This window comes from Lampetra planeri, chromosome 48, assembly GCF_965212315.1.
Source record: "Lampetra planeri chromosome 48, kcLamPlan1.2.h2, whole genome shotgun sequence".
Taxonomy (NCBI): Eukaryota; Metazoa; Chordata; class Hyperoartia; order Petromyzontiformes; family Petromyzontidae; genus Lampetra; species Lampetra planeri.
In genome coordinates, this window is record NC_136154.1 from 902,692 (window position 1) to 1,041,600 (window position 138,909).

Consider the following 138,909-nt stretch of genomic DNA (forward strand, 5'->3'; position numbering starts at 1 on the left):
CAATAAAGAAAAAATACCGGTTAAAAAAGAATGGCCATTAAAAAAAGATTGACCACATCAAATTGGCCCCTAAAAAAAAAAGACCAGTCAAAAAAATATTGGTCAGTAAAGAATAGTTGGCTATCAAAAAAAATACCGGTTAAAAAAAAGGGGCCATTAAAAAAGATACGTGGCCATCAAAAAAAGTGACCGGTTCAAAAAGAGTGGCCATTAAAGAAAAAACTTGACTGGTAAAAAAAAAGTGGCCATAAAAAAAGTGAAAAAAATTGGCCAGTAAAAGAATGTGGCCATCAAAAAAAATAACCGGTAAAAAAAAGTGGCCATTAAAGACGTGGCCATTAAAAAAAGTGACTGGTTAAAAAAGAGTGGCCATTAAAGAAAAATTGACTGGTAAAAAAATAAGTGGTCATAAAAAAAAGTGAAAAAAATTGGCCGGTAAAAATGATAAATGGCCATCAAAAAAAGAATACCGGTTAAAAAAGAGTGGACATTAAAAAAGAAGTTGACCAAAAAAGAATTAGCTCATAAAAAAAGACCTGTCAAAAAAAATTGGCCAGTAAAAAAGATGTGGCCATCAAAAAAAGTGACCGGTTAAAAAAGAATGGCCATTAAAGAAAAAATTGACTGGTAACAAAAGTGGTCATAAAAAAAGTGAAAAAAATTGCCCGGTAAAAAAGATAAATGGCCATCAAAAAGAAGTGACCGGTTAAAAAAGAATGGCCATTAAAAAAAGAGTGACCACAAAAAATTGGCGCGTAAAAAAGAAAGACCAGTCAAAAAAAAATGGTGAGTTAAAGAATGTGGCCATGAAAAAAAATGACTAGTCAAAAAATGTGGCAATTAAAAAAGAAAAAAACTGTCAAAAAAAATTGGTCAGTAAAAAAATAACTGGCCATCACAAAAAGTGAGGTGGTGGAGGATGCGGAGGAGGAGGCGGACGAGGAGACGGACGAGGAGGCGGACGAGGAGGCGGACGAGGAGGCGGGCGAGGAGGCGGACGAGGAGGCGGACGAGGAGGCGGACGAGTAGGCGGACGAGGAGGTAGGTGGCCCGTCAAAAAAAGAGACCAGTAAAATAAAAAAATGACTGGTAAAAAAAAAGTGGTCATAAAGAGAAGTAAAAAAATTGGCCAGTAAAAAAGATAAGTGGCCATCAAAAAAAGTGACGGGTTAAAAAAGAGTGGCCATTAAAAAAAAGTGGCTGACCAAAAAAGAATTGGCCCATGAAAAAAGACCTGTCAAAAAAATTAGCCAGTAAAAAAGATGTGGCCATCAAAAAGAAGTGACCGGTTAAAAAAGAATGGCCATTAAAAGAAGTGACCACAAGAAATTGGCCCGTAAAAAAGGAAGACCAGTCAAAAAAAAATTGGTCAATAAAAAATATAATTGACCATTACGCAAAGTGAGGCGGCGGAGGCGACGGAGACGGCGGTGGAGGCGGCGGAGGAGGAGGAGGTAGGTCGCCGGTAAAAAAAAAGAGACCAGTAAAAACAAAATTGACTCGTAAAAAAAAAGTGGTCATAAAAAAAAGTTTAAAAATTGGCCAGTAAAAAAGATAAGTGGTCATCAAAAAAAATAACCGGTAAAAAAAAGTGGCCATTAAAAAAGATGTGGCCATCAAAAAGAAGTGACTGGTTAAAAAAGAGTGGCCATTAAAAAAAGTGGCTGACCAAAAAAGATTTGGCCCATAAAAAAAGACCAGTAAAAAAGATGTGGCCATCAAAAAAAGTGACCGGTTAAAAAAGAATGGCCATTAAAAAAAAGTGACCACAAGAAATTGGCCCGTAAAAAGAGAAAGACCAGTCAAAAAAAAATTGGTCAATAAAAAATATAATTGACCATCACAAAAGTGGGGCAGAGGCGAAAGCGGGCGGAGGTGATGGCGGCGGAGGAGGAGGTAGGTGGCCAGTAAAAAAAAGAGACCAGTAAAAAAAAAATTGACTGGTTAAAAAAAAGTGGCCATTAAAGAAAAAATTAACTGGTAAAAAAATAGTGGTCATAAAAAAAAGTGAAAAAAAATGGCCAGTAAAAAAGAAAAATGGACATCAAAAAAATGACTGGTTAAAAAAGAGTGGCCATTAAAAAAAAGTGGCCGACCAAAAAAGGAATTGGGCCATAAGAAGAAAGACCAGTAAATAAAAAAATTGGTGAGTTAAAGAATGTGGCCATGAAAAAAAATTACTAGTGAAAAAAATGTGGCAATTATAAAAGAAAAAAACAGTCCAAATAAATTGGTCAGTAAAAAAATAATTGGCCATCACACAAAGTGAGGCGGAGGCGGAGGAGGCGGAGCAGAGGAGGCGGAGGAGGAGCAGGTAGGTGGTCCGTAAAAAAAGAGAGACCAGTAAAAAATAAATTTGGGCAATAAAAATATAAGTGGACATCAAAAAGAGTGACTGGTTAAAAAAGTGGCCATCAAAAAAAGTGACTGGTTAAAAAAGGGTGACCATTAAAGAAAAAATTGACTGCTAAAAAAAAGTTGTCTTAAAAAAAAAGTGAAAAAAATTGGACGGTAAAAAAAGAAAGACCAGTCAAAAAAATGTGGTGAGTTAAAGAATGTGGCCATCAAAAAAAATTACCAGTTAAAAAATGAGTGGCAATTAAAAAAGAAAAAAGTCAAAAAAAATTGGTCAGTAAAAAAATAATTGGCCATCACAAAAAGTGAGGTGGTGGAGGATGCGGAGGAGGAGGCGGACGAGGAGACGGACGAGGAGACGGACGAGGAGGCGGACGAGGAGGCGGACGAGGAGGCGGACGAGGAGACGGACGAGGAGACGGACGAGGAGACGGACGAGGAGGCGGACGAGGAGGCGGACGAGGAGGCGGACGAGGAGGCGGACGAGGAGGCGGACGAGGAGGTAGGTGGCCCGTGAAAAAAAAAAAAGAGACCAGTAAAAGAAAAATTGACTGGTAAAAAAAAAGTGGTCATAAAGAGAAGTTAAAAAATTGGCCGGTAAAAAAGATAAATGGCCATGAAAAAAAGTGACCGGTTAAAAAAGAATGGCCATTAAAAAAAGATGGACCACAAAAATTGGCCCGTAAAAAAAGAAAGACCAGGCCAAATAAATTGGTCAGTAAAAAAGATAAGTGGCCATGAAAAAACGTGACTGGTTAAAAAAGAGTGGCCATTAAAAAAAAGTGGCTGACCAAAAACGAATTGGCCCCTAAAAAAGACCTGTCAAAAAAAATGGCCAGTAAAAAAGATGTGGCCATCAAAAAGAAGTGACCGGTTAAAAAAGAATGGCCATTAATAAAAGTTATCACAAGAAATTGGCCCGTAAAAAAAGAAAGACCAGTCAAAAAAAAGTTGGTCAATAAAAATATAATTGACCATCACACAAAGTGAGGCGGAGACGGCGGAGGCGGCGGCGGAGGAGGAGGTAGGTTGCTGGTAAAAAAAAAAGAGACCAGTAAAAAAAATATTTACTTGTTAAAAAAAAGTGGTCATAAAAAAAAGTTTAAAAATTGGCCGGTAAAAAAGATAAATGGCCATCAAAAATAATGACCGGTTAAAAAAGAGTGGCCATTAAAAAAAAGTGGCTGACCAAAAAAGGAATTGGGCCATAAAAAAGACCAGTCTAAAAAAATTGGTCAGTAAAAAAGATAAGATAAGAAAAAGTGACCGGTTAAAAAAGAATGGCCATTAAAAAAAGATTGACCACAAAAAATTGGCCCGTAAAAAAAGACCAGTCAAAAAAATTGGCCAGTAAAAGAATGTGGCCATCAAAAAAAATAACCGGTAAAAAAAAGTGGCCATTAAAGACGTGGCCATTAAAAAAAGTGACTGGTTAAAAAAGATAAATGGCCATCAAAAAAAAAATACCGGTTAAAAAAGAGTGGACATTAAAAAAGAAGTTGACCAAAAAAGAATTAGCTCATAAAAAAAGACCTGTCAAAAAAAATTGGCCAGTAAAAAAGATGTGGCCATCAAAAAAAGTGACCGGTTAAAAAAGAATGGCCATTAAAGAAAAAATTGACTGGTAACAAAAGTGGTCATAAAAAAAGTGAAAAAAATTGCCCGGTAAAAAAGATAAATGGCCATCAAAAAGAAGTGACCGGTTAAAAAAGAATGGCCATTAAAAAAAGAGTGACCACAAAAAATTGGCGCGTAAAAAAGAAAGACCAGTCAAAAAAAATTGGTGAGTTAAAGAATGTGGCCATGAAAAAAAAATGACTAGTTAAAAAATGTGGCAATTAAAAAAGAAAAAAACTCAAAAAAAATTGGTCAGTAAAAAAATAACTGGCCATCACAAAAAGTGAGGTGGTGGAGGATGCGGAGGAGGAGGCGGACGAGGAGACAGACGAGGAGACAGACGAGGAGACGGACGAGGAGGCGGAGGAGGAGGCGGACGAGGAGGCGGACGAGGAGGCGGACGAGGAGGCGGACGAGGAGGCGGACGAGGAGGCGGACGAGGAGGCGGACGAGGAGGCGGACGAGGAGGCGGACGAGGAGGCGGACGAGGAGGCGGACGAGGAGGTAGGTGGCCCATAAAAAAAAAAGAGACCAGTAAAAGAAAAATTGACTGGTAAAAAAAAAGTGGTCATAAAGAGAAGTTAAAAAATTGGCCGGTAAAAAAGATGAATGGCCATGAAAAAAAGTGACCGGTTAAAAAAGAATGGCCATTAAAAAAAGATGGACCACAAAAAATTGGCCCGTAAAAAAAGAAAGACCAGGCCAAATAAATTGGTCAGTAAAAAAGATAAGTGGCCATGAAAAAACGTGACTGGTTAAAAAAGAGTGGCCATTAAAAAAAAGTGGCTGACCAAAAAAGAATTGGCCCATAAAAAAAGACCTGTCAAAAAAAATGGCCAGTAAAAAAGATGTGGCCATCAAAAAGAAGTGACCGGTTAAAAAAGAATGGCCATTAATAAAAGTTATCACAAGAAATTGGCCCGTAAAAAAAGAAAGACCAGTCAAAAAAAATTGGTCAATAAAAATATAATTGACCATCACACAAAGTGAGGCGGAGACGGCGGAGGCGGCGGCGGAGGAGGAGGTAGGTTGCCGGTAAAAAAAAAGAGACCAGTAAAAAAAATATTTACTTGTAAAAAAAAAAGTGGTCATAAAAAAATGTTTAAAAATTGGCCGGTAAAAAAGATAAATGGCCATCAAAAAAAATGACCGGTTAAAAAAGAGTGGCCATTAAAAAAAAGTGGCTGACCAAAAAAGGAATTGGGCCATAAAAAAGACCAGTCTAAAAAAATTGGTCAGTAAAAAAGATAAGATAAGAAAAAGTGACCGGTTAAAAAAGAATGGCCATTAAAAAAAGATTGACCACAAAAAATTGGCCCGTAAAAAAAGACCAGTCAAAAAAATTGGCCAGTAAAAGAATGTGGCCATCAAAAAAAATAACCGGTAAAAAAAAGTGGCCATTAAAGACGTGGCCATTAAAAAAAGTGACTGGTTAAAAAAGAGTGGCCATTAAAGAAAAATTGACTGGTAAAAAAATAAGTGGTCATAAAAAAAGTGAAACAAATTGGCCGGTAAAAAAGATAAATGGCCATCAAAAAAAGAATACCGGTTAAAAAAGAGTGGACATTAAAAAAGAAGTTGACCAAAAAAGAATTAGCTCATAAAAAAGACCTGTCAAAAAAAATTGGCCAGTAAAAAAGATGTGGCCATCAAAAAAAGTGACCGGTTAAAAAAGAATGGCCATTAAAGAAAAAATTGACTGGTAACAAAAGTGGTCATAAAAAAAGTGAAAAAAATTGCCCGGTAAAAAAGATAAATGGCCATCAAAAAGAAGTGACCGGTTAAAAAAGAATGGCCATTAAAAAAAGTGACCACAAAAAATTGGCGCGTAAAAAAGAAAGACCAGTCAAAAAAAAATGGTGAGTTAAAGAATGTGGCCATGAAAAAAAATGACTAGTCAAAAAATGTGGCAATTAAAAAAGAAAAAAACTGTCAAAAAAAATTGGTCAGTAAAAAAATAACTGGCCATCACAAAAAGTGAGGTGGTGGAGGATGCGGAGGAGGAGGCGGACGAGGAGACAGACGAGGAGGCGGACGAGGAGGCGGACGAGGAGGCGGGCGAGGAGGCGGACGAGGAGGCGGACGAGGAGGCGGACGAGGAGGCGGACGAGGAGGCGGACGAGGAGGCGGACGAGGAGGCGGACGAGGAGGCGGACGAGGAGGCGGACGAGGAGGCGGACGAGGAGGCGGACGAGGAGGTAGGTGGCCCGTCAAAAAAAGAGACCAGTAAAAAAAAATTGACTGGTAAAAAAAAAGTGGCCATAAAAAGAAGTTTAAAAATTGGCTGGTAAAAAATATAAATGGCCATCAAAAAAAATTACCGGTTAAAAAAGAGTGCCCATTAAAAAAAAAGTGGCCGAGCAAAAAAGGAATTGGGCCATAAAAAAGACCAGTCAAAACAAATTGGACATTAAAAAAGATAAGTGGCAATAAAGAAAAAATACTGGTTAAAAAAGAATGGCCATTAAAAAAAGATTGACCACATCAAATTGGCCCCTAAAAAAAAAAGACCAGGCAAAAAAATATTGGTCAGTAAAGAATAGTTGGCTATCAAAAAGAATACCGGTTAAAAAAAAGGGGCCATTAAAAAAGATACGTGGCCATCAAAAAAAGTGACCGGTTCAAAAAGAGTGGCCATTAAAGAAAAAACTTGACTGGTAAAAAAAAAGTGGCCATAAAAAAAGTGAAAAAAATTGGCTGCTAAACAAGATAATGGCCATCAAAAAAAATGACTGGTTAAAAAAGAGTGGCCATTAAAAATGAAATGGCCGACCAAAAAAGAATTGGCCTATAAAAAGACCAGTCGAAAAAAATTGGCCAGTAAAAAAGATGTGGCCATTAAAAAAGTGACAGGTTAAAAAGAATGGCCATTAAAAAAAGAGTGACCACAAAAAATTGGCCCCTAAAAAAAGAAAGACCAGTCAAAACAAATTGGTGAGTTAAAGCATGTGGCCATGAAAAAAAATTACTAGTTAAAAAAATGTGGCAATTATAAAAAAAAAAAACAGTCCAAAAACATTGGTCAGTAAAAAAATAATTGGCCATCATACAAAGTGAGGCGGAGGCAGCGTAGGCGGAGGAGTCGGAGCAGAGGAGGCAGAGGAGGAGGAGGTAGGTGGTCCGTAAAAAAAAGAGACCAGTAAAAGAAAAATTGACTGGTAAAAAAAAGTGGCCATAAAAAGAAGTTTAAAAATTGGCTGGTAAAAAATATAAATGGCTATCAAAAAAAATTACTGGTTAAAAAAAGAGTGCCCATTAAAAAAAAGTGGCCGACCAAAAAAGGAATTGGGCCATAAAAAAGACCAGTCGAAACAAATTGGACATTAAAAAAGATAAGTGGCAATAAAAAAAAAATACCGGTTAAAAGAGAATGGCCATTAAAAAAAGATTGACCACATCAAATTGGCCCCTAAGAAAAAAAAGACCAGTCAAAAAAAGATTGGTCAGTAAAAAATAGTTGGCTATCAAAAAAAATACCGGTTAAAAAAAAGGGGCCATTAAAAAAGATACGTGGCCATCAAAAAAAGTGACCGGTTCAAAAAGAGAGTGGCCATTAAAGAAAAAACTTGACTGGTAAAAAAAAAGTGGCCATAAAAAAAGTGAAAAAAATTGGCTGCTAAAAAAGATAATGGCCATCAAAAAAAATTACTGGTTTAAAAAGAGTGGCCATTAAAAATGAAGTGGCCGACCAAAAAAGAATTGGCCTATAAAAAGACCAGTCCAAAAAAATTGGCCAGTAAAAAAGATGTGGCCATTAAAAAAAGTGACCGGTTAAAAAAGAATGGCCATTAAAAAAAGAGTGACCACAAAAAATTGGCCCCTAAAAAAAGAAAGACCAGTCAAAAAAAATTGGTGCGTTAAAGAATGTGGCCATGAAAAAAAACTACTGGTTAAAAAAATGTGGCAATTATAAAATAAAAAAACAGTCCAAAAAAATTGGTCCGTAAAAAAATAATTGGCCATCACACAAAGTGAGGCGGAGGCAGCGTAGGCGGAGGAATCGGAGCAGAGGAGGCAGAGGAGGAGGAGGTAAGTGGCCCGTAAAAAAAGAGAGACCAGTAAAAAATTAATTTGGGCCATAAAAATATAAGTGGACATCAAAAAGAGTGACTGGTTAAAAAAAGTGGCCATCAAAAAAAGTGACTGGTTAAAAAAGGGTGACCATTAAAGAAAAAATTGACTGCTAAAAAAAAAGTTGTCTTAAAAAAAAAGTGAAAAAAATTGGCCGGTAAAAAAAGAAAGACCAGTCAAAAAAATGTGGTGAGTTAAAGAATGTGGCCATCAAAACAAATTACCAGTTAAAAAATGAGTGGCAATTAAAAAAGAAAAAAAGTCAAAAAAAATTGGTCAGTAAAAAAATAATTGGCCATCACAAAAAGTGAGGTGGTGGAGGATGCGGACGAGGAGGCGGATGAGGAGGAGGCGGACGAGGAGGCAGACGAGGAGGCGGACGAGGAGGCGGACGAGGAGGCGGACGAGGAGGCGGACGAGGAGGCGGACGAGGAGGCGGACGAGGAGGCGGACGAGGAGGCGGACGAGGAGGTAGGTGGCCCATAAAAAAAAAGAGACCAGTAAAAGAAAAATTGACTGGTAAAAAAAAAGTGGTCATAAAGAGAAGTAAAAAAATTGGCCGGTAAAAAAGATGAATGGCCATGAAAAAAAGTGACCGGTTAAAAAAGAATGGCCATTAAAAAAAGATGGACCACAAAAAATTGGCCCGTAAAAAAAGAAAGACCAGGCCAAATAAATTGGTCAGTAAAAAAGATAAGTGGCCATGAAAAAACGTGACTGGTTAAAAAAGAGTGGCCATTAAAAAAAAGTGGCTGACCAAAAAAGAATTGGCCCATAAAAAAAGACCTGTCAAAAAAAATGGCCAGTAAAAAAGATGTGGCCATCAAAAAGAAGTGACCGGTTAAAAAAGAATGGCCATTAATAAAAGTTATCACAAGAAATTGGCCCGTAAAAAAAGAAAGACCAGTCAAAAAAAATTGGTCAATAAAAATATAATTGACCATCACACAAAGTGAGGCGGAGACGGCGGAGGCGGCGGCGGAGGAGGAGGTAGGTTGCCGGTAAAAAAAAAAGAGACCAGTAAAAAAAATATTTACTTGTAAAAAAAAAAGTGGTCATAAAAAAATGTTTAAAAATTGGCCGGTAAAAAAGATAAATGGCCATCAAAAAAAATGACCGGTTAAAAAAGAGTGGCCATTAAAAAAAAGTGGCTGACCAAAAAAGGAATTGGGCCATAAAAAAGACCAGTCTAAAAAAATTGGTCAGTAAAAAAGATAAGATAAGAAAAAGTGACCGGTTAAAAAAGAATGGCCATTAAAAAAAGATTGACCACAAAAAATTGGCCCGTAAAAAAAGACCAGTCAAAAAAATTGGCCAGTAAAAGAATGTGGCCATCAAAAAAAATAACCGGTAAAAAAAGTGGCCATTAAAGACGTGGCCATTAAAAAAAGTGACTGGTTAAAAAAGAGTGGCCATTAAAGAAAAATTGACTGGTAAAAAAATAAGTGGTCATAAAAAAAGTGAAAAAAATTGGCCGGTAAAAAAGATAAATGGCCATCAAAAAAAGAATACCGGTTAAAAAAGAGTGGACATTAAAAAAGAAGTTGACCAAAAAAGAATTAGCTCATAAAAAAGACCTGTCAAAAAAATTGGCCAGTAAAAAAGATGTGGCCATCAAAAAAAGTGACCGGTTAAAAAAGAATGGCCATTAAAGAAAAAATTGACTGGTAACAAAAGTGGTCATAAAAAAAGTGAAAAAAATTGCCCGGTAAAAAAGATAAATGGCCATCAAAAAGAAGTGACCGGTTAAAAAAGAATGGCCATTAAAAAAAGTGACCACAAAAAATTGGCGCGTAAAAAAGAAAGACCAGTCAAAAAAAAATGGTGAGTTAAAGAATGTGGCCATGAAAAAAAATGACTAGTCAAAAAATGTGGCAATTAAAAAAGAAAAAAACTGTCAAAAAAAATTGGTCAGTAAAAAAATAACTGGCCATCACAAAAAGTGAGGTGGTGGAGGATGCGGAGGAGGCGGACGAGGAGACAGACGAGGAGGCGGACGAGGAGGCGGACGAGGAGGCAGGCGAGGAGGCGGACGAGGAGGCGGACGACGAGGCGAACGAGGAGGCGGACGAGGAGGCGGACGAGGAGGCGGACGAGGAGGTAGGTGGCCCGTCAAAAAAAGAGACCAGTAAAAAAAAATTGACTGGTAAAAAAAAAGTGGCCATAAAAAGAAGTTTAAAAATTGGCTGGTAAAAAATATAAATGGCCATCAAAAAAAATTACCGGTTAAAAAAGAGTGCCCATTAAAAAAAAAGTGGCCGAGCAAAAAAGGAATTGGGCCATAAAAAAGACCAGTCAAAACAAATTGGACATTAAAAAAGATAAGTGGCAATAAAGAAAAAATACCGGTTAAAAAAGAATGGCCATTAAAAAAAGATTGACCACATCAAATTGGCCCCTAAAAAAAAAAGACCAGTCAAAAAAATATTGGTCAGTAAAGAATAGTTGGCTATCAAAAAAAATACCGGTTAAAAAAAAGGGGCCATTAAAAAAGATACGTGGCCATCAAAAAAGTGACCGGTTCAAAAAGAGTGGCCATTAAAGAAAAAACTTGACTGGTAAAAAAAAAGTGGCCATAAAAAAAGTGAAAAAAATTGGCTGCTAAAAAAGATAATGGCCATCAAAAAAAATGACTGGTTAAAAAAGAGTGGCCATTAAAAATGAAATGGCCGACCAAAAAAGAATTGGCCTATAAAAAGACCAGTCGAAAAAAATTGTCCAGTAAAAAAGATGTGGCCATTAAAAAAAGTGACAGGTTAAAAAGAATGGCCATTAAAAAAAGAGTGACCACAAAAAATTGGCCCCTAAAAAAAGAAAGACCAGTCAAAAAAAATTGGTGAGTTAAAGCATGTGGCCATGAAAAAAAATTACTAGTTAAAAAAATGTGGCAATTATTAAAAAAAAAACAGTCCAAAAACATTGGTCAGTAAAAAAATAATTGGCCATCATACAAAGTGAGGCGGAGGCAGCGTAGGCGGAGGAGTCGGAGCAGAGGAGGCAGAGGAGGAGGAGGTAGGTGGTCCGTAAAAAAAAGAGACCAGTAAAAGAAAAATTGACTGGTAAAAAAAAGTGGCCATAAAAAGAAGTTTAAAAATTGGCTGGTAAAAAATATAAATGGCTATCAAAAAAAATTACTGGTTAAAAAAAGAGTGCCCATTAAAAAAAAGTGGCCGACCAAAAAAGGAATTGGGCCATAAAAAAGACCAGTCAAAACAAATTGGACATTAAAAAAGATAAGTGGCAATAAAAAAAAAATACCGGTTAAAAAAGAATGGCCATTAAAAAAAGATTGACCACATCAAATTGGCCCCTAAGAAAAAAAAGACCAGTCAAAAAAAGATTGGTCAGTAAAAAATAGTTGGCTATCAAAAAAAATACCGGTTAAAAAAAAGGGGCCATTAAAAAAGATACGTGGCCATCAAAAAAAGTGACCGGTTCAAAAAGAGAGTGGCCATTAAAGAAAAAACTTGACTGGTAAAAAAAAAGTGGCCATAAAAAAAGTGAAAAAAATTGGCTGCTAAAAAAGATAATGGCCATCAAAAAAAATTACTGGTTTAAAAAGAGTGGCCATTAAAAATGAAGTGGCCGACCAAAAAAGAATTGGCCTATAAAAAGACCAGTCCAAAAAAATTGGCCAGTAAAAAAGATGTGGCCATTAAAAAAAGTGACCGGTTAAAAAAGAATGGCCATTAAAAAAAGAGTGACCACAAAAAATTGGCCCCTAAAAAAAGAAAGACCAGTCAAAAAAAATTGGTGCGTTAAAGAATGTGGCCATGAAAAAAAATTACTGGTTAAAAAAATGTGGCAATTATAAAATAAAAAAACAGTCCAAAAAAATTGGTCCGTAAAAAAATAATTGGCCATCACACAAAGTGAGGCGGAGGCAGCGTAGGCGGAGGAATCGGAGCAGAGGAGGCAGAGGAGGAGGAGGTAAGTGGCCCGTAAAAAAAGAGAGACCAGTAAAAAATTAATTTGGGCAATAAAAATATAAGTGGACATCAAAAAGAGTGACTGGTTAAAAAAGTGGCCATCAAAAAAAGTGACTGGTTAAAAAAGGGTGACCATTAAAGAAAAAATTGACTGCTAAAAAAAAGTTGTCTTAAAAAAAAAGTGAAAAAAATTGGCCGGTAAAAAAAGAAAGACCAGTCAAAAAAATGTGGTGAGTTAAAGAATGTGGCCATCAAAAAAAATTACCAGTTAAAAAATGAGTGGCAATTAAAAAAGAAAAAAAGTCAAAAAAAATTGGTCAGTAAAAAAATAATTGGCCATCACAAAAAGTGAGGTGGTGGAGGATGCGGAGGAGGAGGCGGACGAGGAGACAGACGAGGAGACGGACGAGGAGGCGGATGAGGAGGCGGACGAGGAGGCGGACGAGGAGGCGGACGAGGAGGCGGACGAGGAGGCGGACGAGGAGGCGGACGAGGAGGCGGACGAGGAGGCGGACGAGGAGGCGGATGAGGAGGCGGACGAGGAGGTAGGTGGCCCATAAAAAAAAAAGAGGCCAGTAAAAGAAAAATTGACTGGTAAAAAAAAAGTGGTCATAAAGAGAAGTTAAAAAATTGGACGGTAAAAAAGATGAATGGCCATGAAAAAAAGTGACCGGTTAAAAAAGAATGGCCATTAAAAAAAGATGGACCACAAAAAATTGGCCCGTAAAAAAAGAAAGACCAGGCCAAATAAATTGGTCAGTAAAAAAGATAAGTGGCCATCAAAAAGAAGTGACCGGTTAAAAAAGAATGGCCATTAATAAAAGTTATCACAAGAAATTGGCCCGTAAAAAAAGAAAGACCAGTCAAAAAAAATTGGTCAATAAAAATATAATTGACCATCACACAAAGTGAGGCGGAGACGGCGGAGGCGGCGGCGGAGGAGGAGGTAGGTTGCCGGTAAAAAAAAAGAGACCAGTAAAAAAAATATTTACTTGTAAAAAAAAAAGTGGTCATAAAAAAATGTTTAAAAATTGGCCGGTAAAAAAGATAAATGGCCATCAAAAAAAATGACCGGTTAAAAAAGAGTGGCCATTAAAAAAAAGTGGCTGACCAAAAAAGGAATTGGGCCATAAAAAAGACCAGTCTAAAAAAATTGGTCAGTAAAAAAGATAAGATAAGAAAAAGTGACCGGTTAAAAAAGAATGGCCATTAAAAAAAGATTGACCACAAAAAATTGGCCCGTAAAAAAAGAAAGACCAGGCCAAATAAATTGGTCAGTAAAAAAGATAAGTGGCCATGAAAAAACGTGACTGGTTAAAAAAGAGTGGCCATTAAAAAAAAGTGGCTGACCAAAAAAGAATTGGCCCATAAAAAAAGACCTGTCAAAAAAAATGGCCAGTAAAAAAGATGTGGCCATCAAAAAGAAGTGACCGGTTAAAAAAGAATGGCCATTAATAAAAGTTATCACAAGAAATTGGCCCGTAAAAAAAGAAAGACCAGTCAAAAAAAATTGGTCAATAAAAATATAATTGACCATCACACAAAGTGAGGCGGAGACGGCGGAGGCGGCGGCGGAGGAGGAGGTAGGTTGCCGGTAAAAAAAAAGAGACCAGTAAAAAAAATATTTACTTGTAAAAAAAAAAGTGGTCATAAAAAAATGTTTAAAAATTGGCCGGTAAAAAAGATAAATGGCCATCAAAAAAAATGACCGGTTAAAAAAGAGTGGCCATTAAAAAAAAGTGGCTGACCAAAAAAGGAATTGGGCCATAAAAAAGACCAGTCTAAAAAAATTGGTCAGTAAAAAAGATAAGATAAGAAAAAGTGACCGGTTAAAAAAGAATGGCCATTAAAAAAAGATTGACCACAAAAAATTGGCCCGTAAAAAAAGAAAGACCAGGCCAAATAAATTGGTCAGTAAAAAAGATAAGTGGCCATGAAAAAACGTGACTGGTTAAAAAAGAGTGGCCATTAAAAAAAAGTGGCTGACCAAAAAAGAATTGGCCCATAAAAAAAGACCTGTCAAAAAAAATGGCCAGTAAAAAAGATGTGGCCATCAAAAAGAAGTGACCGGTTAAAAAAGAATGGCCATTAATAAAAGTTATCACAAGAAATTGGCCCGTAAAAAAAGAAAGACCAGTCAAAAAAAATTGGTCAATAAAAATATAATTGACCATCACACAAAGTGAGGCGGAGACGGCGGAGGCGGCGGCGGAGGAGGAGGTAGGTTGCCGGTAAAAAAAAAGAGACCAGTAAAAAAAATATTTACTTGTAAAAAAAAAAGTGGTCATAAAAAAATGTTTAAAAATTGGCCGGTAAAAAAGATAAATGGCCATCAAAAAAAATGACCGGTTAAAAAAGAGTGGCCATTAAAAAAAAGTGGCTGACCAAAAAAGGAATTGGGCCATAAAAAAGACCAGTCTAAAAAAATTGGTCAGTAAAAAAGATAAGATAAGAAAAAGTGACCGGTTAAAAAAGAATGGCCATTAAAAAAAGATTGACCACAAAAAATTGGCCCGTAAAAAAAGACCAGTCAAAAAAATTGGCCAGTAAAAGAATGTGGCCATCAAAAAAAATAACCGGTAAAAAAAAGTGGCCATTAAAGACGTGGCCATTAAAAAAAGTGACTGGTTAAAAAAGAGTGGCCATTAAAGAAAAATTGACTGGTAAAAAAATAAGTGGTCATAAAAAAAAGTGAAAAAAATTGGCCGGTAAAAAAGATAAATGGCCATCAAAAAAAGAATACCGGTTAAAAAAGAGTGGACATTAAAAAAGAAGTTGACCAAAAAAGAATTAGCTCATAAAAAAAGACCTGTCAAAAAAAATTGGCCAGTAAAAAAGATGTGGCCATCAAAAAAAGTGACCGGTTAAAAAAGAATGGCCATTAAAGAAAAAATTGACTGGTAACAAAAGTGGTCATAAAAAAAGTGAAAAAAATTGCCCGGTAAAAAAGATAAATGGCCATCAAAAAGAAGTGACCGGTTAAAAAAGAATGGCCATTAAAAAAAGAGTGACCACAAAAAATTGGCGTGTAAAAAAGAAAGACCAGTCAAAAAAAAATGGTGAGTTAAAGAATGTGGCCATGAAAAAAAATGACTAGTCAAAAAATGTGGCAATTAAAAAAGAAAAAAACTGTCAAAAAAAATTGGTCAGTAAAAAAATAACTGGCCATCACAAAAAGTGAGGTGGTGGAGGATGCGGAGGAGGAGGCGGACGAGGAGACGGACGAGGAGGCGGACGAGGAGGCGGGCGAGGAGGCGGGCGAGGAGGCGGACGAGGAGGCGGACGAGGAGGTGGACGAGTAGGCGGACGAGGAGGTAGGTGGCCCGTCAAAAAAAGAGACCAGTAAAAAAAAATTGACTGGTAAAAAAAAGTGGCCATAAAAAGAAGTTTAAAAATTGGCTGGTAAAAAATATAAATGGCCATCAAAAAAAATTACCGGTTAAAAAAGAGTGCCCATTAAAAAAAAAGTGGCCGAGCAAAAAAGGAATTGGGCCATAAGAAAGACCAGTCAAAACAAATTGGACATTAAAAAAGATAAGTGGCAATAAAGAAAAAATACCGGTTAAAAAAGAATGGCCATTAAAAAAAGATTGACCACATCAAATTGGCCCCTAAAAAAAAAAGACCAGTCAAAAAAATATTGGTCAGTAAAGAATAGTTGGCTATCAAAAAAAATACCGGTTAAAAAAAGGGGCCATTAAAAAAGATACGTGGCCATCAAAAAAAGTGACCGGTTCAAAAAGAGTGGCCATTAAAGAAAAAACTTGACTGGTAAAAAAAAAGTGGCCATAAAAAAAGTGAAAAAAATTGGCTGCTAAAAAAGATAATGGCCATCAAAAAAAATTTCTGGTTTAAAAAGAGTGGCCATTAAAAATGAAGTGGCCGACCAAAAAAGAATTGGCCTATAAAAAGACCAGTCCAAAAAAATTGGCCAGTAAAAAAGATGTGGCCATTAAAAAAAGTGACAGGTTAAAAAGAATGGCCATTAAAAAAAGAGTGACCACAAAAAATTGGCCCCTAAAAAAAGAAAGACCAGTCAAAAAAAATTGGTGCGTTAAAGAATGTGGCCATGAAAAAAAATTACTGGTTAAAAAAATGTGGCAATTATAAAATAAAAAACAGTCCAAAAAAATTGGTCAGTAAAAAAATAATTGGCCATCACACAAAGTGAGGCGGAGGCAGCGTAGGCGGAGGAATTGGAGCAGAGGAGGCAGAGGAGGAGGAGGTAAGTGGCCCGTAAAAAAAGAGAGACCAGTAAAAAATTAATTTGGGCAATAAAAATATAAGTGGACATCAAAAAGAGTGACTGGTTCAAAAAAGTGGCCATCAAAAAATGTGACTGGTTAAAAAAGGGTGACCATTAAAGAAAAAATTGACTGCTAAAAAAAAAGTTGTCTTAAAAAAAAGTGAAAAATATTGGCCGGTAAAAAAAGAAAGACCAGTCAAAAAAATGTGGTGAGTTAAAGAATGTGGCCATCAAAAAAAATTACCAGTTAAAAAATGAGTGGCAATTAAAAAAGAAAAAAAGTCAAAAAAAATTGGTCAGTAAAAAAATAATTGGCCATCACAAAAAGTGAGGTGGTGGAGGATGCGGAGGAGGAGGCGGACGAGGAGACGGACGAGGAGACAGACGAGGAGACGGACGAGGAGGCGGACGAGGAGGCGGACGAGGAGACGGACGAGGAGACGGACGAGGAGGCGGACGAGGAGGCGGACGAGGAGGCGGACGAGGAGGCGGACGAGGAGGCGGACGAGGAGGCGGACGAGGAGGCGGACGAGGAGGCGGACGAGGAGGCGGACGAGGAGGATGCGGAGGAGGAGGCGGACGAGGAGGCGGGCAAGGAGGCGGACGAGGAGGCGGGCAAGGAGGCGGACGAGGAGGCGGACGAGGAGGCGGACGAGGAGGCGGACGAGGAGGCGGACGAGGAGGCGGACGAGGAGGCGGACGAGGAGGCGGACGAGGAGGCGGACGAGGAGGTAGGTGGCCCGTCAAAAAAAGAGACCAGTAAAAAAAAATTGACTGGTACAAAAAAAGTGGCCATAAAAAGAAGTTTAAAAATTGGCTGGTAAAAAATATAAATGGCCATCAAAAAAAATTACCGGTTAAAAAAGAGTGCCCATTAAAAAAAAAAGTGGCCGAGCAAAAAAGGAATTGGGCCATAAAAAAGACCAGTCAAAACAAATTGGACATTAAAAAAGATAAGTGGCAATAAAGAAAAAATACCGGTTAAAAAAGAATGGCCATTAAAAAAAGATTGACCACATCAAATTGGCCCCTAAAAAAAAAAGACCAGTCAAAAAAATATTGGTCAGTAAAGAATAGTTGGCTATCAAAAAAAATACCGGTTAAAAAAAAGGGGCCATTAAAAAAGATACGTGGCCATCAAAAAAAGTGACCGGTTCAAAAAGAGTGGCCATTAAGGAAAAAACTTGACTGGTAAAAAAAAAGTGGCCATAAAAAAAGTGAAAAAAATTGGCTGCTAAAAAAGATAATGGCCATCAAAAAAAATGACTGGTTAAAAAAGAGTGGCCATTAAAAATGAAATGGCCGACCAAAAAAGAATTGGCCTATAAAAAGACCAGTCGAAAAAAATTGTCCAGTAAAAAAGATGTGGCCATTAAAAAAAGTGACAGGTTAAAAAGAATGGCCATTAAAAAAAGAGTGACCACAAAAAATTGGCCCCTAAAAAAAGAAAGACCAGTCAAAAAAAATTGGTGAGTTAAAGCATGTGGCCATGAAAAAAAATTACTAGTTAAAAAAATGTGGCAATTATAAAAAAAAAACAGTCCAAAAACATTGGTCAGTAAAAAAATAATTGGCCATCATACAAAGTGAGGCGGAGGCAGCGTTGGCGGAGGAGTCGGAGCAGAGGAGGCAGAGGAGGAGGAGGTAGGTGGTCCGTAAAAAAAAGAGACCAGTAAAAGAAAAATTGACTGGTAAAAAAAAGTGGCCATAAAAAGAAGTTTAAAAATTGGCTGGTAAAAAATATAAATGGCTATCAAAAAAAATTACTGGTTAAAAAAAGAGTGCCCATTAAAAAAAAGTGGCCGACCAAAAAAGGAATTGGGCCATAAAAAAGACCAGTCAAAACAAATTGGACATTAAAAAAGATAAGTGGCAATAAAAAAAAATACCGGTTAAAAAAGAATGGCCATTAAAAAAAGATTGACCACATCAAATTGGCCCCTAAGAAAAAAAAGACCAGTCAAAAAAAGATTGGTCAGTAAAAAATAGTTGGCTATCAAAAAAAATACCGGTTAAAAAAAAGGGGCCATTAAAAAAGATACGTGGCCATCAAAAAAAGTGACCGGTTCAAAAAGAGAGTGGCCATTAAAGAAAAAACTTGACTGGTAAAAAAAAAGTGGCCATAAAAAAAGTGAAAAAAATTGGCTGCTAAAAAAGATAATGGCCATCAAAAAAAATTACTGGTTTAAAAAGAGTGGCCATTAAAAATGAAGTGGCCGACCAAAAAAGAATTGGCCTATAAAAAGACCAGTCCAAAAAAATTGGCCAGTAAAAAAGATGTGGCCATTAAAAAAAGTGACCGGTTAAAAAAGAATGGCCATTAAAAAAAGAGTGACCACAAAAAATTGGCCCCTAAAAAAAGAACGACCAGTCAAAAAAAATTGGTGCGTTAAAGAATGTGGCCATGAAAAAAAATTACTGGTTAAAAAAATGTGGCAATTATAAAATAAAAAAACAGTCCAAAAAAATTGGTCCGTAAAAAAATAATTGGCCATCACACAAAGTGAGGCGGAGGCAGCGTAGGCGGAGGAATCGGAGCAGAGGAGGCAGAGGAGGAGGTAAGTGGCCCGTAAAAAAAGAGAGACCAGTAAAAAATTAATTTGGGCAATAAAAATATAAGTGGACATCAAAAAGAGTGACTGGTTAAAAAAAGTGGCCATCAAAAAAAGTGACTGGTTAAAAAAGGGTGACCATTAAAGAAAAAATTGACTGCTAAAAAAAAGTTGTCTTAAAAAAAAAGTGAAAAAAATTGGCCGGTAAAAAAAGAAAGACCAGTCAAAAAAATGTGGTGAGTTAAAGAATGTGGCCATCAAAAAAAATTACCAGTTAAAAAATGAGTGGCAATTAAAAAAGAAAAAAAGTCAAAAAAAATTGGTCAGTAAAAAAATAATTGGCCATCACAAAAAGTGAGGTGGTGGAGGATGCGGAGGAGGAGGCGGACGAGGAGACGGACGAGGAGACAGACGAGGAGACGGACGAGGAGGCGGATGAGGAGGCGGACGAGGAGGCGGACGAGGAGGCGGACGAGGAGGCGGACGAGGAGGCGGACGAGGAGGCGGACGAGGAGGCGGACGAGGAGGCGGACGAGGAGGCGGACGAGGAGGCGGACGAGGAGGCGGACGAGGAGGCGGACGAGGAGGCGGACGAGGAGGCGGACGAGGAGGCGGACGAGGAGGCGGACGAGGAGGTAGGTGGCCCATAAAAAAAAAGAGACCAGTAAAAGAAAAATTGACTGGTAAAAAAAAAGTGGTCATAAAGAGAAGTTAAAAAATTGGCCGGTAAAAAAGATGAATGGCCATGAAAAAAAGTGACCGGTTAAAAAAGAATGGCCATTAAAAAAAGATGGACCACAAAAAATTGGCCCGTAAAAAAAGAAAGACCAGGCCAAATAAATTGGTCAGTAAAAAAGATAAGTGGCCATGAAAAAACGTGACTGGTTAAAAAAGAGTGGCCATTAAAAAAAAGTGGCTGACCAAAAAAGAATTGGCCCATAAAAAAAGACCTGTCAAAAAAAATGGCCAGTAAAAAAGATGTGGCCATCAAAAAGAAGTGACCGGTTAAAAAAGAATGGCCATTAATAAAAGTTATCACAAGAAATTGGCCCGTAAAAAAAGAAAGACCAGTCAAAAAAAATTGGTCAATAAAAATATAATTGACCATCACACAAAGTGAGGCGGAGACGGCGGAGGCGGCGGCGGAGGAGGAGGTAGGTTGCCGGTAAAAAAAAAGAGACCAGTAAAAAAAATATTTACTTGTAAAAAAAAAAGTGGTCATAAAAAAATGTTTAAAAATTGGCCGGTAAAAAAGATAAATGGCCATCAAAAAAAATGACCGGTTAAAAAAGAGTGGCCATTAAAAAAAAGTGGCTGACCAAAAAAGGAATTGGGCCATAAAAAAGACCAGTCTAAAAAAATTGGTCAGTAAAAAAGATAAGATAAGAAAAAGTGACCGGTTAAAAAAGAATGGCCATTAAAAAAAGATTGACCACAAAAAATTGGCCCGTAAAAAAAGACCAGTCAAAAAAATTGGCCAGTAAAAGAATGTGGCCATCAAAAAAAATAACCGGTAAAAAAAAGTGGCCATTAAAGACGTGGCCATTAAAAAAAGTGACTGGTTAAAAAAGAGTGGCCATTAAAGAAAAATTGACTGGTAAAAAAATAAGTGGTCATAAAAAAAGTGAAACAAATTGGCCGGTAAAAAAGATAAATGGCCATCAAAAAAAGAATACCGGTTAAAAAAGAGTGGACATTAAAAAAGAAGTTGACCAAAAAAGAATTAGCTCATAAAAAAGACCTGTCAAAAAAAATTGGCCAGTAAAAAAGATGTGGCCATCAAAAAAAGTGACCGGTTAAAAAAGAATGGCCATTAAAGAAAAAATTGACTGGTAACAAAAGTGGTCATAAAAAAAGTGAAAAAAATTGGCCGCTAAAAAAGATAATGGCCATCAAAAAAAATTACTGGTTTAAAAAGAGTGGCCATTAAAAATGAAGTGGCCGACCAAAAAAGAATTGGCCTATAAAAAGACCAGTCCAAAAAAATTGGCCAGTAAAAAAGATGTGGCCATTAAAAAAAGTGACCGGTTAAAAAAGAATGGCCATTAAAAAAAGAGTGACCACAAAAAATTGGCCCCTAAAAAAAGAAAGACCAGTCAAAAAAAATTGGTGCGTTAAAGAATGTGGCCATGAAAAAAAATTACTGGTTAAAAAAATGTGGCAATTATAAAATAAAAAAACAATCCAAAAAAATTGGTCCGTAAAAAAATAATTGGCCATCACACAAAGTGAGGCGGAGGCAGCGTAGGCGGAGGAATCGGAGCAGAGGAGGCAGAGGAGGAGGAGGTAAGTGGCCCGTAAAAAAAGAGAGACCAGTAAAAAATTAATTTGGGCAATAAAAATATAAGTGGACATCAAAAAGAGTGACTGGTTAAAAAAAGTGGCCATCAAAAAAAGTGACTGGTTAAAAAAGGGTGACCATTAAAGAAAAAATTGACTGCTAAAAAAAAAGTTGTCTTAAAAAAAAAAGTGAAAAAAATTGGCCGGTAAAAAAAGAAAGACCAGTCAAAAAAATGTGGTGAGTTAAAGAATGTGGCCATCAAAAAAAATTACCAGTTAAAAAATGAGTGGCAATTAAAAAAGAAAAAAAGTCAAAAAAAATTGGTCAGTAAAAAAATAATTGGCCATCACAAAAAGTGAGGTGGTGGAGGATGCGGAGGAGGAGGCGGACGAGGAGACGGACGAGGAGACAGACGAGGAGGCGGACGAGGAGGCGGACGAGGAGGCGGACGAGGAGGCGGACGAGGAGGCGGACGAGGAGGCGGACGAGGAGGCGGACGAGGAGGCGGACGAGGAGGCGGACGAGGAGGCGGACGAGGAGGCGGACGAGGAGGCGGACGAGGAGGCGGACGAGGAGGCGGATGAGGAGGCGGACGAGGAGGTAGGTGGCCCATAAAAAAAAAGAGACCAGTAAAAGAAAAATTGACTGGTAAAAAAAAAGTGGTCATAAAGAGAAGTTAAAAAATTGGCCGGTAAAAAAGATGAATGGCCATGAAAAAAAGTGACCGGTTAAAAAAGAATGGCCATTAAAAAAAGATGGACCACAAAAAATTGGCCCGTAAAAAAAGAAAGACCAGGCCAAATAAATTGGTCAGTAAAAAAGATAAGTGGCCATGAAAAAACGTGACTGGTTAAAAAAGAGTGGCCATTAAAAAAAAGTGGCTGACCAAAAAAGAATTGGCCCATAAAAAAAGACCTGTCAAAAAAAATGGCCAGTAAAAAAGATGTGGCCATCAAAAAGAAGTGACCGGTTAAAAAAGAATGGCCATTAAAAAAAGATTGACCACAAAAAATTGGCCCGTAAAAAAAGACCAGTCAAAAAAATTGGCCAGTAAAAGAATGTGGCCATCAAAAAAAATAACCGGTAAAAAAAAGTGGCCATTAAAGACGTGGCCATTAAAAAAAGTGACTGGTTAAAAAAGAGTGGCCATTAAAGAAAAATTGACTGGTAAAAAAATAAGTGGTCATAAAAAAAGTGAAACAAATTGGCCGGTAAAAAAGATAAATGGCCATCAAAAAAAGAATACCGGTTAAAAAAGAGTGGACATTAAAAAAGAAGTTGACCAAAAAAGAATTAGCTCATAAAAAAGACCTGTCAAAAAAAATTGGCCAGTAAAAAAGATGTGGCCATCAAAAAAAGTGACCGGTTAAAAAAGAATGGCCATTAAAGAAAAAATTGACTGGTAACAAAAGTGGTCATAAAAAAAGTGAAAAAAATTGGCCGCTAAAAAAGATAATGGCCATCAAAAAAAATTACTGGTTTAAAAAGAGTGGCCATTAAAAATGAAGTGGCCGACCAAAAAAGAATTGGCCTATAAAAAGACCAGTCCAAAAAAATTGGCCAGTAAAAAAGATGTGGCCATTAAAAAAAGTGACCGGTTAAAAAAGAATGGCCATTAAAAAAAGAGTGACCACAAAAAATTGGCCCCTAAAAAAAGAAAGACCAGTCAAAAAAAATTGGTGCGTTAAAGAATGTGGCCATGAAAAAAAATTACTGGTTAAAAAAATGTGGCAATTATAAAATAAAAAAACAATCCAAAAAAATTGGTCCGTAAAAAAATAATTGGCCATCACACAAAGTGAGGCGGAGGCAGCGTAGGCGGAGGAATCGGAGCAGAGGAGGCAGAGGAGGAGGAGGTAAGTGGCCCGTAAAAAAAGAGAGACCAGTAAAAAATTAATTTGGGCAATAAAAATATAAGTGGACATCAAAAAGAGTGACTGGTTAAAAAAAGTGGCCATCAAAAAAAGTGACTGGTTAAAAAAGGGTGACCATTAAAGAAAAAATTGACTGCTAAAAAAAAAGTTGTCTTAAAAAAAAAAGTGAAAAAAATTGGCCGGTAAAAAAAGAAAGACCAGTCAAAAAAATGTGGTGAGTTAAAGAATGTGGCCATCAAAAAAAATTACCAGTTAAAAAATGAGTGGCAATTAAAAAAGAAAAAAAGTCAAAAAAAATTGGTCAGTAAAAAAATAATTGGCCATCACAAAAAGTGAGGTGGTGGAGGATGCGGAGGAGGAGGCGGACGAGGAGACGGACGAGGAGACAGACGAGGAGGCGGACGAGGAGGCGGACGAGGAGGCGGACGAGGAGGCGGACGAGGAGGCGGACGAGGAGGCGGACGAGGAGGCGGACGAGGAGGCGGACGAGGAGGCGGACGAGGAGGCGGACGAGGAGGCGGACGAGGAGGCGGACGAGGAGGCGGACGAGGAGGCGGATGAGGAGGCGGACGAGGAGGTAGGTGGCCCATAAAAAAAAAGAGACCAGTAAAAGAAAAATTGACTGGTAAAAAAAAAGTGGTCATAAAGAGAAGTTAAAAAATTGGCCGGTAAAAAAGATGAATGGCCATGAAAAAAAGTGACCGGTTAAAAAAGAATGGCCATTAAAAAAAGATGGACCACAAAAAATTGGCCCGTAAAAAAAGAAAGACCAGGCCAAATAAATTGGTCAGTAAAAAAGATAAGTGGCCATGAAAAAACGTGACTGGTTAAAAAAGAGTGGCCATTAAAAAAAAGTGGCTGACCAAAAAAGAATTGGCCCATAAAAAAAGACCTGTCAAAAAAAATGGCCAGTAAAAAAGATGTGGCCATCAAAAAGAAGTGACCGGTTAAAAAAGAATGGCCATTAATAAAAGTTATCACAAGAAATTGGCCCGTAAAAAAAGAAAGACCAGTCAAAAAAAATTGGTCAATAAAAATATAATTGACCATCACACAAAGTGAGGCGGAGACGGCGGAGGCGGCGGCGGAGGAGGAGGTAGGTTGCCGGTAAAAAAAAAGAGACCAGTAAAAAAATTTTTACTTGTAAAAAAAAAAGTGGTCATAAAAAAATGTTTAAAAATTGGCCGGTAAAAAAGATAAATGGCCATGAAAAAAAATGACCGGTTAAAAAAGAGTGGCCATTAAAAAAAAGTGGCTGACCAAAAAAGGAATTGGGCCATAAAAAAGACCAGTCTAAAAAAATTGGTCAGTAAAAAAGATAAGATAAGAAAAAGTGACCGGTTAAAAAAGAATGGCCATTAAAAAAAGATTGACCACAAAAAATTGGCCCGTAAAAAAAGACCAGTCAAAAAAATTGGCCAGTAAAAGAATGTGGCCATCAAAAAAAATAACCGGTAAAAAAAAGTGGCCATTAAAGACGTGGCCATTAAAAAAAGTGACTGGTTAAAAAAGAGTGGCCATTAAAGAAAAATTGACTGGTAAAAAAATAAGTGGTCATAAAAAAAGTGAAACAAATTGGCCGGTAAAAAAGATAAATGGCCATCAAAAAAAGAATACCGGTTAAAAAAGAGTGGACATTAAAAAAGAAGTTGACCAAAAAAGAATTAGCTCATAAAAAAGACCTGTCAAAAAAAATTGGCCAGTAAAAAAGATGTGGCCATCAAAAAAAGTGACTGGTTAAAAAAGAATGGCCATTAAAGAAAAAATTGACTGGTAACAAAAGTGGTCATAAAAAAAGTGAAAAAAATTGCCCGGTAAAAAAGATAAATTGCCATCAAAAAGAAGTGACCGGTTAAAAAAGAATGACCATTAAAAAAAGAGTGACCACAAAAAATTGGCGCGTAAAAAAGAAAGACCAGTCAAAAAAAAATGGTGAGTTAAAGAATGTGGCCATGAAAAATAATGACTAGTCAAAAAATGTGGCAATTAAAAAAGAAAAAAACTGTCAAAAAAAATTGGTCAGTAAAAAAATAACTGGCCATCACAAAAAGTGAGGTGGTGGAGGATGCGGAGGAGGAGGTGGACGAGGAGACGGACGAGGAGGCGGACGAGGAGCCGGACGAGGAGGCGGGCGAGGAGGCGGACGAGGAGGCGGACGAGGAGGCGGACGAGGAGGCGGACGAGGAGGCGGACGAGGAGGCGGACGAGGAGGTAGGTGGCCCGTCAAAAAAAGAGACCAGTAAAAAAAAATTGACTGGTAAAAAAAAAGTGGCCATAAAAAGAAGTTTAAAAATTGGCTGGTAAAAAATATAAATGGCCATCAAAAAAAATTACCGGTTAAAAAAGAGTGCCCATTAAAAAAAAAGTGGCCGAGCAAAAAAGGAATTGGGCCATAAAAAAGACCAGTCAAAACAAATTGGACATTAAAAAAGATAAGTGGCAATAAAGAAAAAATACCGGTTAAAAAAGAATGGCCATTAAAAAAAGATTGACCACATCAAATTGGCCCCTAAAAAAAAAAGACCAGTCAAAAAAATATTGGTCAGTAAAGAATAGTTGGCTATCAAAAAAAATACCGGTTAAAAAAAAGGGGCCATTAAAAAAGATACGTGGCCATCAAAAAAAGTGACCGGTTCAAAAAGAGTGGCCATTAAAGAAAAAACTTGACTGGTAAAAAAAAAGTGGCCATAAAAAAAGTGAAAAAAATTGGCTGCTAAAAAAGATAATGGCCATCAAAAAAAATGACAGGTTAAAAAAGAGTGGCCATTAAAAATGAAATGGCCGACCAAAAAAGAATTGGCCTATAAAAAGACCAGTCGAAAAAAATTGGCCAGTAAAAAAGATGTGGCCATTAAAAAAAGAGTGACCACAAAAAATTGGCCCCTAAAAAAAGAAAGACCAGTCAAAAAAAATTGGTGAGTTAAAGCATGTGGCCATGAAAAAAAATTACTAGTTAAAAAAATGTGGCAATTATAAAAAAAAAACAGTCCAAAAACATTGGTCAGTAAAAAAATAATTGGCCATCATACAAAGTGAGGCGGAGGCAGCGTTGGCGGAGGAGTCGGAGCAGAGGAGGCAGAGGAGGAGGAGGTAGGTGGTCCGTAAAAAAAAGAGACCAGTAAAAGAAAAATTGACTGGTAAAAAAAAGTGGCCATAAAAAGAAGTTTAAAAATTGGCTGGTAAAAAATATAAATGGCTATCAAAAAAAATTACTGGTTAAAAAAAGAGTGCCCATTAAAAAAAAGTGGCCGACCAAAAAAGGAATTGGGCCATAAAAAAGACCAGTCAAAACAAATTGGACATTAAAAAAGATAAGTGGCAATAAAAAAAAATACCGGTTAAAAAAGAATGGCCATTAAAAAAAGATTGACCACATCAAATTGGCCCCTAAGAAAAAAAAGACCAGTCAAAAAAAGATTGGTCAGTAAAAAATAGTTGGCTATCAAAAAAAATACCGGTTAAAAAAAAAGGGGCCATTAAAAAAGATACGTGGCCATCAAAAAAAGTGACCGGTTCAAAAAGAGAGTGGCCATTAAAGAAAAAACTTGACTGGTAAAAAAAAAGTGGCCATAAAAAAAGTGAAAAAAATTGGCTGCTATAAAAGATAATGGCCATCAAAAAAAATTACTGGTTTAAAAAGAGTGGCCATTAAAAATGAAGTGGCCGACCAAAAAAGAATTGGCCTATAAAAAGACCAGTCCAAAAAAATTGGCCAGTAAAAAAGATGTGGCCATTAAAAAAAGTGACCGGTTAAAAAAGAATGGCCATTAAAAAAAGAGTGACCACAAAAAATTGGCCCCTAAAAAAAGAAAGACCAGTCAAAAAAAATTGGTGCGTTAAAGAATGTGGCCATGAAAAAAAATTACTGGTTAAAAAAATGTGGCAATTATAAAATAAAAAAACAGTCCAAAAAAATTGGTCCGTAAAAAAATAATTGGCCATCACACAAAGTGAGGCGGAGGCAGCGTAGGCGGAGGAATCGGAGCAGAGGAGGCAGAGGAGGAGGTAAGTGGCCCGTAAAAAAAGAGAGACCAGTAAAAAATTAATTTGGGCAATAAAAATATAAGTGGACATCAAAAAGAGTGACTGGTTAAAAAAAGTGGCCATCAAAAAAAGTGACTGGTTAAAAAAGGGTGACCATTAAAGAAAAAATTGACTGCTAAAAAAAAGTTGTCTTAAAAAAAAAGTGAAAAAAATTGGCCGGTAAAAAAAGAAAGACCAGTCAAAAAAATGTGGTGAGTTAAAGAATGTGGCCATCAAAAAAAATTACCAATTAAAAAATGAGTGGCAATTAAAAAAGAAAAAAAGTAAAAAAAAATTGGTCAGTAAAAAAATAATTGGCCATCACAAAAAGTGAGGTGGTGGAGGATGCGGAGGAGGAGGCGGACGAGGAGACGGACGAGGAGACAGACGAGGAGACGGACGAGGAGGCGGACGAGGAGGCGGACGAGGAGGCGGACGAGGAGGCGGACGAGGAGGCGGACGAGGAGGCGGACGAGGAGGCGGACGAGGAGGCGGACGAGGAGGCGGACGAGGAGGCGGACGAGGAGGCGGACGAGGAGGCGGACGAGGAGGCGGACGAGGAGGCGGACGAGGAGGCGGACGAGGAGGCGGACGAGGAGGCGGACGAGGAGGCGGACGAGGAGGTAGGTGGCCCATAAAAAAAAAGAGACCAGTAAAAGAAAAATTGACTGGTAAAAAAAAAGTGGTCATAAAGAGAAGTTAAAAAATTGGCCGGTAAAAAAGATGAATGGCCATGAAAAAAAGTGACCGGTTAAAAAAGAATGGCCATTAAAAAAAGATGGACCACAAAAAATTGGCCCGTAAAAAAAGAAAGACCAGGCCAAATAAATTGGTCAGTAAAAAAGATAAGTGGCCATGAAAAAACGTGACTGGTTAAAAAAGAGTGGCCATTAAAAAAAAGTGGCTGACCAAAAAAGAATTGGCCCATAAAAAAAGACCTGTCAAAAAAAATGGCCAGTAAAAAAGATGTGGCCATCAAAAAGAAGTGACCGGTTAAAAAAGAATGGCCATTAATAAAAGTTATCACAAGAAATTGGCCCGTAAAAAAAGAAAGACCAGTCAAAAAAAATTGGTCAATAAAAATATAATTGACCATCACACAAAGTGAGGCGGAGACGGCGGAGGCGGCGGCGGAGGAGGAGGTAGGTTGCCGGTAAAAAAAAAGAGACCAGTAAAAAAAATATTTACTTGTAAAAAAAAAAGTGGTCGTAAAAAAATGTTTAAAATTGGCCGGTAAAAAAGATAAATGGCCATCAAAAAAAATGACCGGTTAAAAAAGAGTGGCCATTAAAAAAAAGTGGCTGACCAAAAAAGGAATTGGGCCATAAAAAAGACCAGTCTAAAAAAATTGGTCAGTAAAAAAGATAAGATAAGAAAAAGTGACCGGTTAAAAAAGAATGGCCATTAAAAAAAGATTGACCACAAAAAATTGGCCCGTAAAAAAAGACCAGTCAAAAAAATTGGCCAGTAAAAGAATGTGGCCATCAAAAAAAATAACCGGTAAAAAAAAGTGGCCATTAAAGACGTGGCCATTAAAAAAAGTGACTGGTTAAAAAAGAGTGGCTATTAAAGAAAAATTGACTGGTAAAAAAATAAGTGGTCATAAAAAAAGTGAAAAAAATTGGCCGGTAAAAAAGATAAATGGCCATCAAAAAAAGAATACCGGTTAAAAAAGAGTGGACATTAAAAAAGAAGTTGACCAAAAAAGAATTAGCTCATAAAAAAGACCTGTCAAAAAAAATTGGCCAGTAAAAAAGATGTGGCCATCAAAAAAAGTGACCGGTTAAAAAAGAATGGCCATTAAAGAAAAAATTGACTGGTAACAAAAGTGGTCATAAAAAAAGTGAAAAAAATTGCCCGGTAAAAAAGATAAATGGCCATCAAAAAGAAGTGACCGGTTAAAAAAGAATGGCCATTAAAAAAAGAGTGACCACAAAAAATTGGCGCGTAAAAAAGAAAGACCAGTCAAAAAAAAATGGTGAGTTAAAGAATGTGGCCATGAAAAAAAATGACTAGTCAAAAAATGTGGCAATTAAAAAAGAAAAAAACTGTCAAAAAAAATTGGTCAGTAAAATAATAACTGGCCATCACAAAAAGTGAGGTGGTGGAGGATGCGGAGGAGGAGGCGGACGAGGAGACAGACGAGGAGGCGGACGAGGAGGCGGACGAGGAGGCGGACGAGGAGGCGGACGAGGAGGCGGGCGAGGAGGCGGACGAGGAGGCGGACGAGGAGGCGGACGAGGAGGCGGACGAGGAGGCGGACGAGGAGGCGGACGAGGAGGCGGACGAGGAGGCGGACGAGGAGGCGGACGAGGAGGCGGACGAGGAGGCGGACGAGGAGGCGGACGAGGAGGTAGGTGGCCCGTCAAAAAAAGAGACCAGTAAAAAAAAATTGACTGGTAAAAAAAAAGTGGCCATAAAAAGAAGTTTAAAAATTGGCTGGTAAAAAATATAAATGGCCATCAAAAAAAATTACCGGTTAAAAAAGAGTGCCCATTAAAAAAAAAGTGGCCGAGCAAAAAAGGAATTGGGCCATAAAAAAGACCAGTCAAAACAAATTGGACATTAAAAAAGATAAGTGGCAATAAAGAAAAAATACCGGTTAAAAAAGAATGGCCATTAAAAAAAGATTGACCACATCAAATTGGCCCCTAAAAAAAAAAGACCAGTCAAAAAAATATTGGTCAGTAAAGAATAGTTGGCTATCAAAAAAAATACCGGTTAAAAAAAAGGGGCCATTAAAAAAGATACGTGGCCATCAAAAAAAGTGACCGGTTCAAAAAGAGTGGCCATTAAAGAAAAAACTTGACTGGTAAAAAAAAAGTGGCCATAAAAAAAGTGAAAAAAATTGGCTGCTAAAAAAGATAATGGCCATCAAAAAAAATGACTGGTTAAAAAAGAGTGGCCATTAAAAATGAAATGGCCGACCAAAAAAGAATTGGCCTATAAAAAGACCAGTCGAAAAAAATTGGCCAGTAAAAAAGATGTGGCCATTAAAAAAAGTGACAGGTTAAAAAGAATGGCCATTAAAAAAAGAGTGACCACAAAAAATTGGCCCCTAAAAATAGAAAGACCAGTCAAAAAAAATTGGTGAGTTAAAGCATGTGGCCATGAAAAAAAATTACTAGTTAAAAAAATGTGGCAATTATAAAAAAAAAAACAGTCCAAAAACATTGGTCAGTAAAAAAATAATTGGCCATCATACAAAGTGAGGCGGAGGCAGCGTAGGCGGAGGAGTCGGAGCAGAGGAGGCAGAGGAGGAGGAGGTAGGTGGTCCGTAAAAAAAAGAGACCAGTAAAAGAAAAATTGACTGGTAAAAAAAAGTGGCCATAAAAAGAAGTTTAAAAATTGGCTGGTAAAAAATATAAATGGCTATCAAAAAAAATTACTGGTTAAAAAAAGAGTGCCCATTAAAAAAAAGTGGCCGACCAAAAAAGGAATTGGGCCATAAAAAAGACCAGTCAAAACAAATTGGACATTAAAAAAGATAAGTGGCAATAAAAAAAAATACCGGTTAAAAAAGAATGGCCATTAAAAAAAGATTGACCACATCAAATTGGCCCCTAAGAAAAAAAAGACCAGTCAAAAAAAGATTGGTCAGTAAAAAATAGTTGGCTATCAAAAAAAATACCGGTTAAAAAAAAGGGGCCATTAAAAAAGATACGTGGCCATCAAAAAAAGTGACCGGTTCAAAAAGAGAGTGGCCATTAAAGAAAAAACTTGACTGGTAAAAAAAAAGTGGCCATAAAAAAAGTGAAAAAAATTGGCTGCTATAAAAGATAATGGCCATCAAAAAAAATTACTGGTTTAAAAAGAGTGGCCATTAAAAATGAAGTGGCCGACCAAAAAAGAATTGGCCTATAAAAAGACCAGTCCAAAAAAATTGGCCAGTAAAAAAGATGTGGCCATTAAAAAAAGTGACCGGTTAAAAAAGAATGGCCATTAAAAAAAATTACTGGTTAAAAAAATGTGGCAATTATAAAATAAAAAAACAGTCCAAAAAAATTGGTCCGTAAAAAAATAATTGGCCATCACACAAAGTGAGGCGGAGGCAGCGTAGGCGGAGGAATCGGAGCAGAGGAGGCAGAGGAGGAGGAGGTAAGTGGCCCGTAAAAAAAGAGAGACCAGTAAAAAATTAATTTGGGCAATAAAAATATAAGTGGACATCAAAAAGAGTGACTGGTTAAAAAAAGTGGCCATCAAAAAAAGTGACTGGTTAAAAAAGGGTGACCAATAAAGAAAAAATTGACTGCTAAAAAAAAGTTGTCTTAAAAAAAAAGTGAAAAAAATTGGCCGGTAAAAAAAGAAAGACCAGTCAAAAAAATGTGGTGAGTTAAAGAATGTGGCCATCAAAAAAAATTACCAGTTAAAAAATGAGTGGCAATTAAAAAAGAAAAAAAGTCAAAAAAAATTGGTCAGTAAAAAAATAATTGGCCATCACAAAAAGTGAGGTGGTGGAGGATGCGGAGGAGGAGGCGGACGAGGAGACGGACGAGGAGACAGACGAGGAGACGGACGAGGAGGCGGATGAGGAGGCGGACGAGGAGGCGGACGAGGAGGCGGACGAGGAGGCGGACGAGGAGGCGGACGAGGAGGCGGACGAGGAGGCGGACGAGGAGGCGGACGAGGAGGCGGACGAGGAGGCGGACGAGGAGGCGGACGAGGAGGCGGACGAGGAGGCGGACGAGCAGGCGGACGAGCAGGCGGATGAGGAGGCGGACGAGGAGGTAGGTGGCCCATAAAAAAAAAGAGACCAGTAAAAGAAAAATTCAGCTGTAATAATAATGGCGAGCGAGTGATCCATAAACAGGTTACAACGACAACACCCAAGGGCGCAGGGACCTCGGGCGATTGGCTGCGGGAGCTGGTGGCAGGGATAACGGGAGCCACGTCGCTGGTGGAAGGCCAGGTGAACGGGCAGCGCACCCGGATCCTGTTGGACACGGGCGCCATGGCCTCTCTCATGAGCGCCGCGCACTGCAGCATGCTCGGGGTGGACGTGGGCTGCCTGCAGGCGCCGGATCGCGCGCTGCACACGGCAAGCGGAGCCGGGATGGGGTTGCTGGGGAAGGTCTCCCTCGAGGTCCGTCTAGGAAACCAGGTGTGCACACAGGAATTCTACGTTTCGAGTGTGTTGTGCCACGAGTGCATTGCAGGAACGGACCTCCTGGAAAAGTTGGGACTTAACGTACAGCCCCGGCAACGATGCGCTACGGTGGAGGGCAGCGGGGAGCGGATTCCGTTCCTAGGACAGGAGCCGAATCGCCCACGCTTCACACCCGTGGCCGCTACGCTGGTGTCGGCCGTCACCATCGGGCCTCTCGCCGAGATGCTGGTGCCAGTGGCAACCCTCTCCACCGACCCAACCCACCGACCATCGGGCGAGGTAATGCTGACTCCTCACCCGGAGTTGGCATCGCGATACGGGGTGGTAGGGTCAGCCACACTGGTAAACGCAGATGGGGGCCGGCTGTTTATACGTGTGTTTAACCCACACAGTACCCCGGCAATGATACGACGACGCACCCCGGTAGCCACCGTACACCCCCTGCACGCTCGCCACTCGAACGACTCGGTGTTCGCACTCTGGGCGGAGGACCCTGGCCGCCTCGAGGACAGCCAGGATCTGGCCTGGCGGGTCGGCCCGACCCCCCGAGCCGAGATTGTTCCCCTGCAGGATGCGTTACATGTGCCTTGGGCAGCCTTACCTAAGGGGGAGGCCGATCAGCTGCGCGGGTTATTGCGGGAGTACGCCGACGTGTTCAGTGAGCACGATTCGGACGTGGGCCGGACCGACCTGGTCAAGCACCAAATTGACACAGGTGCAGCCCGACCCATCAAACTCCCCGCATACCGAGTGGGCGCGCCTGAACGGACCCAGATCAAAGAGGCAGTCACGGATATGCTACGCGATAACATAATCCAGCCCTCCGCGAGCCCTTGGTCTGCCCCGGTGGTACTGGTAACGAAAAAGGACGGATCGACTCGGTTCTGCGTTGATTACCGAAAATTGAACGCAGTCACCCTCGGCGACGCTTTTCCCATCCCACGCATCGACGACACCTTCGACAGTCTCGCAGGAGCGCGGTATTTTTCCACCCTCGATCTGGCGTCCGGTTACTGGCAGGTGGAGATGACGGAGGAGGATCGGCCAAAAACAGCATTCACCACCCCGATGGGCCTGTTTGAGTTTCGAGTGTTGCCGTTCGGACTCACTAACGCGCCCGCGACGTTCCAGCGGTTGATGGAGTTGGTGATGCGGGGCTTGCAGTGGGAACAGTGCCTGATTTACCTGGACGACGTAATAGTGTTCAGTAGGTCGCTGTCCGAACACTGGTCCAGGCTGCGGGAAGTATTCCAGCGACTGCGAGCAGCCCATCTCAAGCTCAAGCCACGTAAGTGTTACATTGCGCAACGCGAGGTGGGGTACCTCGGACACCGAGTCAGCGAGGCAGGGGTGAGCACCGATCCCGAGAAGGTGCGTGCCGTAGTGGATTGGCCGCGGCCGAGGAACCTGACGGAGATCAGGTCATTCTTGGGACTCGCCACTTATTACCGTCGATTTGTAAAGGGATTCAGTGAGATTGCACGCCCCCTCACCCAACTCACCTCCCCTAAGAACCCCTATCAGTGGTCAGAGGCCTGCCAGATGGCTTTCACCACACTCAAAGACCACCTCACCCACACCCCCACCTTGGCTTTCCCAGATTTCACCACCGATTTTATTTTGGACACTGATGCCTGCAGCAGTGGGCTGGGCGCGGTGCTGTCGCAAGTGCAGGGTGGGACGGAGCGGGTCATTGCGTACGCCAGTCGGACCCTGAGCGGGGCCGAACTGAACTATTGTGTAACCCGTCAGGAACTGTATGCTGTAATTTTCGCGTGTAAACAGTTCCGACCGTACTTGTACGGCAGGAAATGTCGTGTGCGCACCGATCATTATGCACTGCAGTTCCTCCTTACATTCAAGGAACCGCGGGGGCAGATGGCTCGATGGCTGGCGCAGCTGCAGGAGTACAACCTGCAGATCGAGTACCGAGCGGGGCGAACACACGCGAACGCGGACGCCTTGTCAAGACGGCCCGCGGTGCGCGCTGAGACGAGGGAGGGAGACGCCTGCCCGTGCTTCACGGGGGGACGCTGCCGCTAGGCAGCAGAACCCAAGGAGCGCGCGGAAACTAAACTCCCCCCCCCGAGAGAGAGTGCAGTGTGCGCCGCAGGAACCCCTGCAGAAGGAGCCCGGGGACAGACGGATCATCCCACCCCAACCGGGCGGATCCAAGAGGATGTCGGCTGCGCCTTCCCGGGCTTGGACGACGAGCAGCTGCGCCAAACCCAGCAGCGGGATCCGGATCTGGCGGCGGTGGAGGCGGCACTGCGAGAGAGGAAGGATGCACTACCAGGGCCCTGGAGCGGTTTGTATGCCCGGTTGTGTGTAGAAAACGGGGTGGTGAGGGAACTGGCCGACGCTGGGCAGCCGGGGTGCATCTGCGTTCCCGCCCATGTGCGACCCCAACTACTACGACTGGTACACGACCACCCGCTCGGGGGCCATGATGGGGAACGGCGCACCCGGGAGACTCTGCGTCGCCAGTATCTCTGGCCTAAATTGGCGCAAGATGTGGCCACCTGGGTGCAGGGCTGCCGGGCCTGTCAGCAGTGTGGGCAAAAGCCGGCGAGGTACCAGGTACCCCTGAGGCCGTTCCGAGTCAGTCGGACGAATCAGTTGGTCGGAATCGACCTGCAGGGGCCCTTTCCACGATCCCACCGGGGCAACCGATATATTCTTGTAGCGGTGGAGTACTTCACCCGCTACCCCGTGGCGGTGGCTATCCCGGATAAAACAGCCCTCGTAGTGGCCCGGGCCTTCGTGGAAAACTACGTACTTAAGTGCGGGATCCCCGAACGAGTCATTACCGACCAGGGTAGTGAATTCGAGGCCGAACTATTCCAGGCGCTGTGCCGAGAGTTCGGGATCCAGAAGGACCGAACCACGGCATATCACCCCCAGGCGAACGGGATGGTAGAGAGGATGAACCAGACTCTGGCCGGAAAGCTTAAACGCATGGCGGCCGCGAATCAACAGGACTGGGACGAACACCTCCCCTATGCCCTGTTCGCCTACACCACCGCCGTTCACACATCTACAGGACAGACCCCGTTCCTAATGATGTTTGGTCGCGAGTCTCGCCTGCCCGCAGATCTGCTGTTCGGTGTCCCTCCGCCGCAACGGGAGGAAGGGAGCCACCCCGTGGAGCACTTGCTGGAGACCCTGCGAGGGGCCAGGGGCCGAGCCTACCCGCACGGAGAGGCCGCGCACCAGCGGCAAGAGCAGGGCGCCCGACCCCGTATGGAGCCCCCCTTCTACACTGCGGGCTCCGAGGTGTGGCTGTACACTCCCCGCGTCGGTGCCGGACAGGTGGGGAAGCTGACCACCTACTGGCGAGGACCCTGGATTGTGAGACGGCAGATCTCACCATGGACGGTGCTGATTCAGGGAGGAGAGAGGGGCCGGGAGATGGTGGTCAACATCCGCCGACTGAAGCCGTGGCGAGCAGCCCCCGAGGGGGGGAGCCCCGCCGTCCAAGTACCCCGAAACCCCGGGGTCCCTCCACCCCCCGTGCCCGGGGGCCTCGCGCAGTATATGGGCCCCACGGAGCCCCGGGCTCCGAGGGGCCCCGGGCGGGGCCGGGGGCGACGAGGACGGCGACCCTTCAACCCCACCGCCTCTGAGTTTGTTCCCCAGCCCGCAGGTGCCAGAGACCGAGGGGAGCCGTTGGAATGGAGGAGGAGACCACCGCCGGAGCCCCAGGAGACGGAGCAGCCACCCCCGAGGCCAGCCACAAGGGCCGGGCGAATCCCGCGGACCCCGCGGCGATACCTCGTGGGGGCAACCCAGGCGAGGTGCTCCAGTCAACCCGGGACGGGGACTGGCACCCCGGGGGGCAATGTGGTGCCACAGCGACGGGGCCGCTCGGCCGAGCCAGGGAGCCGCCCGGCTTCCACCGCCGCACTGCCCCCCATCACCCCCCCCACATAAACACGCACCCGCACCCACGTAGGGCCTCGTGGTCGGGTCACCTACCCTGAGTTTTCACCCGAGGGCCCCCTAGGGGGGTTACCCCACGGTTTCTCAGGGCCAGGGAATTGGACAGGACCCTTCCCAGGCCAAGTAACACTGCGGCGCCGTAGGCGGATTTGAGATCGCACGACCACGGCGAGCTCAGAGAGCCCCGCAGTTAGAAACGCATACAAACACAAACACGGGTCAGCAAGGCAGATAGCTGGGATCAGGACCCGGGACGACTGATTGGTCGAAAGTTCAAAGGCCGGCGGGATCGCAAAAGAGCGGGAAATCCTAGGCTCAGGATTGGTCGAGAGACCAAGGCGGTCGGGACGGGGGCGCCTAGCCTTTGATGTGAATAGTTTAAAAGAAAACGCAGGGGCAGTAGGGAAGTCTCTTCTTCTGGAGTTTGGACACGGGGTCAGCGACGAAGGAGTCATCGGGCGAGCCGCTAGATTGTCTGCAGGACGATCTGAGCGCCGCAAGGTCACCAAGGACTACAGACGGTATCGTGTTGCGCGCCTTACAACACCTCAGAGCGGAGAGTAGGATCCGTAGGAGAGGGTTAGTTCGGGGTAAGGACGAGTAGGAAAGCGGTTTAGCAGAGAGCGCAGCATAGAATAGGGCTACACGGCACCAGAGTGTGGGTTAGAAGCGCCTTGCTGGCCCGCACACACACACGGGTGGCTCGGTTGGTTAGCAAGGGCTAATAAAATCTCGAGCGTAGTAACAAAACCGTGTTGTTGGGTGTTTTTGGAACGTGGTATTAGCGTGCACTGCATTCGCGAGTGTGTGGTCGTTGTATGCATAAAGGCCGTGGTCTCTGTACGATTGTGCGGGTACGGAGGTGTGTGCGTTAACGCCCGGGGAGAGCACTTTTGTGTGTTGGCGTGACTACGCAGCCGTGTGAGAGGAGAATCGTCCTTGTACGATATTTGTGTTGACGTGCACGCGCGAGTGGGGGAGGGGACGAGTCGTCGTGTCGGCGTGTGCCCCGCTTGCGTGCGCTCGTTACTTGCGTAAGCTCTCGGCGTGCGTAAGCGGCGTACCCCAGGTGCGCGATCGTAACGTGAGCGGCCAGCGCGGCGCAGAGCAGCGCAAGAGTGGGTATCGCGTGTGGAGCTGTATGGGTGTGCGCGCACGTTCACGACGTGTGTAACACAGGTGCGCGATCCTAACGTGAGTGGTCAGTGTTGGGTGAGTGCCGTGCAGAGCTGTGTGTGGGTGTGCGCGTACGTGGTTAACCATGCCTGCTACGCGGACCCGCGGTGGAGGGGAATCCTCGGGTGACGGCTCCCACACCCTGGGTGAGGAGCCTAGCGGCGGTTCGCTTAGCAGCGGGGGGGCGATTGATGATGTTAGTCCGGCCGTTAGTATTATCGAGGGAGGGATCTCGGGGGCTAGCGACCCCCACAAATGCTCACGATATAAATTATAATTCAAAACAAGTGAACAACCAACATTTGGGAGACATTGTTCGGTCAGGGCATGATATGACGATTGTCGGTTTTCAAAAGTGTTACTGATGAACACTATTTAAAACGCACTCGAATTTTTTGCAAGACAAGATGCTTCAACAGACTACTCATATTTAATTCCAACGAAATATTTTCTATTTAAGTTTTGCCTCGCGCGCTCGCGATTCCTCCTCTCGCGCTATGGTGAGGACTGCGCGCCATGTCAACAGTCCCTTGTCACCGAACTTTTAATTGGACGTTTTAATCGAACTTTGAAATGAATAAATATATGGATTTTCAGATGGACAACAAACTGAAGAAAATTACTCAAAATTAACCGACATTAAATAGAAAGTTTAACATTTTACGTGGCAAGAGGTGAGTAGCTCACGCACTGCAGAAGGGTCGCGCGCCTTGAACAAGATCGAGGCACGGTGCACAATCATCACCACTCAAATTCAACTCAAGTGACTCTGCAGTCGAATGTTTAAAGAAAATATATAATCTTACGTTTAATGCACCGACAGAGTTGATATTCTAGGAGCGCAGGATGGTTCATCCGATGGGTTGTTTTTACTGCAATAAGTAACACGTATTTACTGCACTAAGTAACACGAATGAGTAATCATTGGAAAGATGTTATTAACCATGTAAAAAATATTTAACTACACATATTTGTACCATCTTATTTGACAAGTAATATTATACTTTACCGAGTGTTGACATCTCCAGCGTTTACCAGTACTTTTTTGCTTACTATCAGCTAACACCGGCCACAACCCTGAGCTGATGTGCTCATTTGATCCCTTTTCTGACCGCTCAAAAAGAGCGAGTTTTATTCTTTAAAAAACACGATTCTTTCTTCCAATAGGCATCCCAATTTATTCTAAACCATGTTCCATGATTGATGCAATGTTGGAATGCTGCTCAAATACCGTTCCTAAATTAGACATAAAGGGTATCTGGAATGAGCAGAGCATTAGTTTAATTGCGAGCAATTTGGGACGAGGGCAACTCGACGACGGTGTCCTTATTAAACAGGACCCTGCGGGGTGGGCTGGTAGGAACGAATAACCAAATAATATAAACATAATGTATTATTACACTTGTTAAGCCAGGAAAGCCCCACTGAGTCAAAAGGTTTTTGTAGGGTCCTGCCAAGTGTTTGCAGTAGGGGGCGATGTTGCTACACCTAATCGGACGATACGAAGGGAGAGATTGAGGCCTAGTTCTAGGCTTTAGGCCTAGCTGTATGCTTTAGGGCGCTGTGAGTTAATTTTTAATTTAAATGTTTTAATGATTCATGTAAAAGCTTTAAATTTAAATGTTTCTATTTAAAAACATGAGGGAATGTAACATTGTTAAACATAACTCCCTTTCACACACGCGGGGGTACGACACGAATGGAGTTTCAGGCCTAGTTCTAGGCTTTAGGCCTAGCTGTAGGCTTTAGGGCGCTGTGAGTTTTTTTTTTATTTCAAAGTTTTAATTAAAAGCTATCTCAGGGAATTATTAGGGCGCTGTTAGTTGTTTTATTTAATTTCAAAGTTTTAATTAAAAGCTATCTCAGGGAATTATTAGGGAATGTTACACGTGTTTAGCCAGGAAAGCCTCATTAATTTAAATGTTTTAATTAAAAGCTGAGGGAATTATAAGGGAATGTTACACTTGTTTAGCCAGGATAGCGTCACTGAGTCTAAAGGTTTTCGTAGGGTCATGCCAAATGTTTGCAGTAGGGGGCGATGTTGACGGACGGACACATTAATCTGTTGGTGGTCTGGTCCATTTCGTTCCTACCAGTATAACAAAACTCCTGTGTACGACTGTCCAAGCTCTTTGCAAGTAAGTGGGTGGCTCTGAAAAGAGCCGTTGTTGTGGTGGTAGAGGCGGCGGCGCGTTCACTTCTTTGCCTGAGAGGTCTTCTTGGGCAGCAGCACGGCCTGGATGTTGGGCAGCACACCGCCCTGGGCGATAGTCACGCCGCCCATGAGCTTGTTGAGCTCCTCGTCGTTTCGCACGGCGAGCTGCAGGTGTCGGGGGATGATCCTCGTCTTCTTGTTGTCGCGGGCGGCATTGCCAGCCAGCTCGAGGATCTCGGCAGAAAGGTACTCGAGCACGGCGGCCAGGTAGACGGGAGCTCCAGCGCCGACCCGCTGGGCGTAATTGCCCTTGCGGAGCAGCCTGTGAACGCGACCCACGGGGAACTGCAGGCCGGCGCGGGAAGAGCGGGACTTTGCCTTGGCGCGAGACTTGCCACCGGTCTTGCCGCGTCCAGACATTGTTAAGGGACCTAGGATGCAAAAAGCACTGGAGACAAAGTACGAACGATTTGTGACGTTGACACGCACCACCGGAGCGGCTTTTATAGCGGAGACGAGGATCGTAGAGCGCGCCGCTGCTGATTGGCTCCTCTCGGTCGAGTCCCGCCCTCTCCTTGAGCCACCAATGAAAAGCCGGGACGCGAGGATTCGATGTTGACTTTAATTATTTGTATCCATATATATTTTAATGCGGACACGCATCTTATGAATGAAACAATGCGATACACGTACTTAATAGGTTCAAGTTTTAAGCATGATAGAGTTAATTTATGGGCACGTGCTGGCAAGTCAAACTTATAAGCGGATTCCGCAAATATCAATGTATTATTGATTATAATCATCATTTTGAGGGACCGCATTGGTTATAAGAAATCATTGTGATAGCCTTGAGCTCGTGCTTGATCGCCCACGTGCCTATACGGTGTATATATATTTTCCTTTAACCGCCTGTTCGGGCAATGCCTAAAAATATATGTGCGTGAATAATTCAGTCTCTTAGTTTGCAAAATGTGAACTTCTTATCAGCTCGGGCTTGAAACAACATAAACCAATATCTTTGGGTTTAATAGTTAATATATTTAACCAAAATAACCCTTTTGTTGTACATTATGTAAACATGGTTTCCCAACGCTTATATACGACACCAACGTGTGATGTTGAAAAATATGAGCGGCGGGGTATAGAAAATGAACTTCATTGTCGCTTACGCCTGACGACTCGTGAGAGCCGTGACCAGCAAACGAAGGTTTCCGGCACCCGAACTTTGAAGGACACATGGAAGCGTTTTCATGAGTAAGTGGTGGCTCTGAAAAGAGCCTTTGTGTTGTGCTTTGAGGGCCGAGCTGGGCGTTCAAGCGCGTGTGGTGCCACAGCGACGGGGCCGCTCGGCCGAGCCAGGGAGCCGCCCGGCTTCCACCGCCGCACTGCCCCCCATCACCTCCCCCACATAAACACGCACCCGCACCCACGTAGGGCCTCGTGGTCGGGTCACCTACCCTGAGTTTTCACCCGAGGGCCCCCTAGGGGGGTTACCCCACGGTTTCTCAGGGCCAGGGAATTGGACAGGACCCTTCCCAGGCCAAGTAACACTGCGGCGCCGTGGGCGGATTTGAGATCGCACGACCACGGCGAGCTCAGAGAGCCCCGCAGTTAGAAACGCATACAAACACAAACACGGGTCAGCAAGGCAGATAGCTGGGATCAGGACCCGGGACGACTGATTGGTCGAAAGTTCAAAGGCCGGCGGGATCGCAAAAGAGCGGGAAATCCTAGGCTCAGGATTGGTCGAGAGACCAAGGCGGTCGGGACGGGGGCGCCTAGCCTTTGATGTGAATAGTTTAAAAGAAAACGCAGGGGCAGTAGGGAACTCTCTTCTTCTGGAGTTTGGACACGGGGTCAGCGACGAAGGAGTCATCGGGCGAGCCGCTAGATTGTCTGCAGGACGATCTGAGCGCCGCAAGGTCACCAAGGACTACAGACGGTATCGTGTTGCGCGCCTTACAACACCTCAGAGCGGAGGGTAGGATCCGTAGGAGAGGGTTAGTTCGGGGTAAGGACGAGTAGGAAAGCGGTTTAGCAGAGAGCGCAGCATAGAATAGGGCTACACGGCACCAGAGTGTGGGTTAGAAGCGCCTTGCTGTCCCGCACACACACACGGGTGGCTCGGTTGGTTAGCAAGGGCTAATAAAATCTCGAGCGTAGTAACAAAACCGTGTTGTTGGGTGTTTTTGGAACGTGGTATTAGCGTGCACTGCATTCGCGAGTGTGTGGTCGTATGCATAAAGGCCGTGGTCTCTGTACGATTGTGCGGGTACGGGGGTGTGTGCGTTAACGCCCGGGGAGAGCACTTTTGTGTGTCGGCGTGTGCCCCGCTTGCGTGTGCTCGTTACTTGCGTAAAGTGCGGCACGGTGGTGGACCCCTGACCCCCGACCCCACGGCTCGAGCGCGTAATCGGCTGCGCATTGTTGTACGGTTTGTCTCGCGCGCACGGCGGCGGCGGCTTGAGTCGTTGTGTCGGCGTGTGCCCCGCTTGCGTGTGCTCGTTACTTGCGTAAGTTCACGACGTGTGTAACACAGGTGCGCGATCCTAACGTGAGTGGTCAGTGTTGGGTGAGTGCCGTGCAGAGCTGTGTGTGGGTGTGCGCGTACGTGGTTAACTATGCCTGCTACGCGGACCCGCGGTGGAGGGGAATCCTCGGGTGACGGCTCCCACACCATGGGTGAGGAGCTTAGCGGCGGTTCGCTTAGCAGCGGGGGGGCGATTGATGATGTTAGTCCGGCCGTTAGTATTATCGAGGGAGGGATCTCGGGGGCTAGCGACCCCCACACGCGCTCGCCACGAATGCGGCGGGCGAGCTGAATGTCCTTGGGCATGATGGTGACGCGCTTGGCGTGGATGGCGCACAGGTTGGTGTCCTCGAAGAGCGCGACAAGGTACGCTTCGCTGGCCTCCTGCAGAGCCATGACAGCGGAGCTCTGGAAGCGCAGGTCGGTCTTGAAGTCCTGCGCGATCTCCCTGACGAGGCGCTGGAAGGGCAGTTTGCGGATGAGCAGCTCGGTGGACTTCTGGTAGCGGCGGATCTCGCGCAGAGCGACGGTGCCGGGCCTGTAGCGGTGAGGCTTCTTGACGCCGCCCGTGGCCGGAGCGCTCTTTCGGGCCGCCTTGGTGGCGAGTTGCTTGCGGGGGGCCTTGCCGCCCGTGGACTTGCGAGCCGTCTGCTTGGTGCGAGCCATGGCTTGGTGAGGGCAAAGATTCTCACAGGCGGGGAGAAGGCGGCTTATGTAGCCCAGAGCGCGCGCTCACTGGTCAGCGGAGTCGTGACGTGCGAAGAAGGGGAGCGTGCTGATTGGTTGGCAGCGTGCAATGATCTCGAGTCGTCAACTCTTCTTAATCAACAAAATGTTCACAGTTTGGATCATTTCAGAATGCCGCATCACGATGCAGTAGTACCCTTTGAGCGCCGTCGATGTCTTTAACGGATGTTATTTTCTCAAGCAAACACCTTTCCGAAAACAACTTTACAGTGCTCTGCATGATCTAAATAAAGTGTTAAGAAACTGCACTTCATTGGAAACAGTAATACGTAAAAATGTCGGAAAGAGGTGATCACAGGAATAGATATATATTCTCTTGGCATTGAGATGATGATCAATTATACTGCACGAGTCATCCATGCTAGGCGCTTACTTTTACATATATGTACACGTGCAAAATGTTAGTTCCTGCCCGAAAATACAACCACGAATTAAATATATTGCATTGCAAGGTTTTGGCGCCAAACATCCAATGTAATATCTGAATGGGCTGCAGATGAAATCAATGGACAAACAAGTCCAAGAAATGCCTGCTGGTGAATATGATGTGCCATGAATATTGTTATCGCTTTTATTCACGTGGAAACATGTTAAAATGCGTTCGATCTCTCCACTTCACTCAATGAGCGAACAATGTCCCCGCGTGAACCGGGGCTTTGTTGGAAGTTTCGTTTTGTACTCCTGCTAGGACTGGTACAAGCAGGTTCGTTGAGGTGGGTGGCTCTGAAAAGAGCCTTTGTAATTAATGGTGGAGTCGAGGCTTCACTTGGAGCTTGTGTACTTGGTGACGGCCTTGGTGCCCTCCGACACGGCGTGCTTGGCCAGCTCGCCGGGGAGCAGCAGTCGCACTGCGGTCTGGATCTCCCGAGAAGTGATGGTGGAGCGCTTGTTGTAGTGCGCCAGGCGGGACGCCTCAGAAGCGATGCGCTCGAAGATGTCGTTGACGAACGAGTTCATGATGCTCATTGCCTTGGACGAGATGCCGGTATCGGGGTGCACCTGCTTCATCACCTTGTAGATGTAAATGGCGTAGCTCTCCTTCCTGTGGTGGCGTCGCTTCTTGCCATCCTTGCGCGTAGCCTTGGTCACAGCCTTCTTGGAGCCCTTCTTGGGAGCAGGAACCTTGGCCGGCCCAGCGCTCTTTGATGCGGGAGGATCGGGCATGTCGACGCGTTGTAGGCAGCTTCAGGTCAGAACAGACGGGAAGCGAATGTGGATGTCGGTCGCGCGTTGAGCTCCTTTTATAGGAGGCGAGATGCAAATCAGAGGATCGTAGTGCGCGGCGCTGCTGAGTGGCTCTTTTAGTACCATCCCTCTCCATCAGCGTCCAATGAGAAACGCGGACGCGATGTTCACTTTAATATCGATTTTTACTGCAAATATAACACAATGTAATGTCCAAACATGTATATTAGTGAATTGCAGCCATGGCATTGCCTTTGTTTTAAAAAGGATGACGAGAATACCCAATACAGTATATTGTGTTTTGAGCGTGGGTTTTTTTGTTTCTTACGAGGGATTGTTTCACCACTCGTCTAATACGGCGCACGGGCGTTTTATGAACGCAATTTGGAAAAATACAAGCGCTCGGTGAAATACCAGAAATGGGTACTGTATTAACGCGTTCAAGAATCACGCCTTGTTAAATGTGACGTGTCGCGAATACCTTGATTTCTTTCATTCATGTGCAAGCAGATGAAGATTCGCCAACTCAACAAGCAAACGTCCACCACGCTCACGAGGAATTGGCGCGCAACAACCCAGGACATGTGCTCCATTTAGAAAGTATTTGGCAACACTGGCGCAAGCAGTTTCGAAGAGGTGGGTGGCTCTGAAAAGAGCCTTTGGGTTGGCTTAGTGTGCGAGAGATGGGCGCTCAGCCTCCGAAGCCGTAGAGAGTGCGGCCCTGGCGCTTGAGGGCGTAGACCACGTCCATGGCGGTGACGGTCTTGCGCTTGGCGTGCTCCGTGTAGGTGACGGCGTCGCGGATGACGTTCTCAAGGAAGACCTTCAGGACGCCGCGGGTCTCCTCGTAGATGAGGCCCGAGATGCGCTTCACACCGCCGCGGCGAGCGAGGCGGCGGATGGCGGGCTTGGTGATGCCCTGGATGTTGTCGCGCAGCACCTTGCGATGGCGTTTTGCGCCTCCCTTGCCGAGCCCCTTACCGCCTTTACCGCGTCCAGACATTCCGACTACTTCTGACAAAGCTCGCGAGAGACTGCGCGCTCAGCTTGCAGCAGCAGCCGCCTTTATACCCGAAGCGTGGTGACGTCACCGACCACCCCTGCCCTCCGCGATGGCTCCGCCTTAAACCTTAGACCTTTAACCTCTGTGACGAAGAAAACCCTCCACTGTCGTCAATAACACTTCCTTGACATGTATAATATGCGACGTTTTGGGCAATGACCCTTCTTCGAAGCACTCTGTAATGATATTGGCACACCCGCAGCGAACGCGAGAGGAACGCGATCTGTTGCAAGATTGCACGTGGAGTGAATAATCGGTGTAAGGTCTTGTTTTCAAGTGAACAAGATGAACTAACTTTATAATCGTGTGAAGCTAAACGGCTTCCAACACAATAGTTGAGTGAACGTCACCAACTAGTTCTCCCAAAGTAAGAAAGACATTGCAAACAATGCGATATTTACGTATAGAAATTAATTTTAATAGAGAAGTTTAGATGGTGCACCGCAATGTTTACAAAACAAAGTGAAAAGGCGAGAACGAGCGAATGAAGGCAAATTGAGTAAAGCTGTCTGGAATCAATACCTTTTTAGACTAAATTCCATATTTGGCACCAGTAACATGATGACGGAATGAAGAGGTGCAACACATAATTCGGACGTCGCTGAGATTACTCTGCACTCCGTTCGAGTGAGGGAGCTGCCACCCGCCTCGCCTGTGTTTGTGATCCCTGCTTTCGGGCTCGATTACTCCCATCACATCAATGCTTAAAACACATCGAGTGGGTAAAATGTTATAGTTAATTTGGCGAATGTACGTAACTTATCCAATCTACACAAATCCTCACGATTGAACTGCACCAAGCGTCGAGCTCCTTGATCAGGGCCGAGGCAAGGCGAGCAACCATCGCCACGCCGTAAATGGGTTTGACTTACAGAATATGGCACGCATTCAACAGCAACGTAATACACTGTCATGTGTTACCGATGAACTAATGGAAGCGCAGCAGCATCTGGTTCACTTTTTTAACTAAGTGGGTGGCTCTGAAAAGAGCCGTTGAGGTGGAGTGAATCGAGCGTCGTCCGATCGGATTCACTTCTTTGGCGCAGTCTTCTTGGGCTTGGCCGCGGCCTTCTTGGGCTTGGCCACCTTGGGTTTGGCGGCCTTGGCCTTGACGGTCTTGGGCTTAGCGACCTTGGGCTTCGCAGCCTTGGGCTTGGCTGGGCTCTTCGCCGCCTTCTTGGGCTTAACAGCCAACTTCACCTTTTTGGGGCTCTTGGCCGCCTTGGCAGCCGCGGGCTTCTTTGCTTTCTTGGGAGACTTCTTGGGCGCGGTCTTCTTGGCTGCCGCGGGCTTCTTCACCTTCTTGGCTGCCGCGGGCTTTTTAGCTGCGGGCTTTGCCGTTGACGACTTGGGCTTCGCCTTTGCGGCAGCCTTTTCCTTGTTGAGTTTGAAAGAGCCAGACGCGCCGCTGCCCTTCACTTGCGCCACGGCGTCTTTGGCCACGAGCTTCTTGATGGCCAACTTCACGCGGGCATTGTTCTTCTCCACGTCGTATCCTCCGGCAGCAAGCGACTTTTTGAGCGCAGGAAGAGACACGCCGTTCCTCTCCTTGCTGCTGGCCAGAGCCTTGAGGATGAGCTCGGACACGCTGGGGCCGACCTTCTTGGCCTTTGGAGCGGCGCGCTTCTTCTTGGGGCTTTTAGGCGCTGAAGTAGCCGCAGCTGGTGGTTGAGCAGGAGCAGTTTCCGCCATCTCAAGACGTCGCTTTTATCGCCTCGCCTCTTTGAAATCGAAATCAGCGCTCTCACGAATTCGAAACGAGTGTTCTCCAGGCCCGAGGTTATTATAGAAGCGGCGTACTGAATGCGGACGTCGCTGAGATCATCCAGAACTCAGCTCTGGTGAGGGAGTTGCCACCATACTCACTGTGTTTATCACGCCTGCCTTTGGGCTCGATTACTCCCGTAACGTTCATACTTACATGCATCTAGTTGATACATTATCACGAAGATCACTTCTTTAATGTACGTTACTTATGCAATATACGACAATGCTCACGATATAAATTATAATTCAAAACAAGTGAACAACCAACATTTGGGAGACATTGTTCGGTCAGGGCATGCTATGACGATTGTCGGTTTTCAAAAGTGTTACTGATGAACACTATTTAAAACGCACTCGAATTTTTTGCAAGACAAGATGCTTCAACAGACTACTCATATTTAATTCCAACGAAATATTTTCTATTTAAGTTTTGCCTCGCGCGCTCGCGATTCCTCCTCTCGCGCTATGGTGAGGACTGCGCGCCATGTCAACAGTCCCTTGTCACCGAACTTTTAACTGGACGTTTTAATCGAACTTTGAAATGAATAAATATATGGATTTTCAGATGGACAACAAACTGAAGAAATTTACTCAAAATTAACCGACATTAAATAGAAAGTTTAACATTTTACGTGGCAAGAGGTGAGTAGCTCACGCACTGCAGAAGGGTCGCGCGCCTTGAACAAGATCGAGGCACGGTGCACAATCATCACCACTCAAATTCAACTCAAGTGACTCTGCAGTCGAATGTTTAAAGAAAATATATAATCTTACGTTTAATGCACCGACAGAGTTGATATTCTAGGAGCGCAGGATGGTTCATCCGATGGGTTGTTTTTACTGCAATAAGTAACACGTATTTACTGCACTAAATAACACGAATGAGTAATCATTGGAAAGATGTTATTAACCATGTAAAAAATATTTAACTACACATATTTGTACCATCTTATTTGACAAGTAATATTATACTTTACCGAGTGTTGACATCCCCAGCGTTTACCAGTACTTTTTTGCTTACTATCAGCTAACACCGGCCACAACCCTGAGCTGATGTGCTCATTTGATCCCTTTTCTGACCGCTCAAAAAGAGCGAGTTTTATTCTTTAATAAACACGATTCTTTCTTCCAATAGGCATCCCAATTTATTCTAAACCATGTTCCATGATTGATGCAATGTTGGAATGCTGCTCAAATACCGTTCCTAAATTAGACATAAAGGGTATCTGGAATGAGCAGAGCATTCGTTTAATTGCGAGCAATTTGGGACGAGGGCAACTCGACGACGGTGTCCTTATTAAACAGGACCCTGCGGGGTGGGCTGGTAGGAACGAATAACCAAATAATATAAACATAATGTATTATTACACTTGTTAAGCCAGGAAAGCCCCACTGAGTCTGTGGTGCCACAGCGACGGGGCCGCTCGGCCGAGCCAGGGAGCCGCCCGGCTTCCACCGCCGCACTGCCCCCCATCACCTCCCCCACATAAACACGCACCCGCACCCACGTAGGGCCTCGTGGTCGGGTCACCTACCCTGAGTTTTCACCCGAGGGCCCCCTAGGGGGGTTACCCCACGGTTTCTCAGGGCCAGGGAATTGGACAGGACCCTTCCCAGGCCAAGTAACACTGCGGCGCCGTGGGCGGATTTGAGATCGCACGACCACGGCGAGCTCAGAGAGCCCCGCAGTTAGAAACGCATACAAACACAAACACGGGTCAGCAAGGCAGATAGCTGGGATCAGGACCCGGGACGACTGATTGGTCGAAAGTTCAAAGGCCGGCGGGATCGCAAAAGAGCGGGAAATCCTAGGCTCAGGATTGGTCGAGAGACCAAGGCGGTCGGGACGGGGGCGCCTAGCCTTTGATGTGAATAGTTTAAAAGAAAACGCAGGGGCAGTAGGGAACTCTCTTCTTCTGGAGTTTGGACACGGGGTCAGCGACGAAGGAGTCATCGGGCGAGCCGCTAGATTGTCTGCAGGACGATCTGAGCGCCGCAAGGTCACCAAGGACTACAGACGGTATCGTGTTGCGCGCCTTACAACACCTCAGAGCGGAGGGTAGGATCCGTAGGAGAGGGTTAGTTCGGGGTAAGGACGAGTAGGAAAGCGGTTTAGCAGAGAGCGCAGCATAGAATAGGGCTACACGGCACCAGAGTGTGGGTTAGAAGCGCCTTGCTGTCCCGCACACACACACGGGTGGCTCGGTTGGTTAGCAAGGGCTAATAAAATCTCGAGCGTAGTAACAAAACCGTGTTGTTGGGTGTTTTTGGAACGTGGTATTAGCGTGCACGGCATTCGCGAGTGTGTGGTCGTTGTACGCATAAAGGCCGTGGTCTCTGTACGATTGTGCGGGTACGGAGGTGTGTGCGTTAACGCCCGGGGAGAGCACTTTTGGTGTGTTGGCGTGACTACGCAGCCGTGTGAGAGGAGAATCGTCCTTGTACGATATTTGTGTTGACGTGCACGCGCGAGTGGGGGAGGGGACGAGTCGTCGTGTCGGCGTGTGCCCCGCTTGCGTGTGCTCGTTACTTGCGTAAGCTCTCGGCGTGCGTAATCGGCGTGCCCAAGGTGCGCGATCGTAACGTGGGCGGCCAGTGCGGCGCAGAGCGGCGCAGGAGTGGGTATCGCGTGTGGAGCTGTATGCGTGTGTGCGCGCACGTTCACGACGTGTGTAACACAGGTGCGCGATCCTAACGTGAGTGGTCAGGGTTGGGTGAGTGCCGTGCAGAGCTGTGTGTGGGTGTGCGCGTGCGTGGTTATCCATGCCTGCTACGCGGACCCGCGGTGGAGGGGAATCCTCGGGTGACGGCTCCCACACCCTGGGTGAGGAGCCTAGCGGCGGTTCGCTTAGCAGCGGGGGGGCGATTGATGATGTTAGTCCGGCCGTTAGTATTATCGAGGGAGGGATCTCGGGGGCTAGCGACCCCCACAAATTGGTGTCGGAAGCGGTACGGACCCCCGCGTTACCTCACGCTAAAATAAGACTGATATTTACCGGCCGGGGGGCCCCTTCGTGGAAGGCATTCGCCCGCAATCTCTTAGGGGCCAAGGAAATTAATGGATGGACGGACGCGCAGGCAGTACGTCAACTTAATATGAATCTTGATGGGCGGGCAGCCGATTTTGTAGAAGCGTTACCCGCGAGCGCACAGACACAGCTAGAGGAGCTGATGCGCCGACTCGATCAGCGTTTTGGCGCGCGTGACGAGGAGGAAGCAAAATCGGCCTTAGAGGCGCGCCGTCGCCAACCTGGCGAAGATCTCCGTGATTACGCCGAGGATGTGCGCGAGTTAACAAAGATCGCACGCCCGGGGTACGCAACTGAGGTTATTGAGGAACTGGCTGCCGAGAAAATCCAGCGGTACCTGTCTCGCACGGCGTGGTGGCAGCCAGACATGAGCTGCCCACGTCTTCCCTTTAACACCCTTGTCGAGCGCGCACGTAAGTGTGAAAGAATTCACAGCGAACGCGCGCAGCTCCGGGGGCTGGGACGAGAGCGCGCCATTGCGAGCCTGCTCTCGGAAGACGAGGAGGAGGAACAGGAGCTCGCGAGGACGGTAAGGGGCCGGGAAAGAGAACCTCCAGTGTGTCGCGAGACAACCCCGGGATGGGTTGCCGGTATACAAACGGGTATAAAGGATGTCTCCGGCCAGGTAACCCAGGTACGCGAGGAAACGAACAAAAATATGACCCAATTGCAATCCTCCGTTGAGACCATCCGATCTGAAATGGGGGACCTACGCGCCACGGTGGGAGGGTTATCTGGGAGGGTAGCCCGACTAGAGGCGGAGGGTGGACAGCGGCGTAATGGGGGGGGAGGGAGTGGGCGGGGGGCCCACTACGGAGCCGCCCCCCCTCCCCGGGCATGTTATATGTGCGATCGCCGAGGGCATCTAGTGAGAGACTGTCCTGAAATCACCCGAGCTAGGCAGGCGCGGGGGTTAAACTCCAACGCCTCCTAGTGAGCGGACCAACTAGGGGTGCAATCGACGCGGTCCCGATACAAATAGACGGTAATGGTAATAATGGCGAGCGAGTGATCTCCACACAGGTTCCAACAACAACGCCCACGGAAACGGTGACTCCTGGCGACTGGCTACGGGAGCTGGTGGCGGGGATCACGGGGGCCACGTCGCTGGTGGAAGGGGAGGTACACGGAGTGCGTACCCGAATTCTGCTGGACACGGGGGCCGTGGCCTCGCTCGTGAGCGCAGCGCACTGCAGCGCGATTGGGGTCGACGTGCGTCACCTGCAGGCACCGGACCGCGCGCTGCACACGGCGAGCGGAGCCGGAATGGGGCTGCTGGGGAGAGCCACCCTAGAGGTCCGCATAGGAAACCAGGTGTGCACACAGGAATTCTACGTTTCGAGTGTGTTGTGCCACGAGTGCATTGCAGGAACGGACCTCCTGGAAAAGTTGGGACTTAACGTACAGCCCCGGCAACGATGCGCTACGGTGGAGGGCAGCGGGGAGCGGATTCCGTTCCTAGGACAGGAGCCGAATCGCCCACGCTTCACACCCGTGGCCGCTACGCTGGTGTCGGCCGTCACCATCGGGCCTCTCGCCGAGATGCTGGTGCCAGTGGCAACCCTCTCCACCGACCCAACCCACCGACCATCGGGCGAGGTAATGCTGACTCCTCACCCGGAGTTGGCATCGCGATACGGGGTGGTAGGGTCAGCCACACTGGTAAACGCAGATGGGGGCCGGCTGTTTATACGTGTGTTTAACCCACACAGTACCCCGGCAATGATACGACGACGCACCCCGGTAGCCACCGTACACCCCCTGCACGCTCGCCACTCGAACGACTCGGTGTTCGCACTCTGGGCGGAGGACCCTGGCCGCCCCGAGGACAGCCAGGATCTGGCCTGGCGGGTCGGCCCGACCCCCCGAGCCGAGATTGTTCCCCTGCAGGATGCGTTACATGTGCCTTGGGCAGCCTTACCTAAGGGGGAGGCCGATCAGCTGCGCGGGTTATTGCGGGAGTACGCCGACGTGTTCAGTGAGCACGATTCGGACGTGGGCCGGACCGACCTGGTCAAGCACCAAATTGACACAGGTGCAGCCCGACCCATCAAACTCCCCGCATACCGAGTGGGCGCGCCTGAACGGACCCAGATCAAAGAGGCAGTCACGGATATGCTACGCGATAACATAATCCAGCCCTCCGCGAGCCCTTGGTCTGCCCCGGTGGTACTGGTAACGAAAAAGGACGGATCGACTCGGTTCTGCGTTGATTACCGAAAATTGAACGCAGTCACCCTCGGCGACGCTTTTCCCATCCCACGCATCGACGACACCTTCGACAGTCTCGCAGGAGCGCGGTATTTTTCCACCCTCGATCTGGCGTCCGGTTACTGGCAGGTGGAGATGACGGAGGAGGATCGGCCAAAAACAGCATTCACCACCCCGATGGGCCTGTTTGAGTTTCGAGTGTTGCCGTTCGGACTCACTAACGCGCCCGCGACGTTCCAGCGGTTGATGGAGTTGGTGATGCGGGGCTTGCAGTGGGAACAGTGCCTGATTTACCTGGACGACGTAATAGTGTTCAGTAGGTCGCTGTCCGAACACTGGTCCAGGCTGCGGGAAGTATTCCAGCGACTGCGAGCAGCCCATCTCAAGCTCAAGCCACGTAAGTGTTACATTGCGCAACGCGAGGTGGGGTACCTCGGACACCGAGTCAGCGAGGCAGGGGTGAGCACCGATCCCGAGAAGGTGCGTGCCGTAGTGGATTGGCCGCGGCCGAGGAACCTGACGGAGATCAGGTCATTCTTGGGACTCGCCACTTATTACCGTCGATTTGTAAAGGGATTCAGTGAGATTGCACGCCCCCTCACCCAACTCACCTCCCCTAAGAACCCCTATCAGTGGTCGGAGGCCTGCCAGACGGCTTTCACCACACTCAAAGACCACCTCACCCACACCCCCACCTTGGCTTTCCCAGATTTCACCACCGATTTTATTTTGGACACTGACGCCTGCAGCAGTGGGCTGGGCGCGGTGCTGTCGCAAGTGCAGGGTGGGACGGAGCGGGTCATTGCGTACGCCAGTCGGACCCTGAGCGGGGCCGAACTGAACTATTGTGTAACCCGTCAGGAACTGTATGCTGTAATTTTCGCGTGTAAACAGTTCCGACCGTACTTGTACGGCAGGAAATGTCGTGTGCGCACCGATCATTATGCACTGCAGTTCCTCCTTACATTCAAGGAACCGCGGGGGCAGATGGCTCGATGGCTGGCGCAGCTGCAGGAGTACAACCTGCAGATCGAGTACCGAGCGGGGCGAACACACGCGAACGCGGACGCCTTGTCAAGACGGCCCGCGGTGCGCGCTGAGACGAGGGAGGGAGACGCCTGCCCGTGCTTCACGGGGGGACGCTGCCGCCAGGCAGCAGAACCCAAGGAGCGCGCGGAAACTAAACTCCCCCCCCCGAGAGAGAGTGCAGTGTGCGCCGCAGGAACCCCTGCAGAAGGAGCCCGGGGACAGACGGATCATCCCACCCCAACCGGGCGGATCCAAGAGGATGTCGGCTGCGCCTTCCCGGGCTTGGACGACGAGCAGCTGCGACAAACCCAGCAGCGGGATCCGGATCTGGCGGCGGTGGAGGCGGCACTGCGAGAGAGGAAGGATGCACTACCAGGGCCCTGGAGCGGTTTGTATGCCCGGTTGTGTGTAGAAAACGGGGTGGTGAGGGAACTGGCCGACGCTGGGCAGCCGGGGTGCATCTGCGTTCCCGCCCATGTGCGGCCCCAACTACTACGACTGGTACACGACCACCCGCTCGGGGGCCATGATGGGGAACGGCGCACCCGGGAGACTCTGCGTCGCCAGTATCTCTGGCCTAAATTAGCGCAAGATGTGGCCGCCTGGGTGCAGGGCTGCCGGGCCTGTCAGCAGTGTGGGCAAAAGCCGGCGAGGTACCAGGTACCCCTGAGGCCGTTCCGAGTCAGTCGGACGAATCAGTTGGTCGGAATCGACCTGCAGGGGCCCTTTCCACGATCCCACCGGGGCAACCGATATATTCTTGTAGCGGTGGAGTACTTCACCCGCTACCCCGTGGCGGTGGCTATCCCGGATAAAACAGCCCTCGTAGTGGCCCGGGCCTTCGTGGAAAACTACGTACTTAAGTGCGGGATCCCCGAACGAGTCATTACCGACCAGGGTAGTGAATTCGAGGCCGAACTATTCCAGGCGCTGTGCCGAGAGTTCGGGATCCAGAAGGACCGAACCACGGCATATCACCCCCAGGCGAACGGGATGGTAGAGAGGATGAACCAGACTCTGGCCGGGAAGCTTAAACGCATGGCGGCCGCGAATCAACAGGACTGGGACGAACACCTCCCCTATGCCCTGTTCGCCTACACCACCGCCGTTCACACATCTACAGGACAGACCCCGTTCCTAATGATGTTTGGTCGCGAGTCTCGCCTGCCCGCAGATCTGCTGTTCGGTGTCCCTCCGCCGCAACGGGAGGAAGGGAGCCACCCCATGGAGCACTTGCTGGAGACCCTGCGAGAGGCCAGGGGCCGAGCCTACCCGCACGGAGAGGCCGCGCACCAGCGGCAAGAGCAGGGCGCCCGACCCCGTATGGAGCCCCCCTTCTACACTGCGGGCTCCGAGGTGTGGCTGTACACTCCCCGCGTCGGTGCCGGACAGGTGGGGAAGCTGACCACCTACTGGCGAGGACCCTGGATTGTGAGACGGCAGATCTCACCATGGACGGTGCTGATTCAGGGAGGAGAGAGGGGCCGGGAGATGGTGGTCAACATCCGCCGACTGAAGCCGTGGCGAGCAGCCCCCGAGGGGGGGAGCCCCGCCGTCCAAGTACCCCGAAACCCCGGGGTCCCCCCACCCCCCGTGCCCGGGGGCCTCGCGCAGTATATGGGCCCCACGGAGCCCCGGGCTCCGAGGGGCCCCGGGCGGGGCCGGGGGCGACGAGGACGGCGACCCTTAAACCCCACCGCCTCTGAGTTTGTCCCCCAGCCCGCAGGTGCCGGAGACCGAGGGGAGCCGTTGGAATGGAGGAGGAGACCACCGCCGGAGCCCCAGGAGACGGAGCCGCCACCCCCGAGGCCAGCCACAAGGGCCGGGCGAATCCCGCGGACCCCGCGGCGATACCTCGTGGGGGCAACCCAGGCGAGGTGCTCCAGTCAACCCGGGACGGGGACTGGCACCCCGGGGGGCTATGTGGTGCCACAGCGACGGGGCCGCTCGGCCGAGCCAGGGAGCCGCCCGGCTTCCACCGCCGCACTGCCCCCCATCACCCCCCCCACATAAACACGCACCCGCACCCACGTAGGGCCTCGTGGTCGGGTCACCTACCCTGAGTTTTCACCCGAGGGCCCCCTAGGGGGGTTACCCCACGGTTTCTCAGGGCCAGGGAATTGGACAGGACCCTTCCCAGGCCAAGTAACACTGCGGCGCCGTGGGCGGATTTGAGATCGCACGACCACGGCGAGCTCAGAGAGCCCCGCAGTTAGAAACGCATACAAACACAAACACGGGTCAGCAAGGCAGATAGCTGGGATCAGGACCCGGGACGACTGATTGGTCGAAAGTTCAAAGGCCGGCGGGATCGCAAAAGAGCGGGAAATCCTAGGCTCAGGATTGGTCGAGAGACCAAGGCGGTCGGGACGGGGGCGCCTAGCCTTTGATGTGAATAGTTTAAAAGAAAACGCAGGGGCAGTAGGGAACTCTCTTCTTCTGGAGTTTGGACACGGGGTCAGCGACGAAGGAGTCATCGGGCGAGCCGCTAGATTGTCTGCAGGACGATCTGAGCGCCGCAAGGTCACCAAGGACTACAGACGGTATCGTGTTGCGCGCCTTACAACACCTCAGAGCGGAGGGTAGGATCCGTAGGAGAGGGTTAGTTCGGGGTAAGGACGAGTAGGAAAGCGGTTTAGCAGAGAGCGCAGCATAGAATAGGGCTACACGGCACCAGAGTGTGGGTTAGAAGCGCCTTGCTGTCCCGCACACACACACGGGTGGCTCGGTTGGTTAGCAAGGGCTAATAAAATCTCGAGCGTAGTAACAAAACCGTGTTGTTGGGTGTTTTTGGAACGTGGTATTAGCGTGCACGGCATTCGCGAGTGTGTGGTCGTTGTACGCATAAAGGCCGTGGTCTCTGTACGATTGTGCGGGTACGGAGGTGTGTGCGTTAACGCCCGGGGAGAGCACTTTTGGTGTGTTGGCGTGACTACGCAGCCGTGTGAGAGGAGAATCGTCCTTGTACGATATTTGTGTTGACGTGCACGCGCGAGTGGGGGAGGGGACGAGTCGTCGTGTCGGCGTGTGCCCCGCTTGCGTGTGCTCGTTACTTGCGTAAGCTCTCGGCGTGCGTAATCGGCGTGCCCAAGGTGCGCGATCGTAACGTGGGCGGCCAGCGCGGCGCAGAGCGGCGCAGGAGTGGGTATCGCGTGTGGAGCTGTATGCGTGTGTGCGCGCACGTTCACGACGTGTGTAACACAGGTGCGCGATCCTAACGTGAGTGGTCAGGGTTGGGTGAGTGCCGTGCAGAGCTGTGTGTGGGTGTGCGCGTGCGTGGTTATCCATGCCTGCTACGCGGACCCGCGGTGGAGGGGAATCCTCGGGTGACGGCTCCCACACCCTGGGTGAGGAGCCTAGCGGCGGTTCGCTTAGCAGCGGGGGGGCGATTGATGATGTTAGTCCGGCCGTTAGTATTATCGAGGGAGGGATCTCGGGGGCTAGCGACCCCCACAACTACAGACGGTATCGTGTTGCGCGCCTTACAACACCTCAGAGCGGAGGGTAGGATCCGTAGGAGAGGGTTAGTTCGGGGTAAGGACGAGTAGGAAAGCGGTTTAGCAGAGAGCGCAGCATAGAATAGGGCTACACGGCACCAGAGTGTGGGTTAGAAGCGCCTTGCTGTCCCGCACACACACACGGGTGGCTCGGTTGGTTAGCAAGGGCTAATAAAATCTCGAGCGTAGTAACAAAACCGTGTTGTTGGGTGTTTTTGGAACGTGGTATTAGCGTGCACTGCATTCGCGAGTGTGTGGTCGTATGCATAAAGGCCGTGGTCTCTGTACGATTGTGCGGGTACGGGGGTGTGTGCGTTAACGCCCGGGGAGAGCACTTTTGTGTGTCGGCGTGTGCCCCGCTTGCGTGTGCTCGTTACTTGCGTAAAGTGCGGCGCGGTGGTGGACCCCTGACCCCCGACCCCACGGCTCGAGCGCGTAATCGGCTGCGCATTGTTGTACGGTTTGTCTCGCGCGCACGGCGGCGGCGGCTTGAGTCGTTGTGTCGGCGTGTGCCCCGGTTGCGTGTGCTCGTTACTTGCGTAAGTTCACGACGTGTGTAACACAGGTGCACGATCCTAACGTGAGTGGTCAGTGTTGGGTGAGTGCCGTGCAGAGCTGTGTGTGGGTGTGCGCGTACGTGGTTAACTATGCCTGCTACGCGGACCCGCGGTGGAGGGGAATCCTCGGGTGACGGCTCCCACACCATGGGTGAGGAGCTTAGCGGCGGTTCGCTTAGCAGCGGGGGGGCGATTGATGATGTTAGTCCGGCCGTTAGTATTATCGAGGGAGGGATCTCGGGGGCTAGCGACCCCCACAAATTGGTGTCAGAAGCGGTACGGACCCCCGCGTTACCTCACGCTAAAATAAGACTAATATTTACCGGCAGGGGGGCCCCTTCGTGGAAGGCATTCGCCCGCAATCTCTTAGGGGCTAAGGAAATTAATGGATGGACGGACGTGCAGGCAGTACGTCAACTTAATATGAATCTTGATGGGCGGGCAGCCGATTTTGTAGAAGCGTTACCCGCGAGCGCACAGACACAGCTAGAGGAGCTGATGCGCCGACTCGATCAGCGTTTTGGCACGCGTGACGAGGAGGAAGCAAAATCGGCCTTAGAGGCGCGCCGTCGCCAACCTGGCGAAGATCTCCGTGATTACGCCGAGGATGTGCGCGAGTTAACAAAGATCGCACGCCCGGGGTACGCAACGGAGGTTATTGAGGAACTGGCTGCCGAGAAAATCCAGCGGTACCTGTCTCGCACGGCGTGGTGGCAGCCAGACCTGAGCTGCCCACGTCTTCCCTTTAACACCCTTGTCGAGCGCGCACGTAAGTGTGAAAGAATTCACAGCGAACGCGCGCAGCTCCGGGGGCTGGGACGAGAGCGCGCCATTGCGAGCCTGCTCTCGGAAGACGAGGAGGAGGAACAGGAGCTCGCGAGGACGGTAAGGGGCCGGGAAAGAGAGCCTCCAGTGTCCCGCGAGACAACCCCGGGATGGGTTGCCGGTATACAAACGGGTATAAAGGATGTCTCCGGCCAGGTAACCCAGATAGACAACAAGGTAAACCAAGTAGGTGAGGAAACGAATAAAAATATGGCCAAACTGCAATCCTCCGTTGAGACCATCCGATCCGAAATGGGGGACCTACGCGCCACGGTGGGAGGGTTATCTGGGAGGGTAGCCCGACTAGAGGCGGAGGGTGGACAGCGGCGTAATGGGGGGGGAGGGAGTGGGCAGGGGGCCCACTACGGAGCCGCCCCCCCTCCCCGGGCATGTTATATGTGTGATCGCCGAGGGCATCTAGTGAGAGACTGTCCTGAAATCACCCGAGCTAGGCAGGCGCGGGGGTTAAACTCCAACGCCTCCTAGTGAGCGGACCAACTAGGGGTGCAATCGACGCGGTCCCGATACAAATAGACGGTAATGAGAATAATGGCGAGCGAGTGATCCATAAACAGGTTACAACAACAACACCCAAGGGCGCGGGGACCTCGGGCGATTGGCTGCGGGAGCTGGTGGCAGGGATAACGGGAGCCACGTCGCTGGTGGAAGGCCAGGTGAACGGGCAGCGCACCCGGATCCTGCTGGACACGGGCGCCGTGGCCTCTCTCATGAGCGCCGCGCACTGCAGCATGCTCGGGGTGGACGTGGGCTGCCTGCAGGCCCCGGATCGCGCGCTGCACACGGCAAGCGGAGCCGGGATGGGGTTGCTGGGGAAGGTCTCCCTCGAGGTCCGTCTAGGAAACCAGGTGTGCACACAGGAATTCTACGTTTCGAGTGTGTTGTGCCACGAGTGCATTGCAGGAACGGACCTCCTGGAAAAGTTGGGACTTAACGTACAGCCCCGGCAACGATGCGCTACGGTGGAGGGCAGCGGGGAGCGGATTCCGTTCCTAGGACAGGAGCCGAATCGCCCACGCTTCACACCCGTGGCCGCTACGCTGGTGTCGGCCGTCACCATCGGGCCTCTCGCCGAGATGCTGGTGCCAGTGGCAACCCTCTCCACCGACCCAACCCACCGACCATCGGGCGAGGTAATGCTGACTCCTCACCCAGAGTTGGCATCGCGATACGGGGTGGTAGGGTCAGCCACACTGGTAAACGCAGATGGGGGCCGGCTGTTTATACGTGTGTTTAACCCACACAGTACCCCGGCAATGATACGACGACGCACCCCGGTAGCCACCGTACACCCCCTGCACGCTCGCCACTCGAACGACTCGGTGTTCGCACTCTGGGCGGAGGACCCTGGCCGCCCCGAGGACAGCCAGGATCTGGCCTGGCGGGTCGGCCCGACCCCCCGAGCCGAGATTGTTCCCCTGCAGGATGCGTTACATGTGCCTTGGGCAGCCTTACCTAAGGGGGAGGCCGATCAGCTGCGCGGGTTATTGCGGGAGTACGCCGACGTGTTCAGTGAGCACGATTCGGACGTGGGCCGGACCGACCTGGTCAAACACCAAATTGACACAGGTGCAGCCCGACCCATCAAACTCCCCGCATACCGAGTGGGCGCGCCTGAACGGACCCAGATCAAAGAGGCAGTCACGGATATGCTACGCGATAACATAATCCAGCCCTCCGCGAGCCCTTGGTCTGCCCCGGTGGTACTGGTAACGAAAAAGGACGGATCGACTCGGTTCTGCGTTGATTACCGAAAATTGAACGCAGTCACCCTCGGCGACGCTTTTCCCATCCCACGCATCGACGACACCTTCGACAGTCTCGCAGGAGCGCGGTATTTTTCCACCCTCGATCTGGCGTCCGGTTACTGGCAGGTGGAGATGACGGAGGAGGATCGGCCAAAAACAGCATTCACCACCCCGATGGGCCTGTTTGAGTTTCGAGTGTTGCCGTTCGGACTCACTAACGCGCCCGCGACGTTCCAGCGGTTGATGGAGTTGGTGATGCGGGGCTTGCAGTGGGAACAGTGCCTGATTTACCTGGACGACGTAATAGTGTTCAGTAGGTCGCTGTCCGAACACTGGTCCAGGCTGCGGGAAGTATTCCAGCGACTGCGAGCAGCCCATCTCAAGCTCAAGCCACGTAAGTGTTACATTGCGCAACGCGAGGTGGGGTACCTCGGACACCGAGTCAGCGAGGCAGGGGTGAGCACCGATCCCGAGAAGGTGCGTGCCGTAATGGATTGGCCGCGGCCGAGGAACCTGACGGAGATCAGGTCATTCTTGGGACTCGCCACTTATTACCGTCGATTTGTAAAGGGATTCAGTGAGATTGCACGCCCCCTCACCCAACTCACCTCCCCTAAGAACCCCTATCAGTGGTCGGAGGCCTGCCAGACGGCTTTCACCACACTCAAAGACCACCTCACCCACACCCCCACCTTGGCTTTCCCAGATTTCACCACCGATTTTATTTTGGACACTGACGCCTGCAGCAGTGGGCTGGGCGCGGTGCTGTCGCAAGTGCAGGGTGGGACGGAGCGGGTCATCGCATACGCCAGTCGGACCCTGAGCGGGGCCGAACTGAACTATTGTGTAACCCGTCAGGAACTGTATGCTGTAATTTTCGCGTGTAAACAGTTCCGACCGTACTTGTACGGCAGGAAATGTCGTGTGCGCACCGATCATTATGCACTGCAGTTCCTCCTTACATTCAAGGAACCGCGGGGGCAGATGGCTCGATGGCTGGCGCAGCTGCAGGAGTACAACCTGCAGATCGAGTACCGAGCGGGGCGAACACACGCGAACGCGGACGCCTTGTCAAGACGGCCCGCGGTGCGCGCTGAGACGAGGGAGGGAGACGCCTGCCCGTGCTTCACGGGGGGACGCTGCCGCCAGGCAGCAGAACCCAAGGAGCGCGCGGAAACTAAACTCCCCCCCCCGAGAGAGAGTGCAGTGTGCGCCGCAGGAACCCCTGCAGAAGGAGCCCGGGGACAGACGGATCATCCCACCCCAACCGGGCAGATCCAAGAGGATGTCGGCTGCGCCTTCCCGGGCTTGGACGACGAGCAGCTGCGACAAACCCAGCAGCGGGATCCGGATCTGGCGGCGGTGGAGGCGGCACTGCGAGAGAGGAAGGATGCACTACCAGGGCCCTGGAGCGGTTTGTATGCCCGGTTGTGTGTAGAAAACGGGGTGGTGAGGGAACTGGCCGACGCTGGGCAGCCGGGGTGCATCTGCGTTCCCGCCCATGTGCGGCCCCAACTACTACGACTGGTACACGACCACCCGCTCGGGGGCCATGATGGGGAACGGCGCACCCGGGAGACTCTGCGTCGCCAGTATCTCTGGCCTAAATTAGCGCAAGATGTGGCCGCCTGGGTGCAGGGCTGCCGGGCCTGTCAGCAGTGTGGGCAAAAGCCGGCGAGGTACCAGGTACCCCTGAGGCCGTTCCGAGTCAGTCGGACGAATCAGTTGGTCGGATTCGACCTGCAGGGGCCCTTTCCACGATCCCACCGGGGCAACCGATATATTCTTGTAGCGGTGGAGTACTTCACCCGCTACCCCGTGGCGGTGGCTATCCCGGATAAAACAGCCCTCGTAGTGGCCCGGGCCTTCGTGGAAAACTACGTACTTAAGTGCGGGATCCCCGAACGAGTCATTACCGACCAGGGTAGTGAATTCGAGGCCGAACTATTCCAGGCGCTGTGCCGAGAGTTCGGGATCCAGAAGGACCGAACCACGGCATATCACCCCCAGGCGAACGGGATGGTAGAGAGGATGAACCAGACTCTGGCCGGGAAGCTTAAACGCATGGCGGCCGCGAATCAACAGGACTGGGACGAACACCTCCCCTATGCCCTGTTCGCCTACACCACCGCCGTTCACACATCTACAGGACAGACCCCGTTCCTAATGATGTTTGGTCGCGAGTCTCGCCTGCCCGCAGATCTGCTGTTCGGTGTCCCTCCGCCGCAACGGGAGGAAGGGAGCCACCCCATGGAGCACTTGCTGGAGACCCTGCGAGAGGCCAGGGGCCGAGCCTACCCGCACGGAGAGGCCGCGCACCAGCGGCAAGAGCAGGGCGCCCGACCCCGTATGGAGCCCCCCTTCTACACTGCGGGCTCCGAGGTGTGGCTGTACACTCCCCGCGTCGGTGCCGGACAGGTGGGGAAGCTGACCACCTACTGGCGAGGACCCTGGATTGTGAGACGGCAGATCTCACCATGGACGGTGCTGATTCAGGGAGGAGAGAGGGGCCGGGAGATGGTGGTCAACATCCGCCGACTGAAGCCGTGGCGAGCAGCCCCCGAGGGGGGGAGCCCCGCCGTCCAAGTACCCCGAAACCCCGGGGTCCCCCCACCCCCCGTGCCCGGGGGCCTCGCGCAGTATATGGGCCCCACGGAGACCCGGGCTCCGAGGGGCCCCGGGCGGGGCCGGGGGCGACGAGGACGGCGACCCTTAAACCCCACCGCCTCTGAGTTTGTCCCCCAGCCCGCAGGTGCCGGAGACCGAGGGGAGCCGTTGGAATGGAGGAGGAGACCACCGCCGGAGCCCCAGGAGACGGAGCCGCCACCCCCGAGGCCAGCCACAAGGGCCGGGCGAATCCCGCGGACCCCGCGGCGATACCTCGTGGGGGCAACCCAGGCGAGGTGCTCCAGTCAACCCGGGACGGGGACTGGCACCCCGGGGGGCTATGTGGTGCCACAGCGACGGGGCCGCTCGGCCGAGCCAGGGAGCCGCCCGGCTTCCACCGCCGCACTGCCCCCCATCACCTCCCCCACATAAACACGCACCCGCACCCACGTAGGGCCTCGTGGTCGGGTCACCTACCCTGAGTTTTCACCCGAGGGCCCCCTAGGGGGGTTACCCCACGGTTTCTCAGGGCCAGGGAATTGGACAGGACCCTTCCCAGGCCAAGTAACACTGCGGCGCCGTGGGCGGATTTGAGATCGCACGACCACGGCGAGCTCAGAGAGCCCCGCAGTTAGAAACGCATACAAACACAAACACGGGTCAGCAAGGCAGATAGCTGGGATCAGGACCCGGGACGACTGATTGGTCGAAAGTTCAAAGGCCGGCGGGATCGCAAAAGAGCGGGAAATCCTAGGCTCAGGATTGGTCGAGAGACCAAGGCGGTCGGGACGGGGGCGCCTAGCCTTTGATGTGAATAGTTTAAAAGAAAACGCAGGGGCAGTAGGGAACTCTCTTCTTCTGGAGTTTGGACACGGGGTCAGCGACGAAGGAGTCATCGGGCGAGCCGCTAGATTGTCTGCAGGACGATCTGAGCGCCGCAAGGTCACCAAGGACTACAGACGGTATCGTGTTGCGCGCCTTACAACACCTCAGAGCGGAGGGTAGGATCCGTAGGAGAGGGTTAGTTCGGGGTAAGGACGAGTAGGAAAGCGGTTTAGCAGAGAGCGCAGCATAGAATAGGGCTACACGGCACCAGAGTGTGGGTTAGAAGCGCCTTGCTGTCCCGCACACACACACGGGTGGCTCGGTTGGTTAGCAAGGGCTAATAAAATCTCGAGCGTAGTAACAAAACCGTGTTGTTGGGTGTTTTTGGAACGTGGTATTAGCGTGCACTGCATTCGCGAGTGTGTGGTCGTATGCATAAAGGCCGTGGTCTCTGTACGATTGTGCGGGTACGGGGGTGTGTGCGTTAACGCCCGAGGAGAGCACTTTTGTGTGTCGGCGTGTGCCCCGCTTGCGTGTGCTCGTTACTTGCGTAAAGTGCGGCGCGGTGGTGGACCCCTGACCCCCGACCCCACGGCTCGAGCGCGTAATCGGCTGCGCATTGTTGTACGGTTTGTCTCGCGCGCACGGCGGCGGCGGCTTGAGTCGTTGTGTCGGCGTGTGCCCCGCTTGCGTGTGCTCGTTACTTGCGTAAGTTCACGACGTGTGTAACACAGGTGCGCGATCCTAACGTGAGTGGTCAGTGTTGGGTGAGTGCCGTGCAGAGCTGTGTGTGGGTGTGCGCGTACGTGGTTAACTATGCCTGCTACGCGGACCCGCGGTGGAGGGGAATCCTCGGGTGACGGCTCCCACACCATGGGTGAGGAGCTTAGCGGCGGTTCGCTTAGCAGCGGGGGGGCGATTGATGATGTTAGTCCGGCCGTTAGTATTATCGAGGGAGGGATCTCGGGGGCTAGCGACCCCCACAAGTCAAAAGGTTTTTGTAGGGTCCTGCCAAGTGTTTGCAGTAGGGGGCGATGTTGCTACACCTAATCGGACGATACGAAGGGAGAGATTGAGGCCTAGTTCTAGGCTTTAGGCCTAGCTGTATGCTTTAGGGCGCTGTGAGTTAATTTTTAATTTAAATGATTTAATGATTCATGTAAAAGCTTTAAATTTAAATGTTTCTATTTAAAAACATGAGGGAATGTAACATTGTTAAACATAACTCCCTTTCACACACGCGGGGGTACGACACGAATGGAGAGTTTCAGGCCTAGTTCTAGGCTTTAGGCCTAGCTGTAGGCTTTAGGGCGCTGTGAGTTTTTTTTTAATTTCAAAGTTTTAATTAAAAGCTATCTCAGGGAATTATTAGGGAATGTTACACGTGTTTAGCCAGGAAAGCCTCATTAATTTAAATGTTTTAATTAAAAGCTGAGGGAATTATAAGGGAATGTTACACTTGTTTAGCCAGGATAGCGTCACTGAGTCAAGGTTTTCGTAGGGTCATGCCAAATGTTTGCAGTAGGGGGCGATGTTGACGGACGGACACATTAATCTATTGGTGGTCTGGTCCACTTCGTTCCTACCAGTATAACAAAACTCCTGTGTACGACTGTCCGAGCTCTTTGCAAGTAAGTGGGTGGCTCTGAAAAGAGCCGTTGTTGTGGTGGTAGAGGCGGCGGCGCGTTCACTTCTTTGCCTGAGAGGTCTTCTTGGGCAGCAGCACGGCCTGGATGTTGGGCAGCACACCGCCCTGGGCGATAGTCACGCCGCCCATGAGCTTGTTGAGCTCCTCGTCGTTTCGCACGGCGAGCTGCAGGTGTCGGGGGATGATCCTCGTCTTCTTGTTGTCGCGGGCGGCATTGCCAGCCAGCTCGAGGATCTCGGCAGAAAGGTACTCGAGCACGGCGGCCAGGTAGACGGGTGCTCCAGCGCCGACCCGCTGGGCGTAATTGCCCTTGCGGAGCAGCCTGTGAACGCGACCCACGGGGAACTGCAGGCCGGCGCGGGAAGAGCGGGACTTTGCCTTGGCGCGAGACTTGCCACCGGTCTTGCCGCGTCCAGACATTGTTAAGGGACCTAGGATGCAAAAAGCACTGGAGACAAAGTACGAACGATTTGTGACGTTGACACGCACCACCGGAGCGGCTTTTATAGCGGAGACGAGGATCGTAGAGCGCGCCGCTGCTGATTGGCTCCTCTCGGTCGAGTCCCGCCCTCTCCTTGAGCCACCAATGAAAAGCCGGGACGCGAGGATTCGATGTTGACTTTAATTATTTGTATCCATATATATTTTAATGCGGACACGCATCTTATGAATGAAACAATGCGATACACGTACTTAATAGGTTCAAGTTTTAAGCATGATAGAGTTAATTTATGGGCACGTGCTGGCAAGTCAAACTTATAAGCGGATTCCGCAAATATCAATGTATTATTGATTATAATCATCATTTTGAGGGACCGCATTGGTTATAAGAAATCATTGTGATAGCCTTGAGCTCGTGCTTGATCGCCCACGTGCCTATACGGTGTATATATATTTTCCTTTAACCGCCTGTTCGGGCAATGCCTAAAAATATATGTGCGTGAATAATTCAGTCTCTTAGTTTGCAAAATGTGAACTTCTTATCAGCTCGGGCTTGAAACAACATAAACCAATATCTTTGGGTTTAATAGTTAATATATTTAACCAAAATAACCCTTTTGTTGTACATTATGTAAACATGGTTTCCCAACGCTTATATACGACACCAACGTGTGATGTTGAAAAATATGAGCGGCGGGGTATAGAAAATGAACTTCATTGTCGCTTACGCCTGACGACTCGTGAGAGCCGTGACCAGCAAACGAAGGTTTCCGGCACCCGAACTTTGAAGAACACACATGGAAGCGTTTTCATGAGTAAGTGGTGGCTCTGAAAAGAGCCTTTGTGTTGTGCTTTGAGGGCCGAGCTGGGCGTTCAAGCGCGCTCGCCACGAATGCGGCGGGCGAGCTGAATGTCCTTGGGCATGATGGTGACGCGCTTGGCGTGGATGGCGCACAGGTTGGTGTCCTCGAAGAGCGCGACAAGGTACGCTTCGCTGGCCTCCTGCAGAGCCATGACAGCGGAGCTCTGGAAGCGCAGGTCGGTCTTGAAGTCCTGCGCGATCTCCCTGACGAGGCGCTGGAAGGGCAGTTTGCGGATGAGCAGCTCGGTGGACTTCTGGTAGCGGCGGATCTCGCGCAGAGCGACGGTGCCGGGCCTGTAGCGGTGAGGCTTCTTGACGCCGCCCGTGGCCGGAGCGCTCTTTCGGGCCGCCTTGGTGGCGAGTTGCTTGCGGGGGGCCTTGCCGCCCGTGGACTTGCGAGCCGTCTGCTTGGTGCGAGCCATGGCTTGGTGAGGGCAAAGATTCTCACAGGCGGGGAGAAGGCGGCTTATGTAGCCCAGAGCGCGCGCTCACTGGTCAGCGGAGTCGTGACGTGCGAAGAAGGGGAGCGTGCTGATTGGTTGGCAGCGTGCAATGATCTCGAGTCGTCAACTCTTCTTAATCAACAAAATGTTCACAGTTTGGATCATTTCAGAATGCCGCATCACGATGCAGTAGTACCCTTTGAGCGCCGTCGATGTCTTTAACGGATGTTATTTTCTCAAGCAAACACCTTTCCGAAAACAACTTTACAGTGCTCTGCATGATCTAAATAAAGTGTTAAGAAACTGCACTTCATTGGAAACAGTAATACGTAAAAATGTCGGAAAGAGGTGATCACAGGAATAGATATATATTCTCTTGGCATTGAGATGATGATCAATTATACTGCACGAGTCATCCATGCTAGGCGCTTACTTTTACATATATGTACACGTGCAAAATGTTAGTTCCTGCCCGAAAATACAACCACGAATTAAATATATTGCATTGCAAGGTTTTGGCGCCAAACATCCAATGTAATATCTGAATGGGCTGCAGATGAAATCAATGGACAAACAAGTCCAAGAAATGCCTGCTGGTGAATATGATGTGCCATGAATATTGTTATCGCTTTTATTCACGTGGAAACATGTTAAAATGCGTTCGATCTCTCCACTTCACTCAATGAGCGAACAATGTCCCCGCGTGAACCGGGGCTTTGTTGGAAGTTTCGTTTTGTACTCCTGCTAGGACTGGTACAAGCAGGTTCGTTGAGGTGGGTGGCTCTGAAAAGAGCCTTTGTAATTAATGGTGGAGTCGAGGCTTCACTTGGAGCTTGTGTACTTGGTGACGGCCTTGGTGCCCTCCGACACGGCGTGCTTGGCCAGCTCGCCGGGGAGCAGCAGTCGCACTGCGGTCTGGATCTCCCGAGAAGTGATGGTGGAGCGCTTGTTGTAGTGCGCCAGGCGGGACGCCTCGGAAGCGATGCGCTCGAAGATGTCGTTGACGAACGAGTTCATGATGCTCATTGCCTTGGACGAGATGCCGGTATCGGGGTGCACCTGCTTCATCACCTTGTAGATGTAAATGGCGTAGCTCTCCTTCCTGCGGTGGCGTCGCTTCTTGCCATCCTTGCGCGTAGCCTTGGTCACAGCCTTCTTGGAGCCCTTCTTGGGAGCAGGAACCTTGGCCGGCCCAGCGCTCTTTGATGCGGGAGGATCGGGCATGTCGACGCGTTGTAGGCAGCTTCAGGTCAGAACAGACGGGAAGCGAATGTGGATGTCGGTCGCGCGTTGAGCTCCTTTTATAGGAGGCGAGATGCAAATCAGAGGATCGTAGTGCGCGGCGCTGCTGAGTGGCTCTTTTAGTACCATCCCTCTCCATCAGCGTCCAATGAGAAACGCGGACGCGATGTTCACTTTAATATCGATTTTTACTGCAAATATAACACAATGTAATGTCCAAACATGTATATTAGTGAATTGCAGCCATGGCATTGCCTTTGTTTTAAAAAGGATGACGAGAATACCCAATACAGTATATTGTGTTTTGAGCGTGGGTTTTTTTGTTTCTTACGAGGGATTGTTTCACCACTCGTCTAATACGGCGCACGGGCGTTTTATGAACGCAATTTGGAAAAATACAAGCGCTCGGTGAAATACCAGAAATGGGTACTGTATTAACGCGTTCAAGAATCACGCCTTGTTAAATGTGACGTGTCGCGAATACCTTGATTTCTTTCATTCATGTGCAAGCAGATGAAGATTCGCCAACTCAACAAGCAAACGTCCACCACGCTCACGAGGAATTGGCGCGCAACAACCCAGGACATGTGCTCCATTTAGAAAGTGTTTGGCAACACTGGCGCAAGCAGTTTCGAAGAGGTGGGTGGCTCTGAAAAGAGCCTTTGGGTTGGCTTAGTGTGCGAGAGATGGGCGCTCAGCCTCCGAAGCCGTAGAGAGTGCGGCCCTGGCGCTTGAGGGCGTAGACCACGTCCATGGCGGTGACGGTCTTGCGCTTGGCGTGCTCCGTGTAGGTGACGGCGTCGCGGATGACGTTCTCAAGGAAGACCTTCAGGACGCCGCGGGTCTCCTCGTAGATGAGGCCCGAGATGCGCTTCACACCGCCGCGGCGAGCGAGGCGGCGGATGGCGGGCTTGGTGATGCCCTGGATGTTGTCGCGCAGCACCTTGCGATGGCGTTTTGCGCCTCCCTTGCCGAGCCCCTTACCGCCTTTACCGCGTCCAGACATTCCGACTACTTCTGACAAAGCTCGCGAGAGACTGCGCGCTCAGCTTGCAGCAGCAGCCGCCTTTATACCCGAAGCGTGGTGACGTCACCGACCACCCCTGCCCTCCGCGATGGCTCCGCCTTAAACCTTAGACCTTTAACCTCTGTGACGAAGAAAACCCTCCACTGTCGTCAATAACACTTCCTTGACATGTATAATATGCGACGTTTTGGGCAATGACCCTTCTTCGAAGCACTCTGTAATGATATTGGCACACCCGCAGCGAACGCGAGAGGAACGCGATCTGTTGCAAGGTTGCACGTGGAGTGAATAATCGGTGTAAGGTCTTGTTTTCAAGTGAACAAGATGAACTAACTTTATAATCGTGTGAAGCTAAACGGCTTCCAACACAATAGTTGAGTGAACGTCACCAACTAGTTCTCCCAAAGTAAGAAAGACATTGCAAACAATGCGATATTTACGTATAGAAATTAATTTTAATAGAGAAGTTTAGATGGTGCACCGCAATGTTTACAAAACAAAAACAAAGTGAAAAGGCGAGAACGAGCGAATGAAGGCAAATTGAGTAAAGCTGTCTGGAATCAATACATTTTTAGACTAAATTCCATATTTGGCACCAGTAACATGATGACGGAATGAAGAGGTGCAACACATAATCAAAATTGGAGGTTCGTCAAGAATGCATCGATTTTGAATCTGGATTTAGATTAGAATCGCCAGCGAGAATGCTGACGTCGCTGAGATTACTCTGCACTCAGTTCGAGTGAGGGAGATGCCACCCGCCTCGACTGTGTTTGTGATCCCTGCTTTCGGGCTCGATTACTCCCATCACATCAATGCTTAAAACACATCGAGTGGGTAAAACGTTATACAGTTAATTTGGCGAATGTACGTAACTTATCCAATCTACACAAATCCTCACGATTGAACTGCACCAAGCGTCGAGCTCCTTGATCAGGGCCGAGGCAAGGCGAGCAACCATCGCCACGCCGTAAATGGGTTTGACTTACAGAATATGGCACGCATTCAACAGCAACGTAATACACTGTCATGTGTTACCGATGAACTAATGGAAGCGCAGCAGCATCTGGTTCACTTTTTTAACTAAGTGGGTGGCTCTGAAAAGAGCCGTTGAGGTGGAGTGAATCGAGCGTCGTCCGATCGAATTCACTTCTTTGGCGCAGTCTTCTTGGGCTTGGCCGCGGCCTTCTTGGGCTTGGCCACCTTGGGTTTGGCGGCCTTGGCCTTGACGGTCTTGGGCTTAGCGACCTTGGGCTTCGCAGCCTTGGGCTTGGCTGGGCTCTTCGCCGCCTTCTTGGGCTTAACAACCGACTTCACCTTTTTGGGGCTCTTGGCCGCCTTGGCAGCCGCGGGCTTCTTTGCTTTCTTGGGAGACTTCTTGGGCGCGGTCTTCTTGGCTGCCGCGGGCTTCTTCACCTTCTTGGCTGCCGCGGGCTTTTTAGCTGCGGGCTTTGCCGTTGACGACTTGGGCTTCGCCTTTGCGGCAGCCTTTTCCTTGTTGAGTTTGAAAGAGCCAGACGCGCCGCTGCCCTTCACTTGCGCCACGGCGTCTTTGGCCACGAGCTTCTTGATGGCCAACTTCACGCGGGCATTGTTCTTCTCCACGTCGTATCCTCCGGCAGCAAGCGACTTTTTGAGCGCAGGAAGAGACACGCCGTTCCTCTCCTTGCTGCTGGCCAGAGCCTTGAGGATGAGCTCGGACACGCTGGGGCCGACCTTCTTGGCCTTTGGAGCGGCGCGCTTCTTCTTGGGGCTTTTAGGCGCTGAAGTAGCCGCAGCTGGTGGTTGAGCAGGAGCAGTTTCCGCCATCTCAAGACGTCGCTTTTATCGCCTCGCCTCTTTGAAATCGAAATCAGCGCTCTCACGAATTCGAAACGAGTGTTCTCCAGGCCCGAGGTTATTATAGAAGCGGCGTACTGAATGCGGACGTCGCTGAGATCATCCAGAACTCAGCTCTGGTGAGGGAGTTGCCACCATACTCACTGTGTTTATCACGCCTGCCTTTGGGCTCGATTACTCCCGTAACGTTCATACTTACATGCATCTAGTTGATACATTATCACGAAGATCACTTCTTTAATGTACGTTACTCATGCAATATACGACAATGCTCACGATATAAATTATAATTCAAAACAAGTGAACAACCAACATTTGGGAGACATTGTTCGGTCAGGGCATGATATTGTGGGGGTCGCTAGCCCCCGAGATCCCTCCCTCGATAATACTAACGGCCGGACTAACATCATCAATCGCCCCCCCGCTGCTAAGCGAACCGCCGCTAGGCTCCTCACCCAGGGTGTGGGAGCCGTCACCCGAGGATTCCCCTCCACCGCGGGTCCGCGTAGCAGGCATGGATAACCACGCACGCGCACACCCACACACAGCTCTGCACGGCACTCACCCAACCCTGACCACTCACGTTAGGATCGCGCACCTGTGTTACACACGTCGTGAACGTGCGCGCACACACGCATACAGCTCCACACGCGATACCTGTGGTGCCACAGCGACGGGGCCGCTCGGCCGAGCCAGGGAGCCGCCCGGCTTCCACCGCCGCACTGCCCCCCATCACCTCCCCCACATAAACACGCACCCGCACCCACGTAGGGCCTCGTGGTCGGGTCACCTACCCTGAGTTTTCACCCGAGGGCCCCCTAGGGGGGTTACCCCACGGTTTCTCAGGGCCAGGGAATTGGACAGGACCCTTCCCAGGCCAAGTAACACTGCGGCGCCGTGGGCGGATTTGAGATCGCACGACCACGGCGAGCTCAGAGAGCCCCGCAGTTAGAAACGCATACAAACACAAACACGGGTCAGCAAGGCAGATAGCTGGGATCAGGACCCGGGACGACTGATTGGTCGAAAGTTCAAAGGCCGGCGGGATCGCAAAAGAGCGGGAAATCCTAGGCTCAGGATTGGTCGAGAGACCAAGGCGGTCGGGACGGGGGCGCCTAGCCTTTGATGTGAATAGTTTAAAAGAAAACGCAGGGGCAGTAGGGGACTCTCTTCTTCTGGAGTTTGGACACGGGGTCAGCGACGAAGGAGTCATCGGGCGAGCCGCTAGATTGTCTGCAGGACGATCTGAGCGCCGCAAGGTCACCAAGGACTACAGACGGTATCGTGTTGCGCGCCTTACAACACCTCAGAGCGGAGGGTAGGATCCGTAGGAGAGGGTTAGTTCGGGGTAAGGACGAGTAGGAAAGCGGTTTAGCAGAGAGCGCAGCATAGAATAGGGCTACACGGCACCAGAGTGTGGGTTAGAAGCGCCTTGCTGTCCCGCACACACACACGGGTGGCTCGGTTGGTTAGCAAGGGCTAATAAAATCTCGAGCGTAGTAACAAAACCGTGTTGTTGGGTGTTTTTGGAACGTGGTATTAGCGTGCACTGCATCCCCGAGCGGGTGGTCGTGTACCAGTCGTAGTAGTTGGGGTCGCCATGATGGGGAACGGCGCACCCGGGAGACTCTGCGTCGCCAGTATCTCTGGCCTAAATTAGCGCAAGATGTGGCCGCCTGGGTGCAGGGCTGCCGGGCCTGTCAGCAGTGTGGGCAAAAGCCGGCGAGGTACCAGGTACCCCTGAGGCCGTTCCGAGTCAGTCGGACGAATCAGTTGGTCGGAATCGACCTGCAGGGGCCCTTTCCACGATCCCACCGGGGCAACCGATATATTCTTGTAGCGGTGGAGTACTTCACCCGCTACCCCGTGGCGGTGGCTATCCCGGATAAAACAGCCCTCGTAGTGGCCCGGGCCTTCGTGGAAAACTACGTACTTAAGTGCGGGATCCCCGAACGAGTCATTACCGACCAGGGTAGTGAATTCGAGGCCGAACTATTCCAGGCGCTGTGCCGAGAGTTCGGGATCCAGAAGGACCGAACCACGGCATATCACCCCCAGGCGAACGGGATGGTAGAGAGGATGAACCAGACTCTGGCCGGGAAGCTTAAACGCATGGCGGCCGCGAATCAACAGGACTGGGACGAACACCTCCCCTATGCCCTGTTCGCCTACACCACCGCCGTTCACACATCTACAGGACAGACCCCGTTCCTAATGATGTTTGGTCGCGAGTCTCGCCTGCCCGCAGATCTGCTGTTCGGTGTCCCTCCGCCGCAACGGGAGGAAGGGAGCCACCCCATGGAGCACTTGCTGGAGACCCTGCGAGAGGCCAGGGGCCGAGCCTACCCGCACGGAGAGGCCGCGCACCAGCGGCAAGAGCAGGGCGCCCGACCCCGTATGGAGCCCCCCTTTTACACTGCGGGCTCCGAGGTGTGGCTGTACACTCCCCGCGTCGGTGCCGGACAGGTGGGGAAGCTGACCACCTACTGGCGAGGACCCTGGATTGTGAGACGGCAGATCTCACCATGGACGGTGCTGATTCAGGGAGGAGAGAGGGGCCGGGAGATGGTGGTCAACATCCGCCGACTGAAGCCGTGGCGAGCAGCCCCCGAGGGGGGGAGCCCCGCCGTCCAAGTACCCCGAAACCCCGGGGTCCCCCCACCCCCCGTGCCCGGGGGCCTCGCGCAGTATATGGGCCCCACGGAGCCCCGGGCTCCGAGGGGCCCCGGGCGGGGCCGGGGGCGACGAGGACGGCGACCCTTAAACCCCACCGCCTCTGAGTTTGTCCCCCAGCCCGCAGGTGCCGGAGACCGAGGGGAGCCGTTGGAATGGAGGAGGAGACCACCGCCGGAGCCCCAGGAGACGGAGCCGCCACCCCCGAGGCCAGCCACAAGGGCCGGGCGAATCCCGCGGACCCCGAGGCGATACCTCGTGGGGGCAACCCAGGCGAGGTGCTCCAGTCAACCCGGGACGGGGACTGGCACCCCGGGGGGCTATGTGGTGCCACAGCGACGGGGCCGCTCGGCCGAGCCAGGGAGCCGCCCGGCTTCCACCGCCGCACTGCCCCCCATCACCTCCCCCACATAAACACGCACCCGCACCCACGTAGGGCCTCGTGGTCGGGTCACCTACCCTGAGTTTTCACCCGAGGGCCCCCTAGGGGGGTTACCCCACGGTTTCTCAGGGCCAGGGAATTGGACAGGACCCTTCCCAGGCCAAGTAACACTGCGGCGCCGTGGGCGGATTTGAGATCGCACGACCACGGCGAGCTCAGAGAGCCCCGCAGTTAGAAACGCATACAAACACAAACACGGGTCAGCAAGGCAGATAGCTGGGATCAGGACCCGGGACGACTGATTGGTCGAAAGTTCAAAGGCCGGCGGGATCGCAAAAGAGCGGGAAATCCTAGGCTCAGGATTGGTCGAGAGACCAAGGCGGTCGGGACGGGGGCGCCTAGCCTTTGATGTGAATAGTTTAAAAGAAAACGCAGGGGCAGTAGGGGACTCTCTTCTTCTGGAGTTTGGACACGGGGTCAGCGACGAAGGAGTCATCGGGCGAGCCGCTAGATTGTCTGCAGGACGATCTGAGCGCCGCAAGGTCACCAAGGACTACAGACGGTATCGTGTTGCGCGCCTTACAACACCTCAGAGCGGAGGGTAGGATCCGTAGGAGAGGGTTAGTTCGGGGTAAGGACGAGTAGGAAAGCGGTTTAGCAGAGAGCGCAGCATAGAATAGGGCTACACGGCACCAGAGTGTGGGTTAGAAGCGCCTTGCTGTCCCGCACACACACACGGGTGGCTCGGTTGGTTAGCAAGGGCTAATAAAATCTCGAGCGTAGTAACAAAACCGTGTTGTTGGGTGTTTTTGGAACGTGGTATTAGCGTGCACTGCATTCGCGAGTGTGTGGTCGTTGTACGCATAAAGGCCGTGGTCTCTGTACGATTGTGCGGGTACGGAGGTGTGTGCGTTAACGCCCGGGGAGAGCACTTTTGGTGTGTTGGCGTGACTACGCAGCCGTGTGAGAGGAGAATCGTCCTTGTACGATATTTGTGTTGACGTGCACGCGCGAGTGGGGGAGGGGACGAGTCGTCGTGTCGGCGTGTGCCCCGCTTGCGTGCGCTCGTTACTTGCGTAAGCTCTCGGCGTGCGTAATCGGCGTGCCCAAGGTGCGCGATCGTAACGTGGGCGGCCAGCGCGGCGCAGAGCGGCGCAGGAGTGGGTATCGCGTGTGGAGCTGTATGCGTGTGTGCGCGCACGTTCACGACGTGTGTAACACAGGTGCGCGATCCTAACGTGAGTGGTCAGGGTTGGGTGAGTGCCGTGCAGAGCTGTGTGTGGGTGTGCGCGTGCGTGGTTATCCATGCCTGCTACGCGGACCCGCGGTGGAGGGGAATCCTCGGGTGACGGCTCCCACACCCTGGGTGAGGAGCCTAGCGGCGGTTCGCTTAGCAGCGGGGGGGGCGATTGATGATGTTAGTCCGGCCGTTAGTATTATCGAGGGAGGGATCTCGGGGGCTAGCGACCCCCACATACCCACTCCTGCGCCGCTCTGCGCCGCGCTGGCCGCCCACGTTACGATCGCGCACCTTGGGCACGCCGATTACGCACGCCGAGAGCTTACGCAAGTAACGAGCGCACGCAAGCGGGGCACACGCCGACACGACGACTCGTCCCCTCCCCCACTCGCGCGTGCACGTCAACACAAATATCGTACAAGGACGATTCTCCTCTCACACGGCTGCGTAGTCACGCCAACACACCAAAAGTGCTCTCCCCGGGCGTTAACGCACACACCTCCGTACCCGCACAATCGTACAGAGACCACGGCCTTTATGCGTACAACGACCACACACTCGCGAATGCAGTGCACGCTAATACCACGTTCCAAAAACACCCAACAACACGGTTTTGTTACTACGCTCGAGATTTTATTAGCCCTTGCTAACCAACCGAGCCACCCGTGTGTGTGTGCGGGACAGCAAGGCGCTTCTAACCCACACTCTGGTGCCGTGTAGCCCTATTCTATGCTGCGCTCTCTGCTAAACCGCTTTCCTACTCGTCCTTACCCCGAACTAACCCTCTCCTACGGATCCTACCCTCCGCTCTGAGGTGTTGTAAGGCGCGCAACACGATACCGTCTGTAGTCCTTGGTGACCTTGCGGCGCTCAGATCGTCCTGCAGACAATCTAGCGGCTCGCCCGATGACTCCTTCGTCGCTGACCCCGTGTCCAAACTCCAGAAGAAGAGAGTTCCCTACTGCCCCTGCGTTTTCTTTTAAACTATTCACATCAAAGGCTAGGCGCCCCCGTCCCGACCGCCTTGGTCTCTCGACCAATCCTGAGCCTAGGATTTCCCGCTCTTTTGCGATCCCGCCGGCCTTTGAACTTTCGACCAATCAGTCGTCCCGGGTCCTGATCCCAGCTATTTGCCTTGCTGACCCGTGTTTGTGTTTGTATGCGTTTCTAACTGCGGGGCTCTCTGAGCTCGCCGTGGTCGTGCGATCTCAAATCCGCCCACGGCGCCGCAGTGTTACTTGGCCTGGGAAGGGTCCTGTCCAATTCCCTGGCCCTGAGAAACCGTGGGGTAACCCCCCTAGGGGGCCCTCGGGTGAAAACTCAGGGTAGGTGACCCGACCACGAGGCCCTACGTGGGTGCGGGTGCGTGTTTATGTGGGGGGGGTGATGGGGGGCAGTGCGGCGGTGGAAGCCGGGCGGCTCCCTGGCTCGGCCGAGCGGCCCCGTCGCTGTGGCACCACATAGCCCCCCGGGGTGCCAGTCCCCGTCCCGGGTTGACTGGAGCACCTCGCCTGGGTTGCCCCCACGAGGTATCGCCGCGGGGTCCGCGGGATTCGCCCGGCCCTTGTGGCTGGCCTCGGGGGTGGCGGCTCCGTCTCCTGGGGCTCCGGCGGTGGTCTCCTCCTCCATTCCAACGGCTCCCCTCGGTCTCCGGCACCTGCGGGCTGGGGGACAAACTCAGAGGCGGTGGGGTTTAAGGGTCGCCGTCCTCGTCGCCCCCGGCCCCGCCCGGGGCCCCTCGGAGCCCGGGGCTCCGTGGGGCCCATATACTGCGCGAGGCCCCCGGGCACGGGGGGTGGGGGGACCCCGGGGTTTCGGGGTACTTGGACGGCGGGGCTCCCCCCCTCGGGGGCTGCTCGCCACGGCTTCAGTCGGCGGATGTTGACCACCATCTCCCGGCCCCTCTCTCCTCCCTGAATCAGCACCGTCCATGGTGAGATCTGCCGTCTCACAATCCAGGGTCCTCGCCAGTAGGTGGTCAGCTTCCCCACCTGTCCGGCACCGACGCGGGGAGTGTACAGCCACACCTCGGAGCCCGCAGTGTAGAAGGGGGGCTCCATACGGGGTCGGGCGCCCTGCTCTTGCCGCTGGTGCGCGGCCTCTCCGTGCGGGTAGGCTCGGCCCCTGGCCTCTCGCAGGGTCTCCAGCAAGTGCTCCATGGGGTGGCTCCCTTCCTCCCGTTGCGGCGGAGGGACACCGAACAGCAGATCTGCGGGCAGGCGAGACTCGCGACCAAACATCATTAGGAACGGGGTCTGTCCTGTAGATGTGTGAACGGCGGTGGTGTAGGCGAACAGGGCATAGGGGAGGTGTTCGTCCCAGTCCTGTTGATTCGCGGCCGCCATGCGTTTAAGCTTCCCGGCCAGAGTCTGGTTCATCCTCTCTACCATCCCGTTCGCCTGGGGGTGATATGCCGTGGTTCGGTCCTTCTGGATCCCGAACTCTCGGCACAGCGCCTGGAATAGTTCGGCCTCGAATTCACTACCCTGGTCGGTAATGACTCGTTCGGGGATCCCGCACTTAAGTACGTAGTTTTCCACGAAGGCCCGGGCCACTACGAGGGCTGTTTTATCCGGGATAGCCACCGCCACGGGGTAGCGGGTGAAGTACTCCACCGCTACAAGAATATATCGGTTGCCCCGGTGGGATCGTGGAAAGGGCCCCTGCAGGTCGATTCCGACCAACTGATTCGTCCGACTGACTCGGAACGGCCTCAGGGGTAACTGGTACCTCGCCGGCTTTTGCCCACACTGCTGACAGGCCCGGCAGCCCTGCACCCAGGCGGCCACATCTTGCGCTAATTTAGGCCAGAGATACTGGCGACGCAGAGTCTCCCGGGTGCGCCGTTCCCCATCATGGCCCCCGAGCGGGTGGTCGTGTACCAGTCGTAGTAGTTGGGGCCGCACATGGGCGGGAACGCAGATGCACCCCGGCTGCCCAGCGTCGGCCAGTTCCCTCACCACCCCGTTTTCTACACACAACCGGGCATACAAACCGCTCCAGGGCCCTGGTAGTGCATCCTTCCTCTCTCGCAGTGCCGCCTCCACCGCCGCCAGATCCGGATCCCGCTGCTGGGTTTGTCGCAGCTGCTCGTCGTCCAAGCCCGGGAAGGCGCAGCCGACATCCTCTTGGATCCGCCCGGTTGGGGTGGGATGATCCGTCTGTCCCCGGGCTCCTTCTGCAGGGGTTCCTGCGGCGCACACTGCACTCTCTCTCGGGGGGGGGAGTTTAGTTTCCGCGCGCTCCTTGGGTTCTGCTGTCTGGCGGCAGCGTCCCCCCGTGAAGCACGGGCAGGCGTCTCCCTCCCTCGTCTCAGCGCGCACCGCGGGCCGTCTTGACAAGGCGTCCGCGTTCGCGTGTGTTCGCCCCGCTCGGTACTCGATCTGCAGGTTGTACTCCTGCAGCTGCGCCAGCCATCGAGCCATCTGCCCTCGCGGTTCCTTGAATGTAAGGAGGAACTGCAGTGCATAATGATCGGTGCGCACACGACATTTCCTGCCGTACAAGTACGGTCGGAACTGTTTACACGCGAAAATTACAGCATACAGTTCCTGACGGGTTACACAATAGTTCAGTTCGGCCCCGCTCAGGGTCCGACTGGCGTATGCGATGACCCGCTCCGTCCCACCCTGCACTTGCGACAGCACCGCGCCCAGCCCACTGCTGCAGGCGTCAGTGTCCAAAATAAAATCGGTGGTGAAATCTGGGAAAGCCAAGGTGGGGGTGTGGGTGAGGTGGTCTTTGAGTGTGGTGAAAGCCGTCTGGCAGGCCTCCGACCACTGATAGGGGTTCTTAGGGGAGGTGAGTTGGGTGAGGGGGCGTGCAATCTCACTGAATCCCTTTACAAATCGACGGTAATAAGTGGCGAGTCCCAAGAATGACCTGATCTCCGTCAGGTTCCTCGGCCGCGGCCAATCCATTACGGCACGCACCTTCTCGGGATCGGTGCTCACCCCTGCCTCGCTGACTCGGTGTCCGAGGTACCCCACCTCGCGTTGCGCAATGTAACACTTACGTGGCTTGAGCTTGAGATGGGCTGCTCGCAGTCGCTGGAATACTTCCCGCAGCCTGGACCAGTGTTCGGACAGCGACCTACTGAACACTATTACGTCGTCCAGGTAAATCAGGCACTGTTCCCACTGCAAGCCCCGCATCACCAACTCCATCAACCGCTGGAACGTCGCGGGCGCGTTAGTGAGTCCGAACGGCAACACTCGAAACTCAAACAGGCCCATCGGGGTGGTGAATGCTGTTTTTGGCCGATCCTCCTCCGTCATCTCCACCTGCCAGTAACCGGACGCCAGATCGAGGGTGGAAAAATACCGCGCTCCTGCGAGACTGTCGAAGGTGTCGTCGATGCGTGGGATGGGAAAAGCGTCGCCGAGGGTGACTGCGTTCAATTTTCGGTAATCAACGCAGAACCGAGTCGATCCGTCCTTTTTCGTTACCAGTACCACCGGGGCAGACCAAGGGCTCGCGGAGGGCTGGATTATGTTATCGCGTAGCATATCCGTGACTGCCTCTTTGATCTGGGTCCGTTCAGGCGCGCCCACTCGGTATGCGGGGAGTTTGATGGGTCGGGCTGCACCTGTGTCAATTTGGTGCTTGACCAGGTCGGTCCGGCCCACGTCCGAATCGTGCTCACTGAACACGTCGGCGTACTCCCGCAATAACCCGCGCAGCTGATCGGCCTCCCCCTTAGGTAAGGCTGCCCAAGGCACATGTAACGCATCCTGCAGGGGAACAATCTCGGCTCGGGGGGTCGGGCCGACCCGCCAGGCCAGATCCTGGCTGTCCTCGGGGCGGCCAGGGTCCTCCGCCCAGAGTGCGAACACCGAGTCGTTCGAGTGGCGAGCGTGCAGGGGGTGTACGGTGGCTACCGGGGTGCGTCGTCGTATCATTGCCGGGGTACTGTGTGGGTTAAACACACGTATAAACAGCCGGCCCCCATCTGCGTTTACCAGTGTGGCTGACCCTACCACCCCGTATCGCGATGCCAACTCCGGGTGAGGAGTCAGCATTACCTCGCCCGATGGTCGGTGGGTTGGGTCGGTGGAGAGGGTTGCCACTGGCACCAGCATCTCGGCGAGAGGCCCGATGGTGACGGCCGACACCAGCGTAGCGGCCACGGGTGTGAAGCGTGGGCGATTCGGCTCCTGTCCTAGGAACGGAATCCGCTCCCCGCTGCCCTCCACCGTAGCGCATCGTTGCCGGGGCTGTACGTTAAGTCCCAACTTTTCCAGGAGGTCCGTTCCTGCAATGCACTCGTGGCACAACACACTCGAAACGTAGAATTCCTGTGTGCACACCTGGTTTCCTATGCGGACCTCTAGGGTGGCTCTCCCCAGCAGCCCCATTCCGGCTCCGCTCGCCGTGTGCAGCGCGCGGTCCGGTGCCTGCAGGTGACGCACGTCGACCCCGATCGCGCTGCAGTGCGCTGCGCTCACGAGCGAGGCCACCGCCCCCGTGTCCAGCAGAATTCGGGTACGCACTCCGTGTACCTCCCCTTCCACCAGCGACGTGGCCCCCGTGATCCCCGCCACCAGCTCCCGTAGCCAGTCGCCAGGAGTCACCGTTTCCGTGGGCGTTGTTGTTGGAACCTGTGTGGAGATCACTCGCTCGCCATTATTACCATTACCGTCTATTTGTATCGGGACCGCGTCGATTGCACCCCTAGTTGGTCCGCTCACTAGGAGGCGTTGGAGTTTAACCCCCGCGCCTGCCTAGCTCGGGTGATTTCAGGACAGTCTCTCACTAGATGCCCTCGGCGATCGCACATATAACATGCCCGGGGAGGGGGGGCGGCTCCGTAGTGGGCCCCCCGCCCACTCCCTCCCCCCCCATTACGCCGCTGTCCACCCTCCGCCTCTAGTCGGGCTACCCTCCCAGATAACCCTCCCACCGTGGCGCGTAGGTCCCCCATTTCAGATCGGATGGTCTCAACGGAGGATTGCAATTGGGTCATATTTTTGTTCGTTTCCTCGCGTACCTGGGTTACCTGGCCGGAGACATCCTTTATACCCGTTTGTATACCGGCAACCCATCCCGGGGTTGTCTCGCGGGACACTGGAGGTTCTCTTTCCCGGCCCCTTACCGTCCTCGCGAGCTCCTGTTCCTCCTCCTCGTCTTCCGAGAGCAGGCTCGCAATGGCGCGCTCTCGTCCCAGCCCCCGGAGCTGCGCGCGTTCGCTGTGAATTCTTTCACACTTACGTGCGCGCTCGACAAGGGTGTTAAAGGGAAGACGTGGGCAGCTCATGTCTGGCTGCCACCACGCCGTGCGAGACAGGTACCGCTGGATTTTCTCGGCAGCCAGTTCCTCAATAACCTCAGTTGCGTACCCCGGGCGTGCGATCTTTGTTAACTCGCGCACATCCTCGGCGTAATCACGGAGATCTTCGCCAGGTTGGCGACGGCGCGCCTCTAAGGCCGATTTTGCTTCCTCCTCGTCACGCGTGCCAAAACGCTGATCGAGTCGGCGCATCAGCTCCTCTAGTTGTGTCTGTGCGCTCGCGGGTAACGCTTCTACAAAATCGGCTGCCCGCCCATCAAGATTCATATTAAGTTGACGTACTGCCTGCGCGTCCGTCCATCCATTAATTTCCTTGGCCCCTAAGAGATTGCGGGCGAATGCCTTCCACGAAGGGGCCCCCCGGCCGGTAAATATCAGTCTTATTTTAGCGTGAGGTAACGCGGGGGTCCGTACCGCTTCCGACACCAATTTGTGGGGGTCGCTAGCCCCCGAGATCCCTCCCTCGATAATACTAACGGCCGGACTAACATCATCAATCGCCCCCCCGCTGCTAAGCGAACCGCCGCTAGGCTCCTCACCCAGGGTGTGGGAGCCGTCACCCGAGGATTCCCCTCCACCGCGGGTCCGCGTAGCAGGCATGGATAACCACGCACGCGCACACCCACACACAGCTCTGCACGGCACTCACCCAACCCTGACCACTCACGTTAGGATCGCGCACCTGTGTTACACACGTCGTGAACGTGCGCGCACACACGCATACAGCTCCACACGCGATACCCACTCCTGCGCCGCTCTGCGCCGCGCTGGCCGCCCACGTTACGATCGCGCACCTTGGGCACGCCGATTACGCACGCCGAGAGCTTACGCAAGTAACGAGCGCACGCAAGCGGGGCACACGCCGACACGACGACTCGTCCCCTCCCCCACTCGCGCGTGCACGTCAACACAAATATCGTACAAGGACGATTCTCCTCTCACACGGCTGCGTAGTCACGCCAACACACCAAAAGTGCTCTCCCCGGGCGTTAACGCACACACCTCCGTACCCGCACAATCGTACAGAGACCACGGCCTTTATGCGTACAACGACCACACACTCGCGAATGCAGTGCACGCTAATACCACGTTCCAAAAACACCCAACAACACGGTTTTGTTACTACGCTCGAGATTTTATTAGCCCTTGCTAACCAACCGAGCCACCCGTGTGTGTGTGCGGGACAGCAAGGCGCTTCTAACCCACACTCTGGTGCCGTGTAGCCCTATTCTATGCTGCGCTCTCTGCTAAACCGCTTTCCTACTCGTCCTTACCCCGAACTAACCCTCTCCTACGGATCCTACCCTCCGCTCTGAGGTGTTGTAAGGCGCGCAACACGATACCGTCTGTAGTCCTTGGTGACCTTGCGGCGCTCAGATCGTCCTGCAGACAATCTAGCGGCTCGCCCGATGACTCCTTCGTCGCTGACCCCGTGTCCAAACTCCAGAAGAAGAGAGTTCCCTACTGCCCCTGCGTTTTCTTTTAAACTATTCACATCAAAGGCTAGGCGCCCCCGTCCCGACCGCCTTGGTCTCTCGACCAATCCTGAGCCTAGGATTTCCCGCTCTTTTGCGATCCCGCCGGCCTTTGAACTTTCGACCAATCAGTCGTCCCGGGTCCTGATCCCAGCTATTTGCCTTGCTGACCCGTGTTTGTGTTTGTATGCGTTTCTAACTGCGGGGCTCTCTGAGCTCGCCGTGGTCGTGCGATCTCAAATCCGCCCACGGCGCCGCAGTGTTACTTGGCCTGGGAAGGGTCCTGTCCAATTCCCTGGCCCTGAGAAACCGTGGGGTAACCCCCCTAGGGGGCCCTCGGGTGAAAACTCAGGGTAGGTGACCCGACCACGAGGCCCTACGTGGGTGCGGGTGCGTGTTTATGTGGGGGGGGGTGATGGGGGGCAGTGCGGCGGTGGAAGCCGGGCGGCTCCCTGGCTCGGCCGAGCGGCCCCGTCGCTGTGGCACCACAATATGACGATTGTCGGTTTTCAAAAGTGTTACTGATGAACACTATTTAAAACGCACTCGAATTTTTTGCAAGACAAGATGCTTCAACAGACTACTCATATTTAATTCCAACGAAATATTTTCTATTTAAGTTTTGCCTCGCGCGCTCGCGATTCCTCCTCTCGCGCTATGGTGAGGACTGCGCGCCATGTCAACAGTCCCTTGTCACCGAACTTTTAACTGGACGTTTTAATCGAACTTTGAAATGAATAAATATATGGATTTTCAGATGGACAACAAACTGAAGAAAATTACTCAAAATTAACCGACATTAAATAGAAAGTTTAACATTTTACGTGGCAAGAGGTGAGTAGCTCACGCACTGCAGAAGGGTCGCGCGCCTTGAACAAGATCGAGGCACGGTGCACAATCATCACCACTCAAATTCAACTCAAGTGACTCTGCAGTCGAATGTTTAAAGAAAATATATAATCTTACGTTTAATGCACCGACAGAGTTGATATTCTAGGAGCGCAGGATGGTTCATGCGATGGGTTGTTTTTACTGCAATAAGTAACACGTATTTACTGCACTAAGTAACACGAATGAGTAATCATTGGAAAGATGTTATTAACCATGTAAAAAATATTTAACTACACATATTTGTACCATCTTATTTGACAAGTAATATTATACTTTACCGAGTGTTGACATCCCCAGCGTTTACCAGTACTTTTTTGCTTACTATCAGCTAACACCGGCCACAACCCTGAGCTGATGTGCTCATTTGATCCCTTTTCTGACCGCTCAAAAAGAGCGAGTTTTATTCTTTAAAAAACACGATTCTTTCTTCCAATAGGCATCCCAATTTATTCTAAACCATGATCCATGATTGATGCAATGTTGGAATGCTGCTCAAATACCGTTCCTAAATTAGACATAAAGGGTATCTGGAATGAGCAGAGCATTCGTTTAATTGCGAGCAATTTGGGACGAGGGCAACTCGACGACGGTGTCCTTATTAAACAGGACCCTGCGGGGTGGGCTGGTAGGAACGAATAACCAAATAATATAAACATAATGTATTATTACACTTGTTAAGCCAGGAAAGCCCCACTGAGTCAAAAGGTTTTTGTAGGGTCCTGCCAAGTGTTTGCAGTAGGGGGCGATGTTGCTACACCTAATCGGACGATACGAAGGGAGAGATTGAGGCCTAGTTCTAGGCTTTAGGCCTAGCTGTATGCTTTAGGGCGCTGTGAGTTAATTTTTAATTTAAATGTTTTAATGATTCATGTAAAAGCTTTAAATTTAAATGTTTCTATTTAAAAACATGAGGGAATGTAACATTGTTAAACATAACTCCCTTTCACACACGCGGGGGTACGACACGAATGGAGTTTCAGGCCTAGTTCTAGGCTTTAGGCCTAGCTGTAGGCTTTAGGGCGCTGTGAGTTTTTTTTATTTCAAAGTTTTAATTAAAAGCTATCTCAGGGAATTATTAGGGCGCTGTTAGTTGTTTTATTTAATTTCAAAGTTTTAATTAAAAGCTATCTCAGGGAATTATTAGGGAATGTTACACGTGTTTAGCCAGGAAAGCCTCATTAATTTAAATGTTTTAATTAAAAGCTGAGGGAATTATAAGGGAATGTTACACTTGTTTAGCCAGGATAGCGTCACTGAGTCTAAAGGTTTTCGTAGGGTCATGCCAAATGTTTGCAGTAGGGGGCGATGTTGACGGACGGACACATTAATCTATTGGTGGTCTGGTCCACTTCGTTCCTACCAGTATAACAAAACTCCTGTGTACGACTGTCCGAGCTCTTTGCAAGTAAGTGGGTGGCTCTGAAAAGAGCCGTTGTTGTGGTGGTAGAGGCGGCGGCGCGTTCACTTCTTTGCCTGAGAGGTCTTCTTGGGCAGCAGCACGGCCTGGATGTTGGGCAGCACACCGCCCTGGGCGATAGTCACGCCGCCCATGAGCTTGTTGAGCTCCTCGTCGTTTCGCACGGCGAGCTGCAGGTGTCGGGGGATGATCCTCGTCTTCTTGTTGTCGCGGGCGGCATTGCCAGCCAGCTCGAGGATCTCGGCAGAAAGGTACTCGAGCACGGCGGCCAGGTAGACGGGTGCTCCAGCGCCGACCCGCTGGGCGTAATTGCCCTTGCGGAGCAGCCTGTGAACGCGACCCACGGGGAACTGCAGGCCGGCGCGGGAAGAGCGGGACTTTGCCTTGGCGCGAGACTTGCCACCGGTCTTGCCGCGTCCAGACATTGTTAAGCGACCTAGGATGCAAAAAGCACTGGAGACAAAGTACGAACGATTTGTGACGTTAACACGCACCACCGGAGCGGCTTTTATAGCGGAGACGAGGATCGTAGAGCGCGCCGCTGCTGATTGGCTCCTCTCGGTCGAGTCCCGCCCTCTCCTTGAGCCACCAATGAAAAGCCGGGACGCGAGGATTCGATGTTGACTTTAATTATTTTTATCCATATATATTTTAATGTGGACACGCATCTTATGAATAAAACAATGCGATACACGTACTTAATAGGTTCAAGTTTTAAGCATGATAGAGTTAATTTATGGGCACGTGCTGGCAAGTCAAACTTATAAGCGGATTCCGCAAATATCAATGTATTATTGATTATAATCATTTTGAGGGACCGCATTGGTTATAAGAAATCATTGTGATAGCCTTGAGCTCGTGCTTGATCGCCCACGTGCCTATACGGTGTATATATATTTTCCTTTAACCGTCTGTTCGGGCAATGCCTAAAAATATATGTGCGTGAATAATTCAGTCTCTTAGTTTGCAAAATGTGAACTTCTTATCAGCTCGGGCTTGAAACAACATAAACCAATATCTTTGGGTGTAATAGTTAATATATATTCACCAAAATAACCCTTTTGTTGTACATTATGTAAACATGGTTTCACAACGCTCATATACAACACCAACGTGTGATGTTGAAAAATATGAGCGGCGGGGTATAGAAAATGAACTTCATTGTCGCTTACGCCTGCCGACTCGTGAGAGCCGTGACCAGCAAACGAAGGTTTCCGGCACCCGAACTTTGAAGGACACACATGGAAGCGTTTTCATGAGTAAGTGGTGGCTCTGAAAAGAGCCTTTGTGTTGTGCTTTGAGGGCCGAGCTGGGCGTTCAAGCGCGCTCGCCACGAATGCGGCGGGCGAGCTGAATGTCCTTGGGCATGATGGTGACGCGCTTGGCGTGGATGGCGCACAGGTTGGTGTCCTCGAAGAGCGCGACAAGGTACGCTTCGCTGGCCTCCTGCAGAGCCATGACAGCGGAGCTCTGGAAGCGCAGGTCGGTCTTGAAGTCCTGCGCGATCTCCCTGACGAGGCGCTGGAAGGGCAGTTTGCGGATGAGCAGCTCGGTGGACTTCTGGTAGCGGCGGATCTCGCGCAGAGCGACGGTGCCGGGCCTGTAGCGGTGAGGCTTCTTGACGCCGCCCGTGGCCGGAGCGCTCTTTCGGGCCGCCTTGGTGGCGAGTTGCTTGCGGGGGGCCTTGCCGCCCGTGGACTTGCGAGCCGTCTGCTTGGTGCGAGCCATGGCTTGGTGAGGGCAAAGATTCTCACAGGCGGGGAGAAGGCGGCTTATGTAGCCCAGAGCGCGCGCTCACTGGTCAGCGGAGTCGTGACGTGCGAAGAAGGGGAGCGTGCTGATTGGTTGGCAGCGTGCAATGATCTCGAGTCGTCAACTCTTCTTAATCAACAAAATGTTCACAGTTTGGATCATTTCAGAATGCCGCATCACGATGCAGTAGTACCGTTTGAGCGCCGTCGATGTCTTTAACGGATGTTCTTTTCTCAAGCAAACACCTTTCCGAAAACAACTTTACAGTGCTCTGCATGATCTAAATAAAGTGTGAAGAAACTGCACTTCATTGGAAACAGTAATACGTAAAAATGTCGGAAAGAGGTGATCACAGGAATAGATATATATTCTCTTGGCATTGAGATGATGATCAATTATACTGCACGAGTCATCCATGCTAGGCGCTTACTTTTACATATATGTACACGTGCAAAATGTTAGTTCCTGCCCGAAAATACAACCACGAATTAAATATATTGCATTGCAAGGTTTTGGCGCCAAATATCCAATGTAATATCTGAATGGGCTGCAGATGAAATCAATGGACAATCAAGTCCAAGAAATGCCTGCTGGTGAATATGATGTGCCATGAATATTGTTATCGCTTTTATTCACGTGGAAACAGCTTAAAATGCGTTCGACCTCTCCATTTCACTCAATGAGCGAACCATGTCCCCGCGTGAACCGGGGCTTTGTTGGAAGTTTCGTTTTGTACTCCTGCTAGGACTGGTACAAGCAGGTTCGGAGAGGTGGGTGGCTCTGAAAAGAGCCTTTGTAATTAATGGTGGAGTCGAGGCTTCACTTGGAGCTTGTGTACTTGGTGACGGCCTTGGTGCCCTCCGACACAGCGTGCTTGGCCAGCTCGCCGGGGAGCAGCAGTCGCACTGCGGTCTGGATCTCCCGAGAAGTGATGGTGGAGCGCTTGTTGTAGTGCGCCAGGCGGGACGCCTCGGAAGCGATGCGCTCGAAGATGTCGTTGACGAACGAGTTCATGATGCTCATTGCCTTGGACGAGATGCCGGTATCGGGGTGCACCTGCTTCATCACCTTGTAGATGTAAATGGCGTAGCTCTCCTTCCTGCGGTGGCGTCGCTTCTTGCCATCCTTGCGCGTTGCCTTGGTCACAGCCTTCTTGGAGCCCTTCTTGGGAGCAGGAACCTTGGCCGGCCCAGCGCTCTTTGATGCGGGAGGATCGGGCATGTCGACGCGTTGTAGGCAGCTTCAGGTCAGAACAGACGGGAAGCGAATGTGGATGTCGGTCGGGCGATGAGCTCCTTTTATAGGAGACGAGATGCAAATCAGAGGATCGTAGTGCGCGGCGCTGCTGAGTGGCTCTTTTAGTACCATCCCTCTCCATCAGCCTCCAATGAGAAACGCGGACGCGATGCTCACTTTAATATCGTTTTTACTGCAAAAAGGACTTGTGAATATAACACAATGTAATGTCCAAACATGTATATTAGTGAATTGCAGCCATGGCCATTGCCTTTGTTTTAAAAAGGATGACTGGAAAACCCAATACAGTATATTGTGTTTTGAGCGTGGGTTTTTTTGTTTCTTACGAGGGATTGTTTCACCACTCGTCTAATACGGCGCACGGGCGTTTTATGAACGCAATTTGGAAAAATACAAGCGCTCGGTGGAGAAAAATAACTTCGCTGTTGTGCTGTACAGGTGGAGATTAGCATTCCGGCACGCTACGTCAATTAGGACGAGTGTGCTGTAAGATTGTGGCGCCAAATGCTCCACGTAATATCGGAATCGGCTGCAGCTGGAAATAATTAACGCAAAAATACCAGAAATGGGTACTGTATTAACGCGTTCAAGAATTACGCCTTGTTAAATGTGACGTGTCGTGAATATCATGATTTCTTTCATTCATGTGGAAGCAGATGAAGATTCGCCAACTCAACAAGCAAACGTCCACCACGCTCACGAGGAATTGGCGCGCAACAACCCAGGACATGTGCTCCATTTAGAAAGTGTTTGCAAACACTGGCGCAAGCAGTTTCGAAGAGGTGGGTGGCTCTGAAAAGAGCCTTTGGGTTGGCTTAGTGTGCGAGAGATGGGCGCTCAGCCTCCGAAGCCGTAGAGAGTGCGGCCCTGGCGCTTGAGGGTGTGTGGGGGTCGCTAGCCCCCGAGATCCCTCCCTCGATAATACTAACGGCCGGACTAACATCATCAATCGCCCCCCCGCTGCTAAGCGAACCGCCGCTAGGCTCCTCACCCAGGGTGTGGGAGCCGTCACCCGAGGATTCCCCTCCACCGCGGGTCCGCGTAGCAGGCATGGATAACCACGCACGCGCACACCCACACACAGCTCTGCACGGCACTCACCCAACCCTGACCACTCACGTTAGGATCGCGCACCTGTGTTACACACGTCGTGAACGTGCGCGCACACACGCATACAGCTCCACACACGATACCCACTCCTGCGCCGCTCTGCGCCGCGCTGGCCGCCCACGTTACGATCGCGCACCTTGGGCACGCCGATTACGCACGCCGAGAGCTTACGCAAGTAACGAGCGCACGCAAGCGGGGCACACGCCGACACGACGACTCGTCCCCTCCCCCACTCGCGCGTGCACGTCAACACAAATATCGTACAAGGACGATTCTCCTCTCACACGGCTGCGTAGTCACGCCAACACACCAAAAGTGCTCTCCCCGGGCGTTAACGCACACACCTCCGTACCCGCACAATCGTACAGAGACCACGGCCTTTATGCGTACAACGACCACACACTCGCGAATGCAGTGCACGCTAATACCACGTTCCAAAAACACCCAACAACACGGTTTTGTTACTACGCTCGAGATTTTATTAGCCCTTGCTAACCAACCGAGCCACCCGTGTGTGTGTGCGGGACAGCAAGGCGCTTCTAACCCACACTCTGGTGCCGTGTAGCCCTATTCTATGCTGCGCTCTCTGCTAAACCGCTTTCCTACTCGTCCTTACCCCGAACTAACCCTCTCCTACGGATCCTACCCTCCGCTCTGAGGTGTTGTAAGGCGCGCAACACGATACCGTCTGTAGTCCTTGGTGACCTTGCGGCGCTCAGATCGTCCTGCAGACAATCTAGCGGCTCGCCCGATGACTCCTTCGTCGCTGACCCCGTGTCCAAACTCCAGAAGAAGAGAGTTCCCTACTGCCCCTGCGTTTTCTTTTAAACTATTCACATCAAAGGCTAGGCGCCCCCGTCCCGACCGCCTTGGTCTCTCGACCAATCCTGAGCCTAGGATTTCCCGCTCTTTTGCGATCCCGCCGGCCTTTGAACTTTCGACCAATCAGTCGTCCCGGGTCCTGATCCCAGCTATCTGCCTTGCTGACCCGTGTTTGTGTTTGTATGCGTTTCTAACTGCGGGGCTCTCTGAGCTCGCCATGGTCGTGCGATCTCAAATCCGCCCACGGCGCCGCAGTGTTACTTGGCCTGGGAAGGGTCCTGTCCAATTCCCTGGCCCTGAGAAACCGTGGGGTAACCCCCCTAGGGGGCCCTCGGGTGAAAACTCAGGGTAGGTGACCCGACCACGAGGCCCTACGTGGGTGCGGGTGCGTGTTTATGTGGGGGGGGTGATGGGGGGCAGTGCGGCGGTGGAAGCCGGGCGGCTCCCTGGCTCGGCCGAGCGGCCCCGTTGCTGTGGCACCACATAGCCCCCCGGGGTGCCAGTCCCCGTCCCGGGTTGACTGGAGCACCTCGCCTGGGTTGCCCCCACGAGGTATCGCCGCGGGGTCCGCGGGATTCGCCCGGCCCTTGTGGCTGGCCTCGGGGGTGGCGGCTCCGTCTCCTGGGGCTCCGGCGGTGGTCTCCTCCTCCATTCCAACGGCTCCCCTCGGTCTCTGGCACCTGCGGGCTGGGGAACAAACTCAGAGGCGGTGGGGTTTAAGGGTCGCCGTCCTCGTCGCCCCCGGCCCCGCCCGGGGCCCCTCGGAGCCCGGGGCTCCGTGGGGCCCATATACTGCGCGAGGCCCCCGGGCACGGGGGGTGGGGGGACCCCGGGGTTTCGGGGTACTTGGACGGCGGGGCTCCCCCCCTCGGGGGCTGCTCGCCACGGCTTCAGTCGGCGGATGTTGACCACCATCTCCCGGCCCCTCTCTCCTCCCTGAATCAGCACCGTCCATGGTGAGATCTGCCGTCTCACAATCCAGGGTCCTCGCCAGAAGGTGGTCAGCTTCCCCACCTGTCCGGCACCGACGCGGGGAGTGTACAGCCACACCTCGGAGCCCGCAGTGTAGAAGGGGGGCTCCATACGGGGTCGGGCGCCCTGCTCTTGCCGCTGGTGCGCGGCCTCTCCGTGCGGGTAGGCTCGGCCCCTGGCCCCTCGCAGGGTCTCCAGCAAGTGCTCCACGGGGTGGCTCCCTTCCTCCCGTTGCGGCGGAGGGACACCGAACAGCAGATCTGCGGGCAGGCGAGACTCGCGACCAAACATCATTAGGAACGGGGTCTGTCCTGTAGATGTGTGAACGGCGGTGGTGTAGGCGAACAGGGCATAGGGGAGGTGTTCGTCCCAGTCCTGTTGATTCGCGGCCGCCATGCGTTTAAGCTTCCCGGCCAGAGTCTGGTTCATCCTCTCTACCATCCCGTTCGCCTGGGGGTGATATGCCGTGGTTCGGTCCTTCTGGATCCCGAACTCTCGGCACAGCGCCTGGAATAGTTCGGCCTCGAATTCACTACCCTGGTCGGTAATGACTCGTTCGGGGATCCCGCACTTAAGTACGTAGTTTTCGCCCGACTGCCCCGATCTCTTCCTGTCTCACCGCTATACCATCTCCCTCTCACGTGACCCTGACTCCTCCCCCACATGACGTCACATCCGCCAAGCCCTTTACGCCTGCATTACAATAACATCAGTTGCGTACCCCGGGCGTGCGATCTTTGTTAACTCGCGCACATCCTCGGCGTAATCATGTAGATCCTCGCCAGGTTGACGACGGCGCGCCTCTAAGGCCGATTTTGCTTCCTCCTCGTCACGCGTGCCAAAACGCTGATCGAGTCGGCGCATCAGCTCCTCTAGCTGTGTCTGTGCGCTCGCGGGTAACGCTTCTACAAAATCGGCTGCCCGCCCATCAAGATTCATATTAAGTTGACGTACTGCCTGCGCATCCGTCCATCCATTAATTTCCTTGGCCCCTAAGAGATTGCGGGCGAATGCCTTCCACGAAGGGGCCCCCCGGCCGGTAAATATTAGTCTTATTTTAGCGTGAGGTAACGCGGGGGTCCGTACCGCTTCTGACACCAATCTGTGGGGGTTGCTAGCCCCCGAGATCCCTCCCTCGATAATGCTAGCGGCCGGGCTAACATCATCAATCGCCCCCCCGCTGCTAAGCGAACCGCTGCTAGGTTCCTCACCCATGGTGTGGGAGCCGTCGCCCGAGGATTCCCCTCCACCGCGGGTCCGCGTAGCAGGCATGGTTAATTACGTACGCGCACACCCACACACAGCTCCACACGCGATACCCACTCTTGCGCCGCTCTGCGCCGCGCTGGCCGCTCACGTTACGATCGCGCACCTGGGGTCCGCCGATTACGCACGCCGAGAGCTTACGCAAGTAACGAGCACACGTAAGCGGGGCACACGCCGACACAACGACTCAAGTTGCCGCCGCCGTGCGCGCGAGACAAACCGTACAACAATGCGCAGCCGATTACGCGCTCGAGCCGCGGGGTTGGGGGTCAGGGGCCCACCACAGCGCCGCACTTTATGCAAGTAACGAGCACACGCAAGCGGGGCACACGCCGACACAACGACTCAAGCCGCCGCCGCCATGCGTGCGAGACAAACCGTACAACAATGCGCAGCCGATTACGCGCTCGAGCCGCGGGGTTGGGGGTCAGGGGCCCACCACCGCGCCGCACTTTACGCAAGTAACGAGCACACGCAAGCTCACACAAAGCTAACAGCTTCACTGCGCACCGCGGTTTCGCACACGCGAGCGGGGCGCACGCCGACACGACGACTCGTCCCCTCCCGCACTCGCGCGTGCACGTCAACACAAGTATCGTACAAGGACGATTCTCCTCTCACACGGCTGCGTAGGCACGCCAACACACAAAAGTGCTCTCCCCGGGCGTTAACACACACACCTCCGTACCCACACAATCGTACAGAGACCACGGCCTTTACGCATACAACGACCACACACCCGCGAATGCAGTGCACGCTAATACCACGTTCAAAAACACCCAACAACACGGTTTTGTTACTACGCTCGAGATTTTATTAGCCCTTGTTAACCCACCGAGCCACCCGTGTGTGTGTGCGGGCCAGCAAGGCGCTTCTAACCCACTCTCTGGTGGCGTGCAGCCCTATTCTATGCCGCGCTCTCTGTTAAACCGCTTTCCTACTCGTCCTTACCCCGAACTAACCCTCTCCTACTGATCCTACTCTCCACTCTGAGGTGTTGTAAGGCGCGTAATACGATACCGTCTGTAGTTCTTGGTGACCTTGCGGCGCTCAGATCGTCCTGCAGACAATCTAGCGGCTCGCCCGATGACTCCCTCGTCGCTGACTCCGTGTCAAAACTCCAGAAGAAGAGAGTTCCCTACTGCCCCTGCGTTTTCTTTTAAACTATTCACATCAAAGGCTAGGCGCCCCCGTCCCGACCGCCTTGGTCTCTCGACCAATCCTGAGCCTAGGATTTCCCGCTCTTTTGCGATCCCGCCGGCCTTTGACCTTTCGACCAATCAGTCGCCCCGGGTCCTGATCCCAGCTATCTGCCCTGCTGACCCGTGTTTGTGTTTGTATGCGTTTCTAACTGCGGGGCTCTCTGAGCTCGCCGTGGTCGTGCGATCTCAAATCCGCCCACGGCGCCGCAGTGTTACTTGGCCTGGGAAGGGTCCTGTCCCAATTCCCTGGCCCTGAGAAACCGTGGGGTAACCCCCCGAGGGGGCCCTCGGGTGAAAACTCAGGGTAGGTGACCCGACCACGAGGCCCTACGTGGGTGCGGGTGCGTGCTTATGTGGGGGGGGTGATGGGGGGCAGTGCGGTGGTGGAAGCCGGGCGGCTCCCTGGCTCGGCAGAGCGGCCCCGTCGCTGTGGCACCACAGATGGCGTTGGATCACAATCCTGGCACATCGCCCGATGAAACCGGTCGCCGTTGTTTGTAATCACCGGCGAAACGTCACCGGTACTCCAATTGTAAATGCTGTTGTGGGTTCACTCTCCCCGACACACAAGCGCTGTGTGTGCTGAAGTTGGTAACCAATTGGCACGTTTCGTTTACGTGACAAACCCTGACTGAATGGCCGTGTCAGGCGATGGTGGTGGGTGGTGGTGGGTTAACGACACAATGTTGATGTTCACGAGATCTCTAACCCAACAACAACAACAACAAAAACCAAACCTCTGTCACGGAAAAGTGTCACCACAGAGCAAGTCGCTCCGACCTCCTGGAGATACCGGTGTAACAGGCTAAAAAAATTAACCCGTAAAAACAAAGTTTTTCACTATAAATCCTTTATATGCGTGGCGGCTAGAGTCCTCTCGTCCTCTGGCTTGACATGGCTGCCACCTATGGGTCAGATGATTGCCTGCCACCATTAAGCAATTGGTAATTAAATATAATTTTTTTTCCAAAAAAGTGTAAAATTTTGGAAAAAAATTTCCACGAAAATAAATTGTCACGCACAACGAGTCTGTGTGCAAAATGTCAGCTCGATTGGATCACGGGAAGTGGGTTAAAAAACGACTGAAAGATTTGCACGGTCGTAAGTGCGCAAGCAAGCAAGCAAGTGAACTTAATATAAAGGATTTAAAAAAAAAACCCTGCCCCGATTAAACCCGGGTATAGTTTGGCTCAGGCCAGAGTATACCCGGGGGGATAAAGTGTCCTAGGCTAAACTATACCCCCGGGGGTTTAAACTAGACTGGTCCAGACCATACCCCTCTCCAGGGCAGAATATGCCCCATGTGAAAGTTCAAAGGCAATTATCCATACAGAGAACAGCCGACAACGAACTTCAATCGACATCTAAAAAGCGTATAAATGGAAGTAAGAATCTCAATTTGATCAATTTAAGCATTTTTAGGGTTAGGGTTATTATTAAAGTTTTTCTGGTTGAAGCAATCAAAGTCTATGTAAAATTTCGATTTAAAGCTTTCGTGACTGCAGGGATTCATCTTCTTGGTTCTTTCGGTAAAGTCACGTAGAAGGTAAATAATAAAATAATGAAAATAAAACGTAATAAAAAAATATAATATAATATATTTAATATTATAATAATAAAATAATAGAATAGATTACTATAATAAAGTAATATAAAATAATAATATAATCAAATAACATAAAATAATATTAGAATATAATTTATTATGTTTTATTTTTATTATTTTATTATTTCCCTTCTACGTGACTTTACCGAAAGAACCAAGAATATAGTAGATTTTAGTTTTACTTCACTTTACTTTTCCAGGTAAGGCCCCCACTGAGCTGTGTAGTAGAGACCTGGCTATCACAAATGACAGCAGCGCACCGAAGTGGCTCATCACGTGACATTCACTGCAGCCAAATACTCTGAACGCATGTTGAGATGTTAACTACCTCTCCTGGTATACAGGAGATCGTTGGTTCGATTCCGACCCTGACGCCTGCTGTATATTTTGAGTTTGCGCGTCTCTCTCTCTCCCCGTGGTCGTGTGGATTTTTCTCCAGGTCCTCCGGTTTTCCCTCGACATTTAGAATCGAGATCACGCAGTCAAAGTATTTGGCCGCTATAAATGTCCACACAATGATAAGCCACTTCGTTGAGCTTTCATTCGTGATGGCCAGGTGGTCACGTCTGATAAAAGAGCTACTACGTATCCAGTTGGACCTTATTTGGTAAAATCCCAAGAAAATTTTTGTTAGTTTAAGTATGTACATATATAATTGTAAACAGAATCACAAATTAACGCTCAACTTTCTTAAACGTGTAAGAGTCAACGCGCGCCACCACCGTGCGACATCACGCGAGCAACCGGGACGCAGAGAATCTCTCAACCCTTTCCCACGTCCGAGACGTCTGCAGAGTTCCAGGGTCGGTGGGTGTCACCGTTCACGTGGTGGGTGTCACCGTTCACGGGGTGGGTGTCACCGTTCACGGGGTGGGTGTCACCGTTCACCGCAGAATCCCGCGAATCGAGCGCGCGGCTCGCCCTCGTTAATTCTATTTAGAGAGGCGCAGCAGTGGCAGCAGCAGCAGCACTGCTGTTGTTGTTGTTATAAAGACGTCGTTGCTCACCGCAGAGAAGCGTAGCGACACGACCGCCGCCACTCTGCGCTAGCCGGCGCCAAAACTGTGCCACACTCCCTGCCCCGCGTGGCCCTGTGGGAGCCTCGGTACCGATAAAGTTACTCTAGTTTTTACTGCGTTTTGTTGTTCCGACGACGACGTTCACGCACGGCACGCGGCGTCGTCGCAACTGCAAAGGGTTAAGTTCACGCTGGGAACATTTTCAACGGAGGAGGCAGCAACAACACGCAGGGTGATCCAAGTGCAGATGCCCCACTCATACCTACACCCCCCTCCCAACGCCCCCTCGGAATATTTTTTCAGACCGCAGGAATCCGATGAGCTATGAAGCTCTTCTTCGCAGATCTCTAGCCGTTCCACAGATGTCCTCTCCTAGCCCCCCCCACCTCCTCCCCGTACCTTTCCTCTCAGCAGCAAAGTGAATATCGCGCAAGCGATGGCTCGGGGCTACGGTACTGAGTCAGAGGTCGCAAACGGGTTTTGATTCCTTACCCGTACCCGGCCGCACCAGCGTCGTAAACAGGTACCCGTACCCGGTATCGGGTACCTGATTGCGACCTCTGGACTGAGTGTTCGGAGATTTGTGAGCGGATGCCACCTTCGTCATCGGCCACGGTTCAGTCTACCGCTGGATGGGTACGTACTGTACGTACTATACGTACGTGTGGTGCCACAGCGACGGGGCCGCTCTGCCGAGCCAGGGAGCCGCCCGGCTTCCACCACCGCACTGCCCCCCATCACCCCCCCCCACATAAGCACGCACCCGCACCCACGTAGGGCCTCGTGGTCGGGTCACCTACCCTGAGTTTTCACCCGAGGACCCCCTCGGGGGGTTACCCCACGGTTTCTCAGGGCCAGGGAATTGGACAGGACCCTTCCCAGGCAAAGTAACACTGCGGCGCCGTGGGCGGATTTGAGATCGCACGACCACGGCGAGCTCAGAGAGCCCCGCAGTTAGAAACGCATACAAACACAAACACGGGTCAGCAGGGCAGATAGCTGGGATCAGGACCCGGGGCGACTGATTGGTCGAAAGGTCAAAGGCCGGCGGGATCGCAAAAGAGCGGGAAATCCTAGGCTCAGGATTGGTCGAGAGACCAAGGCGGTCGGGACGGGGGCGCCTAGCCTTTGATGTGAATAGTTTAAAAGAAAACGCAGGGGCAGTAGGGAACTCTCTTCTTCTGGAGTTTTGACACGGAGTCAGCGACGAGGGAGTCATCGGGCGAGCCGCTAGATTGTCTGCAGGACGATCTGAGCGCCGCAAGGTCACCAAGAACTACAGACGGTATCGTATTACGCGCCTTACAACACCTCAGAGTGGAGAGTAGGATCAGTAGGAGAGGGTTAGTTCGGGGTAAGGACGAGTAGGAAAGCGGTTTAACAGAGAGCGCGGCATAGAATAGGGCTGCACGCCACCAGAGAGTGGGTTAGAAGCGCCTTGCTGGCCCGCACACACACACGGGTGGCTCGGTGGGTTAACAAGGGCTAATAAAATCTCGAGCGTAGTAACAAAACCGTGTTGTTGGGTGTTTTTGAACGTGGTATTAGCGTGCACTGCATTCGCGGGTGTGTGGTCGTTGTATGCGTAAAGGCCGTGGTCTCTGTACGATTGTGCGGGTACGGAGGTGTGTGTGTTAACGCCCGGGGAGAGCACTTTTGTTTGTTGGCGTGCCTACGCAGCCGTGTGAGAGGAGAATCGTCCTTGTACGATACTTGTGTTGACGTGCACGCGCGAGTGCGGGAGGGGACGAGTCGTCGTGTCGGCGTGCGCCCCGCTCGCGTGTGCGAAACCGCGGTGCGCAGTGAAGCTGTTAGCTTTGTGCGAGCTTGCGTGTGCTCGTTACTTGCGTAAAGTGCGGCGCGGTGGTGGGCCCCTGACCCCCAACCCCGCGGCTCGAGCGCGTAATCGGCTGCGCATTGTTGTACGGTTTGTCTCGCGCGCACGGCGGCGGCGGCGGCTTGAGTCGTTGTGTCGGCGTGTGCCCCGCTTGCGTGTGCTCATTACTTGCGTAAAGTGCGGCGCGGTGGTGGGCCCCTGACCCCCAACCCCGCGGCTCGAGCGCGTAATCGGCTGCGCATTGTTGTACGGTTTGTCTCGCGCGCACGGCGGCGGCAACTTGAGTCGTTGTGTCGGCGTGTGCCCCGCTTACGTGTGCTCGTTACTTGCGTAAGCTCTCGGCGTGCGTAATCGGCGTACCCCAGGTGCGCGATCGTAACGTGAGCGGCCAGCGCGGCGCAGAGCGGCGCAAGAGTGGGTATCGCGTGTGGAGCTGTGTGTGGGTGTGCGCGTACGTAATTAACCATGCCTGCTACGCGGACTCGCGGTGGAGGGGAATCCTCCGGCGACGGCTCCCACACCATGGGTGAGGAGCCTAGCAGCGGTTCGCTTAGCAGCGGGGGGGCGATTGATGATGTTAGCCCGGCCGTTAGCATTATCGAGGGAGGGATTTCGGGGGCTAGCGACCCCCACATACGTCTCACGGGGCAGGGCTACGAGACGGCACGCGGTGTGCATGGAGACCGGCGGGAGACGTGCAGACTGGGGTGTCTGTAGGTGGATCACCCTGCGGTGCCCCCCTCTAGGGTAACAACAGTACAGCTCTGCACGGGGGACTCTGCACACTCAACAACAACAACCGCCATTCGCCACTAAGTGGCGGTGACGTCACCACGACGCTTGTGCCAGGCCATGTGCACCCTGAGGCCACGTGAAGTGTCGAACGCCCGCTGGCAGGAGGTCACGGGGCAGACCCAGGTGCCACGGGTCGACTGACCGAGATGACCGAGATGACTGGCTGATGCACCACCTGTGCCCCCTACTGTGCCAACTTGCTGTGCTTTAGCCACCCGGCGCTCCGCTCGTTGTTGTGAGCGTCGCTCCTCCGCCCTCCGTTGTTGTCGGAGGGCGACTGCCTCCACACACACAGGGACCCACAGGTGATGGGGGTGGGGGGGATACGTGCAGTGGTTGGAACCTAGAACTCCGCACTTGCAATCGAGGGGTGGCCGGGTCGGTTTAATCTCCCACCCCCCACAGAGTGTGAGGCAGGTGTAGGAGGGTTCGTAGGTTTCCGTGTTCACATTCAAAATCAGTTTCAAGAGTGGCACAGCCTCGGCTAATCACGTGGCCTGTTGTTTAAAACTAATTCACAGCTCGGCGCTGTGCGCTTTTTGCTCAGGATGGCTGACTTTTCTGTTTCCACGGGAATGAGAAAATGCATTCTGGCCGGTGTGTGTTCTCTGGTGTCCGCGAAGAGTTGATGGGTCTGCAAACGCCTTCTCACACACGGTGCACTTGAACGGCTTCTCTCCCGTGTGTGTTCTCTGGTGACTGTGAAGAGTTGATAGCTGTACAAACGCCTTCTCACACACGGTGCACTTGAACGGCTTCTCTCCCGTGTGTGTTCTCTGGTGGCTGTGAAAATGTTGTAAATGTGCAAACGCCTTCTCACACACGGTGCACTTGAACGGCTTCTCTCCCGTGTGTGTTCTCTGGTGCCTGTAAAGATTTGAGAGCAGTGTAAACGCCTTCTCACACACGGTGCACTTGAACGGCTTCTCTCCCGTGTGTGTTCTCTGGTGTTTCTTCAAGTTACCCTTGTAGTCTGTGCTGTATGGACATTGGTCACACTGATGACTTTTGTTACTGGGCTTAGTGGGGTGTCTCCTCTGCACGTGATGCTGTAGACTAGAGCGGCAGATGAACTGACGGTTGCAGGCAGGACACGGCAGCCTTGTGACCTCCACACCCACTCCACCTGCATCATACCAGAGGAACAAGACAAACGCGCACACACCAACACCGAGACATTAACTCTCTTGCACACGTGTGTGTGTACATACAAAGGTAAAGGTCCCCAACAGCCATATCAGACTGTTGGGCAAGTGCTGTTTGCGAGTACCTATGAAGGCCGGCATGGCACACGAGGGAGTAGGTGGCCAACAGCAGGCCCGGCCGCCTTTGTCTCTCCAGTGGCGATGTTTCCACGTTTAAGCTAGGTACTCATTTGAGGCTGAGTCAGCCTAGGGGAGGCCTAAATATTCACCACTGACGTTGGCCGTGAGTGGGAATCGAACTCAGGTGGCCGGATTCGTAGTGCAGTGGGCTCCATTATATATACACACAAAGACGAAGAAACCCCGTATAGCCTGTATATACTTTTGGGACAAGTGCTGTTATCGGGCACCTACAGTGAGGGAAAAAAGTATTTGATCCCCTGCTGATTTTAAAAAATGCAAATCAATTTATAACATTTTTGACATGCGTTTTTCTGGATTTTTTGTTGTTGTTATTCTGTCTCTCACTGTTCAAATAAACCTACCATTAAAATTATAGACTGATAATTTCTTTGTCAGTGGGCAAACGTACAAAATCAGCAAGGGATCAAATCCTTTTTTCCCTCACTGTATGAAAGCCAGCATGGCACATGAGTGGGAGGGTGGCCAGCACCACACATGGCCGCATTTGTCTCCCCAGTGGCGATGTTTACTACTACACACCACACCAGTTACTCATTTGCACCTTATCAGTGTGGGTGGTGCCTATCATCTCTGGTGAGTGGTGGCTATCATTTCTGGTGAGTGGTGGCTATCATCTGTTGTGAGTGGTGGCTATCATCTCTGGTGAGTGGTGGCTATCATCTCTGGTGAGTGGAGGCTATCATCTCTGGTGAACGGTGGCTGTCATCTCTGGTGAGCGGTGGCTATCATCTCTGGTGAGTGGTGGCTGTCATATCTGGTGAGTGGAGGCTATCATCTCTGGTGAACGGTGGCTGTCATCTCTGGTGAGTGGTGGCTATCATCTCTGGTGAGTGGTGGCTATCATCTCTGGTGAGTGGTGGCTATCATCTCTGGTGAGTGGAGGCTATCATCTCTGGTGAACGGTGGCTGTCATCTCTGGTGAGCGGTGGCTATCATCTCTGGTGAGTGGTGGCTGTCATATCTGGTGAGTGGAGGTTATCATCTCTGGTGAACGGTGGCTGTCATCTCTGGTGAGTGGTGGCTATCATCTCTGGTGAGTGGTGGCTATCATCTCTGGTGAGTGGTGGCTATCATCTCTGGTGAGTGGAGGCTATCATCTCTGGTGAGTGTTGGCTATTGTCTCTGGTGAGTGGTGGCTCCCATCTTTGGTGAGTGGTGGCTATCATCTCTGGTGAGCAGTGGCTTATATCTTTGGTGAGTGGTGGCTATCATCTCTGGTGAGTAGTGGCTATCATCTCTGGTGAGTGGTGGCTATAGTCTGGTGAGCAGTGGCGAGTCTCTGGTGAGCGGTGCTCACAGTGTTCCTCGCTTGGTGGAGGCTGCACGGGCTGCAGGTCTCTGGCGGTGGCCCTGGGAGCCATCTCGTTGCTGCTGCTGCTGCGGCGTCGCGAGGGCCCGGCCTCGCAGGCGATGCCCAGCTCCTGGGCGAACTCCTCGCCGTACCAGACCAGCAGCTCAGAGCCGGGCCCCACGGCACGGAACGTGCGGTAGTAAATCTGCCCCCGGTGCTGGAAGGCCACCAGGTTCTGCTCCTGCTCATTCCTCGCGCAGTTGACGAACCTGCGCGGGCAGACGCGGGGGCGGGGTGGGCGCCGTTAGCGAGCGCCTATTAAGGGCCGGCACTGGGCGCTACGTGGGGGTGGTGTGGCTGGAACCACGCTCCGTACCGGGTGCTCATTTGATGCAGAGTCGACCAAGGGGAGGCCCAGGGTTGGTCTCTGTGTGTGGTGGTTCTGGTCTCTGTGTGTGGTGGTTCTGGTCTCTGTGTGTGGTGGTTCTGGTCTCTGTGTGTGGTGGATCTGGTCTCTGTGTGTAGTGGTTCTGGTCTCTGTGTGTAGTTGTTCAGGTCTCTGTGTGTAGTGGTTCTGGTCTCTGTGTGTAGTGGTTCTGGTCTCTGTGTGTAGTGGTCGTGGTCTCTGTGTGTGGTGGTTCTGGTTTCTGTGTGTGGTGGTTTTGGTCTCTGTGTGTTGTGGTTCTTGTCTCTGTGTGTGGCGGTTCTGGTCTCTGTGTGTAGTGGGTCTGGTCTCTGTGTGTAGTGGTTCTGGTCTCTGTGTGTAGTGGTTCTGGTCTCTCTGTGTGGTGGTTCTGGTCTCTGTGTGTAGTGGTTCTGGTCTCTGTGTGTAGTGGTTCTGGTCTCTGTGTGTAGTGGTTCTGGTCTCTGTGTGTAGTGGTTCTTGTCTCTGTGTGTAGTGGTTCGGGTCTCTGTGTGTAGTGGTTCTGGTCTCTGTGTGTAGTGGTTCTTGTCTCTGTGTGTAGTGGTTCTGGTCTCTGTGTGTAGTGGTTCTGGTCTCTGTGTGTGGTGGTTCTGGTCTCTGTGTGTAGTGGTTCTGGTCTCTGTGTGTGGTGGTTCTGGTCTCTGTGTGTGGTGGTTCTGGTCTCTGTGTGTAGTGGTTCTGGTCTCTGTGTGTGGTGGTTCTGGTCTCTGTGTGTAGTGGTTCTGGTCTCTGTGTGTGGTGGTTCTGGTCTCTGTGTGTGGTGGTTCTGGTCTCTGTGTGTGGTGGTTCTTGTCTCTGTGTAGTGGTTCTGGTCTCTGTGTGTGGTGGTTCTGGTCTCTGTGTGTAGTGGTTCTGGTCTCTGTGTGTGGTGGTTCTGGTCTCTGTGTGTAGTGGTTCTGGTCTCTGTGTGTGGTGGTTCTGGTCTCTGTGTGTAGTGGTTCTGGTCTCTGTGTGTGGTGGTTCTGGTCTCTGTGTGTGGTGGTTCTGGTCTCTGTGTGTAGTGGTTCTGGTCTCTGTGTGTGGTGGTTCTGGTCTCTGTGTGTGGTAGTTCTGGTCTCTGTGTGTAGTGGTTCTGGTCTCTGTGTGTAGTGGTTCTGGTCTCTGTGTGTGGTGGTTCTGGTCTCTGTGTGTAGTGGTTCTGGTCTCTGTGTGTAGTGGTTCTGGTCTCTGTGTGTAGTGGTTCTGGTCTCTGTGTGTGGTGGTTCTGGTCTCTGTGTGTAGTGGTTCTGGTCTCTGTGTGTGGTGGTTCTGGTCTCTGTGTGTAGTGGTTCTGGTCTCTGTGTAGTGGTTCTGATCTCTGTGTAGTGGTCCTTAAGACAAAAATCACCTCATCCAGTTTGATTTAGATTCATCCTGAGCATCAACATATTCACGATCCTTTTTGTTTTTGTAAATCTGAAACACACATAAGCACACGAGCAGATCCACGGATAATTAATGTGAGTTGGAATGTAAGTTGAACTTCTTTCGTACCGTACGTAGCCAACCGTGCTGATCGGAGGTGCGGGGGAAGGACAACAAACTAAACACTAAAAGCAGTTCTAAAGAAATGCATTTTCAATCTACAAGATTTAAAAGTGCATAGCTCCCAGATGCTTCCTAGCATTGGAAGGAAGAGCCTTCCAGACGGCTGCAAAAGTGCATCTGAAAGCGCCGCGCCATGCGGTGACCACCGTTTTTGCTGTGTGTTACAAGTTGAAATTATAATTACGTTAATTTTTGGGTCTCTCTGTGATTCTGGGGGTCTCTCTGAAATTCTTTGGGTGAGTCTCTAGGTCTCTGTACGAATCTATGGGTCTCTGTGTGGGGCTCTGGGTCTCTGTGCGAGTCTCTAAGGTATCTGTGCGAATCTATGGGTCTCTGTGTGAGACTGTGGATCTCTCTGTGCGATTCCCTGAGCCTCTGTGTGAGTATATGGGTCTCTCTGTGCGAGTCTCTGGGTCTCTGCCTGAGTCTGTGGGTGACTGTGTGAAGCTATGAGTTTCTCTGTATCTCCTTCACGAGCTTCCTCTCCACACACACGATGATGATGTAGGAATAGGAGGAGGCTGCAGCAGTGGCAGTGGCAGCAGCAGCAGCAGCTCACCAGCCAGCAGTACTCGCTCATGGGGTTCTCCTCAGACACCTCTCCCTGGTAGGGCCCAAACATCACCTCCTTGGGCAGCTTCTTCCTGTTGCTCCACACCCCGAGGCCGGCGCCGGCGATGGAGGAGGCGCCGACGGTGAGGCCCTGGGGCAGGCTGAGCCGGGCCCTGTTGGCCACTCCCGGGGCCACGGCCGCGTCCGCGATGAACTCTGGCGGGCCGTGCACGGAGCACTCCCCCAGGTAGAAATCCCTGCACAGCTCGCAGACTGAGAGCCACAGCAGCAGCGGGAGGAGGGTGAAACGCAGTAGCAACAGCAGCAGCAGTGGCAGTGTGAGAGAGTGAGAGGGTGAGGAGCGCTCCAGACAGATGCCTCCCTCCCTTCCCTCTCTGCATGGGGAACTTCTTTAGCTCGCTCATCGGAGATGTAATCCCTGTCACCCTCCCTGCTCCCTCCCTGCATCCCTGAGTGAGGGAGCAAAAGAGAGAGAGGTAAGTGAGAGTACGAGAAAGGGAGCAAGTGAGAGGGAGAGAAAGGGGGAGAGAGTGAGAGGGAGCAAGTGGAATATATCGAGTGAGAGCGTGGGAGCAATAGAGAGAGATAGGTGAGAGTGTGAGAAAGGGAGAGTGTCACATATTGAGAAAGAGAGAGTGTGAGAAAGTGACTGTGTGAGAGAGAGTGTGAGAAAGTTAGAGTAAGGGGCCGTCCATAAATGACGTCACGCACCTGGGAGGGGGGGGGGGTCAGACATTTGTGACGATGTGTGACGAGGGGGGGGGGGAGGTTGAGAAATGTGACGTCACATCAAAATGCGCAACTTTAAATAAATATAAACAACACGTTCTACTTAATTAAATAGACTTTTTAATAAATGTTTCCTCCTACAACATCAGAGTGCAGCGCCCCATTAAATACGCACTATGATGACAATAGTTTCAAGCGATTTGAAGCAAATTAAATGTTCTTTTGGGTGGGGTGCAGAGCTTTGTGACATCACATTTAAGGGGGGGTCTGACTTTTTGTGATGCCGTGTGACGATGGGGGGGGGGGGGGTCCAAAATCGTGTGACACCATTAATGGACGGCCCCTAAGAGAGTGTGAGAAAGTGACAGTGTCAGACTTTTTTGACTTTTAAACAACTTTTATTGCCGCCAGCAGCAAAAGCACCGGAGGCGATTTCAATATGAAATACAGTCACCAGCAAACGAAAGAAAACAAACGTTACATATCGTTACAAATCCACGTGCTGTAGTGCTGAAAGCACTGCACACAACACAAAAGAAAAAAGTCACGTGGTTGTGGTGTCATCGCGCACGCCACGGTGACGAGCGAGCGCTTTAGAAGGTGAACACGAGGGTGCCGTCCACGCTGGTGCAGAGGGCCTTTCCGGCTCCCCAGCGTTCAAAGAATACGTGCACATCACCAACGTGTGTGTGGTACGCGTGCTCCAGCCGGGAGCCGCGCCTTAAGCAGGCCTCTGAACACTGGAAGCACAGAGCAGCCGTCAGTATCACCCTCCAGCATCTTTTTCCTCGTTCTGTACACCGCCATCTTCGCTTGCGCGCAGGCGAAGTTGGCGAGGTCATGGCGCTTGTTTGCCAGGTAAGGCACTCCATATACGAAGCTGCTGTTGTAGAAGGGCACCCTCAGTTTCCTGAAGATGTCCCCCAAAAGGCGGAACATTGGCTTGAGCCGCTGGCAGTGTAAGTATTGGTGGGGCAGATCCTCCCTGGCACCACAGGAAATGCACAAGTCTGTTACCCCTGGCGAGATTCGGCTGAGCCACACGGCCGATGGCAACGTGCAGTGTGCCAACCTCCACTGGAGGTCACCGCAGCGTTTGGCTACGGGAGACTTGTACATTAGTTTCCACTGAGGGGCGGCTGCTATGAGGGGAGAGAAATGGTCTCTCCATTTTGTGTCCGGTAGGTCGGCCAGGTCCCGGGAATGCATCGCCTTTACGCAGCACGTGTAGAGCGCTGTGTTTGGGGCACTCTTGAGGGGCACGTTGCTGCAGCTTCGGAGCTTCAGGAGCTTGCCGGAGTCGCTGTGACCATGGGGCTTGGCGCAGGAAAAACATAACTCTGGGAAAGAGGAGGGTGGGGGGGGGGCCGCCACCATCCCCGGGTGCTTCCAGCTTAAGGCGCAGCTCCTTCATGGCGTGGAGTACGTCACGCAGCAGCTTCTCCCCAGCGAGCAGAACAAGGGCTCGTTCAGGAACTGCGCGAGGTCGTAGGGCGCGCGTGTTCTGCTCCACTCGAGGCTCCGCCACGCGTCCAAGAGGCTCTGGTGATAACTTGGCAGCCTCGTGTAGTCGACCAGGCTCAGGTCCATCAGGAAAGGCTCCTTTCCGTACCCCAGGCACCCCCCTGCATTTCTCAGCAGGGCGAGGGCCGGCGACTTCCAGGGTAGATCCTCTCGGTCGTACAGCAGCCGTCTGACAGCCATGAGCCTGAAACTCATGATCCTGGCGGTGACGTCCACCAGACCCTGGCCGCCCTCGCTCACCGGCAGGCAGAGAACGCCCGGCCTGAGCCAGTGCTTCCCGTGCCAGACGAAGTGAGCGAGTGAGCGGTTGACTCTGGCGAGTAGCCAAGCAGGAGGCTGGAGGGCCTTGGCCTTGTGCCACAGCACGGATGCAGCCAGGGTGTTAGCGACAAGCACTCGTCCCCTGAATGACATCTGCGGCGCGAGGCGTGCCCATGTCAGTAATTTAGCTTCGATTGTGTCGGCTAGCTCGGTCCAGTTGTTCAGAGCAACATGTGGTTTCCCCAGGTAAATCCCCAGGTACTTGACTCCATCGTCCCGCCAAATGACTCCTCCTGGGAGTAGCACAGAGCGAATGCCGCCTTGCGGCCCTAAACACAGGGCCTCGCACTTGGGCCAGTTGACCCTGGCGGAGGAGGCCCTCTCGTACACTGCAACCGCCTGGCAGAGCGTGGATACGTCATGTGCGCCGTTGAGGACGACGCATATGTCGTCTGCGTAAGCCGAGAGTTTGACGACTGTGTTCTCAGGTCCCGGGACTTTGAAGCCAGACAGATTTCGTCTCAGGTGGCGTAGCAGTGACTCAATGGACAGGGTGTACAGCAGCCCCGAGAGGGGGCATCCCTGTCTGACCCCCCTCGTCACAGGGAAAGAGGCGCCGAGCCGCTGGTTTATCTTCAACAGGCTGGACGTGCCTGTGTACAGGAGCCTGACATGCGAGATGAAGGCCTGACCAAAGCCAAGAAGAGGAGGCCTAAGTCCATGTTGTGCGCTTCTGCAAGGGAGATTATGTCTCTGACCGTACCGATGTTGTCGTATATGCACCGGCCGGGGATGCAATACGACTGTTCCGGCAGGATCAGCTGACCTAGCACTGTCTTGAGACGGTTTGCCAGTACCTTGGAGAAGATTTTGTAGTCGGCGCACAAGAGGGAGATGGGTCGCCAATTCTCAACGAGCCGCAGGTCCCCCTTCTTAGGTAGCAGGGAGACCACCGCTCTCCTGCAGCTCTGTGGGAGTTCACCCTTCTGCAGGCTCTCAGTCAACAGTTGTAGTAGTGGAGGGCCAAGCTCATCCCAGAAGGCCGCATAAAATTCAGCCGGCAGGCCGTCAATCCCCGGGGCTTTACCAGCTGCGAGCCCTTTCACAGCGGTGTGGAGCTCCTGCAGGGTGACGGGGCTGTCCAGACGATCCCGCTCGGGGACTCCTAAGGTAGGGCCCCCGTCCAGTAACTCCCGGACAGCCTCGTCGTGTATGGTTTCGGCGGCAAAAAGTTGTGAGTAGAAATCCCTGGCGGTCTTGGCGATCTCGCTCTCAGATGTTGCTGTTTGTCCATCTGGGGTTCGCAAACTGGAAATTTTTGTGGTGTTGGCCGGTGTTTTGTTTAAGCGGAAGAAAAATTTAGAGGGAGAGTCCATCTGCGACAGGTGCTGCATCTTTTTGTGCACAAAAGCACGATGTGCCTGCTCGTCTGTGATGGACCGGAAAAGCCACTGCTTCTCCAGTAGCGTCTCACCCAGCTGCGTGTCGTGGGATGAGCTCAGCTCTGCCTCGAGTGCCAGCAGCTCGTTTTGCAGTTGGCGCGCCACCTCATTCTTGGCGGCGGCATGCTGGCTCATGAACTGCTGACAGAGAACCCTGACCTGTGCCTTTGTGTTGTCCCACCATAACTGGTGGGAGCTGAAACTTCCTTTGGCAGGCAGCCACTGAGCCCAAAAGGCTTTGAAGGTTTATCTGAAGTCGGTGTCATCAAGCAGCTGTACGTTGAGTCTCCAGTAGGCGCTGTGCTGCTCCGCTCTGGGAATTCGCAGCAGCACAGAGACCAGGTGGTGATCTGAAAAACCGGAGGGTACGATTTTGCTGTCCCCGAGCAGGTTAACGCTGCTGGCGTTGACGTACAGTCGGTCGAGCCTGGCAAGGCTTATCCTGCCTTGCGAGCCGCAGCGGCACCAGGAGTACTGCCGCTGGGCTGGATGCTGTAGTCGCCACACGTCACGCAGATCCAGTCTCCGCACGAGGTCGGCTAGCGGCCGTGCGGATTCAGGGTGAGGTTCGGCAGTGTTGCGGTCGAGAGCCGGGTCGAGGGTGCAGTTAAAGTCTCCCCCCACGACGGTGAGCACGTCGTCCACGTCGTCTGTCGCGAGTGCGTCCCGCAGAGCGCCGAAGAAGAGCTTCCTCTCGGGGGCCTTGCTCGGCGAGTACACGTTAAAGCACCTGAGGCTAGATTTATTCAGGACGAATTCCACAGAAATCAAGTGACCTTTGACGATTTCTTTGAAGGAGACATTCTCTGGTGCAAACCACGAACTGAGCACAATTGCCACGCCGGCGAGGTTGTCCTCGGCATGGCTGAAGAAAGCCCGGCCCCCTAGGAAAGGCTGGCGTTGGGCCTCCAGAGTGGCGTCGAGGTGGGTTTCCTGGAGGAGAGTCACATCTGCTTTGTGTTCCCTGACCAAGCGGCAGATCTGGTCCCACCTCTTGTCACTGCGAGCGCTGTTACAGTTCAGACTAGCAGCCTTAATAGCTGAAGCCATCATGTAGTTTTGTGGTGGTGATGGTGGTAGTGTTAACAGTAGTTGCGGGGGGTTGGGTTACTTCTGGGCAGAAATAAGCTCCTTCTTCGCCTTGCGCATGAACGCTTTTAGCCGGTAGCATTCCTGAGCTGAGAAACCCAAACTCTCGCTGTTACGGCAAGTTTGTTGGGACGTTGTGAGGAAAGCGGCGGGGTCAGTGAAATGGGCCCCGACCTTAACTTTACGCTTCCTGAAAGTTTTCTCGAGGAATTTTTGGATGCCCCCAGGTGTGCAATCGAACTTGCTGTTGACTTGTGAGCAGCTGGAATCACTCATGGTGTCTTCTCCTTCGGTCTCTGACACCTCGTCGTCCGAGTTCTCCAGCTCGTCATACTCTGACTCGGCAGAGGCCTCGTTTGCCGTTGGCGATGGCAGGGCCTCATTAGGAAGAGGGTGGCTGTCCTCTGGTAGTGGAGGGTCTTTTGCCCTTCCTTCGGGTGAGGTGAGCCGGCCTTCCTCGCCTTCCCGCAGTGTGGCGCCTTCAGGCGCCGCACCGTCTGGTGCATCCTCTTGCTCTGAGGATGCTGTGGCGGCGTTCGGCGGGGGTGTTGGCGGCCCTTGTCCCACCGTGCTGTCCTCAGGCGGGTCATCATCGAGCATGTCTTCATATTGACCCCCTGCAACGGCGTCTGGGATGGCGCTCGAGGGGGGCGGTTGGTCGTCCTGCTCTGCGAGTTTTGGGTAGGGCTCGTGATCGGCGGTGGCCGCGCGATTAGGGTTAGGGGCCGCGTGGCCTCCTCCGCCGAGGGCGGGCTTTACCCTGCGCTTGCGGGAGGTGACAAGGGTGAAGCCCTCAGCATCCTCGTTGTCGGTGGGCGGCTTTGTGCAACTGGCCGCCGCTTCAGCGTCCTGCTGTTGCAACAGCTGGCACTCGTGCAGTGGTGGCTGCTGCTGCTGTGGCTGTGGCAGCTGCGGCTGCTGCGGCTGCTCCTTCTGCGGTTGCTGCTGCGGCTGCTGCTGCTCCTGCTGTTGCAGTTGCTGCTGCTGCTGCTGCGCGGGCTGCGGCGACTGCTGCTGTAGCTGCTTTTGCCGGCGCTGCTGAGGCTGTTGTGGCTGCTGTTGCTGCTGGCGCTGCTGCTGTTGCTGCTGGCGCTGCTGCTGCTGTTGCGTGGCGTTTACTGCAGGCTGCATGTTTTTCCCTTTTGGTTTCCCCGTGCAGTTTGCACGGGCATGGCCGAAGCCACCGCACACATAGCAGCGTGGCAACGCGGTGGACACGTACACGGTGTAGGTGTATTCTTCCGCAGTGTACTTAAAGTTCACGTTGAGTTCCGTGTTGTTGCCGTTTAAAATCATGAATGTTTGTCTCTTAAATGACAAGACGTGCGCCATTTCTGTGTCCCGTGTGCACAAGGGCAGCAGAATTCTTCGGGACACAACTTTGCCGAACCGCTCAAAATCTCGTTGTAGGTCGGCAGTTTTGAGGAAAGGTGGTGCGTTGGAGATGAGCACTTTTCACGCGGGGGAGGAGAGGTGTGTCTATTGCACAAATATCTCCCCCCTGAAGGTGAGCCCCGTGGCGATGACACGTGCCACCATCTCCGCGTTGGTGAAGAGGACCACGTAGCCACGGTTCATGGGAGCCGCAGCGATGACGTTCCGCTTCCCCACACACTGTTCTGCAGCTTCTATCACGTCGTCCACCTTTATCTCAGGTGGCGGGAAGCAGAACAGTCCGTGTTGGGGGGTTCCAGGAACCTCCGGAACAGCATGGCTTGGCATTGCCGAAATAAATAAATAAATAGTTCAATAACCAAATAAATAACCTTCGTTAGCTGCAGGGATGAAAGGAGAGAACAAGACAAGAAGAAGATGGCATAAAATAAGAGTGGGGGGGGGGGGGCGCAGGGTGGAGACAGGAGAGAGGGGGGTCAGTGAACAGGTGTTGTCACTAGCGTCCCGTGGCGTGACGGGTGCTGTGGGGGCAGGGAACAGCAGTGTGCAGAGAGAGGTTCAGAACAGAGCAGAGAGGAGAGGGGTGAGAAAAAAATAGCGATTTTTATGTTTGCAGTAAAGCAGAAGAATAGGAAGGATGTAAGAGAGGGGGAAGGAAAAGGTAATGGGGTGCTGAGCTGTGAGTAGGCCGCAGGCCTGGCGAGTAAACGAGTGTGATGAGAGGAGGAAGAGATAAAGAAGAGTGAGACAGAACGACCCTGTGTTGTTGGAGGCACTCACAGAGGTGGAGGAGAGAAGATGAGCACTCGATGGTGCTCGGAGATTTAGAGAGGTCGCAGGAAACTGCAAACAACGAAGTTAGGTGGGGCTAGGATGCGTACATGAAACTAGGCCCTCACTGGCAGGTAATGTTTCTCCAGGAGCACAGGTAGACACACCCTCTTCCCAGCATGCACCGAGAGAGAGAGAGAAAGTGACAGTGTGAGAAAGTGACAGTGAGAGTGTGAGAAAGTGACAGTGTGAGAGAGAGTGAGAAAGTGACAGTGTGAGAGAGAGAGTGTGAGAAAGTGAGAGAGAGTGAGAAAGTGACAGTGAGAGACTTTTGACTTTTGAACTACTTTTATTGCCACCAACAGCAAAAAAGCACCGGAGGCGACTCCAATACGAAAACCAGTCACCAGCAACCGAAAAGAAAACAAACGTTACATAATGGTTACAAATCTACGTGCTGTGGTGCTGAGAGCACCGCACACAACACAAAAGTCACGTGGTTGTGGTGTCATCGCGCACGTCACGGTGACGAGCGAGCATTTCAGAAAGTGAACACGAGGGGGTGCCATCCACGCTGGTGCAAAGGGCCTTTCCGGCTCCCCAGCGTTCGAAAAATACGTGCACATCACCGACGTGTGTGTGGTACGCGTGCTCCAGCCGGAGCCGCGCCTTAAGCAGGCCTCTGAACACCGGAAGCACAGAGCAGCCGTCAGTATCACCCTCCAGCATCTTTTTCCTCGTTCTGTACACCGCCATCTTCGCTTGCGCGCAGGCGAAGTTGAGAGAGAGAGTGAGAGAAAGTGAGAGAGAGAGTGAGAGGGAGCAGGGGGTCTCAGAAGAAGTCGTCGTCCTGGGGCTCCTCCACCTCGGTGTAAACTTTCCTCTCGCGCGGACGCAGGCCGTAGCGAGAGCGAGCGCTGCGCGACACCGCCACAGCCTGGGCGGAGGCCGGCGGCACGGAGGAGCCTGCAGGCAAACACGGCGAGATGTTGGCTACCTCTCCTGGTATACGGGAGGTCGTGGGTTTTATCCCGACCCTGACGAAGCCTGCTGTATATTTGGAGTCTGCGTGTCTCTCTCTCTCCTCCGTGGCGAGATGTTAACTCACTCGCATGGTCTACAGGAGGTCGTGGGTTCCATCCCGACTGTATAGTTTACAACATGTTACCCTATTTGTATTTTTGTATTTTTAGATTGTATATTACGGCTAGTTTACATTTTATATTGTACACTTATTCACAATTTTACATACTTTAGCCCCTTAGTATTAGTCAGACTTTGTAATTTTAGTATAGTTAGACTGTATACCACTTATTCCTACATGTTGAATGTATGCACCTTCCGGCCATAGTAAATTCCTTGTTTGTGCAAACTTTCATGGTTGCGTGGATTTTTCTCCGGGACCTCCGATTTTTTCCCACGACATTTAGAATCAACGTCACGCGTTGAGAGTATTTGGCTGCTATAAAAATGTCCACGCAATGACGATGATGACAAGTCACTTCGTTGAACTCTCATTTGTGATAGCCAGGTCGCTTCTGAAGAACAGCTACACAGCTCAGTGCGGCTTACCCTGGTAAAATAAACATCGTTTATGATAATTGTTTATTTACCCTTCTATCTGGCAACAAAACTGACACCTTTTTTACAAGAAGTCATGTTTGCATAGACCACAATACCTGCAGTCATAATGCAAACAAAAAACATAACTCTGATAATGTGCACTGTCCTTGTTGCCAGATAGAAGGGTGAAAAAACAATTATCATATCTTTTACTGGCAAATGAGGTTCCAATGGTGTAAATGCTTACCCCGAGCTCTCATACTCTGATGGTGCATTGTCTTTGAGTTGTGCGCCTTTTGGCGTCATCTGGTCCAACCCATGTGAGACTAGGCTCTAAGGAAAGCTGTCTCGGGTGTGGACCAATCAACTTCAAGGACAGTGCACATTATCAGAGTTATGTTTTTTTATTTGCATTATAACTGCAGGTATTGTGGTCTATGCAAACATGACTCCTTGTAAAAAAAGTGTCAGTTTTGTTGCCAGATAGAAGGGTAAAAAAACAATTATCATATTTTTTACTGGCAAATGAGGTTCCAATGGTGTAAACATCGTTTAGTTTATAGGCTGCATCAGTATCAGCAGCAGCACTGACAGGAGCACATGTAGCAGTAGCATCAACAGCAGTGGCGAATTCCATCAGCAGTAACAGAAGATTGCGGAGTTCTGGTGAGAATAGAGGGGAGCGTGGAGTTCCGGTGTGAATAGAGGGGAGTGTGGAGTTCCGGTGAGAATAGAGGGGAGTGTGGAGTTCTAGTGAGAATAGAGGGGAGTGTGGAGTTCCGGTGGGAATAGAGGGGAGTGTGGAGTTCCGGTGAGAATAGAGGGGAGTGTGGAGTTCCGGTGAGAATAGAGGGGAGCGTGGAGTTCTGGTGAGAATAGAGGGGAGCGTGGAGTTCTGGTGAGAATAGAGGGGAGTGTGGAGTTCCGGTGAGAATAGAGGGGAGCGTGGAGTTCCGGTGAGAATAGAGGGGAGCGTGGAGTTGCGGTGTGAATAGAAATCACTGCTGCAGGCTACGCACCTCCACGTATCCTCTGGAGCGCCACCCTCAGGGCCTCCTTGCAGGCGGTGGCTCTGCGCTCCAGCCTGAACATCGCCATCCTGGCCTTGTGCACCTCCCTCAGCTCAAATCCCCTGAACTCCTCCTCCTCCTGCTGCTGCTCCTCCTCCTCCACGCCCTGCAAGATGCTCCACACGTGCTCCAGGGCTTCCGCTTTAGTCTGAGCGGAGGGGACGGTGGGGTGCGGGGGCGGAGGGGGTGTGGGGGCAGAGTTGGTGCGGTGACCAGCGGTGGCTAGGAGATGTTAACTCCCTTGCCTGGTACGCAGGAGGTCGCGGGTTCGATCTCGACCCTGACACCTCATCGGTTTCCTCCAGTACAATATATATTCTAATTCTGATATTCTGATTCTGTACGTCTGATTCCATACATCAAGTAGAACCATGCCGTCATGCTGAACCTCGGTGGGTATGGCAGGCCAAGCCTCTTCACAACTAAACTAATTAATAAACTAATTATAATAATAAGCCCAAACGTTGTGTAATAACAGCCACAGAGGGTTCACGTGGGGATTGGCTTGCCGGTCCTGCTCGTAGCCAATAAGGGTTGAGATAGGGACCATGGCCCATGCGTCATCATGACAGGCCATCAGGGGGATGGGCTTAGCCATTCGGGGCCCCAGCTAATGGGGAGCCGGATGAGGGGCGTGGTCCCGGGATTGACAGGGAACCATCGAGAATGGTCGGAGCTGTCCATGGATGATTGGCTGGGGGAACCACGTGACGGAGGTGTTAAGAGCGAGGGGAGGAGAACGATCGGGAGCAGACTGGAGCAGGAGGAGAGCAGGGTCACGCGCGGACGGGGCCAGGGGTTGCCACGTGCGCGGCGGGGACTTAGTGGGTGGTCTGTCCTCTCTCCGTTGTCTGCCAGCAACGGAGAGTGAGTGAGCAAGGTGTATCGTGAAGTGAAAATAAAAAGGACCGATTCCGAAGCCGTCTCCTGAAGGATTATTACAGTTGTACCAGAGTGACATGCAGGGGGGCATGGTGGCTAGGAGATGTTAACAACCTCTCCTGGTACGCAGGAGGTCATGGGTTCGATCCTAACCCTGACGCCTGCTGCTGTATATTTGGAGTCTTCGTCTTTTTTTCTCTCTCCCCATGGTGAGGCGAGTTAGGGGAGGCACAGTCTCACCTGTTATACTCCAATGGAAAAAGTACAAAATAATAAAGTAAAAATTAAGATTTTTCCATTGATCTGTGTTACGTTATTTCTGTATGATTCCAATCATTTTGATAGTCAAAATCGCCAAATTTGCGGAGCTCCGCTGCAAATACAGGGAGACGAGAGGTGAGGCAGCGACGAGCTCAGCCTCCCCTCTGATTGCGCAACCCCTCAGAAACTGGATGGAGCGCGGGCAATAAGCGCGTGCCTGTTACTATCTCTCTGTAATGATTGGAATTATACAGAAATGACATTTATAACACAAATCAGTGGAACATTTTTTTCACTTTCGTAAGGGGCCGTCCATAAATGACGTCACGCACCTGGGGGGGAGGGGTGGTCAGACATTTGTGACGATGTGTGAAGAGGGAAAGGGGGGTGAGAAATATGACGACACATCAAAATGCACAACTTTAAATAAATATAGACAACACGTTCTACTTAATTAAATCGACTTTTAAATAAATGTTTTCTCCTACAACATAAGAGTGCAGCGCCACATTAAATACGCACTACAATGACAATAGTTTAAAGCGATTTGAAGCATGTTTTTTTTTTTTTGGGGGGGGGGGGGCAGAGCTTTGTGACGTCATATTTGAGGGGGGGTCTGACTTTTTGTGACGCCGTGTGACGAGGGGGGGGGGGGTCAGAAATCGTCAAAAATCACGTGACGTCATTTATGGACGGTCCCTTACAGCTATTTCCATTGGAGAATATGACAGGTGAGGCTCTGCCTCGCCTGCCTCCCCTGATCGCACGTCCCTGGTATAGCAGTGTTTAGTAGTATGTATGTACGTTGAATTTCTTTGGAACCGTACGTAGCCAACCTCGCTAATGGGAGGTACGGGGGAAGGACAACAAACTAAAGACAACAACAGCAGCAGCAGCAGCTGTAACGAGAGGAGTGCCGTGCGCTGTGCACAGAGACCTTGCGCTTGCTGGGAGCTGCCCTCGCGTGAGACTCTCCCACGGTGGCCCAGCGTGAAGCAGCCCCCTTGCCTCCTCCTGCGTGAACACACGCACACACGTGAACACACGCACACACGTGAACACACGTGAACACACGAACGCACGTGAACACACGCACACACGTGAACACACGTGAACACACGCACGCACGTGAACACACACACACGTGAACATGCACACACGTGAACACACGCACACACGTGAACACACGCACACACGTGAACACACGCATGCGCGTGAACGCACGCACACACGTGTGAACACACAGACACGCATGAACATATGCAAAGACAAAGATCTCCCGTATAGCCTTAACAGACTGTAGGGGCAAGTGCTGTTAGTGAGCACCTATGAAGGCCGGCACGGCACACGAGGGGATGGGCGGCTAGCACCACGCCCGACCGTCTTTGTATCCCCAGTGGCGATGTTTACTACACACCACTGCACCGGGTACTCATTTTGAGGCTGAACCGACATAGGGGAGGCCCAGGACCGGTTCAGATCGTCATCACTGGTGTTGGCCATGAGCGGGAATCTAACTTGGGTCGCCGGGTTCATAGCGCAGATTACTAACCGGTTATACATGTAGGATTTCGCGACCAATATTATTATTAATTAAGGTTTTTTTGGGGTATATCACGTAAATATGAATATATCGTTAAACCCGTCACCACCCGACGCAGCCAATCCGTAAGGTTTGTCAGGTAAACAAAACGTGCCAATTAGTTACAAGTTCAGCACTAACCGGTTGTGTGTTGGACAGTAAACCCACAACATTCACAATTCGAGTATGGTACTGTGACGTTCTACTGGTGATTACAACCAGCTTCATCAAGCGAGTCTACAGGGGTCTCTGGGTGAGTGTACAGGGGGTCTCTTTGTTAATCTAGAGGGGGTCTCTGTGTGAGTCTACAAGGGTCTCTGTGTGAGTCTACAGGAGGTCTCTGTGTGAGTCTACAGGGTCTCTGTGTGAGTCTAAAGGGAGTCTCTGTGTGAGTCTACAGGAGGTCTCTGTGTGAGTCTACAGGGGGTCTCTGTGTGAGTCTACAGGGGGTCTCTGCGTGAGTCTACAGGGGGTCTCTGCGTGAGTCTACAGGGGGTCTCTGTGTGAGTCTACAGGGGTCTCTGTGTAAGTCTACAGGAGGTCTCTGTGTGAGTCTACAGGGTCTCTGTGCGAGTCTAAAGGGGGTCTCTGTGTGAGTCTACAGGAGGTCTCTGTGTGAGTCTACAGGGGGTCTTTGTGTGATTCTACAGAGGTCTCTGTGTGAGTCTACAGGGGATCTCTGTGTGAGTCTAGAGGGGGTCTCTGTGTGAGTCTACAGGAGGTCTCTGTGTGAGTCTACAGGAGGTCTCTGTGTGAGTCTACAGGAGGTCTCTGTGTGAGTCTACAGGGGTCTCTGTGTGAGTCTACAGGGGTCTCTGTGTGAATCTACAGGGGGTCTCTGTGTGAGTCTACAGGGGGTCTCTGTGTGAGGCTACAGGGGGTCTCTGTGTGAGTCTACAGGGGGTCTCTGTGTGAGGCTACAGGGGTGTCTGTGTGAGTCTACAGGTCTCTGTGTGAGTCTACAGGGGGTCTCTGTGAGTCTACAGGGGGTGTCTGTGTGAGTCTACAGGGGATCTCTGTGTGAGTCTACAGGGGGTCTCTGTGTGATTCTACAGGGGGTCTCTGCGTGAGTCTACAGGGGGTCTCTGTGTGAGTCTACAGGGGGTCTCTGCTTGAGTCTACAGGGGGTCTCAGTGTGAGTCTACAGGGGGTCTCTGTGTGAGTCTACAGGGGGCTCCGTGTGAGTCTACAGGGGGTCTCTGCGTGAGTCTACAGGGGTCTCTGCGTGAGTCTACAGGGGGTATCTGTGTGAGTCTACAGGAGGTCTCTGTGTGAGTCTACATGGGGTCTCTGTGTGAGTCTATAGGGGGTCTCTGTGTGAGTCTACAGGGGTCTGTGTGAGTCTACAGGGGTCTCTGTGTGAGTCTACAGGGGTCTCTGTGTGAATCTACAGGGGGTCTCTGTGTGAGTCTACAGGGGGTCTCTGTGTGAGGCTACAGGGGGTCTCTGTGTGAGTCTACAGGGGGTCTCTGTGTGAGGCTACAGGGGTGTCTGTGTGAGTCTACAGGTCTCTGTGTGAGTCTACAGGGGGTCTCTGTGAGTCTACAGGGGGTGTCTGTGTGAGTCTACAGGGGATCTCTGTGTGAGTCTACAGGGGGTCTCTGTGTGAGTCTACAGGGGGTCTCTGCGTGAGTCTACAGGGGGTCTCTGTGTGAGTTTACAGGGGGTCTCTGCTTGAGTCTACAGGGGGTCTCAGTGTGAGTCTACAGGGGGTCTCTGTGTGAGTCTACAGGGGGCTCCGTGTGAGTCTACAGGGGGTCTCTGCGTGAGTCTACAGGGGTCTCTGCGTGAGTCTACAGGGGGTATCTGTGTGAGTCTACAGGAGGTCTCTGTGTGAGTCTACATGGGGTCTCTGTGTGAGTCAATAGGGGGTCTCTGTGTGAGTCTACAGGGGTCTGTGTGAGTCTACAGGGGGTCTCTGTGTGAGTCTACAGGGGTCTCTGTGTGAGTCTACAGGGGGTCTCTGTGTGAGTCTACAGGGGGTTTCTGCGTGAGTCTACAGAGGGTCTCTGTGTGAGTCTACAGGGGGTCTCTGCGTGAGTCTACAGGGGGTCTCTGCGTGAGTCTACAGGGGGTCTCTGCGTGAGTCTACAGGGGGTCTCTGTGTGAGTCTACAGGGGGTCTCTGTGTGAGGCTACAGGGGTGTCTGTGTGAGTCTACAGGTCTCTGTGTGAGTCTACAGGGGGTCTCTGTGAGTCTACAGGGGGTGTCTGTGTGAGTCTACAGGGGTCTCTGTGTGAGTGTACAGGGGGTCTCTTTGTTAATCTAGAGGGGGTCTCTGTGTGAGTCTACAAGGGTCTCTGTGTGAGTCTACAGGAGGTCTCTGTGTGAGTCTACAGGGTCTCTGTGTGAGTCTAAAGGGGGTCTCTGTGTGAGTCTACAGGAGGTCTCTGTGTGAGTCTACAGGGGGTCTCTGTGTGAGTCTACAGGGGGTCTCTGCGTGAGTCTACAGGGGGTCTCTGCGTGAGTCTACAGGGGGTCTCTGTGTGAGTCTACAGGGGTCTCTGTGTAAGTCTACAGGAGGTCTCTGTGTGAGTCTACAGGGTCTCTGTGCGAGTCTAAAGGGGGTCTCTGTGTGAGTCTACAGGAGGTCTCTGTGTGAGTCTACAGGGGGTCTTTGTGTGATTCTACAGAGGTCTCTGTGTGAGTCTACAGGGGATCTCTGTGTGAGTCTAGAGGGGGTCTCTGTGTGAGTCTACAGGAGGTCTCTGCGTGAGTCTACAGGGGTCTCTGTGTGAGTCTACAGGAGGTCTCTGTGTGAGTCTACAGGGGTCTCTGTGTGAGTCTACAGGGGTCTCTGTGTGAATCTACAGGGGGTCTCTGTGTGAGTCTACAGGGGGTCTCTGTGTGAGGCTACAGGGGGTCTCTGTGTGAGTCTACAGGGGGTCTCTGTGTGAGGCTACAGGGGTGTCTGTGTGAGTCTACAGGTCTCTGTGTGAGTCTACAGGGGGTCTCTGTGAGTCTACAGGGGGTGTCTGTGTGAGTCTACAGGGGATCTCTGTGTGAGTCTACAGGGGGTCTCTGTGTGAGTCTACAGGGGGTCTCTGCGTGAGTCTACAGGGGGTCTCTGTGTGAGTCTACAGGGGGTCTCTGCTTGAGTCTACAGGGGGTCTCAGTGTGAGTCTACAGGGGGTCTCTGTGTGAGTCTACAGGGGGCTCCGTGTGAGTCTACAGGGGGTCTCTGCGTGAGTCTACAGGGGTCTCTGCGTGAGTCTACAGGGGGTATCTGTGTGAGTCTACAGGAGGTCTCTGTGTGAGTCTACATGGGGTCTCTGTGTGAGTCTATAGGGGGTCTCTGTGTGAGTCTACAGGGGTCTGTGTGAGTCTACAGGGGTCTCTGTGTGAGTCTACAGGGGTCTCTGTGTGAATCTACAGGGGGTCTCTGTGTGAGTCTACAGGGGGTCTCTGTGTGAGGCTACAGGGGGTCTCTGTGTGAGTCTACAGGGGGTCTCTGTGTGAGGCTACAGGGGTGTCTGTGTGAGTCTACAGGTCTCTGTGTGAGTCTACAGGGGGTCTCTGTGAGTCTACAGGGGGTGTCTGTGTGAGTCTACAGGGGATCTCTGTGTGAGTCTACAGGGGGTCTCTGTGTGAGTCTACAGGGGGTCTCTGCGTGAGTCTACAGGGGGTCTCTGTGTGAGTTTACAGGGGGTCTCTGCTTGAGTCTACAGGGGGTCTCAGTGTGAGTCTACAGGGGGTCTCTGTGTGAGTCTACAGGGGGCTCCGTGTGAGTCTACAGGGGGTCTCTGCGTGAGTCTACAGGGGTCTCTGCGTGAGTCTACAGGGGGTATCTGTGTGAGTCTACAGGAGGTCTCTGTGTGAGTCTACATGGGGTCTCTGTGTGAGTCTATAGGGGGTCTCTGTGTGAGTCTACAGGGGGTCTCTGTGTGAGTCTACAGGGGTCTCTGTGTGAGTCTACAGGGGTCTCTGTGTGAGTCTACAGGGGGTTTCTGCGTGAGTCTACAGAGGGTCTCTGTGTGAGTCTACAGGGGGTCTCTGCGTGAGTCTACAGGGGGTCTCTGCGTGAGTCTACAGGGGGTCTCTGCGTGAGTCTACAGGGGGTCTCTGTGTGAGTCTACAGGGGGTCTCTGTGTGAGGCTACAGGGGTGTCTGTGTGAGTCTACAGGTCTCTGTGTGAGTCTACAGGTCTCTGTGTGAGTCTACAGGGGGTGTCTGTGTGAGTCTACAGGGGATCTCTGTGTGAGTCTACAGGGGATCTCTGTGTGAGTCTACAGGGGGTCTCTGTGTGAGTCTACAGGGGGTCTCTGTGTGAGTCTACAGGGGGTCTCTGTGTGAGTCTACAGGGGGTCTCTGCTTGAGTCTACAGGGGGTCTCAGTGTGAGTCTACAGGGGGTCTCTGTGTGAGTCTACAGGGGGCTCCGTGTGAGTCTACAGGGGGTCTCTGCGTGAGTCTACAGGGGTCTCTGCGTGAGTCTACAGGGGGTATCTGTGTGAGTCTACAGGAGGTCTCTGTGTGAGTCTACATGGGGTCTCTGTGTGAGTCTATAGGGGGTCTCTGTGTGAGTCTACAGGGGTCTGTGTGAGTCTACAGGGGTCTCTGTGTGAGTCTACAGGGGTCTCTGTGTGAATCTACAGGGGGTCTCTGTGTGAGTCTACAGGGGGTCTCTGTGTGAGGCTACAGGGGGTCTCTGTGTGAGTCTACAGGGGGTCTCTGTGTGAGGCTACAGGGGTGTCTGTGTGAGTCTACAGGTCTCTGTGTGAGTCTACAGGGGGTCTCTGTGAGTCTACAGGGGGTGTCTGTGTGAGTCTACAGGGGATCTCTGTGTGAGTCTACAGGGGGTCTCTGTGTGAGTCTACAGGGGGTCTCTGCGTGAGTCTACAGGGGGTCTCTGTGTGAGTCTACAGGGGGTCTCTGCTTGAGTCTACAGGGGGTCTCAGTGTGAGTCTACAGGGGGTCTCTGTGTGAGTCTACAGGGGGCTCCGTGTGAGTCTACAGGGGGTCTCTGCGTGAGTCTACAGGGGTCTCTGCGTGAGTCTACAGGGGGTATCTGTGTGAGTCTCCAGGAGGTCTCTGTGTGAGTCTACATGGGGTCTCTGTGTGAGTCTATAGGGGGTCTCTGTGTGAGTCTACAGGGGTCTGTCTGAGTCTACAGGGGGTCTCTGTGTGAGTCTACAGGGGTCTCTGTGTGAGTCTACAGGGGGTCTCTGTGTGAGTCTACAGGGGGTCTCTGCGTGAGTCTACAGAGGGTCTCTGTGTGAGTCTACAGGGGGTCTCTGCGTGAGTCTACAGGGGGTCTCTGCGTGAGTCTACAGGGGGTCTCTGCGTGAGTCTACAGGGGGTCTCTGCGTGAGTCTACAGGGGATCTCTGCACGGTCTGCAAGCGCCCTTTTACGTTTGCCTCCGCCTCTTCGTCCTCCGTGCATCGCCACCTCCTTCCTCTTCCTCCTCCCCGTCCACTCCTCGTTGGAGTCGCTCGACCGCCCGCACTCCGCTCCATTCCCCCTCGCCCTGCGCTTGCCGCGTGCGCGCATTAACTCGGGCTGGGCCGGGTTCATCCCTGCGCAAGGAGGCAGTCGGTCATTGTTATTTGGACGTATTGGCGGTACACCGGTGCAGCGTAGCAACACACCGGGTCCTCGTAACACAGTCCTGACGATGTGATTATTATCAGAGCGTGTTTGTTTGCGTGTTCACCACAAGTACGCGTGGTTAATGCAGTAACTTGATTCTTGGCAAAAGGAATAATGTATCTGGTGTGTGAACATCTTAACACCTCCTGTTTTATTGCCAGAAAGGGTAAAACCGATTCTTATTTTTCATACTTTGATACTGGCAAAAAGGTCCCATGATATAGCTGTTCACCCCGAGCTATAAATGCTCTTGACACTGCATTGTCTTTGTACCGGTCGCCTTTTGGTGTTGTTCTCTGGTCTGACACTGGTGAGACTAGGCCATGAAGAAGTGTGGTGCCACAGCGACGGGGCCGCTCGGCCGAGCCAGGGAGCCGCCCGGCTTCCACCGCCGCACTGCCCCCCATCACCCCCCCCCACATAAACACGCACCCGCACCCACGTAGGGCCTCGTGGTCGGGTCACCTACCCTGAGTTTTCACCCGAGGGCCCCCTAGGGGGGTTACCCCACGGTTTCTCAGGGCCAGGGAATTGGACAGGACCCTTCCCAGGCCAAGTAACACTGCGGCGCCGTGGGCGGATTTGAGATCGCACGACCACGGCGAGCTCAGAGAGCCCCGCAGTTAGAAACGCATACCAACACAAACACGGGTCAGCAAGGCAGATAGCTGGGATCAGGACCCGGGACGACTGATTGGTCGAAAGTTCAAAGGCCGGCGGGATCGCAAAAGAGCGGGAAATCCTAGGCTCAGGATTGGTCGAGAAGACCAAGGCGGTCGGGACGGGGGCGCCTAGCCTTTGATGTGAATAGTCTAAAAGAAAACGCAGGGGCAGTAGGGAGGTCTCTTCTTCTGGAGTTTGGACACGGGGTCAGCGACGAAGGAGTCATCGGGCGAGCCGCTAGATTGTCTGCAGGACGATCTGAGCGCCGCAAGGTCACCAAGGACTACAGACGGTATCGTGTTGCGCGCCTTACAACACCTCAGAGCGGAGAGTAGGATCCGTAGGAGAGGGTTAGTTCGGGGTAAGGACGAGTAGGAAAGCGGTTTAGCAGAGAGCGCAGCATAGAATAGGGCTACACGGCACCAGAGTGCGGGTTAGAAGCGCCTTGCTGGCCCGCACACACACACGGGTGGCTCGGTTGGTTAGCAAGGGCTAATAAAATCTCGAGCGTAGTAACAAAACCGTGTTGTTGGGTGTGTGGGGGTCGCTAGCCCCCGAGATCCCTCCCTCGATAATACTAACGGCCGGACTAACATCATCAATCGCCCCCCCGCTGCTAAGCGAACCGCCGCTAGGCTCCTCACCCATGGTGTGGGAGCCGTCACCCGAGGATTCCCCTCCACCGCGGGTCCGCGTAGCAGGCATGGTTAACCACGTACGCGCACACCCACACACAGCTCTGCACGGCACTCACCCAACGCTGGCCGCTCACGTTACGATCGCGCACCTGGGGTACGCCGATTACGCACGCCGAGAGCTTACGCAAGTAACGAGCACACGCGAGCGGGGCACACGCCGACACAACGACTCAAGCCGCCGCCGCCGTGCGCGCGAGACAAACCGTACAACAATGCGCAGCCGATTACGCGCTCGAGCGGTGGGGTCGGGGGTCAGGGGTCCACCACCGCGCCGCACTTTACGCAAGTAACGAGCACACGCAAGCGGGGCACACGCCGACACGACGACTCGTCCCCTCCCCCACTCGCGCGTGCACGTCAACACAAATATCGTACAAGGACGATTCTCCTCTCACACGGCTGCGTAGTCACGCCAACACACAAAAGTGCTCCCCCCGGGCGTTAACGCACACACCTCCGTACCCGCACAATCGTACAGAGACCACGGCCTTTATGCATAGAACGACCACACACTCGCGAATGCAGTGCACGCTAATACCACGTTCCAAAAACACCCAACAACACGGTTTTGTTACTACGCTCGAGATTTTATTAGCCCTTGCTAACCAACCGAGCCACCCGTGTGTGTGTGCGAGCCAGCAAGGCGCTTCTAACCCACACTCTGGTGCCGTGTAGCCCTATTCTATGCTGCGCTCTCTGCCAAACCGCTTTCCTACTCGTCCTTACCCCGAACTAACCCTCTCCCACGGATCCTACTCTCCGCTCTGAGGTGTTGTAAGGCGCGCAACACGATACCGTCTGTAGTCCTTGGTGACCTTGCGGCGCTCAGATCGTCCTGCAGACAATCTAGCGGCTCGCCCGATGACTCCTTCGTCGCTGACCCCGTGTCCAAACTCCAGAAGAAGAGAGTTCCCTACTGCCCCTGCGTTTTCTTTTAAACTATTTACATCAAAGGCTAGGCGCCCCCGTCCCGACCGCCTTGGTCTCTCGACCAATCCTGAGCCCAGGATTTCCCGCTCCCCTGCGATCCCGCCGGCCTTTGAACTTTCGACCAATCAGTCGTCCCGGGTCCTGATCCCAGCTATCTGCCTTGCTGACCCGTGTTTGTGTTTGTATGCGTTTCTAACTGCGGGGCTCTCTGAGCTCGCCGTGGTCGTGCGATCTCAAATCCGCCCACGGCGCCGCAGTGTTACTTGGCCTGGGAAGGGTCCTGTCCAATTCCCTGGCCCTGAGAAACCGTGGGGTAACCCCCCTAGGGGGCCCTCGGGTGAAAACTCAGGGTAGGTGACCCGACCACGAGGCCCTACGTGGGTGCGGGTGCGTGTTTATGTGGGGGGGGTGATGGGGGGCAGTGCGGCGGTGGAAGCCGGGCGGCTCCCTGGCTCGGCCGAGCGGCCCCGTCGCTGTGGCACCACATAGCCCCCCGGGGTGCCAGTCCCCGTCCCGGGTTGACTGGAGCACCTCGCCTGGGTTGCCCCCACGAGGTATCGCCGCGGGGTCCGCGGGATTCGCCCGGCCCTTGTGGCTGGCCTCGGGGGTGGCGGCTCCGTCTCCTGGGGCTCCGGCGGTGGTCTCCTCCTCCATTCCAACGGCTCCCCTCGGTCTCTGGCACTTGCGGGCTGGGGAACAAACTCAGAGGCGGTGGGGTTTAAGGGTCGCCGTCCTCGTCGCCCCCGGCCCCGCCCGGGGCCCCTCGGAGCCCGGGGCTCCGTGGGGCCCATATACTGCGCGAGGCCCCCGGGCACGGGGGGTGGGGGGACCCCGGGGTTTCGGGGTACTTGGACGGCGGGGCTCCCCCCCTCGGGGGCTGCTCGCCACGGCTTCAGTCGGCGGATGTTGACCACCATCTCCCGGCCCCTCTCTCCTCCCTGAATCAGCACCGTCCATGGTGAGATCTGCCGTCTCACAATCCAGGGTCCTCGCCAGTAGGTGGTCAGCTTCCCCACCTGTCCGGCACCGACGCGGGGAGTGTACAGCCACACCTCGGAGCCCGCAGTGTAGAAGGGGGGCTCCATACGGGGTCGGGCACCCTGCTCTTGCCGCTGGTGCGCGGCCTCTCCGTTCGGGTAGGCTCGGCCCCTGGCCCCTCGCAGGGTCTCCAGCAAGTGCTCCACGGGGTGGCTCCCTTCCTCCCGTTGCGGCGGAGGGACACCGAACAGCAGATCTGCGGGCAGGCGAGACTCGCGACCAAACATCATTAGGAACGGGGTCTGTCCTGTAGATGTGTGAACGGCGGTGGTGTAGGCGAACAGGGCATAGGGGAGGTGTTCGTCCCAGTCCTGTTGATTCGCGGCCGCCATGCGTTTAAGCTTCCCGGCCAGAGTCTGGTTCATCCTCTCTACCATCCCGTTCGCCTGGGGGTGATATGCCGTGGTTCGGTCCTTCTGGATCCCGAACTCTCGGCACAGCGCCTGGAATAGTTCGGCCTCGAATTCACTACCCTGGTCGGTAATGACTCGTTCGGGGATCCCGCACTTAAGTACGTAGTTTTCCACGAAGGCCCGGGCCACTACGAGGGCTGTTTTATCCGGGATAGCCACCGCCACGGGGTAGCGGGTGAAGTACTCCACCGCTACAAGAATATATCGGTTGCCCCGGTGGGATCGTGGAAAGGGCCCCTGCAGGTCGATTCCGACCAACTGATTCGTCCGACTGACTCGGAACGGCCTCAGGGGTACCTGGTACCTCGCCGGCTTTTGCCCACACTGCTGACAGGCCCGGCAGCCCTGCACCCAGGTGGCCACATCTTGCGCCAATTTAGGCCAGAGATACTGGCGACGCAGAGTCTCCCGGGTGCGCCGTTCCCCATCATGGCCCCCGAGCGGGTGGTCGTGTACCAGTCGTAGTAGTTGGGGTCGCACATGGGCGGGAACGCAGATGCACCCAGGCTGCCCAGCGTCGGCCAGTTCCCTCACCACCCCGTTTTCCACACACAACCGGGCATACAAACCGCTCCAGGGCCCTGGTAGTGCATCCTCCTTCTCTCGCAGTGCCGCCTCCACCGCCGCCAGATCCGGATCTCGCTGCTGGGTCTGTCTCAGCTGCTCGTCGTTCAGGCCCGGGAAGGCGCAGCCGACGTCCTCCTGGATCCGTCCGATCGGGTCCCGAGCTGCGGGTCCCGCGCTTGCCGGGCGGTCGACGGGATCCTCGGTGCCACCTGCGAGGGTCTCTGTGGCGCACACTGCACTCTCTCTCGCTGGGGGGGGGTCAGTGGCCGCGGCCGCTCGGGGGTCCGTTGCCTGCCGGCAGCGTCCCCCCGTGAAACACGGGCAGGCCTCCTCCGCCCTCGTCTCGGCGAACACCGTGGGTCGCCTCGACAAGGCGTCCGCGTTTGCATGCGTCCGGCCAGCCCGATACTCGATTTGCAGGTTGTACTCCTGCAACTGCGCCAACCACCGGGCCATCTGCCCCCGCGGCTCCTTGAATGTAAGAAGGAACTGCAGAGCATAATGGTCAGTGCGTACGCGACATCTCCTGCCGTACAAATACGGCCGGAACTGTTTGCATGCGAAAATTACGGCGTACAACTCTTGGCGGGTCACGCAATAGTTCAGCTCGGCCCCACTCAGGGTCCGGCTGGCGTACGCGATGACTCGTTCCGTCCCCTCCTGTACCTGTGACAACACCGCGCCCAGCCCGCTGCTGCAGGCGTCGGTGTCCAAAATGAAATCGGTGGTAAAATCGGGGAAAGCGAGGGTGGGGGCGTGGGTGAGGTGATCTTTGAGAGTGGTGAAGGCCGTCTGGCAGGCCCCCGTCCACTGGTAGGGGTGCTTAGGGGAGGTGAGTTGGGTGAGAGGGCGTGCAATCTCGCTGAATCCCTTTACAAATCGACGATAATAGGTGGCGAGCCCCAAAAATGATCTGATCTCTCGATAATACTAACGGCCGGACTAACATCATCAATCGCCCCCCCGCTGCTAACTTGCACACCGTATGTATGCATGTAATGCACTCACGTGATCCATGCAGCCACTAGTGTCCAATTCAACAGGAATGTAAGAACTTAACAAAATAAATTCTTCAGTTGAATCGTTACCCCTCTGACGGTGAGCGCATGAACAGGGTCTAAATGCACGAATTAAATAATTGTTGCGTCTCCAACATGGACAAAAGATTTTCATATCACACGGCATAATAACTCCTATCGTGTTTATTGTATTGCTTGGTGTTGTTGTAGCAGCCAAATAATATAAATGAAGGTAGTGGCGGTACACCGTTGCGCTGTATGAAATAAGCAGCACATTTTTGGCAAAAATTATTTAATTTCCTCGCGATTCACGACCACGGTCAGAAGGATATTTCGGGGTGGTGGTGGTAGTGCGTCAAAATCAGTTGTCGTGATGCCCAAGCGGTGGGAAGACGGAACGTGACATGAGCAGCACTGAACACGAAGCTTCGAAGTCTGTTGCCGTACAGCGGCGCCCAGTCTGATGACGATCGGTTCCAGTGGCAAGATTGGACTCCTCGTGCCCCTAGAGACTCGGTCGGACGGTTCCTCGATACGACTCGTGGTGTCGCCACCGCACGTTCGGAATGGGGGACGCGGCTGCTGAATCTAAGTGCAACAGCGACATCGTCGGGACTATGAAAAATAAGAATAGGTTTTACGCTTCATGGGAATGAAACAGGAGGTGTTAAGATGTTCAAACACCAGATAGATTATAGCTTTTGCAAGGAATCAGGTGACTGCATCAACCACGCGTACTTTTGGTAAACACGCAAACAAACATGCTTTGATAATATTTAATCATTGTCTTTGAAACTGATTGGTCTACCCCAGAGACAGCCTTCTGTGGGGGTCGCTAGCCCCCGAGATCCCTCCCTCGATAATACTAACGGCCGGACTAACATCATCAATCGCCCCCCCGCTGCTAAGCGAACCGCCGCTAAGCTCCTCACCCATGGTGTGGGAGCCGTCACCCGAGGATTCCCCTCCACCGCGGGTCCGCGTAGCAGGCATAGTTAACCACGTACGCGCACACCCACACACAGCTCTGCACGGCACTCACCCAACACTGACCACTCACGTTAGGATCGCGCACCTGTGTTACACACGTCGTGAACGTGCGCGCACACACATACAGCTCCACACGCGATACCCACTCTTGCGCCGCTCTGCGCCGCGCTGGCCGCTCACGTTACGATCGCGCACCTGGGGTACGCCGATTACGCACGCCGAGAGCTTACGCAAGTAACGAGCGCACGCAAGCGGGGCACACGCCGACACAACGACTCAAGCCGCCGCCGCCGTGCGCGCGAGACAAACCGTACAACAATGCGCAGCCGATTACGCGCTCGAGCCGTGGGGTCGGGGGTCAGGGGTCCATCACCGCGCCGCACTTTACGCAAGTAACGAGCACACGCAAGCGGGGCACACGCCGACACACAAAAGTGCTCTCCCCGGGCGTTAACGCACACACCTCCGTACCCGCACAATCGTACAGAGACCACGGCCTTTATGCATATGTAGTGGTGGTATTGACGTGCGCCGACTGTGACAGTGATGGATCACGGGGCGGCGCGGGGTGCGGGGTTGGGCACGCGTTGTGGGCGTGGTGTGGACGCGCGCGCCGGGAGTGACAGATGACGGGGCGGCGCGGCGTGAGTGGTGAGGCACGATGAGATGTGGGAAAACAGGATCGTAGCCAGCGCCCAGCGATTGGTCGAATAAGTGGGTGCTCGCAGCGACGTCCGCAGGTGGGGTATAAAGGGGGACGCGCGAGAGCACTCGGGGAGAGTTACCCAGTTGAAGACCCGAAGACGGAGCTGAAGACCTAGTGCCCCGAGACCCCTAGTCCCACCGTCCTTGTGGGGACCGGGGCCCTGTGTGGCTCGGAGGCGAGGCTGTGGGACCCGGGGTCCGACGCCCCCGTGGGTCGGGCTGGGGACCCACAGTCGAGACGGATACCCCGGGCAGGGAGAGTCGCCGAGTAGCTAAGTGGATGTTGGTCATCCGAGTAGCTCAGTGGCGTTAGTCGCCGAGTAGCTAAGTGGGTGTTTGTCACCCGAGATACTAAGTGGATGTTGGTCATCCGAGTAGCTCAGTGGGCGTTAGTCGCCAAGTAGCTAAGTGGGTGTTTGTCACCCGAGATACTAAGTGGGTGGTTGTCACCCGAGATACAAAGTAGGTGTTAGTCACCTGTGAACGAGTTTGATAAAATAAAGAGTGTGTTACCCGTGAAGTCGTCTCCCGCCGAGTTACTACATTACAACTGGCGTCAGAAGTAAACCTGTCTTCAAGAAGTATGGACACAAGGAAGACTACCCGTACCCACGAGCGAGGTCGGGATGACGACGGCGTACCAGGGACACCGACCTCGGGAGTAGAGGACGAGGAGTTGCCGCCGATGCAGCACTTCGCGGTGATGGCCGACGCTCCGCTTGCCTCCGACACCAGCCTCCAGGACGCGCACTCCCGGTTGGCGGAGTTGCTACTCGCCGCCGCCGCTGTCTTGGCCGACATCTCCGTTCCGGCGAGCGGAAAAACGGCTGCGGGGGTCGTGGAGGAAGCGACGTTGGAGGATTCCCGCCAAAAGGCGCTTCGCGCCAAAAGTCTGGAAGTTGCCGCCGTTTTTGGGAGGCCGCCACCGATTGGCGGGAAAGACGGACGCCACGTGGCCGGACACCTCCGCGCAGCGCAGCCCACGTCATCAGCGCGCGCCGGAGCCCTCCATTTTGCGCCTGACAACCGAGCCGACATTTTACACAACTCCAGCGGAGCGCGGGAAAATCTCTCCGACGTCGACGACGATCGGGTCCTCCAGCAAAGATTGCCCGCGCTGTCGGCGTTCAAGGCGGATGGGGGCGACTGGGGAGCCTTCCAACGAAGGTTCCTCGCTCATCAGGAGATGTCGGGGTGGTCCGACACCACTGCCCTGCGTGCGTTGCCAGCGATGCTTGACGACGACGCGCTTGCAGCCTTCACATCTGCTGCAAGGTCGTCCCGCTCTACGCTCCAGGCCGCACTACACCTGATGGCGAAGGTGTTCGGGCCGCCCTCCACGTGTCGCCACCAGTTCTACGATCGGCGGAAGGTGGCTGGGGAAACGACGCTAGCCTACCGCACGGCACTACTCGCCTTGGCGGACGCAGCTTTTCCCCGCATGGATAAGGAGGGGAAGGACGCCATGGTGACGGAGCAGCTGCTGGTGTTGGCCCACGAGTTGGGGGTCCCCATCAACGTGGCAGACGAGATGGATATCTGCTCCCTGGCGATCGCCACGAGCATTCACGCGTACGAGGTCCTCAAACGCAAGCCGGGGGTCGTCTGCAAATGGGCGGGGAACGCGGCACTGGCCGCCACGATCGCCGAACCTCAGCCAGCTGCGGTGCAGGAGCAGGCCTTCGCTGCATCGCGTCCGGGGGAGTGGAGAACGGGAGGTCGTTCGCCCACACGTTCGCCCCGCAAGCTGGAGCAACCGAAACCTACGACGTCCGTCGTCTGCTACAACTGCGGCCTTCGGGGTCACGTCGCAGCCGGGTGCCGGGCCCCGCGTCAGCGCGCCACAGGACCACGTCGGGACGACGACCAGGGCCACAAGTCATCCCAACAAAACCCGGCAAGTCGCGGCACCTCACACGTTCGGTCCACAAACACGGCACATTCGGGTCGCCGCCTCGCGGTGGGGGGTTCGCGGCTGGGTGCCGGGGGTTCAATTCGGCGAGGGGGGTCCGTACGCGGCCCGCAAGCAGTCGAGTGGTCCGAATTGGCCCACAGGATCGTGGCTGCGTCGGCCGGGTCGTCCGTGGTAACGGGGTTCATTGACGGGGTTGAGGTCCGGGTGCTTGTTGACACGGGTGCGTCGGCCACCATCATCTCGGACCTTATTTATAACATTCTTCCCGTCCAAAGTAGACCCCTTCTGCCAGTAGACGTGCCATTTTATGCGGCGAATGGGGGATCCCTGGGGATCATCGGCCAGATTCGGGCGACTATTTGCATTGGTGACATTAAATTAGCGGGCCCTATTTTTGTATCATCATCGCTGGCCGTTCCCTGTTTGCTAGGTACGGACTTTTTGTCCAAAATGCCCATCAAAATTCTTATAGATCAGGCCTGCATAGAGCTTCCGTCAGGTCGGCGGGTTGCGTTCTTGTCGAGCCCTACCAAAGTGCGCACGGTTTGTGCGACGGTGCAGGCGCTGGCGACTCACACTGTACGGGTGCCCCCGGGATCGCAAATGTTAGTACCCCTTCGGTTCAGGAAGCCACTCGAGGTGGGTGCGGAGGCACAGGGGGTGCTGTTGGGGCCGTCAAACAGAGCCAGTAAGGGCCTCGACTTAGCGGTTGCTCAAACCATGGTGAGAGGGGACAGTGAGCCGTTCGTAATGGTCCTGAATACGGGGTCGCGGCCGGCCGTAATTGCGCAGGGAACGGTGCTGGCTCACGCCGCGCCGCTACCCGTTGAGGAACGGCTCGTGGCTCAAGCAGATTTCACTGTCAAGGCGTTTCCCCCATTTAATCTGTATACTCTGGGGTCGTGCAACCCGCACAATTTCCACCGGTCCCCTCCAAGGTCTCAACAACTTGGGGGACGTAGCCAACGGTGCATGTGGACAATGCAGCCAGGCCTTATCGCCTGGTTTCCAATCATGCGTATGCACCCTCCGCTCATGCAATTTCTCGTTTGCAATTTGCCGCGACCGCGAATTCAACCTTGCCGCCTCCCGCGCTTCAGTCAATTTGGCGATATTAAATTTGATGTGGTCTGCCAATTTAGATTTTGCACGTGGCTGGGAAATCCCCAGTTGGACGTCCATGGCCGGATCGGCCTCCCGCCCATACATAAGAAAAAATGGGGAAAACCCCGTCGCCGCATGAGGGGCCATTCGATAGGCCGCGAGTACCCCCGGCACCTGTAAGTCCCAATCAACCTGATCGTCGCAGACCTGTTGGCACAACATAGACGTAATCGTCCTGTTCAGACGCTCAACCATCCCGTCAGTCTGCGGGTGGTAGGGGGAAGTACGCACTTTCTTTGTACCCAACAGGTCGCACACCTCGCGCAACAAAACGCTCGAAAAATTCTTCCCTTGATCCGTCAGCAAGCGTTCGGGGGCGCCCTTGTCCAACACATAACCCTGGACAAAGGCGTCCGCCACCGCCGCAGCCGACTGGTTGGCGAGCGGCCATGCCATAGGCCATCGGGTGAAGTATTCCACGCCAACCAGCAGGAACCTATTTCCCCTTGGTGTAGCCGGAAAGGGCCCCAAGATGTCCAACGCTACCAATTCGTTTATACGCGAAACCTGAATGGATTGCAGCGGTGGATTAGCTGCCAATGGTGGCGGTTTCCTTTTGGCGCACCCTACGCATCCCTTAAGAATATTCGCCACGTCGTTACCCATCCCCGGCCAATAATAGTCTCGCTGGATTAGGGCGAGCGTTTTGTGAAAACCCAGATGCATGAGCCGTTCATGAGCTGCCAGAACAACCCTACCCCGCATAGCAACAGGCACAACGAGCACGTGACGCCGGGACATGTTGTCCCACCTCATCAAAAGGCCCTGTCTGCACACCCAGGAACCGACCCGCGCCTCCCCTTCTTCGGGAGCGCCAACTTTCCGACGTAGCGTAAGTAGGGAGCTGTCGGACATCTGGAGGCGGCCCCACTCAATGAGGGGCAACGACAACAGCGAATCCCTCCCCGTGGGGGCGTCCTCTCCCGGGGTGTCAGTGGCGGCGAGCGCAACTCCCGGGGTGCCGGCGACCGGGGGTTTGCACCGCGCCGATCCCAACAAACATGTGCAGTCCGTGCACGGCGGCAACCGCGACAAGGCGTCCGCGTTTGAGTGTCGCAACCCCTTGCGGTAAATCGTCGTGAATTGGTAGTCTTGAAGGACCTCCAACCATCGGGACAATTGGCCCGATGGCTGTGCCACGCGCATAGCGTATTGTAGAGCCGCATGGTCCGTCCGGACCGTAAAATGACGGCCGTAAAGATACGGCCTGAATTGCTGTGTAAAAAACACAATGGCTAACAATTCACGACGAGTTACGCAATAGCGTTGTTCTGCGGGGGAAAGAACCCTACTACCGTAGGCGACCACCCGTTCAACCCCCCCGACCACCTGTGAGAGCACCCCCCCAATACCCGTATTGCTGGCGTCCGTGTCAAGCAAAAACGGTTGTGTGAAATCGGGGTAACACAAGGGGGGAGCCTGCACCAAGGCGTCACGGAGGGAGCAGAACGCAGCCTCCTCTTCCGCCCCCCAGTGAAACCTCACACCCTTAGCCGTCAAAGCGTGCAGGGGCTTGGCTATGGTGGCAAATTGCTTGACAAAACGACGGTAATAGGAGGCAAAACCAATGAAACTACGAACCTCCGTGACCGAGGTTGGCGTTGGCCATGAGCTGACGCAATGCGTCTTAGCAGGGTCCGTCGAGATCCCTGAACGACTCACGATATGGCCCAAATACCTGACCGATTCCCGAAGCAGAAAACATTTAGCCGGTTTAAATTTAAGCTTAGCGGAACGCATCCTGAGGAACACCGCTCTCAGTCGCTGGAGGTGCTCCTCGAAAGTCCGACTAAAGACGATGATATCGTCAAGATAAATCAAACAGGTATCCCATTGGAGGCCCGACAAAACCAATTCCATGAGTCTCTGGAACGTGGCGGGAGCGGAATGTAAGCCCATGGGCAAACGGTTGAATTCAAATAGGCCCCCAGGTGTCCGGAAAGCAGTTTTAGGTTTAGACTCGTTATCGAGTGGCAATTGCCAAAATCCAGAAAGCAGATCGAGTGTGGAAAAAAACTGCGCTCCCGCCAAGGCATCCAGCGACTCATCCATCCTGGGGAGCGGATACGCATCCGCCATCGAGATTTTGTTTAAGCGGCGGAAATCGACACAAAACCGCAAGGACCCGTCCTGTTTCTTTACTAGGACAATAGGAGCACCCCACGGACTAGAAGAGGGCGAAATGATATCGGCCGCCAACATATCATTAACCGCCGATTGCACATGTTCCTTCTCGGCTGGGCTGAGCCGGAAGGGATTCTGACGAATAGGGGCCGCGTCCCCTGTAGCTATGTGGTGGCGCAACAGGTCAGTGCAGCCGATATTGTACTTATGTTTGATGAACACGTCAGCAAACTCGATGAGCAAACCCCTCAATGCTCCCAATTGCACCCCGGACAAGTTAGCAGAACCCGCACACAGCGAGTCCAACCACTCAGTCCCCTCATCACTTTGAGGATGCGACTTGACAGTGAAATCTGCTTGAGCCACGAGCCGTTCCTCAACGGGTAGCGGCGCGGCGTGAGCCAGCACCGTTCCCTGCGCAATTACGGCCGGCCGCGACCCCGTATTCAGGACCATTACGAACGGCTCACTGTCCCCTCTCACCATGGTTTGAGCAACCGCTAAGTCGAGGCCCTTACTGGCTCTGTTTGACGGCCCCAACAGCACCCCCTGTGCCTCCGCACCCACCTCGAGTGGCTTCCTGAACCGAAGGGGTACTAACATTTGCGATCCCGGGGGCACCCGTACAGTGTGAGTCGCCAGCGCCTGCACCGTCGCACAAACCGTGCGCACTTTGGTAGGGCTCGACAAGAACGCAACCCGCCGACCTGACGGAAGCTCTATGCAGGCCTGATCTATAAGAATTTTGATGGGCATTTTGGACAAAAAGTCCGTACCTAGCAAACAGGGAACGGCCAGCGATGATGATACAAAAATAGGGCCCGCTAATTTAATGTCACCAATGCAAATAGTCGCCCGAATCTGGCCGATGATCCCCAGGGATCCCCCATTCGCCGCATAAAATGGCACGTCTACTGGCAGAAGGGGTCTACTTTGGACGGGAAGAATGTTATAAATAAGGTCCGAGATGATGGTGGCCGACGCACCCGTGTCAACAAGCACCCGGACCTCAACCCCGTCAATGAACCCCGTTACCACGGACGACCCGGCCGACGCAGCCACGATCCTGTGGGCCAATTCGGACCACTCGACTGCTTGCGGGCCGCGTACGGACCCCCCTCGCCGAATTGAACCCCCGGCACCCAGCCGCGAACCCCCCACCGCGAAGCGGCGACCCGAATGTGCCGTGTTTGTGGACCGAACGTGTGAGGTGCCGCGACTTGCCGGGTTTTGTTGGGATGACTTGTGGCCCTGGTCGTCGTCCCGATGTGGTCCTGTGGCGCGCTGACGCGGGGCCCGGCACCCGGCTGCGACGTGACCCCGAAGGCCGCAGTTGTAGCAGACGACGGACGTCGTAGGTTTCGGTTGCTCCAGCTTGCGGGGCGAACGTGTGGGCGAACGACCTCCCGTTCTCCACTCCCCCGGACGCGATGCAGCGAAGGCCTGCTCCTGCACCGCAGCTGGCTGAGGTTCGGCGATCGTGGCGGCCAGTGCCGCGTTCCCCGCCCATTTGCAGACGACCCCCGGCTTGTGTTTGAGGACCTCGTACGCGTGAATGCTCGTGGCGATCGCCAGGGAGCAGATATCCATCTCGTCTGCCACGTTGATGGGGACCCCCAACTCGTGGGCCAACACCAGCAGCTGCTCCGTCACCATGGCGTCCTTCCCCTCCTTATCCATGCGGGGAAAAGCTGCGTCCGCCAAGGCGAGTAGTGCCGTGCGGTAGGCTAGCGTCGTTTCCCCAGCCACCTTCCGCCGATCGTAGAACTGGTGGCGACACGTGGAGGGCGGCCCGAACACCTTCGCCATCAGGTGTAGTGCGGCCTGGGGCGTAGAGCGGGACGACCTTGCAGCAGATGTGAAGGCTGCAAGCGCGTCGTCGTCAAGCATCGCTGGCAACGCACGCAGGGCAGTGGTGTCGGACCACCCCGACATCTCCTGATGAGCGAGGAACCTTCGTTGGAAGGCTCCCCAGTCGCCCCCATCCGCCTTGAACGCCGACAGCGCGGGCAATCTTTGCTGGAGGACCCGATCGTCGTCGACGTCGGAGAGATTTTCCCGCGCTCCGCTGGAGTTGTGTAAAATGTCGGCTCGGTTGTCAGGCGCAAAATGGAGGGCTCCGGCGCGCGCTGATGACGTGGGCTGCGCTGCGCGGAGGTGTCCGGCCACGTGGCGTCCGTCTTTCCCGCCAATCGGTGGCGGCCCCCCAAAAACGGCGGCAACTTCCAGACTTTTGGCGCGAAGCGCCGTTTGGCGGGAATCCTCCAACGTCGCTTCCTCCACGACCCCCGCAGCCGTTTTTCCGCTCGCCGGAACGGAGATGTCGGCCAAGACAGCGGCGGCGGCGAGTAGCAACTCCGCCAACCGGGAGTGCGCGTCCTGGAGGCTGGTGTCGGAGGCAAGCGGAGCGTCGGCCATCACCGCGAAGTGCTGCATCGGCGGCAACTCCTCGTCCTCTACTCCCGAGGTCGGTGTCCCCGGTACGCCGTCGTCATCCCGACCTCGCTCGTGGGTACGGGTAGTCTTCCTTGTGTCCATACTTCTTGAAGACAGGTTTACTTCTGACGCCAGTTGTAATGTAGTAACTCGGCGGGAGACGACTTCACGGGTAACACACTCTTTATTTTATCAAACTCGTTCACAGGTGACTAACACCTACTTTGTATCTCGGGTGACAAACACCCACTTAGTATCTCGGGTGACAAACACCCACTTAGTATCTCGGGTGACAAACACCCACTTAGCTACTTGGCGACTAACGCCCACTGAGCTACTCGGATGACCAACATCCACTTAGTATCTCGGGTGACAAACACCCACTTAGCTACTCGGCGACTAACGCCACTGAGCTACTCGGATGACCAACATCCACTTAGCTACTCGGCGACTAACGCCCCTGAGCTACTCGGGACACTCCCTGCCCGGGGTATCCGTCTCGACTGTGGGTCCCCAGCCCGACCCACGGGGGCGTCGGACCCCGGGTCCCACAGCCTCGCCTCCGAGCCACACAGGGCCCCGGTCCCCACAAGGACGGCGGGACTAGGGGTCTCGTGGCACTAGGTCTTCAGCTCCGTCTTCGGGTCTTCAACTGGGTAACTCTCCCCGAGTGCTCTCGCGCGTCCCCCTTTATACCCCACCTGCGGACGTCGCTGCGAGCACCCACTTATTCGACCAATCGCCGGGCGCTGGCTACGATCCTCTTTTCCCACATCTCATCGTGCCTCACCACTCACGCCGCGCCGCCCCGTCATCTGTCACTCCCGGCGCGCGCGTCCACACCACGCCCACAACGCGTGCCCAACCCCGCACCCCGCGCCGCCCCGTGATCCATCACTGTCACAGTCGGCGCACGTCAATACCACCACTACACATACATACGGTGTGCAAGTTCAAAAATATCGATTCCCGCACATGCCATCCGACGCACGTTTTTTGTGAGCTGAAGAGTCAATGTCGATGAATGGCATCACAAGGGACGTATATAATTGCGCGTGTGAGAATCGAATATCTTCTGTTTATAACACTGTGGATCCCGATAGTTTGGTACCACTAATAGATTCAACGTGCACCACGATGGCATAAAACAGCGTGGATCAAATTGTGACCCTGAATTGTGCCAATTCACGGACACGCGGAGGTGAATAATCATTCCATGCCCACTTAATCGTGTCTCGGTTGCAGCCTCACTACAGAAATTGCTGTCTTTGATAGCTCAACCAAGTGGCTTACCACGTGGACATTTATAGCAGCAGCCAAATACGTTAAACGCGTGATGTTGATTCTACATTGTGGAGCGAAAACACGGAGGACCGGGATCGAACCCATGACCTCCTGTAGACCAGGCGAGGTAGTTAACATCTCACCGGGAAGAGACACACGCAGACTCCAGATATATGACAGGCATCGTCAGGGTCGGCATCGAACCCATGACCTCCTGAAGACCATGAGAGGAAGTTAACATCTCACCGGGGAGAGACACACGCAGACTCCAGATATATGACAGGCATCGTCAGGGTCGCCATCGAACCCACGACCTCCTGTAGACCAGGCGAGGTAGTTAACATCTCACCGGGGAGAGACACACGCAGACTCCAGATATATGACTGGCATCGTCAGGGTCGCCATCGAACCCACGACCTCCTGTAGACCAGGCGAGGTAGTTAACATCTCACCGGGGAGAGACACACGCAGACTCCAGATATTTGACAGGCATCGTCAGGGTCGGCATCGAACCTACGACCTCCTGTAGACCATGAGAGGTAGTTAACATCTCATCGGGGACACACGCAGACTCCAGATATATGACAGGCATCGTCAGAGTCGGCATCGAACCCACGACCTCCTGTAGACCAGGCGAGGTAGTTAACATCTCGCCACCGTGGCGCCCCATGCATGCCACTCTGCTACGACGTCTTGGTCTCATCATTATAATTACTGCGACAATTAGTTTAGTTGCGAAGAGGCTCGGCCTGCCGTACCCACCGAGGTTCAGCAGGACGGCGTGGTTCTGCTTGATGTTCCTGTAGCGCCGCTTCTCGCACTCGGCCAGATCGCTCCACTCGGCCTTGGTGAAGAAGCCTCTGATGTCTCGGAAGTCGCCCATCTCCTGCTGCTGCTGCTGAGGCGCAGAGACACGGAGGGACGAGACGCGGACGACGGTCAGACGCAGTCACGGAGACGGAGTCACACGGATAACTTTACCTCAGGTGAAATAACTTTACTTCAGGTAGAAGTAACTTTACCTCAAGTGAAGTAAGATTGCATTAGGAAGAGGTAACTTAATCTCAAATGAGATAACTTTACCTCACGTGAGGTAACTTTACCTCAAGTGATGTAATATAACGTTAGGCGAAGGTAACTTTACCTCATGCGAGGTAACATTACCTCA

General features: G+C 52.2%; 12 protein-coding genes across 12 annotated transcripts; all 12 read right to left on the reverse strand.

The window, feature by feature from the left end:
* Positions 1-39,349: 39,349 nt before the first annotated feature.
* LOC144733669 (uncharacterized) lies at positions 39,350-42,524 on the reverse strand. The gene is made up of 2 exons (XM_078615695.1): positions 42,128-42,524; positions 39,350-39,828 (listed from the first exon to the last, which is right to left on the reverse strand). Exons 1-2 carry the CDS (start codon positions 42,522-42,524, stop codon positions 39,368-39,370), a joined length of 858 nt encoding a protein of 285 aa, XP_078471821.1. The 3' UTR covers positions 39,350-39,367.
* A 768-nt stretch (positions 42,525-43,292) lies between these two features.
* On the reverse strand, positions 43,293-43,835 carry LOC144733809 (histone H2B type 3-B-like). The gene has a single exon (XM_078615821.1). The coding sequence runs from the start codon at positions 43,767-43,769 to the stop codon at positions 43,368-43,370; it is 402 nt and encodes a 133-aa protein (XP_078471947.1). The 5' UTR covers positions 43,770-43,835; the 3' UTR covers positions 43,293-43,367.
* Positions 43,836-44,481: 646 nt separating this feature from the next.
* Positions 44,482-44,793, reverse strand: LOC144733670 (histone H4). Its single transcript, XM_078615697.1, has one exon. It carries the CDS (start codon positions 44,791-44,793, stop codon positions 44,482-44,484), a length of 312 nt encoding a protein of 103 aa, XP_078471823.1.
* Positions 44,794-45,249: 456 nt separating this feature from the next.
* LOC144733806 (histone H1.2-like) lies at positions 45,250-46,608 on the reverse strand. Its single transcript, XM_078615818.1, has one exon. It carries the CDS (start codon positions 46,543-46,545, stop codon positions 45,883-45,885), a length of 663 nt encoding a protein of 220 aa, XP_078471944.1. The 5' UTR covers positions 46,546-46,608; the 3' UTR covers positions 45,250-45,882.
* Positions 46,609-64,635: 18,027 nt separating this feature from the next.
* Positions 64,636-66,339, reverse strand: LOC144733671 (uncharacterized). The gene is made up of 2 exons (XM_078615698.1): positions 65,943-66,339; positions 64,636-65,114 (listed from the first exon to the last, which is right to left on the reverse strand). Exons 1-2 carry the CDS (start codon positions 66,337-66,339, stop codon positions 64,654-64,656), a joined length of 858 nt encoding a protein of 285 aa, XP_078471824.1. The 3' UTR covers positions 64,636-64,653.
* Positions 66,340-67,182: 843 nt separating this feature from the next.
* Positions 67,183-67,584, reverse strand: LOC144733672 (histone H2B type 3-B). The gene has a single exon (XM_078615699.1). The coding sequence runs from the start codon at positions 67,582-67,584 to the stop codon at positions 67,183-67,185; it is 402 nt and encodes a 133-aa protein (XP_078471825.1).
* Positions 67,585-68,296: 712 nt separating this feature from the next.
* Positions 68,297-68,608, reverse strand: LOC144733673 (histone H4). The gene has a single exon (XM_078615700.1). The coding sequence runs from the start codon at positions 68,606-68,608 to the stop codon at positions 68,297-68,299; it is 312 nt and encodes a 103-aa protein (XP_078471826.1).
* Positions 68,609-69,623: 1,015 nt separating this feature from the next.
* Positions 69,624-70,501, reverse strand: LOC144733807 (histone H1.2-like). Its single transcript, XM_078615819.1, has one exon. It carries the CDS (start codon positions 70,436-70,438, stop codon positions 69,776-69,778), a length of 663 nt encoding a protein of 220 aa, XP_078471945.1. The 5' UTR covers positions 70,439-70,501; the 3' UTR covers positions 69,624-69,775.
* Positions 70,502-84,836: 14,335 nt separating this feature from the next.
* On the reverse strand, positions 84,837-85,311 carry LOC144733811 (histone H2A-like). Its single transcript, XM_078615822.1, has one exon. The coding sequence runs from the start codon at positions 85,258-85,260 to the stop codon at positions 84,880-84,882; it is 381 nt and encodes a 126-aa protein (XP_078471948.1). The 5' UTR covers positions 85,261-85,311; the 3' UTR covers positions 84,837-84,879.
* An 841-nt stretch (positions 85,312-86,152) lies between these two features.
* Positions 86,153-86,563, reverse strand: LOC144733674 (histone H3). Its single transcript, XM_078615701.1, has one exon. It carries the CDS (start codon positions 86,561-86,563, stop codon positions 86,153-86,155), a length of 411 nt encoding a protein of 136 aa, XP_078471827.1.
* Positions 86,564-87,371: 808 nt separating this feature from the next.
* LOC144733808 (histone H2B type 3-B) lies at positions 87,372-87,845 on the reverse strand. The gene has a single exon (XM_078615820.1). It carries the CDS (start codon positions 87,806-87,808, stop codon positions 87,407-87,409), a length of 402 nt encoding a protein of 133 aa, XP_078471946.1. The 5' UTR covers positions 87,809-87,845; the 3' UTR covers positions 87,372-87,406.
* A 10,996-nt stretch (positions 87,846-98,841) lies between these two features.
* On the reverse strand, positions 98,842-111,061 carry LOC144733804 (PR domain zinc finger protein 14-like). The gene is made up of 5 exons (XM_078615816.1): positions 110,858-111,061; positions 103,624-103,889; positions 102,865-102,932; positions 101,120-101,382; positions 98,842-99,599 (listed from the first exon to the last, which is right to left on the reverse strand). The coding sequence occupies exons 2-5, from the start codon at positions 103,684-103,686 to the stop codon at positions 98,989-98,991; spliced, it is 1,005 nt and encodes a 334-aa protein (XP_078471942.1). The 5' UTR covers positions 103,687-103,889; positions 110,858-111,061; the 3' UTR covers positions 98,842-98,988.
* Between the last annotated feature and the right edge of the window lie 27,848 nt (positions 111,062-138,909).

Coding starts and splice junctions, on each gene's coding strand:
- LOC144733669 (XM_078615695.1), bottom strand. CDS start 42,524: ATGGCTCGCACCAAGCAGACGGCTCGCAAGTCCACGGGCGGCAAGGCC. Junction 39,829..42,127: donor GCTCGCCCGCCGCATTCGTG/GCGAGCGCGTGT, acceptor CCGCTATAAAAG/CCGCTCCGGTGGTGCGTGTC.
- LOC144733809 (XM_078615821.1), bottom strand. CDS start 43,769: ATGCCCGATCCTCCCGCATCAAAGAGCGCTGGGCCGGCCAAGGTTCCT.
- LOC144733670 (XM_078615697.1), bottom strand. CDS start 44,793: ATGTCTGGACGCGGTAAAGGCGGTAAGGGGCTCGGCAAGGGAGGCGCA.
- LOC144733806 (XM_078615818.1), bottom strand. CDS start 46,545: ATGGCGGAAACTGCTCCTGCTCAACCACCAGCTGCGGCTACTTCAGCG.
- LOC144733671 (XM_078615698.1), bottom strand. CDS start 66,339: ATGGCTCGCACCAAGCAGACGGCTCGCAAGTCCACGGGCGGCAAGGCC. Junction 65,115..65,942: donor GCTCGCCCGCCGCATTCGTG/GCGAGCGCGCTT, acceptor CCGCTATAAAAG/CCGCTCCGGTGGTGCGTGTC.
- LOC144733672 (XM_078615699.1), bottom strand. CDS start 67,584: ATGCCCGATCCTCCCGCATCAAAGAGCGCTGGGCCGGCCAAGGTTCCT.
- LOC144733673 (XM_078615700.1), bottom strand. CDS start 68,608: ATGTCTGGACGCGGTAAAGGCGGTAAGGGGCTCGGCAAGGGAGGCGCA.
- LOC144733807 (XM_078615819.1), bottom strand. CDS start 70,438: ATGGCGGAAACTGCTCCTGCTCAACCACCAGCTGCGGCTACTTCAGCG.
- LOC144733811 (XM_078615822.1), bottom strand. CDS start 85,260: ATGTCTGGACGCGGCAAGACCGGTGGCAAGTCTCGCGCCAAGGCAAAG.
- LOC144733674 (XM_078615701.1), bottom strand. CDS start 86,563: ATGGCTCGCACCAAGCAGACGGCTCGCAAGTCCACGGGCGGCAAGGCC.
- LOC144733808 (XM_078615820.1), bottom strand. CDS start 87,808: ATGCCCGATCCTCCCGCATCAAAGAGCGCTGGGCCGGCCAAGGTTCCT.
- LOC144733804 (XM_078615816.1), bottom strand. CDS start 103,686: ATGTTTGGGCCCTACCAGGGAGAGGTGTCTGAGGAGAACCCCATGAGC. Junction 102,933..103,623: donor TGAGCGAGTACTGCTGGCTG/GTGAGCTGCTGC, acceptor TGTGTGTTTCAG/ATTTACAAAAACAAAAAGGA. Junction 99,600..101,119: donor TCCACCAAGCGAGGAACACT/GTGAGCACCGCT, acceptor GGTATGATGCAG/GTGGAGTGGGTGTGGAGGTC.